Source organism: Mangifera indica, chromosome 5, assembly GCF_011075055.1.
Source record: "Mangifera indica cultivar Alphonso chromosome 5, CATAS_Mindica_2.1, whole genome shotgun sequence".
NCBI classification, from domain to species: Eukaryota; Viridiplantae; Streptophyta; class Magnoliopsida; order Sapindales; family Anacardiaceae; genus Mangifera; species Mangifera indica.
This window is the reverse complement of record NC_058141.1, coordinates 1,728,372-1,872,550: the sequence shown is the minus strand read 5'-3', so window position 1 is coordinate 1,872,550 and position 144,179 is coordinate 1,728,372. Positions and strand designations below refer to the sequence as shown.

The following is a 144,179-nucleotide window of genomic DNA, read 5'->3' as shown; positions in this document are numbered from 1 at the left end:
GGTATATTTTGAGAACAAATATACCAAACCCAATATCGATTACCAGCAGATCTGCAGAATCATTGTTGTTCTGTGGAGGAGGAGGAGATGGAGTAGGAGGTGTAACCTCCATACTAGAGACAGCGACTTCATCCACAGGTTGAGGCACAGGTTCATCACTAGGAATATTTGCATCTTCTGAAGGACCTTCATCAGGTCTGTATGTTAGTAGCTGTCAATAATCACAAGTTAGTCTTACAGGAACATACATTCTTAAAACAATACTCGGGAAAATAAGCATAGAGAACTAGAGTGATTTAATGGCACTAAGTATCTGCTTCACTATTGTCAAGCAAAAATCAAGAAATCCTCAACATGCATCATTTCTCAACTTATAATTCCAGTAGTGCAAAAACCCCAGGACGTGTGATTCAATTCCTTCTCATTGAGGGCAACATCATGATTTTGTTTCACATTGCAAAACTGCCTGAAGAAACTCTCATCTTCCTCAACTTACCATACTTGTCTCAAATAAATTTATTCCATTTTCAACACTCTTCATCCGCCTCAACTCTCACCTTACTTTAGCCCTGATCTTCCTTCATATGTTTCTTAATATACCAGCCAGTATTCAACCATAAAATATGGGACACCAGTACCATTTCTTTAGCTTTAATGTAAATGACATCCTCAATCACATCAGAAAACTGTTCACGTTCTGCGATTTTGACAATTTACACTCATTTCTCACTCACACTCTTAACATTATGCTGCCTTTATTTGTGACTCCTTTTTGTTCTTGAAAATGATAAAGCTAGTCAGATGCCTATAAATATATAAATAATAATAATAATAGTAATAAAAGGGAAATTAAAGTTGTAAAACACTGTATTATATACATCACTAAATTTGTACCTACCAATGGCTCACTAGGAACAGTAACCACCCGGGGTGCCTCCCTTATATACTCTTCCATTGTTGTGAGAAAAGACTGTGGTGGCTGGAAAAGGAAAATGAAAAATTAATGGACGTTAATTGCAAAAAGATAACAATGAAAACAAACTATTCTATTGATATTACAGGATCAATACCTCTCTCAGAATAGGAAACTGGAAATTCCTAGCAAGTTCCAATCCTCTGCAAATTTCGTAGAAACTAGAAAGACTCCCAGCCTGAAAAACAACTATATATTAGGTGGCCATGAACCTAAAAAGTATAATTAATACCATAAGGGTGTATAATAAATTACTTTAATAATTTATCTTTTATCACTGACATTACCTTATTTGATTCGCTAGATAATAAAATATTATAGTAATTTTTTATTACCAATATGACATGATAGGTAATATAGGAATAATTGGATTCCCACATTTTCCTTAGGTATTAAAAATCACCAAAGTGATTTTATTTTATTTTTTTAAACAATTTTACCGATACTTCATAAATTTAATTTGACATAGTAATGACATTTAAGCAAAATAATATTTCAATATTCTTTTATTACTATCAACAAAACACAATAATTATTTATACATGTCAATTTACCCAAACACAATATTAATTTATACCCATTAATCTTCAAAGCAATCTATTTTTGGAATAATCTTCCAATTTTGATAATAAAGATTATCCAAACCAACATACCCTAAAAGTATTATCGAAATGCATATGAAGGTTGTCAACTATATAGTCAACTTAATATTAAGGTTAGACAAAAGAAATGCACTACATAACCTGCTGGCCAGCTCGTTTGTAGATATCAAGGGCTTTGATAGCTTCATGTCTTGGCATCTCAAAAAACTGCAAGGAAATCAAAGCTTAACAGCAAAGACAAACAGAAAGCATAATAACATCTAGCTAAAACAAAATAATTTTTGCATAATTGACCAATCCAAATTACCTTATCAACAAGATTGATGATTCCATCATTAATAGCACAATAAATTTTAAAGCTCTCTTTCAATACCTGAAAATTGTATACTCACAGGGTCAAAAAATCTTGAATAATGTCCTTAATCAGTTATGCAATTTTTTGTCTCTTTTATTATACATCTTCTACCATGAAGAATACTTCTTTACGCTACTATTGATTAATGATTTAATAAACAAATAAGTACATCACAAATAAATGCTAGAGAAAACAACAACAATTTTGTTATCTAACAGGCCTAATCACATAAGTACAACAATCTTTATTATCCAAATATTGAAAGCATCACTTCAAAAATCACACATGTAAGACCATCCCTCTATTTTCATCTCTCCAAAAAGTTCTATTTTCCTTTTTAATTTTTTTTTTATGAGTTTTTAGATTTTCCCAGGAACAGATACGAAGTATTGGATTATGCAATAATCTCTCAATCAATCAGTATATAAGTTAATAACTTGGTCCCACAAAGGAGGACCTTTTACCTTGGGATCACAGTGGTACACATTCACACAGAGGTACAGGGTGGTATAGAGGCAAATCTTAAGGTGATAAAAAAGGTAAAATTACCTAAAAGGGAAAAGGATAAAGATAGCATTCATACCAGAGCAAGAGCATACTGTATAACATAATTATGAAGTGCTGAACCTTCTGGCTGCAAAGACAAGAGAAGCATCCTCATTTATTCAGTCACAAATGCTAAAATGAACAATGAACAGATTCAGACTGCAGAAGTATTGTAACCACAAAGATTTATATCCTTGAAGGGATAATACGAGTAAGAAATGTCCAAAATGAACAATTATTTAAAAAATAGATAACCATATTCATGAGAATGAGAGAAAATTAGTTATAGAAGATTTAAAATAAGTACCAGGCAACCAACAAGACGATGCAACAATTGCTGCAAAGCAGGCAACTGTTCCAACAGTGCTTCACTGTCCAAGTCTCTGGTTCTGCTGTAACCCTACCCATTGAAGAGAAAAACTGAACTTAATTAACACATAAAAATTAACAAAAGAAAATAAAAACAAACAGAATACTGCAGCTCAAACGCCTGCAATACAATATTTAAAAATGGTTTAGTATCTCCATATTTTTCATATGTAAAAGTGGATTTAATATATTACTCGAAAATTGTTTCAACTTTAAATAAAAATAGAAAAATGAAAAAAAAAACTTTTTTTCCCCTTTTTTTTCTTACACTAGTTTTAAAAATTGTATCCAGAACTATTATGAAACCATTTCAACTCAATTCAATCAAATGCAATTCATAAATTTTTTCTGCCCCCTGGTTTCCAAAAAAAAAGCATTTAAATTATATACCAAATAGGTCCTTAGCATCATATATCCAACTGATGCTTTCTTACATCTTCAGATAACTGATACTTTCTTATTAATAAAAGCCAAATTTCACCTAAAAAATTAGAACAGAAAATAATTCCAGATTACATCATAAACAATAAATCAACAACATATTGGTCAAAGTTATAACTGACTCTAGAATTTAACTTGACAACTTCCTTTTCTCAAATGCTAATACCGTGTTTGAATAAAAATTGTGGTAAGGCAAGAAAGTAATAACAGAGGGACACAAAGACTTTAAGTATCCTGGGGAAAGTAAGTGGGAAAAAGGAAAAAATGATTGGTTTACAATTAAAGGCTTAATCTTTTAATAGCAGCAATAGGATAGAATATTTATACCGCTATAAATTTATGAGAAGTGAGAACCTTCTACATTAAATTTAAGATGAAATACACTGCTCATCGGCTCACGTATTAGGTATATCAATAATGTAACCACAAGCTACTTTCATTTTAGTCCAAAATAAAGACACCAAATTTCATGTTCTCTTACAAAGAAAACTTTAAATTGTGCAGGATTCTAGATAAAGAAGCACAGAGTTACAATTCTCATAAAATAAAACACATACATTCACCTATATCATTAACTAAGATGGGTAAGCTCCAAATTTAGATTTCTCTTGGATTTTTCAAACTATAATCTGGGATAGGACTTTCTTAGAGGTTTTTTCTTTTCCAAGGCCAATGCAGTTGCTATTCATGTAGGTTTATTATTAAAGATTGATTGAACTGTTGCAAATTGAGGTAAAATAATACTAAGACCATGAAGTCCTATGAAACTATTTTTCATTCAAAATTCTAGCACAAATTAGAAAGCACATGTCATCAAAAGCACCAGCAGTTAACAACGCAGGCTACTCGGTATCACATGTTGCTCAAAAGACAAAAAGAAGCAGTGCATTAAACAAGTTTACTCCAATAAGAATCCACGTCATTTCAAGGGTATTAAATCTAGCACCGAATGAGACGTACTTTCAAAAGCACTTAATTTAGTGATGTTTTGCAAAAACCACTTTCTCATGATTAACAACCTAATATATAACCATTACCACCAAAAGAGAGAAATGTAATTAAAGAGTGCAATGGTTGAAACTCCACCGATAATAGTAATAATAATAACAATAACAATAAGATGAGCATCACCCTTGGAAGCCAAGGACAGTGTCACACAATGTACTATAAGTATCCAAGGAGTAAAATACACAATAAAATAGTTTTCTTTGTTTCAAAGGAAAAATGAATATATCAAACTTCCAAAAATCAAATTCTACGACAGTTACAACCATCAAAATATAACTCTAGAAATTGAACACAAAATTCACAGATGTGAGCAAATTTATACGATGTATAAAACTGACAACTAAAAACAGATACTAACCCCACATTTAAGCAGTCAATTAAAATCAAATTTGTCAATAACATTCACTAAGTCTACATTTCCTGTTCATTCCCAGGCACATGTTATCATCATAACTTTTATTCGCTTGTGATTTCCCATTTCAACAAAAGTTAAATTTTCAATCATGAAGGGAATGTACCTTATCCTCCCCTTGGGCAGGTTTTGGAAGACGTTCAGCTTCGATGTCATACTTTAGAACCCTGAAACATTCAAGTCGTTCCTCCAAAAAAAGTGCATATGTACGTACCCATGCAGAGCAATCCCAGGCTGAACATATATTAAGTATTAATTCAAGAATTCTCATCTTTATAAATAAGCAAAACACATCACACATGTATTTTTGTTCATTTATATGATGCCAGCACATCCAACAGACAAAAATTTGTAATGGCCCAAGACAAGTGAAAAAGATGGACAAGGGCATCAAAATACCAATTGGACTCGAATCATCTTTGAAATTAGAAAGTTGGAGAATGCGTCCTCTCTGTTGGAAATTCAGCAGCTCTTCTCGGAAAGTAGGATCACCCTCCCTCAAAGTTCTATGGACGACTATCAGTGTCTTTAATGCAACCTGTTGAACAACCCAACCAAAAAAAAAAAAAAAAAGATTACTAATAATATGCAATGATAATACAAGCATTTTTTTTTTTTTTTTTACGTTGAAAGGATTCTAGTTGCAGACAATAATTACAGCCATAAATCAATTTATTTAATCACTCCATACATAGTAAATTCATGATATGCAACTCATAAAGCAAAAAGCATATGAAAGTAATTAAGATCCATAAAACTTCTGATACAAGGGGGACATAAGATAGTCTGTACCATCATCCAAGGACCAATGTACAGTCCACTTCTAAAAATTCTACAGATCTACTATCACACTTCACATTAGAAAACAAGATAAACAAATTTCATGACCTTCATGATAAATATAAAGTAGTTCCACCTGCACTACTATTGACCAAAAGAAAAAACCATATACATCTCTTTGTTCTTTAGGAGCAAGAAAGGGAAAAAGAAATCATCACTTAGCTTTGACAGGGACCTTTTTTACATGATTAATTAGAATCTTTCACAATAGGAATTCATAAATGGACATCAACCATGACAGAACCCTCCAAGGATCACGATGTTAACCACTGATGAAATCTATAGCGCAACATAAGCAGATCCAGGTCGATTCCCACTTGCACAAGGACTATGACAGGTGTACGGTAAGCAAGAGGGCTACTCCTGTCTCCTTGTCACCATTAGATCAAAAGCTAATCCATTTTGACTAATAAAACACATGCAACCAAAAAGGTTGACCAATAATAATACAAATAGCTTCAATAATTTGAATCTTGCAAATATCACAAATCTTTTATCTAGTCCCGTGGTGAACATTATGTTTTCATGAGTCTTGAAATGCATTAATCTAATCTTTCACCCCATCATTTTAGAAATGAAAGAAATCAAATTATCACACCAAAGCTCAAAACATACTAACAAAAATATTAAAAACTAAGTTGATCACATGACTAGATTTGAAATCAATATGTTAATGCAACAAAACTTTGATTATGACCACTGTCATGATCAGTTAAATTAGACACTTATAATAGTATAATAATTAATAACACATGTTGCAGTTTAAGTTGTCTTCTTCACATCTCCTATACCTATAGGTGAAGCAAAGTGAAAAATTAAAAATATACATTAATAAAAAAATCTACACAAATCAAAATTATAAAATAAAATACATCAAATATGTAATAACCAAAATAATTACCGTCCAATTACGCGTCTTGGCCAATCGACGAGCAAGCGCATGAATGCAATAAGCAACATCTGCTCGAGGCCGAATTGCTGACGTGGCAACCAAGATTTCTGCAAAGAATTTTACAATTATCATTAATAATAAAACTATATGTACCAATAAATATAATTTATTCCTACAAACTGAAGTGTTGTGATTGGGTGATGTGATTTGACTAATTTTTCTCTCAATCACCCAATGTTCATTTAGAATTACTCTATTATTACATCTTTTCAACAAAATCCTCAATAATCGCCAAAAAAAAAAAATTAAAACCAAAATAGATCCATAAATGAATTAAATTAAAATTAAAACTAAAATTACTCACTCCTAAGGTGTCTCTCTTTGGGTGGACACTCGACGTGGTTGGTAGCTTTGACTATGGCCACATCCATATCCTAATTATAGCAAAAATCAAGAAAAAAATTCAAATCCGATCTAAAGATTGAGCGAGAAAGTGGATGGGAGAGAGAGGGAGTGAAAAGATACCGCATAGTCGCTGTTGACATGAGCGAGACCGACTTTGGTGGAGTCTTTCAGAGCACCATAGGCCTTTCGCCAAGTTTGAAGCGTTCCCATTCCAAGTAGACGGTGTCGTACTGAGCGCGGAGATCGGTTTCTTGTTCAGTTATTACGTGTTCTCGGGGCCTGGTTTCCCTCTCTCGGAGGTAATTTTGATACTGTTTCCGCAGAATGGAGAGAGAAGAAAACGATTCGATCAAATAAAGGCGAAAAATGTGCTTTCTCTTTTTATTTATATTTTTTATTTTAATTATTTTTTATTATTTTTGTGGTTTTATTTATTTATTTATTTTTTATAGAATTATTCTGAAATGGTTGGCTTTTGGCTGCCCTACTTTTCGTACGTGTCATAATCATCATTTTCTTCTCCGGTTGTGCTCCGCAATAAAATAATTACATTTTTCAACGACGGTAATGAAAGAATGAGTAATGCAAGATGATTGTCTGGACAAGCAAGACTGTTATTTTTAATTTAAATTTATTTAATTAAAAAATATTATAAGAGTGAATATTATTTTAATTTTAATTTAAAATTATTTATTTACATAGTAAATTTATAATTCGAGGTGTAATACTTTGTGTATTTTTATTTGGCTAAAATCACTTTTTCTCACCTAAAGAATAATAAAATCTCAAAATTATACCTTTTAATTTTAAAAAACTTAAATTTTTATTCATAAGCTAATTTCTGTTAAAAATCTTAATTAAAATTAGAGATAAAATCATCATTTATTAAAAAATTAAACTTTTATCATATTTTCCTCTCTCAGGTTTAAAAACTTACAATTTTCTCCCACTTAAAGTTTGAAAATTAATAATTTCCCTCTAGAATTTTTTTCTCTTTTCTTTTGTGAGGATCCGCCATCAGTCGTCCACCCTTTTGCCTTATCTCTCCCTCTCAGCCTCTCTCCGACCACATATCAACAGAAATGGTCTAGAAATCCAAATGAAAGTCATATAGAAATCTAAACAATTTTTGCTTGGATAATGACATGTTCAGACAATTCGTCTAGATCATCTAGAAATAAAAGTCATTTGAAAGATTTTCAGATGACTTTAGTCTAGATTTTTAGACAATTTTTGTCAATCAATGGTTGCAGAGAGACCGAAGATTGTGACAGTCGAAGATGGCGGATCCATGTAAAAGAAAAGAGGAAAAAAAAAACCCTAGGAAAAATTGTCACTTTTCAAACTTTGAAGGAAATTTGGGAAAGGGGAGAATTATGAGATTTTTAGATTGAGAGGGAAAAATGTAATAAAAGTTTAGTTTCTTAAATTTTATGTTAAATGATGATTTTACTTCTAACCCTAACTAAAATTTTTAATAGAAATTATCTTATGGGTAAGTATTGGGTTTTTCCAAGTTGGAGGGTATGATTTTGGGATTTTACACTACCTTGGATGGGAATAAGTCTTTTGGCCTTTCTATTTTAGGTATACAAATGGATATATATTTATATATATCATTACGTGATTAAATTTTTCTTTATCATTAATTCAAAATCATCTAATAGTTTATTATAATAATTATTCTTTTTTAAATTAAAATATTTGATGTACAACAAATTTAACTATTTTGATCAGATTTTTAGTGGTTTTCATACTGAAAAACCATCGAAAAAGGAGAGGAACTATTGGTATTGGATTGATGATGTATCGAAGTAAATCGCTAGGAAGAATAGTTATCAAAAAGAGTGAATAAAATTTTTAAAGTGTAAATATAATATTTTAAACTTTGAGGAGGGTTGTTAACCCTAAAATATATGGTATGAGTGAAAATGTAACTTTTTAAAACTAAGTTAAAAAAAATTGTTAATTTTAAAAATTAAAGTAAGAAAAAAAATAGATTTTTTTTTAAATTAAAAAAATTTAATAAACGAGTAAATTTTTAAATTTTTAAAATTTAATGAGCACTGAATAAGTCTTTTGGCCTAAAATAGAATAGGAGACTTGTCTATCAATTAAGCAATTGGACTTTACTTAAATAAAATATTTATTTTAATATGTGAATCTTTTAATATAAATAAAAGAAATAATTGGCAATTATAGTAAATGAGACTTGCGTCTTTGTGGGCCAAAAGTGCCAATTGCACTAGCTTGGAGTGCAACTGTCAAAGTATCTTTTATTAAATTAATATAATTTTAATTAATAAATAAAAAGCAGAAGGAATAAATATTTCTTGATTAGGTGGCAAAGTGTTGTCTCCTGGTCGGGAATGAGTAGTTTTTGGATTTTCTATAAATATTTTTTAATCATTTTTTAAAATTTTGTCAAAGAAAATCCGCATTTATTTTTTTATTAGCAATTTAAGGAAATTTATGTCTTTAAATTAATTTTTGGAAATTTTGATGATAATCAAGTATTTTTTTCGGGGAGGAGGTCAATGCATTTTGAAATTGGTAATTTTATTACTTACGTCTATTATCACACTAAGTTTCTTATTAATTTTAGGTCATAGAACTATTTCCCACCCAACGTTTAATGAAAAGACAAAATCCTTCCTATTAAATTTTAAAAATCTAAATATCTACTAATTTATTAAAATTTACTATTAAAATTAAGGATAAAATTATATTTTAATTAAAAATATTAAAAAAATTGAAAAACTATAACATTTTTCCTCAAGTTTATAAATCAAACAATTTCCCCTACCTGAGGTTTGAAAAATCGTCATTTCCCCCCTAGGGTTTCATTTCTTCTCCGATGACATTCTCCAACTAACCTTCCATTTGTTAGCGCTCCCTCTAGCTGAAAGCAGCCACGAGGGTGACAATTAGAAGTGGCATCATTGAAGATCCGTTGTGCGCTCGATTATGGCGCTTCATACAGATTCATCGCACAACGAATCTCAGCCACTTCCATCATGCTTCTACTCTTCGGAGATGCTTCTGGAAGATGTCAAGATCCGTCGAAGTCTCCACTGTCTTCGGTGACAGTTTCAAAACTCTAGGGGAAAAAAGTGATTTTTCAAACCTTCGTAGGGAGAAATTTTAGATTTATAAAATCTAGGGGAAATAAATTATTTTTTAGTTTTTTTAATTTTTTAACTAAATGACAATTACTCTTACCCTTAACAGTTAATTTTAACAGATGAATAAGTATTTAAGTTTTTAAAAATTGACGAGTGAAAATTTGTCTTTTCACTAAACATCTAGTGGGAAATTGTCCTTTGGCCTTAATTTTATGATTAGAGATGTAACAAAGTATTTATATAATAATTTATGACAATATAATTGCATATAAAAATCTCATAAAAAAGATAATAGCAATAGGAAATATTAAATTATCACTTTTTTTATAATAAAATTATGTGTATTCATTTTGAATATATAAATATATATTATCATGTTATTGGGTGATTTTATATTAAAAATAAAATAATATTCAATCATGTGATAATTTGTGTAAATATATACACATTTATATCCCAAAAATGGATACATGTGGTATTGCTCTTTTTTTAAAATGAAATAAGGCAATTTTTTTTTATCGAAACAATCAAACTTTCAAATTATACTATTAAAAGTAATCAAACTTTTAAATTTTCCTATCAAATAGACGAAAATTTCACAATTTATATTAAAGTTACTAAACTAATTAGTTTGCTTACAATCATAAATATGTTTATTAAATACCTTTAATAGAAAGATCTTAAAGTTCGATCTTTTTTTTTTTAAAAAGAGTTAAATCTCTATAATTTTTAAAAAAAAGTACATTTTATTTAATAAAATAAAGTGATAATTTGATATCTTAATTGTTGTTATCATGGTAATCAAATTACATATTATATCATGTATCGAAAATTTAATTTTTTGTATTGTATATTGTATCGTACCACAATATAGGTCTATTAAAAATTAATAAGAAGGAAAAATTTTAATTATCACATTATTTTTAAAAATATAACAAACACTCTAAAATTTTTAAATTTTCTTAGATATACCTTACCACATTATCATAATTCTTAAAAAAGTCGTATAGATTCATTTCATTAATATTTATCATAGGCTACGTCCACCACATTGTATTAATTTTTAATACATCTTAAAATACTTATTATTTTTTATTTATATTGTACTATATTAACTATATATTATCTATCATAGAATATTAATAACCAAGATTGTTATTCCAAAAATATAAATATTTGATATATAAGTAAATTTATAATTATAGTATTTATTAAAAAAATAAACACTCTTTAATCCATTACTTATGAGTTATGACAAAACATAAAGATGCTTTTTTAGGGATATTAATTAAATATCTATTTTTTTGTTTTATATATATATATGTTACCTTTTTTTTTAATACACAAATATAGTAACTTTTTAATTTGATTTTATTTTTAAAAAGATAAAATTATGGGATTTGGGCTTGGTCGGATAGGTTGACCGGTTGAGTGTGCATGAATTTTTTTTTTAATTCATAACACTATGCATAAATTAAATATAATAAATGTTATTATATTATTTGATAGGTTCTAAGTCTCGATTAGGTGAGTGATAGAGTTTTATGTTTTGATTGAATGAGTTTATGTCTTAGTTAGGTGAGTCTTTTATTTAAAAAATAAAAATATTTTAAAAACTATAAATTCATTATATTTTATTCGGCCAAGTTTAAAAACTAACAATTTTACCCTATCTTCCCTTACCCAATGTTTGAAAAATCAATATTCCCCCTCTAGGGTTTTTATAGTAGTTGTCAACGATCAAAGACAACAGTGACGATGACATTCTCTCTCTCTCCCAACTTCTCTCTTACCACTGTCCATTTTTTACCATCATCAACAGTCACCGACCAGCGTACGAAAAGATCGAGATCTCTTTGTCGCTCGAATTTGTTATTTTTACTCATTTGTTAAATTTCACTTTTATTTTTAAGACTAAAATCATCATTTAGAAATTTTATTTAAACTCATATTTTAGGATTATCCTTAAGTTTTTAAATTTTTATTTTTACCTCATAAACTGATATTTTTCAACTTTAAAAACTGATTTCCCCCCCAAGTTTAGGGTTGTAAAACTCCATCTTTTTGCCTTATACAGTGGTGCCCCTAGATTTTTAGAAATTTTCAATTGCACCTCAGTCTTCTTTTCTCCTTCTCTCCAACGACGATTCGCCATCATTGGCCTTTGGTCTCTCCCTTCTGCCTTGTCGATCACTCTCCTTTCCTTGTTCAACTATCTTCGCTAGAGACGAAGTCTTCGGAGATGATTGGAGAGAGAAGACCAATCAATTAGGAAGGTAGGAGGGAGAAGGTCGACGGTTGGTCATTGGAGATGAAAATCTAAAAATCAAAGTTGAATAAGGGTTAAATTGAGATTTTTTAAAACTCTGGGGGCGATTGTTTATAGCAAAAAGATGGGAGTTTTGTAATCCTAGATTTTGGGGGGGGGGGGGGGGAGAGTCAGTTTTTAAACTTGGAAAATATGAAGTTAGGGGTAGAAATAAAATTTCAAAACTTAAGGATAATTCAAAATATAAGTTTAAATAAAATTTTTAAATGACGATATTATCCTAACAATAACAATGAAAATTTTAAAGTAAAAAGATGGGGTCTCCACATCAAAAGACCCTCTTGATGAGACGTCCCGTTATCTCTTTAGGGTTTACTCCATAGAATTCCCTATTTTACTTTTGTAATAATAGTATGAGTATCTTATGATTCTACTTGATTTATTGTTTGCTTTTGTAAAATAATTGTATGAGTGTTTCTTTGTCTACTCAATGAGTGAGCTACCTTTACAACTGTGGTAGCCAACCCACCCCTTGTAATGATTAACCTTTCTCTATAAAATCAGTCTCCCCTTCTCTAGAAGGGATATAGAGGAAATATTTTATCACAACACTTCCAACTATGAACTCTTTCTCTGAGTCATGGATAAAATCCTCTTTGTATTAATGCATGCTCACATTTTTTTCTCTTTCTATATGAAAGGTATCTGCACTCTATGCTTTATAAATTCAAGCATAATCTCCTCATCTCTTCATTTCGTTTATATTTAGTTTTCATCTAGCTTGAGTTTCTTTTATTTATTTATGACATAACATTATTTATCTAAAATTAAGAATGAAGAGACTTGAACTAAGGGCTAAAGTATAAGGAGGCAAATGCTAAACTTAAGGGTAGATCTTATTTTAGCTGGGTTGTATTAAATCTATAGTTCAATTTGAATAAGTCGATTTTGAGTTGGAACTCCAACTTTATATCTTAACTCAAGATTGGTTTGTTTGTTCATTCGATAATTGTTCATCCTACTAATGATACTATTTATCCTTCTAATGATACTATTTACTTTATCGATGATACTTTAGTGATATTATATACTAGTGGAAACGAACTCAAATTAGGTATTATAATTTTGATATAAGCTCAAACTAACTTCAAACTTGATTCAAATCAATTCCACCCCTAGCTCCATTGGACTGGAAACATTTATTATTCAACTTTATCCAAAAAATATATTTAATAAACCTATTTTAAAAATTTAATTATGTGATGTTAACATCATTGGTTTAACCAGCCCACCTTTGACCAAATCAAAGCTCAGTGTAGATCTAAAAACATTGTTAGAGAAGATAAATTATATTTATTTTATTATTTTTTGCGACCAAGATGCGCATATAATCTTAACAAGGTCAACTATATATATGCTACATTAATAACAGATAAACAAAAAACTACATTGAGTTTTGGCCATGGATGAATCCACTCACCAGCGAATTTTCTGGAAAATTGATTGAACATTTGATCAGATTCTGATCTCATCTCGAGCCAGAATCCGGCTGACGATCTCTGGTTCTGCTTGAAAAAAACATGTTCACAAAATGAGATCATCCATGAATGGAAGCTTTATGGCTCCCAGAGCCACCAGGAGTGAGAAAGTCCATATGGGAAGAATCCATTTAATCAACACCATCAGAATTCCTTTTCCTGCAAAAATAAACACACAAACGTCAAATTTGAAACACCAGTAAACTTCTCCCCAGCTCCAATGGAAAACTGCAGAATTTTGTTCTTTGAAGTTGCAGGCGCCATGCCTGTTAAGGGGAGAGTAAGTTTTAAAAAACAATAAAACCACATGCATTTTGAACCAATACTAAATTGGGTGTCATTAATGATATATCATTATATGATTAATTAATTTTAAATTAAGTATAAAATAATGATGTCATATTATAGTTGATACCCAAATAATGTTGCTCTTAAAAGATACATGGATATCTACAACTAGGAATTTTTTTATACATTCTTAGTCTACTGAATTTTTCTGATTCACCTTAAAAGAGTGAGATCATGATCGGTTAAAAAATAATTTAATTTTATATTTCATCTGATCGGACTAAAACTCGATTACTCAAATCGATTTAAACTCTACTCATTTGATCCAAGCTCAAATTCTCCAAATCGAATCTACCCTTAGTTACTACAAACCTTTTTATATCAATGTCTCCACTAAAATAAACTGTGGAATTAGATTTTTTAATATCCCTAGAGATTCTTTCTAAATAGAGGTGGATTTGAACTGAACTAATTCGGCTCGAATGGATATTTAATTTGATTCAAACCGAATTTGAGTTGAAATTTTAGTTCGATAGTTCAACTATAGTTTGACTTGAATTCTCCTCCACTGATACTACTCGTCTTATTAATTATACAATTTATCCTATCAGCGATATTATCTATCTTGTTAATAACACTATTTATCCCACCGAGAATAATATTCCTCTAATTGACAACCTTCTGTTGACATCTTTGACTAGTTTAAATTTGGTTCGAATATGATTTGAACTGAATTTGAGATCCGCATGTTTAGGCTTGACTTGACTCGAATCCAATCATATTTCTATATATGGTGTGATGTTGCAAGACAGCCAACCAATAAGCCCATATTTAGGCCGGCAGTGTCGCAACAAGACGCTCAGAAGGATTTTTTTTCTTGCAATACTACTATACTAGGAAAATCTTGATTGGTTAACTTTCAAGCCTTCAAACGTCTTCTTGATGAGCAACATGAAGAGAAAATCATGTAAAAAAACAGAGTGAAAGATTGAAGAAAGAAGAGAAAATGAATACTGGAGGATTGAAGCGGTTTCTCAGCATGTTCAGAAAGCCACTCTCCCGTCTCACGAAGCTGCTTCTGGACTGCTCCTTCAAATACACCACTAAAATCTGGCAAAATCCCATAAAACACTACCTTTTTCTGCTTCTCCTTTAAGTCCCTGTACAAATCATTAAAAATAAAATTCCAACGTTTAGAGGCGCTGCCAACAAATAGATAATAATTTCAGCAACATTATCAGAAAATTCACGCAATATTATATTCCAAATTTCGAAAAATAATAATCTTAACAAAATTACTAGCATAGCTGAATTACCCATCACTTCGTCTATAAGATCTAACACACAGGTGTTGCTACCCATCGAGTGGTGCAGGTGTGCTCCTGGGTGAGAGGACAGAACCCAAAGACCCGTAAAGTGGTTTTAACTTGAGCCATGAACAACTGTTTCAGAAGTTCTCAAGTTTTCTTAGGAATAAGAATCACGAGTTTGTTTACAAAAAAAAACAATAGTATATAAACTAGGTTTGGATCCAATCCAAACCAAACCAACTAGGCTTGACTTGATATTCAGTTTGGTTTGGATTGAATTTGTATTGAAACTTTAGCTCAACACCCCGGCTCGAATTTGACTAAAATCCCCTCTGACAATTCATCTTGCAGGGGACATATTCTATCAATTCGAACAAACTTAAACTAACTACTATAAATTCAAGTTAGAACTCAAATATGAACATATTTGGGCTTGACTCAATTTGAATACAGAAATAATATAAACACGTTAAAGTTAAGAATTCATTAGTAAACACATTTAGATTGTAACACGAGATGAAAAGATATATATGTGTGTGTATTTTGATAACAGAAGATCCCACTCATATTTGTTGGACGAATAAACTCAAGGCATAAAGTTTCACGAATGCAACAGAGACTTGAACCCAAATTGAGCATTAAAAGTTCTACTGCATCACCAATTTTGCTAACCGTGGCTCAGAAAAGATAAGATATTATATTTGTTTTATTGATTTCACAAACTCTCTGGTTCGTTAGTTAAAAAAAAACCTCTCACTTTTCCCCTGGTTAATCTTGGTTCACAATTAACAGATTCATCTGGGTAATGTTACATCCCCAGAACCAGAACAGATTCCTTATGATAAAATGCTACAATATGTAGCCGACAATGTTACCAATAATACTATTATTAGGAGTTTCAATTTATTAACTTTTAGAAAATCACTTTCAAAAATGAAGATTGAGAAAGAGTCAAAGGAACTTGCCTGGGTTCATTGTCACGAAAAGTGCCGGCACCGATGGCTCTTTCAACCTCCATAAGTTGGAGCTGTTTCTGCAGATACGAGTTATTTTTTCTGGGAATTCTAGGTTTAGGTGAATGGGTATTTCTAGGATTTTCGGTTTGAGGAGAAGTAGAAGAAGAGTTGTTGGTGAGAGAAGCAACAGTTGAGAAATGGCAGGAGGATAAGCAATACATGATGGAGGAGTTTTAGCGTCTGGTTTCTGTTGAAGAAAGTGAACCCTGGTTGGAAAATAAATATCTTGAAATTATATTAAAAGGATTTGGAGTACAACATTTGTAGCACAAGGTACAATATCTCATATGCATCTGTTCACACCTGGACAAAGATATTTAACGTGTATCTACCGAAATTCTGAAATTGGGATATTTAATGTTAATATACCAGTTCCGGGTGTATAATTGATGAAATATTATTATATAATTAAATAATTTTAAATTAAAAATAAAATAATATTTAATTATATAATAATATATTATTATTTATTTATAAATTTATATTTATTATTTATATCTACAATATTATTAATATTATTTAGTAAAATAAAATGGAAAGGCAATTAATAATACACCATTTAACTGTAGTGGATTGATGTGATTTCAATTGAAATTACATCATTTTAATATAGTTTTGGTCAAAATTTTAATATAATTGTAGTTGGAATCGTACCACAATGGTGTAATTTTGATTAAATTAGATCACTTTGATATGATTTCAATGAAATCGCATCATTATAAGGTGATTTTAACCATATTTTCTGTTGAGAATAAATGAATGTTATGATCAAATTCTATGAATTCTATAAATAAGGATTTTGTGTACCCGTATTAATTTTCGATGAAACGTCTTCGAATACTGTATAAGGTGTTGATGTTAGTCTATTTTCACGACATCATTTGCCCACGTATTGCTTTTCATTTTGGGAGACGAATTTACTGTGTATTTTTGGTTTTTGCAGAAGAAGAGAGGAGAGACCTTTTTTTTTTTAAAATAACGTAATTCTCAATGAGGAGGCAGTTTGGATAATTTATATATGTTTAATTGCCCTCCAACTCCTTCTCATAACTACCCATGACAGTTATATTAAACCAGGTCAGGTCGATCTGTCATGGGTAGACCCGTAACCAATATCTCCCACTCACACATGACGAAAGACCTGAACCAAATACTTAGCTACATAAATCTCATATAGCGGTACGTTTCATACTTACAAATGTGTCATGCGACCTCGCGAGTAACCTGCACTTGGGAGCTAAATACTATACATCTGTTAGGAATAGCATAGCCGCTTCAATCCGAATAAAACAAAAATAAAGTGTTAGGCTCCCAGCACCCCAAACTTATTCGATAGCACTAACTTCCTTTAATCTTTCATTTATCATTGTGTTATTTTTTTATGTATCCATGATCAAGTCTAATCTCCATATGAGTGATATGATCGGCCGACCAATGGACACACGTAATAAATAAGTCTTCCTCTTCTATTCGAAATTCTCAATTTAAATTTAGCTACTTTTCTAGTCATGTTCTATAGACCGAATCATGCGTGGTCATATGTTTCAAGTTAAGATAACAACACTAGAAGTAAATATCGAACAACAGTAAAGAGTCAAAGGGTATCAACATGAGGTAATCCTCATAAAGTCTCACACAGTGAGGGAGCAGGGATTCATCCTCTCACTACTTTAACTAGTCGTCTTACTTATGCACATATGGTATGAATCATGTGCTACAGTGTGTATTTTCTCAAATGTCATTCACAACACTGTACAGATCTTAGTTCAGTCACTACACCTAGCGTCTAACCTGAGTTCTTAATCATCTTCACACTTGAAGTTATTTATCTATATTAGGAACTCATATCTGACATTCACAAGTTATTTAGACGTGGAGAATCCAAATCGATCATTTTCAAATGTATTTATTCATGACTTCATCTTGATCAATCATCAAGGCGACATTTTTATTTCAATAAATCTTTTCTTAAAAAATTTATCTCTCATTGGTATACTCTTTCAGCATCACATTTCTCAAGAATAATGTTTCATCTTTGTTCGCTCTTTCAACGCCAAAGGCGATTGCTCGTGTGAGTAAGTCAATCTCTAACTTGTGTGACATTACAATCTTGTTAAGCTAAAAACGATGTTAATGCAGTGAAAACCCAAAAATTTTGGGACGTAAGTTCAAAACATAAAATAAACTTAAATTTATGGTTTTCGATGTTGTGTCACCGGTACAATATATAAGCTCAACATTTATCAATCATAGTCTACGCAATCTAAGAAATTTAACATGTGCAATAAATACTTTTCTTGGAACAATCTTGATCAAAGGATCAGTGACCATACAATGCGTAGAATTATATTGTACATTCATTTTCCTCTTAGAAATGGAGTCTTTTATTATGTTGTGTCTAGTGTCGATACGTTTGGTTATCTTATAACAATTTAGAATCTTTTATTTCAACAGACAACCATTGCTCCAACAATATTATCTTGTTTACTCAGATTCACGAAGAATCTTCTTAACCAAATAGTTTCTTGCATATTTACTGAACAGGTTATATACTAGGCTTCCGATGTGGATACAGCTACGCATCTCTGTTTCTTATCACTCCAAGATATAGGCCCTTTTGGAGTAAGAAAATTTAGCCATAATTTAATTTGCGTTGGTTTAAAAACACTTCCCCAACTAGCATCTCAATAGTCAATCAAAAACAAATTTGATCTTTAATCACATAATCAATCATCCATAGAGCTTCTTAAATATCAAAATTCTATATACAGTCTTCCAATGCTCTTTCAACATTTACTTATATCGACTAACCAGCCCAATAACAAAAATAAATATCTGGACATGTACGCACCATAGCATACATAATACATCTGATGGCATTTGAATAGGTAACCTTTGACATTTCTCTGCTTCTATCTTAAGTTTTGAGACATATCTCTTTTGGCTCAACAATTCGTCATTTAACACATGAATATCATCGAGTTCACAGTATACCATATTGGATTGTTCTAAAACCTTTTGAATATTATGCTCTTATAATAGAGTCAAAAGTTTCTTTGAACAATTCCTCTAAATATAAATTCACAATATGTGATTTGTTTTTCCACATCCTGCAAGTCAAAAAATATGGACAACCATCCTTTGATGACTATCACTTCAAATTATTTCTCGCTATCTATACATCATCACACATATTAATAGAATTATAAATTTTTCATCAGATTTTGTCACATAAACATGATGGTCTTGATTAATCATTACAAAGTCATAAGGTATTAACACTTATGAAATCATTTCAAATTTCAAGTACCAGTATCTGGATGACAGTTTTAGGTTATTCAATGTCTTTGAAGCTCGCATACTTTACACTTCAAACCTATAACAACGAGAGTTATATGTCATTTCATATAGATTTCTTTGTCAAGTTTTCCACTAAAGAAAATTGTCTTAACATTCATCTGGTGTAATTCTAAATTCAAATGTGTTATTACAGCTAGAATTAAACATATTGAAGTAAATCTTATAAATGACAAACATATTCTTCTACACAATCTATACCTTCTCATTAGGTATAGATTTTCGCTATAAAGTGAAATTATATCTATTTATTAAGTCATCTGTCTTACGACTAATTCAGGAAACTCATTCATTCTCAATGAATTTTCGATCTAGCGGTAAGTCAACCAAAACCTAGAATTTGTTTGTTTTTTTTGTATTTCATCTCTTCTTCCACTGCATTTCAAAATTTTTCTATTAAAAGATAAGATAATTATTTTAGGTTCTTCATCATCTTAGAGAGTGGTCATGAAAACCTCGTTTTTACTTCAAAAACATCACTTGAATACTTTCGGACGTCTACTCTAACACGATTGAGAATTAATGCTCCCACTATTCGAAATAAATTAAAGTTTAATTTCAATGCTCCCACTAGGTTAAGATGAATGAATAAGTAATTGAGGATCATTACTCCCACTATCCAAAATAGATTGGAACTCAATTGTATTTGCTTTCACTATTTAGAACAAGTATAAGTCTTATATCTTAAGACTCAACTAATGGTCGTTACAATATATCCATCCTCGTTCTTTTCTCATCTCATTCAGATAAACTTTTTATCAGCATCATCCCTATTTAGAAAAATATCATCTATGAATGTAGTATCTCTAATACAAGTTTAGTTAATCTTTCAACGGAATCCTTCTTAATGAACACATACCCTTTAGAGTGTTCAACGTATCTGATAAAGATACATTCATTTCTTCTCAGTCCTAATTGTTCAAATTTATGAAAAAAGTTATGGATAGACATTGCTAACCACTAAGGTTGCTATCAATTAACTTAGATTTTCTACCTGACCATAACTCATAAGGAGTGGAAGCAACTGGATTAGTAGGCAATCGGTTAAGTACTCAAGCAGCAATTAATATCATATCATCACAAAGTGACTTGATGTTTTGCTTGCGCCTTCATTGACTTAACCATTTCCAATAGAGTTCAATTACTCTTCCCTGCTACACTGGTTTGTTACGAAGTTTTGGAATTACTATTTATCATACTATTTTTTCATTACTCAATTCCTTGAACTTTTAGAACAAATGCTCAAAACCTCGATGAGTTCATAAAACTCTTATCTATTTTGTCTAATTGATTCTCATCTCTTCTTTCACTGCATTTCAAAATTTTTCTATTAAGAGATAAGACAATTATTTTAGGTTCTTTATCATCTTAGGGAGTGGTTATGAAAACCTCGTTTTTACTTCAAAAACGTCACTTGAATACTTTCGGATGTCTACTCCAATACGATTGAGAATTAATGCTCCCACTATTCGAAATAAATTAAAGTTTAATCTCAATGCTCCCACTAGGTTAAGATGAATGAAATAAGCAATTGAGGATCATTACTCCCACTATGCAAAATAGATTGGAACTCAATTGTATTTGCTCTCACTATTTAGAACAAGTATAAGTCTTATATCTTAAGACTCAACTAATGGTCGTTACAATATAACCATCCTCGTTCTTTTCTCATCTCATTTAGATAAAACTTTTTATCAGCATCATCCCTATTTAGAAAAATATCCTCTATGAATGTAGTATCTCTAATACAAGTTTAGTTAATCTTTCAACGGAATCCTTCCTAATGAACACGTACCTTTTAGAGTGTTCAACGTATCTGATAAAGATACATTCATTTCTTCTCAATCCTAATTGTTCAAATTTATGAAAAAAGTTATGGATAGACATTGCTAACCACTAAGGTTGCTATCAATTAACTTAGATTTTCTACCTGACCATAACTCATAAGGAGTGGAAGCAATTGGATTAGTAGGCAATCGGTTAAGTACTCAAGCAGCAATAAATATCATATCATCACAAAGTGACTTGATGTTTTGCTTGCGCCTTCATTGACTTAACCATTTCTAATAGAGTTCAATTACTCTTCTCTGCTACACTGGTTTGTTACGAAGTTTTGGAATTACTATTTATCATACTATTTTTTCATTACTCAATTCCTTGAACTTTTAGAACAAATGCTCAAAACCTCGATGAGTTCATAAAACTCTTATCTATTTTGTCTAATTGATTCTCATCTCTTCTTTCACTGCCTTTCAAAATTTTTCTATTAAGAGAAAAGACAATTATTTTAGGTTCTTTATCATCTTAGGAAGTGGTTATGAAAACCTCGTTTTTACTTCAAAAACGTCACTTGAATACTTTCGGACGTCTACTCCAATACGATTGAGAATTAATGCTCCCACTATTCAAAATAAATTAAAGCTTAATCTCAATGCTCCCACTAGGTTAAGATGAATGAAATAAGCAATTGAGAATCATTACTCCCACTATGCAAAATAGATTGAAACTCAATTGTATTTGCTCTCACTATTTAGAACAAGTATAAGTCTTATATCTTAAGACTCAACTAATGGTCGTTACAATATATCCATCCTCGTTCTTTTCTCATCTCATTTACATGAAACTTTTTATCAGCATCATCCCTATTTAGAAAAATATCCTCTATGAATGTAGTATCTCTAATACAAGTTTAGTTAATCTTTCAACGGAATCCTTCCTAATGAACACGTACCCTTTAGAGTGTTCAACGTATCTGATAAAGATACATTCATTTCTTCTCAGTCCTAATTGTTCAAATTTATGAAAAAAGTTATGGATAGACATTGCTAACCACTAAGGTTGCTATCAATTAACTTAGATTTTCTACCTGACCATAACTCATAAGGAGTGGAAGCAACTGGATTAGTAGGCGATCGGTTAAGTACTCAAGCAGCAATTAATATCATATCATCACAAAGTGACTTGATGTTTTGCTTGCGCCTTCATTGACTTAACCATTTCCAATAGAGTTCAATTACTCTTCTCTGCTACACTGGTTTGTTACGAAGTTTTGGAATTACTATTTATCATACTATTTTTGCATTACTCAATTCCTTGAACTTTTAGAACAAATGCTCAAAACCTCGATGAGTTTATAAAACTCTTATCTATTTTGTCTAATTGATTCTCATCTCTTCTTTCACTGCATTTTAAAATTTTTCTATTAAGAGATAAGACAATTATTTTAGGTTCTTTATCATCTTAGGGAGTGGTTATGAAAACCTCGTTTTTACTTCAAAAACGTCACTTGAATACTTTCGGACGTCTACTCTAATACGATTTAGAATTAATGCTCCCACTATTCGAAATAAATTAAAGTTTAATCTCAATGCTCCCACTAGGTTAAGATGAATGAAATAAGCAATTGAGAATCATTACTCCCACTATGCAAAATAGATTGAAACTCAATTGTATTTGCTCTCACTATTTAGAACAAGTATAAGTCTTATATCTTAAGACTCAACTAATGGTCGTTACAATATATCCATCCTCGTTCTTTTCTCATCTCATTTACATGAAACTTTTTATCAGCATCATCCCTATTTAGAAAAATATCCTCTATGAATGTAGTATCTCTAATACAAGTTTAGTTAATCTTTCAACGGAATCCTTCCTAATGAACACGTACCCTTTAGAGTGTTCAACGTATCTGATAAAGATACATTCATTTCTTCTCAGTCCTAATTGTTCAAATTTATGAAAAAAGTTATGGATAGACATTGCTAACCACTAAGGTTGCTATCAATTAACTTAGATTTTCTACCTGACCATAACTCATAAGGAGTGGAAGCAACTAGATTAGTAGGCGATCGGTTAAGTACTCAAGCAGCAATTAATATCATATCATCACAAAGTGACTTGATGTTTTGCTTGCGCCTTCATTGACTTAACCATTTCCAATAGAGTTCAATTACTCTTCTCTGCTACACTGGTTTGTTACGAAGTTTTGGAATTACTATTTATCATACTATTTTTTCATTACTCAATTCCTTGAACTTTTAGAACAAATGCTCAAAACCTCGATGAGTTCATAAAACTCTTATCTATTTTGTCTAATTGATTCTCATCTCTTCTTTCACTGCATTTTAAAATTTTTCTATTAAGAGATAAGACAATTATTTTAGGTTCTTTATCATCTTAGGGAGTGGTTATGAAAACCTCGTTTTTACTTCAAAAACGTCACTTGAATACTTTCGGACGTCTACTCCAATACGATTTAGAATTAATGCTCCCACTATTCGAAATAAATTAAAGTTTAATCTCAATGCTCCCACTAGGTTAAGATGAATGAAATAAGCAATTGAGAATCATTACTCCCACTATGCAAAATAGATTGAAACTCAATTGTATTTGCTCTCACTATTTAGAACAAGTATAAGTCTTATATCTTAAGACTCAACTAATGGTCGTTACAATATATCCATCCTCGTTCTTTTCTCATCTCATTTACATGAAACTTTTTATCAGCATCATCCCTATTTAGAAAAATATCCTCTATGAATGTAGTATCTCTAATACAAGTTTAGTTAATCTTTCAACGGAATCCTTCCTAATGAACACATACCCTTTAGAGTGTTCAACGTATCTGATAAAGATACATTCATTTCTTCTCAGTCCTAATTGTTCAAATTTATGAAAAAAGTTATGGATAGACATTGCTAACCACTAAGGTTGCTATCAATTAACTTAGATTTTCTACCTGACCATAACTCATAAGGAGTGGAAGCAACTGGATTAGTAGGCGATCGGTTAAGTACTCAAGCAGCAATTAATATCATATCATCACAAAGTGACTTGATGTTTTGCTTGCGCCTTCATTGACTTAACTATTTCTAATAGAGTTCAATTACTCTTCTCTGCTACACTGGTTTGTTACGAAGTTTTGGAATTACTATTTATCATACTATTTTTTTCATTACTCAATTCCTTGAACTTTTAGAACAAATGCTCAAAACCTCGGTGAGTTCATAAAACTCTTATTGATTTTGTCTAATTAATTCTCATCTCTTCTTTCATTGCATTTCAAAATTTTTCTATTAAGAGATAAGACAATTATTTTAGGTTCTTCATCATCTTAGGGAGTAGTTATGAAAACCTCGTTTTTACTTCAAAAACGTCACTTGAATACTTTCGGACGTCTACTCTAATACAATTGAGAATTAATGCTCTCACTATTCGAAATAAATTAAAGCTTAATCTCAATGCTCCCACTAGGTTAAGATGAATGAAATAAGCAATTGAGGATCATTACTCCCACTATGCAAAATAGATTGGAACTCAATTGTATTTGCTCTCACTATTTAGAACAAGTATAAGTCTTATATCTTAAGACTCAACTAATGGTCGTTACAATATATCCATCCTCGTTCTTTTCTCATCTCATTTACATGAAACTTTTTATCAGCATCATCCCTATTTAGAAAAATATCCTCTATGAATGTAGTATCTCTAATACAAGTTTAGTTAATCTTTCAACGGAATCCTTCCTAATTAACACATACCCTTTAGAGTGTTCAACGTATCTGATAAAGATACATTCATTTCTTCTCAGTCCTAATTGTTCAAATTTATGAAAAAAGTTATGGATAGACATTGCTAACCATTAAGGTTGTTATCAATTAACTTAGATTTTCTACCTGACCATAACTCATAAGGAGTGGAAGCAATTGGATTAGTAGGCAATCGGTTAAGTACTCAAGCAGCAATAAATATCATATCATCACAAAGTGACTTGATGTTTTGCTTGCGCCTTCATTGACTTAACCATTTCTAATAGAGTTCAATTACTCTTCTCTGCTACACTGGTTTGTTACGATGTTTTGGAATTACTATTTATCATACTATTTTTTCATTACTCAATTCCTTGAACTTTTAGAACAAATGCTCAAAACCTCGATGAGTTCATAAAACTCTTATCTATTTTGTCTAATTGATTCTCATCTCTTCTTTCACTGCCTTTCAAAATTTTTCTATTAAGAGAAAAGACAATTATTTTAGGTTCTTTATCATCTTAGGAAGTGGTTATGAAAACCTCGTTTTTACCTCAAAAACGTCACTTGAATACTTTCGGACGTCTACTCCAATACGATTGAGAATTAATGCTCCCACTATTCAAAATAAATTAAAGCTTAATCTCAATGCTCCCACTAGGTTAAGATGAATGAAATAAGCAATTGAGAATCATTACTCCCACTATGCAAAATAGATTGAAACTCAATTGTATTTGCTCTCACTATTTAGAACAAGTATAAGTCTTATATCTTAAGACTCAACTAATGGTCGTTACAATATATCCATCCTCGTTCTTTTCTCATCTCATTTACATGAAACTTTTTATCAGCATCATCCCTATTTAGAAAAATATCCTCTATGAATGTAGTATCTCTAATACAAGTTTAGTTAATCTTTCAACGGAATCCTTCCTAATGAACACGTACCCTTTAGAGTGTTCAACGTATCTGATAAAGATACATTCATTTCTTCTCAGTCCTAATTGTTCAAATTTATGAAAAAAGTTATGGATAGACATTGCTAACCACTAAGGTTGCTATCAATTAACTTAGATTTTCTACCTGACCATAACTCATAAGGAGTGGAAGCAACTGGATTAGTAGGCGATCGGTTAAGTACTCAAGCAGCAATTAATATCATATCATCACAAAGTGACTTGATGTTTTGCTTGCGCCTTCATTGACTTAACCATTTCCAATAGAGTTCAATTACTCTTCTCTGCTACACTGGTTTGTTACGAAGTTTTGGAATTACTATTTATCATACTATTTTTTCATTACTCAATTCCTTGAACTTTTAGAACAAATGCTCAAAACCTCGATGAGTTCATAAAACTCTTATCTATTTTGTCTAATTGATTCTCATCTCTTCTTTCACTGCATTTTAAAATTTTTCTATTAAGAGATAAGACAATTATTTTAGGTTCTTTATCATCTTAGGGAGTGGTTATGAAAACCTCGTTTTTACTTCAAAAACGTCACTTGAATACTTTCGGACGTCTACTCCAATACGATTTAGAATTAATGCTCCCACTATTCGAAATAAATTAAAGTTTAATCTCAATGCTCCCACTAGGTTAAGATGAATGAAATAAGCAATTGAGAATCATTACTCCCACTATGCAAAATAGATTGAAACTCAATTGTATTTGCTCTCACTATTTAGAACAAGTATAAGTCTTATATCTTAAGACTCAACTAATGGTCGTTACAATATATCCATCCTCGTTCTTTTCTCATCTCATTTACATGAAACTTTTTATCAGCATCATCCCTATTTAGAAAAATATCCTCTATGAATGTAGTATCTCTAATACAAGTTTAGTTAATCTTTCAACGGAATCCTTCCTAATGAACACATACCCTTTAGAGTGTTCAACGTATCTGATAAAGATACATTCATTTCTTCTCAGTCCTAATTGTTCAAATTTATGAAAAAAGTTATGGATAGACATTGCTAACCACTAAGGTTGCTATCAATTAACTTAGATTTTCTACCTGACCATAACTCATAAGGAGTGGAAGCAACTGGATTAGTAGGCGATCGGTTAAGTACTCAAGCAGCAATTAATATCATATCATCACAAAGTGACTTGATGTTTTGCTTGCGCCTTCATTGACTTAACTATTTCTAATAGAGTTCAATTACTCTTCTCTGCTACACTGGTTTGTTACGAAGTTTTGGAATTACTATTTATCATACTATTTTTTTCATTACTCAATTCCTTGAACTTTTAGAACAAATGCTCAAAACCTCGGTGAGTTCATAAAACTCTTATTTATTTTGTCTAATTAATTCTCATCTCTTCTTTCATTGCATTTCAAAATTTTTCTATTAAGAGATAAGACAATTATTTTAGGTTCTTCATCATCTTAGGAAGTAGTTATGAAAACCTCGTTTTTACTTCAAAAACGTCACTTGAATACTTTCGGACGTCTACTCCAATACGATTGAGAATTAATGCTCCCACTATTCGAAATAAATTAAAGCTTAATCTCAATGCTCCCACTAGGTTAAGATGAATGAAATAAGCAATTGAGGATCATTACTCCCACTATGCAAAATAGATTGGAACTCAATTGTATTTGCTCTCACTATTTAGAACAAGTATAAGTCTTATATCTTAAGATTCAACTAATGGTCGTTACAATATATCCATCCTCGTTCTTTTCTCATCTCATTTACATGAAACTTTTTATCAGCATCATCCCTATTTAGAAAAATATCCTCTATGAATGTAGTATCTCTAATACAAGTTTAGTTAATCTTTCAACGGAATCCTTCCTAATGAACACATACCCTTTAGAGTGTTCAACGTATCTGATAAAGATACATTCATTTCTTCTCAGTCCTAATTGTTCAAATTTATGAAAAAAGTTATGGATAGACATTGCTAACCACTAAGGTTGCTATCAATTAACTTAGATTTTCTACCTGACCATAACTCATAAGGAGTGGAAGCAACTGGATTAGTAGGCGATCGGTTAAGTACTCAAGCAGCAATTAATATCATATCATCACAAAGTGACTTGATGTTTTGCTTGCGCCTTCATTGACTTAACCATTTCTAATACAGTTCAATTACTCTTCTCTGCTATACTGGTTTGTTACGAAGTTTTGGAATTACTATTTATCATACTATTTTTTTCATTACTCAATTCTTTGAACTTTTAGAACAAATGCTCAAAATCTCGATGAGTTCATAAAACTCTTATCTATTTTGTCTAATTGATTCTCTACTTCAATTATATATAGTGTCTAAAACAATCTATTGCTTCTGACTTATAGGAGATCAAGTAGATAAGACCGAATCAAGCATTGGTATCATCACTAGTAATGAAATATGAGATACATTCTCAGACTTTACATTCATAGGAAAACATATACCTAAGTATATAAATTGCAAAGGAAGTCAAACTCTTATAGCTTTGTTGAATGGTTTTCTAGAAGTTTTTCCAACTAGGCAATGCTTACATGTGAACAATTCTATTTATGTGAAAGTTTCTAATAATCTTTCATAGGCCAATTTATTCAACTCATCTAGGCCAACATGCCCTAATATAGCATGTCATATATTTGCTTTTATATTCATACATATTCGACCACCCACAAAACTTATTTGCTTGTGTTTATTCCTCTTATTACAACCTTTGTGTTGTTACCTACATATATCCAATTCACTTTATTCAGAATTCGATAGAAATCTACTAAAGATCTTCTATCATGAGTCATTTAGTCGGTGGCTTCTAAGTCCATAATCCACATAGAATAATACTCAGTTAATATCATAGTACTAGAAAACAAAGTTTCATCACTTTATGTTGAACAAGACTATCATTTTTAACTTCGTTCATTCACAGGCGATATAATTCTTGTTGTTTCTATATTAACTATTCATCTTGTTTTCGTCTCTACTTCTAGTACTTTTGTCACTCTCCTATTTCGATTCCTTGTTCTTATTTTTTGAGCATTAAACGATCTCCTTCCTGTATAAGGACTTGAGCCACTCACTTTTAAAAGTTGATTCTGTAACGTATGCACGAATAACATGTTCAGCTGCCTCAAAGGCGTTTATCCTCTAATTCTATATGGCTAGAACAACTAACAAAAGTTTTTCTTTCCTCATTGTGAGTCATATGCACCTTTATACACTCTCACTATCAGGAATAGATTGTTTTTCTAAATGAACCTATTGTTCATGTATCAAGTTATGCGTAGTTGACTTTAGTTTCATAATCAGATTTGACATTTAATCAAATTTAACAATCAACTGTCTTTATTTTAGGATTGTAGTTCCTCCAAACTTTTCAACTAAACCCATATTTATGACATATACAGTTGAACATTAATAGTACTCATATACCAGATCATTATTCATGAAATTGATCAAGATATCACACAAAGTGAATCATGTTTTTTACATGCGTGATGTGCATCCAAATAACATTTGTGTAAGGCACTGATTGGGTTTCTATCCCTTAGTCAGCCACAACTCTATCTTAACCTAATCTACGACCTTCAAAGCCTTTTGCTCATTTAGGGTATTGTGCATTTCAAATGCCACACGTTGTAATTCTCTCTATTCAATATCATTCTCATTCAAATCAGTCATCATTTTCTAAGATGTTATGGTTAACTAGATCACAGAGACATATCTATTAGACATAACGTTATCAATGCAATCAAATACACATCAATTGTCATAATTATGCATTAAAATTTTAAAATATCTCACATAAGGCACAGAATCAAAAGTTCACTATGTTCCCAATCATCTTCCATGACACAAATGTTTGACATTTTAAACTTTAATCTAATTGCGCCAATATTAATTCTGAATGAGAATTTCATTAAATTCTATCAATCTCAGAATTCTCACACTTAACTAATATATATGATACAATGAATGCATCATCTATCTTGACTATGATCATTTCATCAACCCGTATTGATCTTTCAGTCACTTTATCCATGATAAAGTCTTTATTACATTTGTGTTAGGTCAAATACCTCGCATTACGTTAGTTTTGGGAATAACATTAAAGTAGTGGATATTCTCTCGTACATTACCAAGCGTCGCTCTATAGCAAGCTATAATGAATCCACTCAATCCCAAAAAGTTTCAAATTCTTGTCCCGAATAAGACATTGATTATGGGGCTCATATTCATGCATAGATATTATCTCTTTTCCAATTAAGATAATTCAATAGAGTATTCATAGTTTCGACATGCAATGCGATGGTCCCTAGTCAACAACCTTGCATGAAGTAGAAACATATATTTCAAAACACCAATATGTATTTTCGGGAGTCAAAATAAGATATTACATGTCATTATGTGCCATAAGACCCATGGAACACATCTTATATACAGATCCGAGTACTACACAACATCCGAGGATCAGAAAACAGGTTTCATGTGCCAAGACGCGTTGGAAATGGATGTTCACGTGCTATCATGTGCCATAATAAGCTCATACACCCCTTCATACGTCTAGTCGACACCGCACGTGCCTCCACATGACGTAAAGAGTCTGCAACAAGCTTTAACATGCTAGGAATAAGTCGAACGCGTCGGTTATTGTATGTCACGCACTTTCACGCGTCAAACTATGTAGTCACACTCCTCCACGAGCTCATACGCGTCGGTCAACGGTATGGTCAACATTTTGATCGTTGACTGATCAACTGACCAGATGGATCATTGAACAATTCGGGTAATCCGATTGACTCAACGGGTTAACCCGTTGATCGGTTCGAGTCTTGACCAATCCGTTGACCAAAGGGTTAGGTAATTGGGTTTTTCCAACCCGAGTTTAATCCGGAATTGTGCATAAACCCTAGATTTTTTGTTCATCTAATTGGTCGTTTTTCGACGATTTTTCGACATCTAAACTATAGGGCTTTTGTAGCCCAGTCGATGATGAGTCCTATCATTCCAATTTTCGGCACCGATGGCGTCGGAATCCATCGAAACAGCGAGGAAGCATAAAGACACCTATGGTCTCGGTTTTGGGTCAATTTTCATCGATTCCGACGTTCATTCGAGTCGTTTTTCAATTCAAAACATGCAATACCATTCCAATAATTTATTCAACATGTTTCCCAACACCAATTTCATGCAATTTTGGTCGAATTAAATTCGTGCCCAAAAATGAATTTTTAAAACAAAATTCAATACACAGATTCTAATTTGCACAATATACGCAATACGATTCACAGTAAACATAACAAATATGTATCCTAGGCTCTGATACCAATGTTGGGAATAAATGACATGTCAGGATCAAATTCTATGAATTCTATAAACAAGGATTTTGCGTACCCGTATTGATTTTTGATGAAGTGTCTTCGAATACTGCACGAGGTGTTGACGTTAGTCTATTTCTACGACGTCATTCGCCCACGTATTGCTTTTCATTTTGGGGGACAAATTTACTGTATATTTTTGGTTTTTACAAAAGAAGACAGGAAAGACCTTTTTTTTTTTTGAAAATAACGTAATTCTCAATGAGGAGGCAGTTTAGACAATTTATATATGTCTAACTGTCCTCCAACTCCTTCTCATAACTGCTCATGACAGTTATATTAAATCGGGTTTGGTCGACCCGTCATGGGTCGACCTGTATCTAATATTTTCAATTGTAATATATGTAGATCTAGTCATAATTAAGATTAAGGTTTTGTTTTTTTTTTTCAATTGAAGAGAGAAGTTTAAATGATAAATTTTTAAATTTGTAAATATAAAAAATTATTTATTTATATTTTAGGGTTTAAGTAATATTAATGATAAAATATTAAATATTTATAGATTTCATATAATAATAAAAATATTTTTTAACTATTAAAATCAATGTGAGAAAAATGTTAATTTTTCTTTTAAAGGTGACAGTTTATCATTTTGCAGTCTCCCCCTTCTTTAAGTTTTAAGTTTGAATAATTTTCATCAATAATATTATATATATAATTTTTTGTATAAAATTTTATGTATAAATAATAATATATTACTGTATAATTGAATATTATTTTATTTTTAATTTTTAACTATTCAATTGTATAGTGATGTGTCATTATTTATATAAAAAATTGTAAAATACTACTTAATTTTTATGCGAAAAGTGAGGAAAATTCCGTGAGAATATTTTCGTCCAAATTGAAATTAATGCTCATGGTATTAAAAAATAGAACTTTAATTACTTATGTAACAGTCCCTTCATATTTGGTTATTTAAATTAAAATCCCCAAATATTATAAGATTAATAATAGATGTACCAACTACAAAGCTTTTTCTTTTTTTAAAAGAGTAGAGATAGGGATGGCAACTAGAGGGCTGAAGAGGGAATCTCAATCTCTATCTCTGTCCCCATTTTTGTTTTTATAGAAGATATTAATCATTGTCTCCAGTCTATTTTCGTTACGAAGATGACAAAGATTTCTCGTCTTCTTTCTGTGAAAAAAAATCTTCTCCCTATTCCCTCCTTATCCCATGAGAAAAAAATCCTCTCTTAAAACCCGCGGAGAAAAATCTCTTTCTCATACCCTCTAAACACAAAATAAATATATTAAATAACAAAATTAAGTAAAATTAAAACAAGTCCACTATTTCAAATATTACAAATATCATATATTAATTATTTTAATATACGCAACAAAAATCTAAATAAATTTGAAAAATATAAATAATTTAAAATTATAAAGATACATTTGTATAAGTAAATATATATTAACAAAAACAACACACAATTCAAACGGATACCAAAAAACAACCTAAGCTCACCTTGATTCGAAGAAGAGGATCAAGATAGCAAAAACTAACACAAGCATAGTCACAAAAGACACCAAAAAAATTTTCCCTGGATGGCCCTGTGGTAGCGAAATGACAGTCTACAATCTGTACAACACCATTTATCTCACTTTGCTACCAAAACTTTATTGAACGTGTTCTCACTCATAGTTCATATTAATTTATGATTAATAATTATAAAATTTTAATGTAAAAATATTAAAACACTCATTGACAATAAATATTGTCATCGGTGGCAATTAGAATCACATCAAAATAATGTTATTCTTATTTAAGCACATTCCGACTATAATCAGTGTGACTATGGGTTTGCATCTCATGAAAATTAGGATTAGAGTTTTAATTTTTTTTTGTTTAAATTGAAGACAAAGGGTCTAATTTATAAATATTTAAATTTATAATGAAAACATAAATTGTTTGTATACTAAGAAAGAAAGTGATATTAATTGTATTTTAGGGGTATAATATTCATGTATTTTACAAACCGATAAACATATTCTTCGATCGTTAAAACGAATGTTTGAATTCTAATAAAAAGTGAGAAAGTGTGAGTTATAATATTCAAGAGTGGAAGAGTGTTATTGGGAAAAAAAATAGGTGGGAAAAAGTCCTCTCCTTAAGCATTAGTAAATTAATTATAAAAAAAAACAATGTGTTTGAACATAAAGAGAACTTAAAATTAAAAATAAAATTGAAATGAGCATACAATGTTATAACAATAATACAAATTTATAACATAAGTATTGCTCCTGCCTCGTTTAAGTATTCGAGAAGTTTTGATAATAAAAGCAATTTATAAAAAAATAATATTATATGTACATATTTTTTATACATAATTTAAATATATAAATAATATATCTTTAATTCAAAATCATTTATTCACAATATAACAAATTAATCATTACCCATATTATATATATAAAAATATAATCATAGAATTTTATTATTTTAAAAGTTATCTTTAAAAAAAAAAAAAGGGAAGATCTTAGCATTTTTATCACTAATTTCAATGACAAGAAATAAATATATTGAGTAATTATTTAATCATTTTATTCAAATAATCTCTATTGTGGTAACAAGTATTGATTATGAAGCTCGTAATTTTCGATATGATCTTCTGACCTGATACAACATGTTAAATAGCAGGTTTGGATTGAGTATTTTTTACATTAATTCTACATCAAATTGTATTAGTATTTTTTACATTAATACAACATGTTAACCTTAACACAACCCGTATATAAGTGTTTTGTTTGAATAGTGTCATTCATGTCAAAACATGTTAAATTAGATCAATTCAAATAATGTATAAATAGAAAACATTTAAAATGTATTGTTTTGAGTTAAATGAATTGTTTTAACACAACACAACCGTTTCTCAATCAGGTCATATTGTGTCAACCTGTTTATGATTCGGATCGTATTCTGGTTAAGTGTTTCAACATAATTCTGGTTAAGTGTTTTGTTTGAATAGTGTCATTCTAATAACATAAAATGTCATCAGGTCTAATTAAACATAAATCAAGTTTTAGACTCTAAATTTATAATTTATACTTTATGTGAATAATCTTTTGCATTTAGTAATAATTCTTAATTCTTAATTTCAATATTCAATCACCATAAGTAAAATTTACGAGTATAATTATTTAAAAAAAAAAGGAAGAAGCAACCATCTCAAGCACTATTGACCACATAGAAGTTCAACATTCAAATTGAAGGACCTTTATGCTCTTCTTTCTTCATAGCACTTGTTTTAGAAAAATAAGGCAACAGTACTCAATTAAATCATCCCAAGGACTTACCACAACACCACAGAAAGAACACTTCTGCTAGGGAGAAATTAGAAAATATTGGCAAAGCAATTGGTTCCATATAAAAAACCTGCATGCAAATTTGAATAAAGGAATAAAATCGGAGGGGTAAAAAGGCAAAAATTACAAGCAGATGCAGAGAGGAAATTAAGACTGAATGCTACCTTCCATGGATCTGAATGATGTTTTCGAAGTAACAATACTTTAATCAACTCTCTTCATCTATCAGGATCGTAGATTCATTGCCAACTCCAACGTCCATCAAAGAAGCCATTTCATCGTCAAGCAACAATGGTAATGGGGAACCCTACAAATTCAAAGATATAAAACTTGCCAACAAAAAAATTCTGAGGCAAGTGCCTGTTTTTTTCAATCTAAATTCTTGTGTATTTAAAATCTAGACCACTGTTTTAAAATCTAAACCAGCTGGTCCAACCAGAACCGGTGATCGATCTGATTTGGGTCAAGCCTATAACTCGTTTTAGCAAATTCACCCAAAGTTGAACCATATGAATCACGTCGGGTTGCGATTCAACCATCAAGTCAATCTGGTTGGACCATCATGTTAATGTCAACATCATTTATTTAAACTTGAGGATGAAGCAACTCGAACCTGAAGCCAAACCATTGGATTGAAAACATTAATTGTTCAACATTATCTAATAAATATATTTAGTAAATCCGTTTTAAATTTTTAATTATATCAGCTAACATTACTCGTCCGTCCAGCTGGTCGGATTAATCAAAGCCTGGTCCGAGCCTAAAGACATTGATCTAGACATGTTTGAGATTTGGGAGATATTCCTATAATTGTACAATGTCATACTGATCATAGGTTCACCATGATGGAACATCCTGTATAATTAATCACATCGTTTGGGGTTTTTGTGATCATTAATGTTTATAAATGGAGTGGTGGCTAAGACAAACCTCTTCCTGAAGAAACAATTTCGGTCTGACAGACTTCAGCTTGAAAAAGCTTTCACATAAGCTTTTAAGCTTGCCAACCTGAAATGAAATATAAAAAATCAAAAGTGATATTTAAAAAATGTATACACCAAAAGTAGTTGTAGAAGAAGGTTGAGGATATAACTGTGGTAGTGGCTGGTAATTTCTTAATCAATGAAGGCTTCTCGCCAATTGATGCACCCACACATTTCAGGGTGATAGCTGCATAGATGCATATTATAAGATGAATGCCAACAGTGAAAGGCCCAAAAAAGAAGCTATAAGGAAAATTCACAATTCATACACAGAAGTCCTGATGCCAGTTTTTGGGGTCCTGCTGCTCCAACTGATGGCCTTTCATCCTCAATTCCATGGAAAGCCTTAAGCTCAGCAAATCTGTAATTGAGTTTTTTAAGTCCACAGTAAGAATATCATTACTGAAATGAAATAGAAATGAAGTATTCCATCAGGCTTGTGATAGAGTTTAGTGGTGAATGTTAAGCTGGTCTTTTCGACAGAAATATCCAATACACCATAATTTATCTGTATCCCTTCTCAAAAATAAGCTGACAACTATAGGATTGAACTGGCTATTGTTGATGACAAATTGTTCTTCACTGAAGTAAATTTACCTAGGATGAAGCTGTTTTACTTCTTCAGGATTGTCATGCAACTTTGACATAACAAGGCGAACGTACCTGCAAGAAAGATTCTGGATAATATTATAGTCTGGCAAATCACTAACAATAGTCTTCTTAGTCAGACCATTGTTATCTACGTTTTCTGTTCCTCTCTAACACAAACACACTTTAATTGTGCAAAACAATTTTCTTTTTTTGGTAAAAGAAACAACAAACACTCTGTACAACAATTTACTGACCTGATAACTATCTAAGAAATACTCCGTCCTATATAAACCTGTTCCAATACCTCATTTCTTTACACAAATTTTCCTTCTCTCTCAAACTTAAGTGGAGGATGTTGTCTCTGTAAACCCCCTTTCAGCCAATAAAAGTACTCCATGTAAAGTATTTTCATTAGAACAAAAGCGCTTTAAAATTGAGCAGTTATTTTTCTTCAAGAGTTCCATCTTATCTGTAAACTAATTAGCTACAATTATATAATTGCAGCAATCCTCTTGTCCAATTTTAAGTCTCTAATATACCAAACTGGCCACTAATTACCTTACACCTGGATGCAATCTCATCTCAAACCTATGACTGCCACTATAAAGCTTCAATGCACGACAAGATAAAAATGCTCAACTAGACATCTTGTTTGTGTCATTTATTCTTAAAAGCTTTCAGATTATTATTACTTTAGCCATAGGAAAATTTTAGGGACACAGACCATTATTCCCAATTTCAACTCAAACAGTACTGAAAAGCGCAAGCAAAACTATTTTATTCATACAAAGGTAATTACATAGATAAATTGGACAAATCGAGGGGTTAGGATCTCCCATTTCCAGTCATCCGAGACGCCAAAGTCCCTCCACAATCAGCATTAAGGTGGCCCACAACCCTAAAGTTGCTTAAAAATCCTCATTTTTTCTTCCTTCTCCCTTAATAACCCTAACTACCCCTCTATATAATAAAACCTAACCTCTAAAATTAGAACAAGTGTTCCACTATCCTAACAGAAAATGGCAGCAAAGAGACAAAAAGCGGAAATCTAGACACACAACACAAGGGTAGGAAACAAAGGGGTGAGAACAATTGCCTATATTAATCAGAAGAAGCGAGCACTGAGCAGACTAGTATAAAAAAATATATTATTTACCGGATTTCAGAGTCCTTCCTTTCGCGAGGGCTTACCTGAAAGTTGTATTAAATACAGATGCATTAGATTCAGAAGAGCCTTGGGTAGCAACAAAAATTGTTAGCATCAAAGTTCTACAATTTTACCTCACTCCCATTTAGTATTTCAATCTTTCTTAATCTTGCAATCACTACAAACCTTGGGATACCACCTCTTCCAGGATCAGCTATTGGATTTTCAGAAAGCCTTATTTCCTTCAATATAATAAAAGACGAGTAATGAGAATAAACCATTAACTATCCTAGGATTTTGTACATGGACCATGAACCAAAAAAAATGAGGAGCATACAATTGTGTATGTATGTGAGATGGAGGAAGAGATGGCAATTAGTGCTGTAATCTTTTAGCACATGCACTGGAATATTGTCCATATTACTGATCAAACATATTTTCAAGAAAATATCAATAACAAGATCCTGAAGAATGTATAATAACCAAGAAGTTCCCGTATGTTATTAGCTCCTAAGCTGATATGAAAGAGGCTTTAATATGTGACAGATAACATAGACATTACCATCAATTTGGGAAACAAATTCAGTGAGTCAATTGAGGCTAGGTCCTCAATGTTATTATTTCCTGAAAAAGCGAAAAAAAATAAGAAACAATTGCAAAATAGATAAGAGAAAGGAAGCATCAAAACTCATAGGAAGTTATCACAAATTACCCAAAAGAAGGCAGCACAAATTCTGAAATGGCATATAGCTTTTCTCAAGAGATTCAGATGCACCGAGCAGCTTGCATATTGTATCATCATCAGGGTAAAAGATGCGGGCCAAATTGTTCTTGTTCAAATAAAGCTGCTCCAAGCTGAAAGCCAGAAAGCATATTTAAAGGATCACAGCAAAATTTAGCAACTCACAATTGTAAATTTATGCCAAAAGTTGCTGATAGAAAAGCAGACAGTTCTTTCTAACCTTCTTAGCTGAGAAAGCTTGAGGATTTCATTCCATTCAGCTATACAGTTGTCTTCCAAATTCAAAAGTCGCAAAGACTCAAATCCTTGAATAACAGATGATGACACTGGCTAGAAACCAGTGAATGAATAGAAAGATCCATTCAACAAAAAGATTTAGGATTTTAATTATTGAAAGGCACAAACAACTACAGTGGATCATGAAAGCAGAGATGAACAGTTTAGTGTATTCTCAGTAAGCATGGGATCTATTCCAATACAATTTATTGCTCATACTTGTATTGGTTTATTCCGAATTATATGATCATACAAGATTTAGGATTTTAATTATTGAAAGGCACAAACAACTACAGTGGATCATGAAAGCAGAGATGAACAGTTTAGTGTATTCTCAGTAAGCATGGGATCTATTCCAATACAATTTATTGCTCATACTTGTATTGGTTTATTCCGAATACATACATACATACATACATACTGATATCTGAACTCTTCTCTCTATACTTTCTATTCCATCTCTGCAATTATAGCACTTTCATCGCTTTCATTTTCATCCCTAACAAGTTTTTATTCATGCAATAAATTTATGCTAAATAGCCACCTATTATCTTTGTGAAATCTGAAATAATTTGCCAAAATAAAATTTCAAAGATAATGACAAATAATATGCACAGCGGTATGCTAATGAGATTATAGAGACTTTAAGGCCATAAATTAATATTATCCAACAAGCACTACCTGTATAGCACTTATGTTATTTCCCATGAGATGTAGCTCTTCAATTGCTGGTAGTGAATGCTTGATTATTTCAACCTGCCATATCAAGAAAAATATGGTAGTTAAACATTTAAGTATATGAATAAAACTTGAAAAGCAAAGAGGAAGGGAAAAATAACCCACCTGCACCCAATTTATACCAGTATTGTTTAAGACTAAAATGCGGATGCCTTTTAGTTGTGAAAGCCCAGAGATATTCTTTGACATCAGATTGTGAGAAAGATTGACAGCAGTAAGAACTGGCAACTGTTCACAAATGGTACCAACATCCTGCAAGGAAAGACCAACTCAAAAGAGATACCAGACTATGCAACAGAAGCAACTTTTACTAATAAAAAGATTCTAGAAAAACACTAGATCATATGCCAACAACACCAGCGCAAGGTTTTCAATAAGCTTTGAAAATAACAAGCCACTACATTAAAGTATCAATGTAGCATGTTTACAATGAGCCAATATGTCAAGTGGAGAATTGCAATACGAGGAAGTTCAACAACAAAGACAACCTCATATAAAATAAATAGAAATATCACAAATTAAATAATCTAAGAAAGTGCAAAAGTCGGCAAAAATAAGAGTTCACAAATTAGATGAGTACAAACTTTAATGCAAAGAGCAGAACAGAATATGGTAATATATAAACACATAAAAGCAACTCTTACACACTACAAATTGCAGGACTACACACCTTCCATTCTGAAAGCAAATTTCCAGTCAAGTCAAGCTCCTTTAGTTCTACAAAAGTTTACTATAAGAACTCAATATGATCACCAAATCAGGGAAAAAAATTTTCAAATCATTTCACTCATTAATTTTTATTCAAGAAACAAAGAGGAAATGAAAGCAACTTACTTGGTACAATAGAACCAATACCAGCTCCAAGAGAGCTAACACCCATGTAAGATAATGAGGCACTCTTCAACTCTTCAAATTTACTTAACTTATCTTGAATTTTGTCTTTCCCCACAAATTCAACTGACACCCTTTTGTTAGTCGCTGATAGAACATACATTTCATCTACAAAGTAGCCACATTAACAAGAATTCATCTACATTACCCAAATACAAATGCTCATAACATTACCAAAAACAACGAAAAAGAAATGGAATGCACAACATAACAGAAACTTCATCATCAAACTGAAAGAAATATGCAAAAACACAGCACTAAAATAATAAGGCAACTGTAATCGCTACATATAACCAATCACATTATTGAAACTTGAAAGTAACTAGTAATGATGCCTGCGCAACTTCCAGTTAGCCACTTTAACAGAATGCCATGTTACTGGTTGCCAAAATTACAGTAACATTACCAGAATGAACATTTCGGTACGGCACAACATCACTTATTCACTTTGTGAGGTGTTACACTCATCATTGTAAAAAAAAAAATACAACCTATAATCTGAATATATTATTATTTTCCAACTCTAGCAGCCATAGTCACATTACGGGAACAGTACTTTTAAAATTATCATCATCTCGGTGATTGCAATTTAACCAATGTTTCGTTATAAAAAACCAATAAATGGGTATACAGGTGATTGAATGATTTTAAATTAAATATAAAGTAACACAATCTTAAAAAAATTGAAATTAATCACTGACCTTCTTCCTCTTTAGTAGCTTCGCCTTTGTATCTTAGTTCAAGAGCTTCAAGCAACGAAATACCTGGACTCAAGTTCTGGACCCGAACGAAGGATCCGGACTTCTCGGTTCGGGCATTGAAGTAACGGACACCGTTGACGGATCCATCATGCTTTCCGTTTCCGTCGCCGTCCCAATCGACTCCAATCCATGTGCCTGAATAACCCTGCACTTCTCCGACATACTTAACCGTACCGATTCGACGCGTGTCGTTGGCTGAGTGAACTCGCTGTCCGGGTTTGAATGATTCGGCGGCAACGTTCGTGGAATTGCTCATTTTGAACTCAGAGTTTTTTATTTTTTATTTTTTCTTACTGAAGAGAAGAAAGATACTAACTAAAACTGTAAGGAAAATTAGCCAAATTATTAGAGGGGGTTTTGGAAAATTGGTTGTTTTCAAAATTTCTTAAAAATGATTTAAGTTGACGAAATTACCCCTCTTTGTTTTGATAATGACTGATGAAGGGTTCATGTTGTGGGAAAGTTTTTACTTTTTAATAAAAAAATTTTATATTTTAAATCATGGAACAATTTTGTTTAGGAGAATATTATTCTAATAATATTTTATAATTATTAGGACTTAACTTTTGAGTTTATTTGAATTTCAATATGAATATGCTTCTTCGGCTTAAGTTTAATGAGTGATTGATAAATTGATCTTTTTCAATGATTTTTCTTCTTCTTTAATTTGAATACAGTGAGTGATTGATATATTTATTATTTTTTATAATTTTTCTTTTTTTTTTGCTCGATTTAGTGAGCGATTAATATATTTATTATTTCTGATTTTTTTTTCTTCTTTGACTTGAATCCAATGAGTAATTGATAGATTCTTTTTTTTTTTATGACTTTTCTTCTTCTTCAGCTTCTTGTGTGATAATTTTTTTTCAAATTCAAGTGAGTTTGAACTTTTTTTTAATCTAAAGGTAAACGAGTTCTTAAAAATAGAAACTTGAAACCCATAAAATCGGTTTTGGATAGGAATTGACGTTATCTATTTGGAGCATGTTCTAATTCTTACTCGAACTGTACAATATTAAATGGTATGAAATACTTTACATCTTATTGTTAGGAAAATATATCAAAATAATTTTTCTTACCGTGAACAAGCACATAAATACGTTTGTTTGAGAGTTAAATTTTTCTTCTTGATGCCAGCAATTGATGTTATGAATTAGACTGAAGTGGTAGCTATAATTTCAATAGAGATCCAGTTCTTTTTCTTGTTTGGGTGAACTTCATTTTATGCAAATTTATAAAAAAAACCTGTCTCAGAAAAGAACTTCATATGAAAACATGGCTTCGATCGAGTAGCCTCAAAGAAGAAAAATCAGAAAGATGATGATGAAAGAGAAAAAATAATCTCCAACATATTCTGTTTAGTCTAGGATAATAGCATGTCAATAATAGTAGTAAAAGACTTCAAGGTTTCAAATATAAGATTACTAATTAAAAGGCCTTTATTAGCCTATGATATTTATTTATAGGTTTCGGTTTCGGTTTTTTATAAGGTGGAACCGAAACCAGAATTAAAATTGAAACCTATCTATGATAGGCTAGTTTCAGATAGAAATCAGAATCAAAAGTTGGATACCTACAGTTTTGGTTCAATTTTTTTGTTCACCCTTCTTTAATCTAGTTGTCAAATAATCCAGTACGACCACAATACCTTTTGTGTTGCAAGAGTACCATCGAACTCAAACTATTGCTCTTCACAATTTCTAAGACTTGAACCAAATCCATCAAAGAATATTAACAACATTCCATTATGTCATATTTATGTTTGATTGAATATTATTTAAATATTTATTTGATCTATCATTAGTTCAACTAATGGTTGAACTTAGAGACGTCAATGGGTCAGGCCGGACCGACTCCAGCTCGGCCCGTTGGGCTAATGGGTCGGGCCCGAGGCCCAAACAATAATGGGCCTTCGGATCGGGCCGACCCTTTAAAATATAAAGGCCCAAAACCCGGCCCATATACTAACAGGCTTTAAATGGGCCGGGCCAGGCTTTATTAAATGGGTCGGGCCGGGCCTTATTAAATATTTAAAAAAAAGTTTTAATTAAAAATTTTAAATACAAATTATTTTTCAATTATTAAAATCGAGGACAGTACCCCGAATATTTTATTTATAATCCCTCACTTATGGCGGAGGAATATCGTGGTTACATGATAAAAAATATTAAAAATTGTTAATAAAATAAAAATAAATTAATTTACATATTGTATAAATTACAAAACATAAATAAAATTTATCTACTATATAATATTTATCTATTCATCTTCTACATCCAAATCTTTAAATTCTTCAAAGACATCTTCTGTCACACGATTCTGTAATTTAAAATCAGCTTTGATCCAATTTTTCATGCACATTATCGTTTCAACCATATTTGGATGTAAATTGGATCGTCTATCATCCAGCATGCATCCCCCTGCACTAAAAGCGGATTTTGATGTCACAGTTGACACCAGAGATGTTAGTAGATCTCGAGCTATGGCTACAAGCACAGGAAAGGTTTCTGCCTTGTCTTTCCACCATGCCAAAACATCTAGTTTTTTAGCATTATATCTTTGAACAATTTTAGGATAATGGTCAATATTTATATAATTGTAAAATTGACTATAATTTGTACTTTGACTAACAGTTTGTTTACCTTTACGCAATAAAGACCATATGCGTGACTTTTTTTTACCCGAACTACCAAAACTTACCTCTGGTGCAGAACTTTGTCCAGTTTTTCCATATTTTTGTTCATAAATACTATACATATCAAATAAAAATTTTTGAACATATTCAACAGAATTTACATTGTTATTAATTGACAATTTTTTATTAATAACATCAAATAAATTTTATAATCCATTAGTTTTTGCCCTAGGATCTAAAATAGTAGCTGCAGAATAAAGTAAAGGAATTTCACTCCAATATTTTTAAAATTTTTGTTCCATTTGCATACATATATTTTGAAAAGCATTATGAGAGTGACGATACCTATGTTCTTTAAAAATATCACTTATTTCTACCATACTATATATTATAGAACAAGTTGTTGGATAATACACACCTGAACAATGATCTGTGGCTGTTTTCAATGGCTCTAACAAGTTCATTAAAGTCATAGCTATTTCTCAATCTTGATCTGTCAAAAAAATAGGATCTTGCAAATCCATTGGTTGGGTATTGAAGTATCGTGTTATAGGAACTTCATACCCTTCGTATGCTTTCAACATGAGATATGTTGAATTCCACCTAGTGCTAATATCTATTTTTAATTTTTTCCTTTTTAACCCTATTGATCTATATAATTGATGATATGCTTGTACCCATGATAGGGATGATGAAATATATGCAATGACATGTCTAATTACTTCTAAATGTTTTTTTGCCAAACTCAAGCCATCTTGAGCAATTAAATTAATAATATGACATGCACACCTAACATGAAATAATTTTCCATTAAATGGAGGAGATAAATAATTATACATATATTCAATAACTTTATTATTATTTTTAGCATTATCAAAAGTAATTGAAAAAATAGAATTATTAATTTTATATTCCTCAAAAATATTTGCTAATACACGATAAATTGCAAGACCACTATGTGGATATTCTAAATTTCTAAATGCAATAACTTTTTTGCATAATTGCCAATCAGAATTAATATAATGAGTAGTTGCACAAAGATACCCTATATATTGATTTATAGCAGTCCATAAATCAGAAGTTATTGAAATAACACCATTAAAATTACTTAATTCTCCAATAATTTTTATTTTCATTAATTCATAATTTCTCAATATATCTGACCTAAGAGTTGACCTAGGAATTCTTCTAAATGCTGGTTGAATACTATTTTGCATCATCCATTCTAAAATTTCATCTTTTGCATAACTAAAAGGTTGATCAAAAGCAACGACATACCTGGCCATGTAATCTCGTACCTTCATTTGATCGTACGTAAAAGTCGACATTTATCTCATATGTCCAGAACCGCTCGGACCTCCTGCTGAAGTGGCACCTGGACCAACATATCGCAATCTGGTGAATGCAATTTGTTTTTGTCCTCTAAGTTTATGTGGAATTTTTTTACAGTAATCAGTAACATGTCGGCGAAAATGTCCCATCCCATTTGTACTTGCACATGTTAAACAAGAACCGCAATGTTTGCATACTGCTCGACAAATTAATTTCCCCTTTATTGTTTCCTCTATTCTATCAAAGTGTTCTCATACCATTGACGTTTGTTTTCTTTTTCTGTCTGTCGAATAATGCGAACTTGTACTCGTACCACTTTCACCTGTTGGTACTCCATCTATTCCACCTTGTGCATCATCAATAATATCATCAATGCCAGCATGATAATATTCAAATAGATTGAATGCATTTGACATTGAATCCATTTGTAATATTTTGTAATGATAAAATTAAAATAAAATGAGATTAAAAATATAATAAATAGTTGAGATTGAGAGTTTGAGAGATTGGGAGTTTGAGAGATTGAGAGTTTGAAAGGTTGAGAAATTTGTAATTGTAATTGAAAGTAAAAATGAAAAATTGAATAAGTTTTTATAGGAAAAAATAAATTAATTAAAAAAAATTTTAAAAAAAGTTTGGCAACAGCTACTGGCGCCAGTAGTCGTTGCCAACGGCTTCTGCCAGGCAGAAGTCGTTTTGCCCCCAGGCAAAAGCAGCTTCTGCCATTTGGCAGAAGCAAATTCTTGCTTCTGCCGCAAGGCAACAGCTTCTGCTGTCTTGCGGCAGGATACGTGGAAAAAATTAAAAAATATATATATATATATAAACAGTGTCGTGTCGGACCGGGTCAGCCCATGGGTTTAATATTAAAGCCCAAGGCCGACCTAATAAGCCCATGGGCTTGGCCCGACACGCTAAGTATCGGGTCGGGCTTTGTCGTGCCCGAGCTTTTTTTCGTGCTTCGGGCTAGGCCTCCATTCGACCCGGCTCAATTGACGTGTCTAGTTGAACTGGTTAAGATCTAAATCAACCCTTCGACAAATTGATGTTAAGTCTTATTTTGAAAATTTCATTTAAATGAAGATTATAATACTGTGAAAATAATTATGTGGTCACTAGTCACTATCTAGAGACTCCAAGCACTTACATGGATAAATTAAAAATTTTTTTGTTTGTTTTTATTTTATATCAAAAGAGAGATAGGAGTAGAGCCCATGGATGATTTTATGCCATGAAACCAAATTCAAAGATAAGAAATAAACAAAAACACAGACCACAAAAATAGCTCTGAAATGAGCTGCACTTTCACCCTTCAAACTCTCAAGGCTTTGCCTTGTCTTTCTTCTTCTCAATGCAGCGGCAGAAGAACAAAGCCAGCTCCTCTCTGCAACCACAAATCAGCCAACCACACCAAGCTCAATAAGGTAACTAACTAAACTTTTCCCACAACCTTTTTCCTCCTTTAAATTCAAGAATTTCACAGACCAAATCCATTGCAGAAACTGCTTTCGAGCTTATCCCAGAGGGCTTCTCACTTCTTTGATGAGAAAAAATCTGGCTTGGCTGTTCAAATTGGAGCTCTGCTTTGGGCCACTGTGAGGATTAATTCATCTTGGTATATCTTTAAAAATATATTTGGGGATTCTTCTATAAGCTTAATGAGAATTGTTTATTTTGGATTATCAGTTTGAGCAGCCAGCAATTGCAGTAACTGGAGAGAATAATTATGATATAGATTTGAACACAGTTATAATAAAACTGGGAATTATTGCAGTTTGGTATTTCCTTATAATGCCAGTAAGTTATTATAAATTCTTTTACTAATTTCCTTTTTTTTTTAATATAATGTTTGATTTTCTTATATTTTGTTGGTTAATGAATGGATGGCAGCCAATTATAATGAACTGGCTTAGGGTGAGATGGTACAGGAGAAACCTTTTGGAAATGTATCTGCAATTCATGTTTGTCTTCTTGTTCTTCCCAGGGTAAGTGTTTTCTTTTCTTTTTTTTTTTTTTCTTTTGAGATTTTAGTAAGAAAGCTAATAAAATACGACATGCATAAACAATAAGTACAAATATAGTACAAATATTGATATATTATTATATAATTGAATGTTACTTTATCTTTAATTCAAAATCACTCAATCATATAATAACACATCAATATTTATACTAGGGTTGTAAATAAACCGAACTCAAACGAGAGTGACTTGGGTATTATACTTAAGCTTGTTGTTACTCAATTCAATGAACTCACAAGTTCTTGGCTCGATTTAAGTATAATATCAATAACCTTATAAATTTAAAATTTTTACTTGCACCCCAAAAATCTTATTTATTTACTTTAAAGAAATAAAATAATTAATAAATATATAAATTATAAAATTCAATTAAAATTTCTCGAACCGAGATCACTTATATTCAAGTCAAACTAACAATACGTAAGCTTGTGAAGTTCAAGCTTAAACTCTATATCTACTCCATTTAATAACGCTCAAGTTAAACCATACTCAACTCAGGTCGTTTGCACTCCTAGTTTGTGCCGTATTTATAGCCATTTTTTGTTTTTATTCTTAAACCTAATTTATTCAATTCATATTTATTTCAGGCTGCTGCTTTGGGCACCATTTCTTAACTTCAGAAGACTTCCAAGAGATCCATCAATGAAATATCCATGGTCTACCCCTGAAGATCCTTCCAAAGTTAAAAATTATTACTTGAAGTTTCCCTGGGCCGAACCTGAAGATTATGATTTATGAATAAAAAAATATTGTACGATCAAAACCTGGAGTTTCATATATTGAATGTAAAGAGGGTAAAATTTAATTGCCCATTAACTTAAATCATTCATATGATTATAATCTACAATACAACCAAAAATTTGAAAAAAATTGAAAAAAAGTTGTCTTTTCTGGTACACCGGTAAAATACATTGATCTTCTTCACCTTATTTTCCGGGTAGATGATGCCCTTTTTTTTAAAGCAAAATCTAAAGGCCTGTACTCTGACACTGTATTCAAGTCAACAGATCATTTCATGTCCCTAAACTACGGTAAATTTAAAGATATTCCCCTATGACTTACTTGGTCTGAAGCAGAGAGTTCATAGAGAATGTATTGGTAAGAGTAAACGATGAGCATCAGTAATTGTCGACATACGTAAAACATCACGCTCAAAAGGATCCCAGGGAGTTGAAAGCAACAGAAATTCTCTTCCAGTCAAGGGACTCCATCTTCGGGGACATGAAGGCCACACCCACAGCCAATGCAACAGCAAGGAGGGCAACACTTTTGAGGCAACCATGGCTGCCCGACAATTTTCCCAATATATGTTTACAGTACTTGTCTGAACTCTTGTAGAGTGCTTGGCGTGCAGTGTCATCTCCACCAGATATTGCATTCTCATTCTATATGAAAAGATAATTGAAAATGGGCATTAGTTTAGTTAGAATTACGACAGAGGTTGTTGTGCAATGTTAAATATCCCAAAAGAATTAGGGGGGCTACCTTTTGCCTAAAGCTCTTGAGAGTTGTCTTCAAAGAGTCAAAAGGAAATAGTTTTGAAGACTGCTCTTTCCATTCACCGGAAAGCTTTTTCAGAACAGAAACACTGACCTCTATATTTTCCTCATAAACTTTGTCCTGTTGATATGCACAGTAAGATAGAAAGAATATGTAAAATTTAGATGGCCTAGGCCAAAAAGGATTTGACAAAAACCATCGTGAACAAAGAGAGATAAAAATTAGAACAGCTTACCCACTGCTTGTAGCAATCGGCATTCTGCGTCAAACACCAGATGAAAATGCCAGCGGCTTCATTTGATAACTCAGGAATGCCTGTAAAAGACAACTGCCCTCAATAAAAACTTCACAACATATCATTTTTCAATATTTTCTTAGATAAAAACCAAGATAAAAGAGTAATTAAGGTCTGCATACTTTCTCCAGCTAGTTTGGCAGAAAAACTGAATATCTGCTGCGACACTTGTTTCATTGCTTTGCTTCCAGTGGCACCAGCAAGAGCCACCTCTCTAAGGGTGGGATATATTGCCTCAAACCTTTCAGAAGCCTACATGAACCATCACATCCAAAGGGAATTATGAACAACAAATCTATATACATAAACCCAGACTGTAAAAGCCCATGGCCAATACACACCTTTACTCTAGCTGAAGAGATAGGGAATGTAAGGCGCAACAATGTCTCAAGGGCAGAAGGTGGCACCAAACGCTCCCCCCTTCTGACTGCTCCATTCACTAAAATTGTATGAGCCTTTGGGCTAGATAAGATTCTGCAACCAAATTACAAAATGTCAGAAAGAGACAAGAATTTGAATTGAGAAAATTTTGTGAAATTTAAAAACATCAATACCTCTCCACTAGCTGCAACATTTTGTCCCTGGACAGTGGATTGCAATTTTTGCTACCAACCACAGGCAAAAGATTATGTGCCCACGCATACAACCCCACAGCCAGCTCCCCTTGAGAAGCCTAGACATTTAGTAACTGACATAAGAAGCATATATATGGTGGGAAGAATAACAACTAGCATAATTTGTATTCCGAGTACATCCCTTTCTTATGCAGATACATAGTTTCTTTCACTAACCTGTGTAATTATCCATATAAAAACTGGAAGTTTATCTTGTCCCATATACTTTTGACTTTCCCTCAATGTCGGTAGAATACTGATTAAGGCATCAGGTTTTCGTCGTAAAACCATTGCCAAAGCAACAAAAATTGCAACCTGCCATTTCAATAATACATTATTTAAATGCCAATCCAATGTGAAAATATTTAAGGATTTCTCTAAAAGCCAGGTTCTGATTTATTCCAACGACAGCTCATGATAGCTTGGTGTGTAGAGACAGCAGAAGTAACAATTAAGTAATTCAAATGGTCACAGCTTAAAATCTCTCAAAATTAAAGGTTCATTCTTACAACTTAAATTCTAATATAGAGAAAAAAAAACCAAAAAAGAAAAATAATAAGCATCCAAGCAGTAACAAAATCTAATCAGTAGCCTCTATAGAATTGCAAACCAATAACAATGAATCAATGACTATAAGCAAAGCCGACAGACCTATCACGAAATAAAATTTCACAATTGATCCACAAATGAACGTATACTTCAGAAGAAAAATCAACAACAGCATTTCAGCTAATTTAAAAGCCATAAACATCTCTTGGACTAAACAAATATGAAAGCCTTAAATTGACAGTCCTAGAAGTCAGTTATTCGTCTTTTGGTATAAGTGATTATCATCTCATTTGAGAATTGTTGGGAGTCAGTATCAGCTAGCTTAGACCTCGATGGAAGAAGATAAACTCTTCCATAGAAAAACAATGTGGTGTAAAACAAGTACATATAGAGTAACCAATGATGTTCCAACCAACTCTCATCTGTGAAAGTTAATCATTATTTATCGGCCCCATCCTCTAACACTTCATCTAAAAGAGAAGGCATAATTTTGAGTGGAAGCACCTACTTCTAATTGTAAAAGGCTATTACATATGAAAAATATCAAATCACTAATTATACAGTCAGCACAGGGACACTGTACCATGAAATTCAAATTCAAGGCTTCAGACAACAGTGAAAGATCTATTACATCATGGTAAGCTCATAGGTTATTAGAAATAGACCAATTTTTAAAATGATCAATTGATATCTTTATCACTAAAATTGACAATTATAAACAGGTTCAGAAATATGGCAAATGTAGTCTTGTATCCGGCAAAATCACTACTCCCATAAGTCTGACAATGTCCACATGCATTACAGGGAACACAATATTTCTCAATTTATCTTTCAGTCTGCCCTTTCTGGATAAATTTATGAGCATGACAGAATCTACTCTGTGAGAAACTCAACTTCTTACTACCCAAGAACCAGCTTCTTAGGTTAGAATAGAAGAAATCCTTCAAAACTACTAGCAACACTTTTCAAAGTCAAGCTTTAAATTGACCTAATTTGGAATCCACTAATTAATGTGATCATGAAAGTAGCACTCCAACAAAAGTCACAAACATGTTTTGTGTTTGATTTAAATAAAAAAAACTAAATATACATAGATTGCATTAAAATAATTCAAAAAATAAAACCACATTCAATAAAGAAGAAAAAAAACTCTTTAAATTTCTCTCACAAAATCTGGGGAAAGCATGCATGATTGAAGGTATAGATAAGAGAAATGAGCTATTTCCCAACCAAACCGTAATAAACCTAGGCAAATTACGGGAACTGCAATTCTAGATAACCATCCACCAAACTAATGCATAAAAAAGCAAAGACAGATATAAGTGAAAGCTTCCTTGGCAGAAAGTTTTACCTGGGATTTTGATGCTTGTTTCACGGCCTTCTTAGAACCCTTTGCAACAGCATGATGAGCATCCTGGTCGGCAAGAATGCTATCCAAAGACCATAATACAAAGGATGAAAGTGCCTCAGCGGATCGTTGGTTGATCCAGTCAACTGATGTCTTATATACAGCATCAGAAATGTTAGAGATGGGAATCTGTTATAAAATATATTAACCAATTAGGTAAACAAAACTAGCAAAAAGAGAGGTGGGGAAAAAACTCAACAGGTTCCCTAAAGCCAGGTAGAGTTTACCAGAAATTTTATATTCCTACTGCCAAAATACCCATTGACAAAAAATGAACAAAACATGAGAAAAAAACAATAGATGAAAGACGCTTTTCAACCAAAAATTATCAAGTAATGATACCAAAACAGCAGAAAATAATTTACCAGAGGCGCAATTGGGCATTAATTGACAAAACACCCTAAAATCAACATAGTCATCACCCAACATGAAACTATATACAGATAATTTAACATGAAAATTAGATTTATAAACTACGCCTCCCCATAACCCAACCCCTTTAAACAATTCTTCAATTTTTACAAACATAAAGCTTCAAGAATCAAAATTCCGAAACCTACATCAGCAATCTTGGCCACTGTGCTCTCGTTGAAAAGCTTCATCCAAGGGAACTGAGACGCACTGACCGCCGAAAATGCCCTCCCGAAATAATCAGCAAATCTCATCATTTGTATCTCTTGCTGGGATCCATACGTGGCCTAATCAAATAATCCAATAAAAAACCAACGGATCAAAACGAATCGCAAACAAAACACGCACAATTCACACCTCATTTCGTCACTTACCGATATATCAACCAGAAATGCAGCGAGATCAGCCGCGTCAATCTTACCCGCAGCTTCCGCCACAGTAATCTTCGGCTTCTTCGGCTTCTTTTGCTTCACTTTCTTAACCTCCTCGGTCTGGCCGTTCTCGGCAGCCTCCACGTCACTGTCATCATCGTCCTCATAGTCAGATCCGTGCTTGGAACTCACTTGAGGAGCGTGAACAACAGCGACATTCGCCTGCTGAGCACTGAACAATCGACGACGTCGTTCCTCGGCGTGCTGTTCGAGGTTACGGAACACGCTACTGTTATCTCCATCAACGGCGCCATTAGTGCGAGCAGTGACGGCGGACGGATCAGCGTTAGGTTTAGCTGCCTTGCGCTGGCGCTTGACGTAAGTGACCTTTTGCCAACCGTGATCGTTGTTGTTGTTAGTGGAGTTAGTGTTGATCTCGGGAGACTCGTTGACGTTTAAGTCGACAAGGGCGGGTTCCATGGCTGGTTCTGATTTTGAGGAATTTTGGGGCTTTTTGATTTGATTTGGCTTTGTTTTGTTTTCCTTTTTTTATTTCCGACTTTTTGTTTTTCTTTTCTCTTCTTCCAGATAGAGCAACAAGTATGGTTGCATTATATAGAGGCGAGTCCGAATTAAGTATAATTTTATTATATAATTATATGTATATATTTTTAATATATATATATATATATATATCATAATATAATTAAATTATTTTGAATTAATGATAAAATAATATAATAATATATTCATGTGTATATAAAATTGTATACAAAAAATATATATACATAATATTACTCAATTTGATATTGGCTTGAGTTGACAATAGATTATTAGAGATCAATGTGCTAGAGTCAAACTTAAATTTAAACATTTAAATCGATTCAAATTCAATTTATTATCTGAAAACAAACTCAATCTTTAATTTGAATTCAGTTCGTTCAATCTAAGTATGGGTTTGAAAAGATGAGTAGGCCTATAATTAAGTCAAACCAAATTGAACATTGTTTAACTTAAACTCGGTTTGATTACATTTTACAAAATTTAAGTTTGACAAACTCAAAAATCGTAAGCTACAAATAGAAACGACTTGATTGAGCTTAACTTGATATATTATAATATTATAATTTATATATTTATCACTTATTCTTATATTTAAAATTAAAAAATAAATTTTTAAAAGTATTATCAAAAGATTTTAAATTTTGATTAATATTATACATGACTTGAAAATTAAGGAATTTGATATTGTAGTTAAAGGTTTAACTTATTAATTTCAAAATTAATATATCTTAATCATGCACAAAACTAGAAATGAACCAAAATCAATCTAGTTTGAGTTTAAAAGTTACTATGATTCAATTTAATTTGATTTAAATTTATTTAATTTGAATTAAGAGATTCAATTTGTTTTGAAATCAAATTGAACTCAATCTATAAAAAATTCAATTCGATTTGATTTATGATCTAAAAAGATGATTCAATTCGATTCAAATTTGATTCATAACTTAATTCAAATTATATTAAATAATTGTTAAAAAAAATTATTTTATCAATAAATCATAAATTTAAACTATAATTTTAAGTTATAAATTTAAACTAAATCTAAATCAAATTATTTTTATTTGAATATTTTTAATATTAATTTAATAAATTTAAATTAAATTATTTTTTATTTAAACTAAATTTAATCTAAGCCTATTTAAACCATCGTTACTTCCTCAAAGTGTGTGTTTGACCATGTATATTTGACCTTTAAAATGTCGCTTTAGTAACTTCCAAATGCTGAGCAAGGATACTATCGACTGACAGTCAAAATTCCTCAATTTTTTTGAGGAAAAGACAAAAGTTATAATTTCTTATTTCAAAGGACATTAAAGGTTCTCACATCGTTAATTTTAACCAAAAAATTGACAAATGACCTAGATACCCTTACTTTTTACCCATTTTTACTCCGTAAGGTCAATTTAATTCTAAAATTCTTAATTTAAAACATGTTTAAAATTCAAAGAAAAAAATTCGAAACCATTCCAATATTTTTAAAATTAGAACGGTAATTGAATCGAACATTTTATAAGTTTGTGGTTTCATTGATTTAATTTATTATTAAATTATTAAATATATCTTCAATATTATTAAATATTTAATATATTTTTTAAACATAAAATATATAAATATAATTTTAAATATTTTAATTAAATAATTAATATTTTATTATATAAATAAAACAAAAAATTAATTACAAATTTTATTATTAATTTAAGGGAAATTATAATAAATGACCAAATTACCTTTCCATTAAGCAAAAACACCCTATTTTTTTTAAATACCAAAATTACCCTTTATCACATTTATATAAACTCCTTCACTCTCATTCTTATTACATACATTTCTTATATCACTTAAATATTCATTTTTACTTAATATCAATTACTACGAGTTCATTCGGAAAGAAGAAATTCATATTTTTAAATTCGAATCGAAAAAAATCAATTCGTGAAAACTACATTGAAAATAATATGTTATGAATAAATAGATATATTGAAATACCCTAGAATGTCAATAATAAAAAAATTACTCAAAAATCTAAAAAAACAAATCTGAATTTTGAAAACTACATATTCAAATAGCTTATGAACAAGAAAACCGAAAAATCAATCAAAAATTTCATAATTACGTTGTAAAACGTGTCTAAAAAAGCACATCGTAATTATAAATATCAAATTTGAAAATTACATATCAAAAAAATCTAGCCCGGTCCCAAACAACTTCAAAATCATAAAAACCGAAAATCTTAAATTTGATCAAAAAAAACTAAATAATACACATTGAAACAATTTTATTTTGGCCTCCAAATTTGGCGCAACTAGCAAAGCTAGTTGTTGTTATAGAGCTCGAAATGAGCTTCGCGTTGATATATTACAGGCCTCGTAACTCCTCCCAGATCAAAAGTTATGACCATTCAAAGTCTATCTCATATAGACCCTATAGTTTTAAAAAAGTTAATTTCAACCCAACCCACGGTTTTCACGGATTGCCCCACGGTTCAGTGTAAAATTTCCCACAGGCCCCCGTGGATCTCCCCCTGTTCCCCCTCCCCCTAAAATTTTGAAAACGTTAAATTCCCCTTACCCTACGGGCTCCTGTGAGAGTTACTGCAATGCCGACAGATCTAACCTATTTTCTGGCCAAAAATCGGCATTTCAGCCTCTAATCAAATCTACACATCCAATAACACAAAACTCCTCAAAAAATTCAAGCAAAACAACCAAAAATCAAAACATTTTATGCATTATTCAAAATCGAAACTCTAAACATTCAAACCTCAAAATCTCCCTCAAATTTCAATAATCCTAACAATAAATTAATTCAAACAAGAAGTGGGATGATGTACTATCCTTATTTGTCATTTTCGGTTGCCAGAAAACACAAAAAGTAGACGAAAAAGACGAAAACCCGTTAACCAGTGGGAGACCCATGGAAGATTCAAAATTTTCTCTGATTTTGAACAGTAAAACCGTGGGAAATGTAGGGTTTAAATATAAGGGCAATTTGGTCATTTCTCAAATTGAGGGCATTTTTGCTTAAACCTTAGAGTTTTAGGCAATTTTACTTAACACCCTATAATTTTGAACATTTATTATAATTTCCCTTAATTCAATTAAAATCTAACTAATTATAGTTTTTTTAAATTTCAATCAAACAAAAATGATATAGTATTATATAAACCTGATTTTGTTGATTTTAAATAGTTATAGATTTATCAAATTCAATCAAATTTGAAATAAATTAATATTTTTATATAAAATGGGTCAGGTTATGAAATTAGATCACATTGAAAACTAATTTACGATTTAACCGGTTTACTATTTTATACATTAACAATAATAATAAATTTATATATAAATACAAATATCTTATTATGTAAGACTAATGGTATTTACTACCAAAATTTTGTTAGATTTGTGGATGTCCACCACAATCGGGTAAGGCTTACACACAACAATAAAATTATGTATATCTATTTTAGGTACACAAATATATATATATATACTTATACGTGTCATCATATTATTAAATGATTTTGAATTAAGAATAAAGTAACATTTAATCATATGATGATACATATAAATATATATGTATATATATATATATATATATATATATTTGTGTATATAAAATGATATAAATAGTATTATTGTACACACAAATAGGGACTTGAAGTGTTTGAAATCGTTGAGACAAAGTTTAAACTTGTTTAGGAAAACATGTTTTGGCAAATGGTTGGACATAAGACAAGTATAATTTTCTCATATGTTATGCCATTGCATATTGCTGAAAGAATTGAAAACAAATGCAGAGAGAAATTGACTGGTTAAATAGTATATCTTGCTAGTAGATTGTCATATTGGATTGAAATCTAAAATTAAAAAAATTAACAATGAATAATCATAGTTTAAACGGTGATAATTTAATCAATCATTCTGAATCAATAAGCCTTTTGTGAATAATAGTGATTAATAGAAATATGTTAAATAATAATGGGACAACAATATTATGAGATATCCTATTATTTTTTTAATTAAAATAATTTTTTTTTTTTTAAGAAATAAACTGAAATCTTAATTTTTTTTATTGAATAAATCAAAATTTTATATTTTTCTATACAAAAGATAAAATTTTTGATATTATTATTTGGGTCAAGGGAGTACTTCCCACCCAAGTTTTATTGTCAAGATAAATATAGATCTATAGGGTTTAAAAAACTGAAAATCTAATATTCATTAAAAGTTTTTACTAGAGATAAGAGTAAAATCATCATTTTACTACTAAACTCTAATAACTTATATTGTTTTTCCCTCTTAGTTTGAAAAACTAACAAAATTTTCCAAGATTAAGTTTTGAAATAATCACTTTCTCTCTCTAGGGTTTCAAAATCCTCATTCCATTTTCTTGCGACCTGCTTCGGCCGAGCCATCTCCTTCCTCTACTATCAACGATGGATGACACCACCTTACCAACGCAATCCACCAAAGAGGAAAGCTTAGTCTTTGTTGCCAATAGATTGCAACAGTAAGGTGTTGTAGTCCATCGTTGATGGCAAAGGAAGGAGAGGGCTTAGCCAGAACAAGTCCTCTAAAATTTGGAGGATTTTGAAACCCTATGGAGGAAAAGTGATTATTTCAAAACTTAATCTTGAAAAAATTTGTTAGTTTTTCAAACTAAAAGAGAAAATGATATAAATTGTTAGGATTTAGTGGTAAAATGATTATTTTACCCTAGTCTCTAACAAAAAATTTTAATAAATTTTAGTTCATGAGTGAGGTTTTAAGTTTTTTAAATCTTGTAACTATGTATTTATCTTGACAATAAAACTTGGGTGACAAATAGTCCTTCGATCTATTATTTGTTATTGAAGATACTAAACAAATGTATTTATAATTTTTTGTTTTATTTAGAAAATAACATCATTAGTTTGGAAATGTAAGTATAGTACTTACAATAAACAAATTTTGTACCGTTAATAATTAAACATGTTTTGTTATCTAGATATTAATTAAAATAGATATACATTTTTTGATTAAATTTCTTTAGACAAACTTATAGAAATTTTACTTTTCTAAACAAATTTTATTTTATTTTTAATAATAACCCTCTCAGGCTAATTATATCACTCTCTCAGCCAATTATATCAAAATATTTTTTTCGACAACCTATAAATATTCCATGTTTGTTAGGTTATGATTCTAAGATTCAAAAACTTATTTGAAATGATCAATTTTTATTCTAATACATATCGAAACAAAAGATTAACATAAGTATAAAGAAGGTGCGTATAAGTGCATGAGGGTGTGCATAGGTACGTAAAAGTGTATATGGATACGTAAAGGTATGTAAGGGTATGTATAGATGTATATAGGAGCATACGAGTGGGTGCGGGTGCACGAGGGTACGCACACCGACACACTCATTTTTTTTATATATATGTAATTATTATAATATATAAATATTAAAAAAAAACAGAACTTGTTTTTTATATATATATATACACACACACACACACACACATGCATCTACACACACTTATATGTATTCTTATGTATCCATACGTACCTATATATACTGATACACCAATACGCACCATTCTTCGTATTTATATTAATCTTTTCATTCTAATCTATATTAAAATGAAAATAGATTATTTCGAATAAGTTTTTAAATATTCAAATCATAACTTAACAAATATAAATTGCTCATAATTGTCGAAAAAATATTTTAATATAATTAACCTAGAGGATAACGTAATTAATCAAAAGAAGTATTATTAGAAATAAAATTAAATTTTTTTTATAAATAAAATCATTATAAATTTACTTTAAAAGGTTTAAGCAAAAAAAATTGACACCTTTTTTTAATTAATATCAGTTGTTATCCAATTTTTTTTTTCATTTCATTTTATGGAAAAATTCGGCTTTTATATATATAGAAACGCGCACACACTTCAATGATCTAATGTGATAAGGTGTACACTATGTTTATTACTGCACCCAATAAAATCGTTTTTTCCCTTCGGCTTAAGGAAAGAAACAAACATCGGAGAACCTCTGATAAACCCTAGAGTTAAGAAGACCGTACAAAATTCAAGTGAGACGGACTTACTTTGTTACTTTTCAGTTCTATTCTTGATCACGAAGCTCAATTTCGACTTTAATTTGGTACATTTCCGTTCTCTCTTCTGCAATTACCGGATCAATTATTTTCAATTTAATTTTCATTCGCTTGTTGGTTGATTGTTCACAAAATTATTATTTAATTATGATAATAAGATCTTATTTCTTGAACGAAGTGGAAAATGGTGGATTCGTTATTGAATTTTCGTGGTTTTTGATAGAGTTTAAGTAGCGAGATGCCACGAAAGCCTAAAGGACATCGCCGTTCGTTGAAATTGAAACCTCAGCCGTTGATTTTCTCTCGGTTCGCTCGTTCGGTGGCTCAATTGGCTTCAGTTCCACTGTTTAGAGGTCAAGCACAAAAAGTTAGAGTTCATAGAGAGTCTCTTCCTAATCCAACAAGTATTGTTATCTAATTGAAGATATTTTTGTGTTTTATGCTGCCATATGTGTTTAAAATCTTTTGGTTTTTAATTTGTATGGATTTGAACTGTTTTAGGTAATGGGTTTTTGAAGAAGAGTTTGATAGAGAAGAGTGATCAGTCTGAGTCCTCTGAAGACGAAGGTTTTGAGGTAAGGAGTTTTGTTTCCTGGTAGTAGTTTGAGTGAAAGTTTAGATTAAATCATTTTGTTTCTTGTTATTTCATGTTGATTTTTTCATGTTTCATTGTAGGGAGTTGTCCAAGCAGATTTTGTGTTCTTTGATCCAAAACCAGATGACTTCCATGGAGTGAAGATTTTGCTACAGCCTTATCTTGATAACATGCAATGGGATTTGAGTGGTTTTGTGGACTTGATATTGGCACAGAGCACTGTTGGCACTGTTGTTAAAATAGAGGGTGATGACGATGATTCAACTTTTTCAGTTGTGACTGCTCTCAATTTGGGGAGATATAAGGCAAGCTACCTGCACTCTTGTCCTTTTCATTTTTCTTCTTAAATGGTCCTGTGGGCAACATCTAGTTGTTAATGTTGTGTGGTCTTTTCGAAGACATCATCAGTAGTAGGAATTTCAAGTCAACATTATTTGTAATTAAAATTTATACATATTATGATCTCGAACCTCCGCTTGACATGGATATGCAAATCATGCTCTAGTTCATTTGATATTTCTTTCAAGTAGTTCAGGTCTATACAGAAAGCTACACCTACTTTTTGCGGTTAGCTTGTCAAATGTTTTAATATCTTTTATAGTTTGAATACTAATTCTTATTGTTTCCTAGCAAAAACAAAATGAACAAAAAGGTACAAGGTTAAGATATGCCAAAACTTTCTTGAAAAAAATTGGTTGTGGTGTCTCTCTCTGTGCTGTGAACGCAGGATGTGCTACATGATTTGAAACTGCTAGATATTTACAACAGCTTTAGTGAGCTGATCACTGTATCTATTGGAAATCATCTGTACTGGCTAAGAAACCATAGTTTTCTTTCTTACCAGGATCATGAATGTATAATGGAGCTCAAGGAGTATCTCCTTAAAGTATGCCAGGGGAAGGATGTAATAAATAACTTGAAATTACTATTGGGAGAGCAAGCACATGATGTGGGTCTGTTGGTCTCACAGCGTGTGGTGAATCTTCCTCCTCAGCTTTTACCACCTATGTATGATGCTCTCTTTGATGAAGTCTCATGGGCTACAGAAGATGAGGTTAGATGAGTAATACTGTATGGATTTTGAGCATGTATTATAATGTCTCTTTACCTGATAGAAGTTCTTTCTGTACTGAACTTACTTTTTCTTGTTTCTTTTTGAAGCCAACACAGGAGCTCCGAAATTCTTTCTGCTTTAAGTTTTATCTGCTAGTCTGTAAAATTTACAAGGTTTACATGCCTAATATCTTTCTGCTGCTTATTTCTCTTTTACCATTCCATGAATGGGTTTAAGAATTCTTTATTAAATTTTCTTTTCCTGTGTCTATGGATGCAAAATAACAGCTCAAAAATGCAAGCCAGAAAAAGAAGCCAAGTAGTCAGAGGGATGAGGAAATCATATATATTAAGCCAGAAGATGAAATTTTTCATCAGGTATTGACCTTTTTTTAGACCTAGATTATGTATTTTATTTTATTTTATTTATTTTTTTCTTTTACCTAGCCTTTTACACCTTGGAGGCATATCTTTATTTATTATTTTGTTCGTCCATTCATTTGATTGTTTCAGCTCAGCTGTTGGTCCTTCAGTTTTCCTTTGCACACTCAGCAGGTTGAAACTCAAGAGGCAAGTGAAATTGTTGTCAGTTTATTTGGATTTTCAGTTTGACAGAACTTTTGAAATCAACTGAAGACAATACTATTGATAATAGAGTTACAACATAAAATTTTGTGATTTCTTGCAAGATTTTTGTCACTCACCTTGTGTTGAGGTGTGTTATCGCTGAGTAATGCATTATGTTAATAGGTAGGCAAGTAGGAATTTTTTCCCCTCTCCTTTTCTGCTGATATTGTTATATTCTTGCCCTTCTGGTGCTTCCACATTCAATGGAGTTGTTATTTACAATGATAGCTTTGTTGTCTTTAACTTCGTGACTAGTAACTCTCATAACATAAAAAATTCTAATATATGTTTTAGTCAATCGTGCAGCTGAAAAATTACCACTTAACAGGGCTAGTGATGGCTGTAGAGGCTGAAAAAATTTCTACCTTCCAAGAGCAGCTGCAATCTTTGATTGTGGAACCATGAGACATAAAGGTGCAATTTTTGCTTCATCTAATGGCATCCTTTTTTTCTGCTTAAATCTCCGCAAAACATTGCAAATTTGGTGGTTTATTTCTATTTCATTGACAGGTGTTCTTTGTTTGGTGAGATGCATTACATACAGGTGCAAACTTTGATCTCTTGGTTTCTTACAATTTTTTTGAGCTTCGAGTGTAGTAATTTGTTTTAGGATATAACCCAATTTTATCATCTCCACTACTAATCGACCTGCTTTACGATAACATTTTATAGAAATTGGAATCTGTTAACATTTATAAAATTTAAAGCAGGTTAAATTTTGTTTCAATTTTCTCTTAAAAACATTTCATGTTTTTCCTTTGATTTGCTTTTCCTGTTGATCAATAGTAGAAGTGTATAAAATTGTAAATGTATTGCTATAAACCAAGCTTTTTAGGTGTCATTTAGGTGAGCTGCCTTTGATTAATAGGGAGAACTCGTGTGTGCCTCCAATTTTCTTGAATAACGAAAGCCAAAGAAAATTAGTAAAATGTTGCCTTCAAGAAATAGTATATAGCTATATATAATTACAATAAAACGGTGTAAGCTAACAATGAGTACGTAATTTGTGTATTAATAATGCTATATTACTTTGTGATTAAAAAATTTTAAATTAGGGATAAAATAATATCTAATCACATGATAACACATTATTATTAGTGTACAAATTATTTCTCATTGATTACATACACGGGCTTAAAAAAAAAAACTAAAATATTAAATCAATCTATCAATTGCCTTTGTATTGCACTTATTTCAGGGACATTGTAGTTAGTGATAGTGTACAAAGGACTGATCTAGTAATGTCTAAAGCTAAAAATGTAGTGGATTATATCATTAGAAAGATAGTAATTCATGCAACCTTAGACATTGTATATAGGGATGGATTCGAGCTGATTTTTGTCTTAACAAGGACAAGTTAGTTTGAACTAAGTTCAATTCCAGGATGGATAATAGAGGTCGAGTTTCTTGCCAAGTTGGATGTGTTCTAGAAACAATTGAAGAAACATTTGAATTCACATGTCAACAACACCATATGGTATTATTACTTGTTTCTCCATTGGAACCAGGAAATTTCATATTTTAAGAGTTGCAGTTAAGGGAGTTAAACAAATTTCAATGAACATAGGGGGCCAAAAGGAAAAAATATGAAAATTCAAGAGACAAAGTTTGACCGTCGATGGATTCATAAATGTATTATCACTAAAGAAAAACTAGTACAACATCATTCTACAAACCTCAATGGCCCTTCCGGAGGGCCCAGCTACCTGAAAGTCATCAAACAGAGCCCTTAAAGCCAGGGGGACTCTATAACTTCGATAGTAAAAATTTCGACTTATCAAAGGGACTTAAATTGTGTCTACATAATTAAGTTGAAGCAAAATTCAATCAATGTGACAAGAAAGGCACATGTTTTGGTAGGGGCTTCGAGGGATCTGGGTTTAATGAGTTCTGAATTAATGATCCGAGCCACTGGCTCAGAGAGATATGTTATAAGCACGTGGCAAGGACCATGATGTCTTTAACAAGATTAATCTTTCACCATATATAGGGATGAATTTAATAAGACTGGAGTTGAGTCAAATCGGATTTGTATTCAACTTAAAATAAGTCAAGATTAAGCTAAGATAACTCTAGTTTGAGTTCAAATCAAGTTCGCTTGAATCTAATGCTTCATTAAAAAGTCGTCGATAAATTCATATTTTCTAACCATTTTTCTTTTTCTCTAATAATTCTTCCTCCTTATTATCTTTGTCATTCATTTCTTTTTATTTTTAACATTTTCTAACAATTTCATCATTGAACTTGATTTTATAGATTTAAATCAAGCTGAAGATAACTCATGAATATGTTCAGTTTAACTAAAATCCACTTTTAAAACTTAAACTAAGCTTAGTCTAAATAAAATTAATTTAAGCTTGAATTAAATTTAGAAGGGATAGCTAAAACTGATTTTTTTTCTTTAAAAAAAAAAACACTAGAGAACAAGAATAAGATTCAGAAAAAAAAAAAAAGGAAAAAGAAATCCACTCGTAGCCATATATTTGCTTTCAACTTATATTTTGTAAGATTAATTACAATAGTAGGATATAATTAAACAATTAATAATCAATTGAATAAATGTTCTTTTGTTTTGAATGTAACATTGTAACCTATATATATATATACACAAATACGTGCACACACATACACACACTTCACATAGTCATCACTTTAAATTCGATAGTAATATTTTTATTTTAGAATTTTTTGTAGGACTAGATTTGAGTCATTAGTTGTTGAACTCAAATTCGATTCCTCGTAAACTAAGTTTAACTTGAACATGTTTAAAGAGAGTTCATCGAGTTTAAGTTGAGTTTAGTTTGGTATTATAACTAAGCTAAAGTTGATTAAAATAATGTCGTTTTGGTATGTATTAGTAAAGTAAAAACAATGTCATTTTAAACGATTTTAATTGAGTTTTTTCAAACTCATGAGTTTCACAAGTGGAACATCTTTCAAGCTTGAGTTAGAGTTTAACAATATAAAAACTTTAGGTTTAAACTAATTTAAATCAAATTATTTTAAGTTCTTTCAGCCAAACTGATAAACGAGCTTAAACTAGTACGATTCCACAACAACCAAAATTTTACACAAACCATAAAAAATCAAGTAAATATCATTAAACTTGGAATGTAACTGCCAAATGAACCTAAGCCGCTCAAGTAGATACTTAGTTTGTAAGTGCAAGACTTATATTTATAGATCTATTCATTGTTGTGCGGTCAAACTCTTTTTAGAAAAAATGGATATGAGTTTCATTGAAGAAGTGACTAACTATGCAAGTTATATACATCAATTAGACATATCATTTTTATATAAGCACATTAATGGAACGATAAATTAATGAATGATAACGTAGAAGAGATAATTTGAATGATAAAAGATAAGATTTTATGTATAAAATAATATGAGTTTAAATATCTTATAACGATATATTAAGATAAAAGTCTTAACTTATTTGATAATTTATCTAATTCAATAGTTATAAGATCGATTATTGAATCTGAGGTTTATCTCATTTGATATAATTAATTTTGATATAATATAATACTATAATTCATATAGTGTTTTTGGTTATAAAAATAATAATAAACAACGATTAAACAATTAATGATAAAACAATCAGAAGTAAATCTGACCACTTTAAAAATCTTTTAATCCTTATTAATTTTTTACATATACATTTCTAATTTTGTATATTTTGCATTGACAAAGTTATAATAATAATAATAATAATAATTGCGTGAAATAAAACCTTTTTTTATTATTTTCCTTTTTACTGCAGAAAATCTGCAAGTGCACGAAAAAGGTAGGTGAATTTTAAGGGGTGTTTGGTTTAAAAAATGTTTTATTATCAAAATTAAAAGATTACTTTAAAGATAAATTTTTTTGAAAATTAATAGATATAAATTTATTATTATATTTGATTATATTTGATAAAATTAATATACATAAATAATTATTATGTTTGGCTATAAGTAATAAAAAAATACTAATATATTATTTTATTTATTATATGAAAGATTAATATATAAAAAAATTTTATTATATTATTTATTATTTTAATTTCAAATTGAGGATAATTTTGCCCTAAAAATTTAATAAGTAAGGATAAAATAGTAATCATAATTAAGATTCTCATGGTAATCTTTTAATACTTAAGATGAAGGTGATAATCAGATTATCTCTTATATTACATGTTACATCACCATTGGTAATAAAAAATGATTGAAATTTTTTATTACTTTATAAATCAAACAAAATAATGAAAATAATAAAAGATAAATTATTAAAGTAATTTTTAAATCTTCAAACTAAACAGAGCCTTAAGCTTTTTAGTTTTTAACAATCTGAGATCCTCGTAGCATGACCAACCACCAAACTATTATGAGTCAAACAACCTATGATAAGAGTATGCATAATTTGGTTCAAATTATAAAATTAAATTGAATCATTTAAAAAATATTGTTTGATTTGCGTTAGAATTTTTTAAATCATTTTCTTTAGTTTGAGTTATAATTTGAACGATTTTTAAATCAAACCAAACTATAAACCGTATTTTCTTTATATATTTCACAAAATTTTTTATTAAGTAATTAAATGTACAACTTGTTTTTTCATATATAATTTGTCATTTTCTTTATATATATATATAAATTATTTTAAAATATTCAAATTATGATAGTTGAATCGTGTATTATATCATATATCAAAAATCTAATTTACTATATCGTATATCATATTATATAATTACCTTTTAAAAATTAAAATAATAAAATATTATATTAACATGTTATCATTTTGAAAAATATCACAAACACCTTTAATATTTTAAAAGTTTTCATATACACCCCTAATACACTATCATTTTCTTTAAAAAGTGTATCAATTTATTTCGGTAATATATATTATATCGTAAGATATGTATTATATCATATGATACGTTTACTGTATCGTATTAATTTGATATATCTTATAATATATATTATTTTTTTATCTGAATTGTATATCGTAAGATATTGATAACTATAGTTCAAATCGTAATCCGAATCAAACCAAACCATATTCTCAGTTTAGTTTGTTTTGAGTTAAAAAAATTTCAAATCATTTTTTTAGTTTGGCTTAAAAAACTTTCAAATTGTACAAAATCAGAGCGTACACACCCCTAATCTATGATATGGATAAAGTCAGCCATAAAATTACTACAAATTTATTTTAACAAAAAATTTTATTCGAATTGAACTGTCATGTTAAGTCTAAACTGATCACAATAAAAAAAATTCTAGATTCAATAATCAATTTTATTATCAAATGAGTTAACAATTTGATTTGATATATTATTAAAAAAAAATTAAATTCATTTTTTTCTTATATATAAAACTTTTTTTTTTCATTCAAATCACCTTTACTTTTATTTCAAATTTTCCAAGCAACTAAATTTGCACATGCTTATATTAAGTTGTATTAATTTCAAAATCCAATCATTATTTTGCTAATTAAGTAACTAAGTTCATTAACACAATCATTAGATTCAATTTATAATTTCAGAGAAAGGTGGGATTCATTATTAAGGGATAATATTTAATGTGAAAATTCTCGTAATTATTATATTAATTTCATAATTTCTTCCCTTTAATTTTGTTTGAGTTTTTTTTTTTTTGGTTACTAATTTCTCGGGCAAAACGTCAGCGTTTGGGTTTGAGGTGTTCGAGAAATCTCTGGGAAGATGACTCATCAAGCCATGGTTCCCACTGTATAAAGAAGGCCACAGTGTTCATTCAGATAGGAAAGTGCCATGTCATTGAGCGCGTGATCTCACGATTCCTTCACCAAATACAGGGCGCAGTTCATCTTCTGGAATGATCCTCCCTTTTATGGTTCAGCAGGGCCAGCCTGTCTGTCTCATCACATTCACGATTCCAGTAACACACTCGCCAGAGAGCGCGTGTGCAATCGCCCTTGTGTAATTGTAAATATTTCTAATTTAAAGATTTATTTTTGTTTGAAAATAGAAGGGGAAAGGAAATGGAAAATAAAAAAAAAAAGAGAGATAATTTCAAAGAATTTCAAATGTTAAAAATAAATTTAACATTTGAAAAAATTTTATATTTTATAAATTATTTATGTTACAGGGGAAGAAAATAAACAATATTGATAAAAAAATAAAATAATCATATCTTAACAAATATATTTATACAAAATGTCAATATATCAATTATTAACTTTTAAGATATTATATAAGAGATACAAGTGAATTCGAATTGGATTAACTTATGCTTGAATTTATAGTTGATTCAAATGAACTAATTTTGAGTTGAAATTTATTGAACTTTTCTTTTCTGTTAATTTTCTTCTTTTCTTTTTCTGATGGCTCATTTATTTTCTTTGATTTTATTGTTTATCATTTAAATTAGCTCGAATATAAATTTAAATTAATCATTTCAACTTTGAATCAAACTCAAATTAACTCTATTTTAAACTTAACTTAATTTGAAGCTCCCCTGGTGAGAAGTGATAGAGAAGTTAATTTCTTGAAATATAGATTATGAATGGTAAGTTTGTTTTGGATGAATGTCATTTTATTACTCCTCATGTTATGTATTATTGTAGGCTTGATTTCTTTGGAAAACTTCTCAAATTTGAATTGAGCTTCTGATTAGGGTTGAATTCGAACTAAACTCATTCGAGCTCGAATAAGCTCCAAATGAGTTAGCCTTAAGTAAGTTTGAGTGAGTTCAAACCAATATTTTTGAGCTCGAGCTTACTCATTAAAGTTTGTCAATTAAAAATTTTGATACAAAATAATGTTGTTTTGACCAATTTGTATTAAAACGATGTCTTTTTAATAATAAATTAATTAAAAGTTTGAATTTGAAACTAGCTAAACCAAACTCAAATTGAATTTGAGCTCAAATGTAATGAGCTTGACGAGCCCGAGCTCTATTATATGTAAGTTGAGCCAAACTTAAACTCATTTCGATTCGAATCTAACTCTACTTTTGATAACTCAAATCTACTTTTCAATTAATTTTTAGTCATTTTTATTTATTTATTCTCTTATTCACCTATCTATTTATTAATTATTAGTCATTTATATTTAGACCTGTTTTTCATATTAATAAAATTTTGTTAACCTAAATTCTCTTCAAAATTTTTAATAAAAATAATATTATATGCACTAACAATGAGTAGTTATTATGTATTAATAATAATGTATTAATTTATAATTAAATATTATTTTATATCTAATATAAAATTATTTAATTATATAATATAGTTAATAATATGCCACAAAAATTAATATTAATTGTAAGAAGGAATGATTGTAATAGTTCTAGAAAACTATAGCGATATAAAATAGAAGCAAAAAATTATGGGGGTTCTTTGTAATTAACCAACATTTCAACCCCTGATGCCTTCTACAACCAATGTGATCCCACTATGAATAATAATATTTCTTTATTAATATAAATTACGGATATTTTATTAATAAATATAGTAATTACAATGGCCCCTAATATTAGCAAGGTTAACGATATCCACCGGGTCTGGTTCCACGAGTACCAAACAAGAACTCCAAGGCGCGCGTGGAACCAGAAAACAATGGGAATCTGAATACGTGTAATATGCATGGGTGACGGTGAGCCCGTTTCTCGAAGTGGTGCTGTAGCATTTCTGTGAAGTCCTGAAGTGGGACCCATCCATGTGTAATGATCACGTGGAGTCAGTTTCAGCTGCGGGCCTTTTTCCTGCCGTTTGTTCCCTCGAAAAAAGTAAGATGAGTTGAGCCGCATTCTGTAATATAAGGTCACGTCGAAAACATTTATTTTTAAATTTCACGGGGGGAAAAAAGAGTTTATTAGGAATAGGTCAATTTTTTTAAATAAAATAATAAAATTTTAATTCATACCTATTTATTTTGAAAAATATTAAGTATTTGTAAAAATTTAAATTTTATATTAATTTTTAATAATATATTATATAATATATTTATTTTATTACATTAATTTTAATATAAATTAAAATGTATATTAATTTTTATATTATTTATATAGTTAAAAATATGTATATATTATACCATAGGTATAAGTATAATATTATACGAAAAACTAATAATACTGTTAAGTTGCGACATTTTCTTAAAATATTTGGGGAGTGTTTGGTTTAAGTAAAGTTTTATTATCAAAATAGAGAGATTATCTTGAAGATAGAGTAATTAAAAGATTATTAGATATAAATAATTGTTATATTTAATAAAATTTGATATATATAAATAATTATTATGTTTAGTTAATGATAAAAAAAAATATTAATAAATTATTTTACTTAAATATCCTTAAAAATAATTATTTTTAAATATTTTTATATTATTTATTATATTAATTAAAAATAAATTTATTTTTATCTAAAAAAATTAATAAATAATAATATAATTATAATAAAATCAAGATTATTTTGATAATATTTTAATATTTAAGATAAAAATAATAATAAATTTTTCATCTATATTATCTATTATATTAATATTAATAATAAAAAATTATTATAATTTACTATTATTATTAAATTAAATTAAATAATATAATATAAATATTAAATATTAAATTATTAAATTAATCTTTACATATATTAAACCAAACAGCCACTTAGGTTATGAATCTCTGACCAAGGGATAAGTGGCCGACGTTGACGGCGAGTTTTATAGTCAGTTGGTTCCTCGCATAGGACAGGTCTGACATTTGATCAATCATATTTTAAAAAAAAAATTGTACACGTGCCATTGTACGCGCCTGCCTTAAAGACGAAAATTTTGCACTTATTTTCACCTCCACAAAATTTGTCCCGCGATGTGATTTTATTTTGTTATCCCCAACAAAATTTAAATTTTATAATTAATATTTTTTATCTATTTATAACGTAAAAGTTTAAGGCTGTAATGGCTGGCCCTATTTTTTCTAATCGGCCAAAGGGCCATTTCAGACTCAAGTTTTAACCTAATGAAATTTATATTGGAAAATATATTTACTATAGTTTAAAATTTTAAATATTTATTTATAAATTAATTTATATTAAATTTTTTATTAAAAATAAAAATAAAATTATTATTTTATTATTAAATTTTAAATTCTAAAAATTTATACTATTTTTTTTGTTTAGTTTATAAAATTAACAATATCTCTTATAATAAAATTTTGAAAAGTTGTAATTTTTTTTCTGAGGTTTCAATTTTTCAGGTGATCCATCGAAATTCAATAGCTCAACGAATTTGACATTAATGAAGGATTCAACATAAAGAAGCATCCTTTATCGATGCATTGTCATCTAGATTGACGATTTTGGATGATACATCGCCATCCAGATCAATGTTTCTAAATAATGCATCGTCATCCAAAAGCGTTAACGCATCATCATCTAGATCTAGATGACACATTGTCATCCCAAAGCATCGATGTTTCTAGATGATGCTTCATCGTCTAGATTAGTCAACAAAATGTGTTTCTTCTTCGTCGAATCGTTCATCAACGTTGGATCTATTGAGCTACCTGATTTTGATGGATCACTTGAAAGATTGGAACTCTAAAGGGAAAATTGCAATGTTTCAAAGTTTATTCATGAGAGGAAATTGTTAGTTTTCTAAATTAAGAGTGGGAAATGATATAAATTTTTAAGGTTTAAGATTTAATAATAAAATAATAATTTTACTTTTACCTCTGACAAAAGTTAGTCCATTTGTGGGTATTTGGGATTTTGAATTAACTCAAGTGTTGTTTTGAGATTGGACTAAAACTTAGGTAGACAATAATCCTTTGGCCTTTTTAATCATTTAAACTTAAAATAAAACTATATGTATATATTTTGAGTATATAAATGAATACATACTTATGTGTGTCATCGTGTGATTGAATGATTTTCAATTTATGATAAAATAACTCTCAATCACATGCTGACACGTATAAGTAGATACCCATTTGTTTACTTAAAATAGGTATACATAATATTGCTTTTTAAACTATGTGTATAATATTTTGAAATTTGAATACATAAAAATAATATATCATCATATAATTGGTTAATTTTGAATTAATAATAAAATAATACTGAATTATATAATAATATATTTTTTGTATACCCAATTATGTATACGTAGCATTACTCTTTTTTTATTTATTTTATAAATATTCTCAACTCTTGGATAAGGCATAAACACATGCTAGATTGGATCATAAGCAATATCATATAGAGTAATGATATATGTATATATTTTATATATATATATAGATGATAAATCATCAAGTGATTGAGTGTTATTTTATCTTTAATTAAAAATTATCTAACTATATTATAATATATTATCTGTATACTCAAATTATATAGTAATCATACGAGGTCAATAATCAAAGTTGGATTGGACAAGTTTGAGTTCCAACTTTAATTCTTTAATTTTAAGTTGATTTTGGATCAATTCCTTTTAAGTTTAAATCAATCATGATTAAATTTTGTTCCAAACTTAAATAAAAAATATTGAAAAGGAATTTATTGAACTTTGCAGCCTCAATATGGGGTTTTCAAGCATTGCCGGGAAATTTGAAACATTTGCCCCTTTCTCACAAATTAAATTTATTAATTCATCGGTTTATAATAGATGGTAAATCCGTTAAGTCAAACATAATACACAAACTTCCTCTAATTTCATTTAAAGGTGGATTTAATTTAAGTTGTTCGGATTCGAATAATTATTCAACTTGACTTAAACCCTCTTACAACACTGACAATTCTTCTTCTTCTTTAATTTTCAATGATTTAATCAAATTAAATTCGATTTCAAGTTAATAATTATATTCTCTTTTTTAAGTTTTAAAAACTAACACTTTACTTCAATTCTATAAGTTTGAAAAGTAACATCCCTCCCAACCTTTATTTTATTCCCCTCTCTGACTATTGGCAACAATAATTTTAACCTTCTCATCTCTTGATTTGCTCTCTTTGACGTGATTCTTCTAGAATTGATACGTTTTCGTTGATTCTAGATAGAATTGATAAATCGACGAAGATACATCGATTCGTCTGAATCGATGAAGAGTTGTCAATTCTGAAAGAATCACATCGAGAGAGCTAACTGAGAGATGAGAAAGTTGAAAATGTCGTCACTGGTGGCTAGAGAGGGGAAGAAAATAAACTTTAGATTTGAAGGGGCAAAATGTTTCTTTTCAAAGATAAGAAAACTTTAGACAATAGTGAAATTATTAGTTTTTAAAATTTAGGAGGAATATAATAAATTTTATATTTTTTTAACTTTATTGATAAAATGACAGATTTAACATTTATCTTTAATAGAAAATTTTAATAACAATTAGCTCACGAATAAATATTTAAGGTTTTAAATTGTCATAGATGTACTTTTAAAATTGAGTTAAAATTTGGATGGGCTAATAAAAACCAAAAAAGAAGTAAAAAATTAGCACAATTAGAGAGGCAAGGAGTGAAGCAAAAATCATAACAATAAAAAAGAAAAGAGAATTACCACAAAGAGTAGAGCAATAAATGAATTAGGAAGGTTTGATTTCAATCCTTCCCAAACAAAGGTTAGTTTAAACACGATTTAAAACTAAAATGTTCAGTTTGAATTTAAACTTAATTCAACCAACTAATAAACAGTGATATAAAAATAAAAGAGTTTCGATGCAAGGATATCAATGAACTCTCAAACTTGAACTAGGATAGATCTTCAACTTGAGTTTAACTTATTCGAATTGAACATGGATTCATGCCTTAACTGACTCAACTTGATTCCATACGCATAGGGCCTGTTTGGTTAAGGGAAATAAATATTACTTTAACAATCTATCTTTTATTACTTATATTATTTTATTTGATTTATAAGTAATAAAATATTTTGATAATCTTCTATTATCAATGGTGATGTGACAGATAATATAAATGTAATCTGATTATTACTTCTATTTTAAGTATTAAAAAATTATCAAGGTAATCTTGATTTTATTATAATAATATTCTTATTTATTAGTTTTTAAGATAAAAATAGTCTTATTTTCAATTAATATAACAAATAACATAACAAAATATTTTAAAATAACCCAAAGGTATTTAAATAAAATAATATAAGAGTATTATTTTATTATTTCTAATTGAAAACAATAATTATTTATATATATTTTTATTTTTATCAGATTTTATTAAATATAGTAATAATTTATGTCTAATAATTTTTTAAATAATTCATCTTTAAGATAATCTTCTAATTTTGATAATAAAATATTCCTAAAACCAAACACCTCCCTTTATTAACTAAATATAAGTAATATATCATTGGAGTGTATTGTTATTATCTCAAACCTGTGGGTAAGATGGTACTTTATTAAAACCTTGAGGACGGAAATAAGTCTAGAATTTTTGCATCTATCTGTCACAAGCTGAACCCATCTCACTTGCCATATTTCCCTAACTCCAATCCTCTCTCTTTCTGATTCATTGAAGCTCGCGCCACACACTCTAAATCTACTGTTTCTTCACTCAAAACTAAATGCCCAGATTATTTTTCTTCACTCTCAGAACGCCCTAACCGGAGATTTCATTTTCGTTTCGTTTTTGCTTTACCTTTTTATGCTCATCATGAAAAGGGAGCAAAGCCAGCTCGACTCTCCTGCTAATTCGGCGCCAGACCTCGGGAAAGCCAAGATGTGGGAGGACGAAGCCGTGGCTGCGGCGGATGGAGGGATGGATGAGCTCTTGGCGGTTTTGGGTTACAACGTTAAGTCTTCAGACATGGCGGAAGTTGCTCAGAAACTTGAACAGCTTGAAGAAGCTATGTGCAGTGATCATGGTGATGGGTTTTCTCTTCTGGCTTCGGATTCGGTTCATTATGACCCGTCCAATTTGTCAACGTGGCTCCAAGGGATGCTCTCCGGGTTCAACCCGGATCCGAATCCATCCACGATTACTTCAATCGATTTCGAGAATCAGAAACGGATATTTGAAGAAGGTTGTACTTCTGATTACGATCTCAAAGCGATTCCCGGCAAGGCCATGTATAGTGACAATACTTCGCCGGTTGCTTCCTCCATTTCCACAACCAGAGACAACAAACGCTTGAAGACTGAGTTGCACTCGGCCGAGTCAACTCGTCCGGTCATCCTGGCCGACTCACAGGAGAACGGGATTCGACTCGTCCACGCTCTAATGGCCTGCGCGGAAGCCATTCAGCAAAACAACCTCGCCATCGCTGAAGCCTTCGTGAAGAATATTCGGTATTTGGCGTTATCTCAAGCAGGCGCCATGGGGAAAGTCGCAACGTGCTTCGCTGACGCCGTTGCGGGTCGGATCTACGGGCATTACCCCCAAAACCCGATCGATCATAACTTCGCGGAGCTTTTGGAAATGCATTTTTATGAAACGTGCCCGTATTTGAAATTCGCTCATTTCACTGCAAATCAAGCCATTCTAGAAGCCTTTGAAGGTAAAAAACGAGTTCATGTTATCGATTTCTCTATGAATCAAGGCATGCAGTGGCCGGCCTTAATGCAGGCTTTGGCTTTGCGGCCCGGCGGGGCACCCAAGTTTCGACTCACAGGGATTGGGCCGCCTGCCCAGGATAACTCGGACCATTTACAAGAAGTGGGTTGGAAGTTGGCTCAACTGGCGGAAACAATTCATGTTCGGTTCGAATACAGAGGCTTTGTTGCTAAAAGTTTGGCCGATCTTGATGCTTCCACGTTGGACCTCAGACCGAGCGAGGTTGACTCAGTTGCGGTTAACTCAGTCTTCGAGTTACACAAGCTCTTGGCCAGACCCGGTGCTATTGATAAAGTACTTTCTGTGGTGAAAAATGTGCAGCCGGATATTTTCACCGTTGTTGAGCAAGAAGCGAATCATAACGGTCCGGTTTTCCTGGACCGTTTTACAGAGGCGTTGCATTACTATTCCACCATGTTTGACTCGCTGGAGGGCTCAGTGAGTTACCCGGAGAAAGCCATGTCCGAGTTGTACTTGCAGAAGCAGATCTACAATGTGGTGGGCTACGAAGGTGTTGACCGAGTCGAGCGGCACGAGACGCTGGCTCAGTGGCGAACCCGGTTTGAGTCGTCAGGGTTTCTCCCGGTTCACCTGGGCTCAAATGCGTTCAAGCAAGCCAGTATGTTGCTGGCGTTGTTCGCCGGCGGAGAGGGGTACAGAGTGGATGAGAATAACGGTTGCTTGATGTTGGGTTGGTACACGAGGCCCCTCATTGCCACCTCGGCTTGGAAACTCGCCAGTAAACAGGTTCGGTTCCAGTGAGTGAACTCAACTACCTGAGCCGACTCGCTTGTAGCATATGAAAATTTGAATCTTTGCCTTGAATGTGCAGTTCTGAGGTGGTTCCTTTTCCAGAATGAGACCCACCATGTCTCATTCAAATGTTTTATTTTTAATTTTATTTTCGGGGATTTTTTTTTCTTAAGTTTTAGGTCTCTCTCTTTTTTTTTTTAATGTTTGTATTATATATTAATATTATGGGAAAATTATGAATATATAAATTTGTGTTAATAAGAAATAGATTTTTCTTTTCAATTGATCCCAGATGTAAAGCTTCAGTTAGAAGTTGTATTGGATTTGTTCGGATCATTTAGCTTGAGTTTAAATTGGTTTGAATATTTAAGTTATAGGTAGTTTGAATCAAATTATTTTTTAATTTAAATTAAATGAATTTAAATTAACTTAAATCAGATTGAATTTGTTTTTAAGATTAAATTTGTTCGATTTAAATCCAATTTTAATTGTGGGAAGGAGCTATATTAAAAAATTCTAAGGGGGCGTTTGGTTTGGGTAATGTTTGATTACTAAAATAGAAAGATTATCTTGAAGATAGATTACTTAGAAGATTACTGGGTATAAATGATTATTATGTTTGATAAAATTTGATAGGTATAAATAATTACTGTGTTTGGTTAAAGGGAATAAAAGATTGCTAATAAAATATTTTACTTAAATGCCCTTGAATATAATTATTTTTAAATATTTTTTATATTATTTATCATATTAATTAAAAATAAATTTATTTTTATCTTAAAAAATTAATAAATAATAATTTTTTTATAATAAATTTAAGATTACCCTAGTAATCTTTAAATACCTAAGGTGAAGGTGGTAATCAGATTACCACTTATATTATCTGTCATGTCAGTATTGGTAATAGAAGATTACTGTAATCTTTTATTACTGACAAACCAAACAAGGGAATAAAAAATAGATTACCAAGGTAATCTTAAAAATCTTTAACCAAACACACCCTAAATCAAATTGGATTATCCAATATTATACACTCACCAAGTGCAATTTGGTGTGAGCGATTTGGAATAGTAATGAAACTATAACGAGCAAAGTGACATCTTTAAGGTGGGTCGGTTTGCTGTTCAAAAACATATGTTTATTGTTGTAGTTGTAATTTCCAAAAATAATATATAATCATATAATGATATATTATTTATATATTTAATTATATATTTACGTTGAGCTAAACTCAACCTTTTTATTGTTGAGTCGAGTTCAATTTTTCAGTTGTTTGATTCAGTCAACTTATGAGCTTATGATTCAATTTAAATATAATATCAATAAACTCTAAAAAAATTAAAAATTTATATTTATATTGGCTTTAAATATAAATAGTAACTAATAAATATATAAATAAAAATGTTTACTTAAAATTCCTTTAATTCATCTTTAGTCAAATATTTTTATATTGGACTTAAGTTTTATATAAATACAATTAAATCAAACTCATATCAATATCAATCAATTTATGGTAATAGTTAATTTACCATTGATTGAGATATCATACTTATCCGAACACTGAATTTACCATAGGAAAAAAGTACAAAGAATAAAAGTAAAATAATTTGACTGTTAATTTATTTTGGTTGTTGGTCCCATTCATGCATCTTTCTTTGCATACGGAGGAGAAGCCAAGTCAAAAGCAAAATTATAGGTTTATTTTATAGGTCAAGAAAGTGACATTTTTATTATTGATGGGCAAATTTTTAAACTTATTCAGATTATTGACATAAAGAATTAAACCAAAACTTTATACTAAAATATAATATTTGATATGAGTGTCACCCACTTCTGACTTATAATCCATCTAATTATTTCACACTTGATTGTGAAGCATGCAAAATATAGTCAAAATTATAGATCTTGATAGGCTTCTTTTACAAGTTAGGGGCCACAAATGTCGAGAGGGGACATTATGTTCCTCACTGTCGAAGAGTGGATTTAATCTGAATTATTCAAATTTAGATTATTATTTGATTCAAACGAGTTAAGTTTAAGTTAAAAAAGATTTAGTTTAAATTTTGTTTAACTTGAACTCTCTTGCCTCTTTAATATTGTTACACCTGATCTTGTTTTACTAACAATTCTTCTCTTTTTTTAATGATTCTTTTTTTTTGTCTTTTCTAATGATTTTTTTTTCTATTTCTTTGGCCATTCTTCTTTTTCTCTAAAAATTATTCTTCTTTTCTAACGATATTATTCACTAGTCGAGCAAGCATAACTCAATCTCGAGTTAGTTGTTTTTTGGGTTGGCTTCAAGCTAAAGCTCAAATTTAAGTCAGCTCAATTGTTTAACTTGAAGTCAAGCTCAATCTTAGGCTTGAGCTTGATGAGGTCATTTTAAACCAATTTGAGTTTGATTCAATGAGAATCACAAAAACCAATATAAGTTTGACTCAATGAGAATTAAAGTCAAGTTTGACTATAGAAATGAGTCATGTTAGAGTTGAGTTTGACTTATTATTGTACATGAGTAAAAATCTATTAAAACGATATCATTTTAATAAAAATTGATTAAATAATATCGTTTTAACATATTTGAATTGAGTTTTTTTATGTTACGAGTTTGATGAGTTAAACACTCGTAAGCTCAATAATATAAAACATTTAGTGGGGAGTTTAAACTTAAGTTCAAGTAAACCGAGCTAATTTTAAACTCGTTCAAATTGTATTAGTACATAAGTTCAAATAATCCAATTTAAATCAAATCCTAGTTGTTCTAAATTCAAACCGAGGTGGAATAATTATTATTTGAGTTTTGATTTTATTCCACCCTTATGTCCGTGAGACGTGATATTCAATAGAAATATTTCAATAAATTAGGCCAAAAGACTTATTCCCACCCAAAGTTTAGTATAAGGACATATTCACATTTATAGTGTTTTAAAAACCCAAATACTCATTTATCAGCTAATTTTTATTAAAATTTTCAGTTAGAGTTAAAGAGTAAAATTATTATTTAATATAAAATTTAAAAAAATAAAAATTTATGTCATTTTTTCCCTCTTAGTTTGAGAAACTAACAATTCTCCTTAGAATTAAATTTGAAAAATGACATTTTCTCACTTAGGATTTCAAAATTCTCTGATAATTTTTTGGCGAATGATGACCGCTCTCTCTTTCTTTTAGCTGTCTCTTCCTCTGGCACTTTATCTCCATCCAAAGCCCTCTTTCTCCTAGGATGCTTGAATCAAAAAATCTAAATGAAATCCAAGCCTTCATCTAAACGACGAAGACGCTTAAGGATTTTTTGTCTAGATGTCTGGAACACATTGTCAGTAGCTTGGATGTCTAGAAGTTGTTGGAGGAAGAAAGAACGATTATTGTTTACCAAAAAATTTTAAAATCTTAAAGGAGGAAAATGTTAAATTAAAAAGAAAAAAATAATATAAATTTTTATTTTTTAAAATAATTTTATTAAATAAAATTTTTTAATAAAAATTAATTAATAAATAAATATTTAAATTTTTAAATCATTAGGGAGGTAAGATCGTCCTAGCCTAAACCCTGGATGATAACAAGTCTTTTGGCCTAATGTTCTGTCTAATCACTCCAAGCACGGACCTTGACCCCCTCTGTTACCCTGTAAAACAATTTGCCAAGGGAGGGCCAAGTGTCTATTCATCTGAGCTCTCTTGTTGCAAGTGGTGGCCTTCAATTTGACACTTGGGTGACACATGTACAGCATGGATAGCATAAAAATCCACATTTATAAATTATGGTATGACCGTCAAGTGGAAAGCCTTAAAGTCTGGCCGCCGGCTAACTCGGTACAAACAACAAAAAATTAAAAATTAAAAAACCATCTATCTTTAATATTAAATATATTTGCATGAATTTTTTTGTTTGACTTAAAAAAAAAAGAATTGATACAGTAATAAATAAAATTATATATACAAAATTGTTTTAGAAATTTATTTATAATAATATTGATATGTTGGTAATATTTGTTTATATGTATAAATTTATTTTATCTTATTTTACAGAAAATAAAATCTTAGATTAATACGTAAACTCAATAGAAAAGATAGTCTTTTACTAAAATTTACAAAATTTTATGTTAAATGTTACACGTTTTACATTAACAAAAAAGGGATATTTCACATAATCCGTCTTCATTTTTTAGGATTAATTTTTTTTAATGAATATATATTCAATAGGATAGATGCAAGGTTGGAACTCAACAAGTTTGGGGGTCGTAGGCTTGAGCTCAAGATTAAATTATAGATTCGATCTCAGCTCAAAAAAAATATAATTAAACTTTTTAAATATTATATACACACACACACATTCAAAGTTTGTATTATGTTGTATTTGTAATATTTAAAAGTTGAGAGGGTAAGGTTTTTTTCATACTTAAATATAAAAGCTTTAGGAAAAAGTTGGTTTTAGAGAGAAAATGTAAGATTTTATGGGTGAAAATGAAAGATTATAATCTTTTAGGAGTTTTTTTAGTACGATACAATTCACTTAAACTCGCGAGCTCATCAAACAAGAAACATTAAGTTCAAACTCAGCTTGACAATAACTTAACCGAACCGCTAGTGGTGCTTGAGTGACTTGACTCGTTTGCAATCCCATATTTAACTAATCAAAGACCAAACACAGTGAAGACATATACTTATCACTGGACCCAAGATTGATTGTTTGTTGTGTATCTATTGCATCAAAGATTTTCCAAGTGAAAAGAAATAGTAGTTTTGGTGACCTTTTGAGCTTACAAATTTAGGGATAAATACGAATTAAGTTGAGCCTAAATACCTCTTGGCTCAAGTTTGGTTTGAAAAAAATAGTTTAGTTTGAGTTTGTCAAGCCAAAGTTAAGGGATTGCTCAAGTTTAATTTGATTCCTAAGTTTGAAGTTTGAAACTTAACTTGAATATGTGGCTTGAGTTTGCAACTAATTGACAAAATGTTATTTTACCCAATGATGGATAAAGCAATGTCGTTTTTACAACTGTTTGACATGACGCCATGAGCTAAGTTCGAATTGAATCAAACCATCTAATCGAGTCTTGAATTAGACTTAGCCATACTCTTTTTAGCTCAAGTTTGATTCGGTTATAAAAACAAACTTATCCTTTTGATTCGAGCTCATTTGAATTTAACATAAACGAATTTGAGTTGAATAGAATCAAATTGAACTAACTCGTGAGTAGTAATGACTTGTTGTCTTGTTTTTTGATGAGGACATTGTTGTTTAGCTGATAAGTCTAACAACTAAGACGACATCATTTTTTTATTATCATGTGAATACCAAGTTTTGTAAAGGGAAATTAAATTAAATGCCCCACCAACCTGGGGTTAAGCAAAAATACCCATTTTGTTAAATTCTAAACAAAAATGCCCATTTTTCAAAGGCTTAAGAAAAAGCCCCAAAGTTTTTCAAAAATGCCAGTAATACCCTATATCACTTCTATATAAATTCTCACCCTTATACCTTCCTCACACCATTCAAATTTTCATTTTTCACTCAATATTTGACATTGTGCATTCATTCGGAAGGAAAAAAATTCATGCCTCTAAGTTCGAATTGAAAAAAATTGGTTCGTGATAATAATGTATTTATATGAATCTTAATCCAAAACTTAATTTATTCATTAAATCAAATTCGTATATATTATTTATATAATGACATAGGGGCATTTGGATATTTGATAATATATGAAGGGGTTAAAAAAATGTTAGAAAAATATGAGGGGTATTTTGATATTAGATAATGTATGAAGGTGTTAAATGAAAAATGTTAGAAAAATATAAAAAAAAAACATTTTAACATTAGATAATGTATGAAAGTGTTAAATGAAAAATGTTAATAAAATATAAGAGATATTTTGATTTTTGATAATATATGAAGGGGTTAAAAAAATGTAAGAAAAATATAAGAGGTATTTTAAAATTAGACAAAATATGAAGGTGCTAAATGAAACACACTAAAATTGAGGGGGTATTTAGATATTATAAGAATATAAAGTTTATATATGTTAGGAAAATATAACAGGTATTTTGATTTTTGATAATATATGAGGAGGTTAAATAAAATGCAAGAAAAATATAAAGGATATTTTGATATTAAACAATCTATGAATGAGACATATTGATATTAGACTATATTTGAGGATGTTAACTGAAATGTAGGAGAACTAGAGGGGACATTTTGATCATTGATAATATATGAAAGGGTTAAAAATAGTAAGAAAATAAAGGGAACTATTTGATATTAGTAAAGTTTAATGTGGATTTTTCTGACAAACATTTTTTTAACTAATAGTGTTCATTGTAGGATTGATTATTGAAATAGTGGAATATGCTAAATGGCGGAGTATGCTGTTGTTCATTTCGATGAAGAATGAATTTAATGTGATCAGAATATAATGAAATAAATTAGAGGTTACAAAATAGTGGTTAAAATTCCATCCAGAACAACACTTAGAGAGATTTATCTAGTTGCTGAGTGAAAAATGTGGTATCGATCCGATCTGAAACAACAATCAACTATGTATAAAACCAAAACATATCAAGCTAGACTTCCTTGTAAAAATAAAAAATGATGAAGATGTCAAAGGTCTTATTAACATGTCAAAATACTTCCAAGAATGTATTTCAGTTTTTGTTACATATATCGCTATCGAAACACAAGGAGAAGAAGAAATAAGTGACAACGATGATGGTGAATTGAAAAAAGGAATCCAATTGGGAAAACTTGACATAGTTTTGTAATATAGATTTTTTGTAATGATGCATTTTATATTGTTATAGAATGGGTTCATAGAGACAAAAGGAAGGTTTCAATTTGGGGTGACTTTGATGAGAATGAGATGACTAATGTTTCTCTAGATGAGTCGAACCTATAGGATACGTAACCTGTTAACTATGATATAAGTAGTCTCCAGTTTGAAGATGCTATTAAAGGTGACGAGAATTATGTTAGACCATTTTTTGATAATGTCCTCACTTATCCATTTAAGTGACTATCCGATTTTTCTCTATAGCTTTCAACAACATCAAATGGTGCAGAATCGGTGTGAGAGCGGAATGTAGCTAGTGACATTTTTAAGGATAAAAGATACTTGAAAGATGTAATGACTCAATTTCCATTGGAGAAATTATTCTAGTACAAAGTGGCCAAGTTAGACATGAAGAGGTAGAAGATTAAGTGCATTAATGAGAAATGTGAATGATATTTATCAGGAAGAAGAATAAAACCCAGTGATGTATTCCAAATATGTTCTATGAATCCCACACACATATACTTAAGAAATAAGATAAAACCACATCATAAGTAAGTTGGAGCTCAAGCTTTAGACCAATTAATGAAGTTAAAGTTCGTATTTATTGGCCTAAGAAAATTATTATCGACATCGTTGACAGATATAAAATTAATATATCATATTCACAAACTTAACAGGCAAAGAATTAGGCAATACAGTCATTGAGGGGTTTACCAAAAGAGTCATTTGTGCTCTTACCAGATTATTGCTATGATTTAAAACGTGTTAATCTGTGTACCATGACACATATACAAACAGATGAGAAACATCACCTTCTATACTTTTTCAAGGCATTGGGTTGTTCTATCTGTGCATTTCAACGATATCTTTGACTGGTTATTTGTATTAACGTTACTTTCTTAAAGGGCTGATGTCTTGGATATTTATTTCTTGTGGCCTTGGATGGTAATAATTGGATCTACCTAATAACTTTCAACGTGGGAAAAAAGGAAGACCATCCAACGTGGTGTTGGTTTTTGACAAAGCTAACATATTACATTAGTGAAGTACTAGAGTTGACAATAATCTCATATCGATATTATGCTATATACTTACAATGACTAAGGTATTTTTAGATGTATACCATAGATGTTGTTATCATCACCTTTTTGTAACATGCGATTGCAGTACAAACACAACTCATTGGTCATGTGTTTATACAGAAAAACAGTGAAGACCTATATAAAAACAGATTTTGAGGTCATAATAAGATCTATTGATGAGGTGTATCTCAAAATGAGGGATTATCAATGTGAGGTAGGGTATTGATGATGGAGTAGGGCATATTTTCCAAGAAACAGGTATAACATAATGATAACCAATATTGCAAAGTCATTTAATGCATTTGTCAAACATGTGCGAGGTTTGTCTATAACGATGTTAGCTAAATTCATTTAGTGCACCTTGTAGTGATAGTTTTATGAGAGGAGGAACCATATTAGTATATATAGAGTTAATACTAATTATCTATTATTGTTGATTGTCATCGACTGGGTTATACTTTAAACAAGAATCGACGTCTTTCATAGTGTGAGGTCATTATACGAAAGGTTTGGCGTTGATGTAACCAACTTGGGCATGTACGATCACACTATAAGAGCCAACATTGGTTTCAAGCTTTGTGCCATCGAGTTCATTAATAAGAAATAAAGGAAAAAGATTTTCACAACCTCAACCTTCTGTTTAGGTTGATTTACATTTTTGATTATGTACTTGTTGAAATGAGATGCAATAAATGGAATCTTATATTAGTATTTATTATGTTTCAGACATCTATTAATTAGTTATTATGTTTAATTTACGTTTGTATTAAAATTACTTATGAACTTTTGTTGTAGTTGTTTTAGACATTTCATAAAATAGATAAAACATAAAATCATATGCATAACTAATAAAATATCGTAAATAAAATATACACATAACAACTTTGAAATCATATGATAACCAAGGATAAATAAATATATGTATCTATGATCTACTCAACACAATGGAAATACAATTTTAAGGCCAAATGCTTGCATATCGAGGTAGAGGACTCGCGAGAGTAATCCAAACTTCTCTCAAGCGTTAAACATTTTATGAAGCGCAACATAAAAACATCATAATCGTAAGATCTTATGCCTTATTAGGGGACACCTTTTGCTCAGCGCAATGCTAAGTGATTCTATCGTAGTGTTCGACCTGCGATGAACCAAAAACTCCTAGATGTTAGTAATGTTGGGATGAAAGTGGTGTACTATTGCATTTGATGAGCAAGACCCTTATGACTACTTGTAAAAGTCATCTGAGAGTTATACATAGTGATTCTGCACTCGCATAGATCTAAAACCTTCATGACCTCATGAACACAGTCAAAGTTTATAAGTATGAAAACCTGTAAACATTGGGAAATTATAATAGAGACACGTGTTGTATATAAATGAATTATAATGGAAACATGCAAATATAGTACCAAATTGACTGCCCTTCATGGTATGTAAAATAAATCCAGTGTATAATCCATTTCAACCATCTTCATGAAAAGCTCCGACCACTTGTAGTCACCTTGTAGGGTGGCACTCTAATTGTTGTATGCCTTGCCAATGTGCCCCACAAAGAATATGTGGGTTGCCATCTAACTTTTTAGGAAGATGGCTTGGTACTCGTGCTGATATCAATGTAATAGTGCTAAAAAGGAATCTATATGTTGATGATCAACAAAAAAAGATGAATTGTTTTATTTTTTCATGAGTATATAAAATATTTAAACAAAGTCAATGGATATAAACAACTTACATTATCGGTCATCCATTAATGCAGCTCGACAACGGTGTGCCAAAATGTGGCTTTGGCCTTGGCTTTTATGCAATAGACCTCATGGTTGTTTGATGCTCCAACATTGTTATACCATATAACAATGCTCCAACATTGTTATATGCTGATGATCAATAAAAAAAGATGAATTGTTTTATGTTTTCATGAATATATAAAATATTTAAACAAAGTCAATAGATATAAACAATTTACATTATCGGTCAGCCACTAACGTAACTCGACAACAATGTGCCAAAATGTGGCTTTGGCCTTGGCTCTTATGCAATAGACCTCATGGTTGTTTGATGCTCCAACATTGTTATACCATTTTTGAAATCCTTCCTCACGCTTTGGGCTAAAGAGGGAATTATCTAAATTTGTCATTTTGCCTTCGGTTTTAGTGAATTTGTGTATATAGTAAGCATAAGCTATTCATACCAACTGAACAAAATACAAAAAATTATTAATTCAATAATTTATTTTAATTAATATAGTCGATGAAATGAGCTAATATTACTTTCTTAATGTATGAAAGATGATGTTTGGCGGAGGAATCCTTTTGTGATATCAAGTCAACCATTTGTACCCCTAGTAGGGTTGGATTCGAGCCGAGCCGAGCTCTGCTCAGCTCGGTTTTTTTATGGCCGGCTCGAGTTTCGCTCGAGCTCGACTCGAGCTGAACTCGGCTCGGCTCGTTTATGGCTCGACTCGGCTCGTTTTTCATATCAAAACGGCACCGTTTTGTATATATATATGGATCAAAATGACGTCGTTTTGTATAAAAAATTTAAAAAAAAAATTACCGAGCCAACCCGAGCCAGCTCGAGCTCGATCGAGCCAAGCAGAGCCCGGTTCGTTTCGGGCTCGAACCGAGCCGAGCCGAGCCGAGCTCGAGCTGGCTCGGCTCGAATCCAGCCCTAACCCCTAGGATAGATTAAGGAAGGAATATAATGTTTTCAATTAAATATATATAGAAGAAAAAATATATTTAATTATGGATATACCTTATCACCATCTCTCTGTGATAGGACATCGATACATCATGTCCTTGTGAGTCGATGTCAATCACCCCTTTACTCGCACTGCCTAGGAGTTCCACTAGGAAAAATAATTGTTCATCCTGAATATATGAAGAATAAAAAGTTATCACCCTATTAGATTTAACTGCGTCCAACTAACTTTAGAACAACAAGGTACATACCTCCAGGATGGGGGACAATATATATGGAAAACTTTGAACCAATACTCATTCATGGCTAGAACCTTATACGAAATTTAATAATACATTGTTTAATAATATTTCATATAAAATGTTGTAACAAATAATTATAAACTTTGACTGGGGAAGGAGGAGATGAAATCACAATGCATATGGAAGAGGGCCTACCACCACTGTCAAAAGAACCCTATACGAAATTTAATGGTAAATTATTCAATAACATTTTATATAAAATGTCATAGCAAATAATTACTAACCTAGGGTAAAGGAGGAGATGAAATTACAGTGCGTATAAGTGTGGGCCTACCATAATCGTCACAAGAATCTTGTACGAATATATACATGTCAAATTAATAGGTAAAAAAATATTTAATAATGAATAAATAAACATGAATATATGTATATGACAGTTTCACCTGAACAACTGTATTTGATCGGATTCATGTCACAATTTCCTCCAAATGATTCGTTGGAGACATCTAAGCAGACATCTCTTCCCACAAAAAAGACATCTCATGTTACATCTCGTCTAATATAAGATTGCCTTATCTTGTCAATGCAACATTAAAGGTGGACGTCATAAGGGCCAAGGCAACGAGTGCTGGTGAAAGGTGTTTCGTTGTAGGGCCCATGCTAGCGGACGATAGACACTTCATCATAGGAGGCACGCTTAAGTCATTGACAATATTCGACTCAACAGTAAGGAGCTCAGCCAATGGAGAAATAGGAGCAGACTCAATGGTAGGTGACACAAGAGGAATGAGATCAATGGGTGGAAATGCACCAATTGTAGGAGTTGATGATGATAATGCTAGTGGAGAGAAAAGATATGGACCCCTAGGTCCAAAGTAGCCAAAGACATTAATATACCATGGCAACTGCTCCTCATTTGGGGAAGTATCCAACGAGAAATTTACATCATTCTACTCATTAAAATATAACAATTACATTTTATTAATCAATTAGTTAATTCAACATTACTAACCTTATTTCTATTGAATATATATCCTGTGTTATCTCATTTCCACTTGAACATACGCTAAAACGCAAAATAATATACCAAATCCATGCACTCAGCCGAAGTAAAAGTTTCGTATATCCTATATCATCCCATCTCGGGAGTTAAGAGTCTTGTATATTCAAAACTGTAATAACAAAATAAAAGTTTAGATTCTATCAATTTACAAAATATATAAAAAAAAAATATTACTTACTTGAAAAAGCTTATGGGAATCCTATGATACCGTACCTTCTCTTGTTAGTGTTGGGCAAGTCTAATGATAACCTCATAATGGATTTGCATATGGATCGATATGTTATGTCCCACGTCAATTTGCCCTATGGATAGACATTGAATCCATCGAAGTGATCAACCAACTAGAGAAACAACATATTGACCTTTTTTTTCTTGTCGTTCCTCAGTAACACTATATAGAGACAATATAATAGAGCCAATTTAACGACGTCCTTATTATCACCCCCAAAGCCTCGTAGTAAATACCCTCTCATATCACTATGGGTCACAAATCTGACACCTCTGAAATATGTGTCCCTGATCCTATTTCTACATCCTGTTGTATAAGCATTGCAATGTCAGTGAACGTGGAGAAGTGAAGGCCGATAATAAGAGCAAACTCATATTGGTTGAACTTCATGATAACCCTATTGATCTCAAACCATAATTGGTCTCTCATGTCACGTCTGATAACCTTTCCAATATAAATAAGTGAACCAAAACTGAACTAAATCTCATGTTTCTTAACCACAAAAAAATCCAAAACAAATTCTCTCAAACATTTTTAACTACCTCTAAGTTAAGGTAGACACGATCGGGCCCACAAGTTTTCGTTTTACCCGGGTTATTATCTTCGTCGAAAAAAGTAGACTCTCATAAGGAAATCTCATTCCCTTCTTTGCTCCTGGCGATGCTCCTAATGTTTTCACTTTTTGAATATTTCTGTCAAACAATAAAAAAAACTTTTATCATGATAATTTTTATAATATTATTAGAATAATTCGAATAAAATGGATTGAAAACTCGAAATCTACACATAAAAAAACTTTAATGAAATGTACATATCTACTAAAAATGTAAAATCTATTAATTATCACAATAATTAAAAAAATAGACTGAAAATTTGAAAACTATACATTGAAAAACCCTAGTATAGAAAAATTTTTTTTGCCCCCTAAAATCATGATAAATTTAGTTTGCCCCTTATAATCCATAAGAGTTTCAGTTTGCCCTCTTGTAAACCTCATAATTTGAAAAAACTGAGAGGAAATTCGAAAATTATACATCCAAAAACCTTAATATGTAACATACATATCCCTTAAATAAGTAAAATCTATCAATTATTGCAATGATTCGTAAAAAATGACTGAAAATTTGAAAATTACACATTAAAAAGCCTTGGGATGTCAAAAATTTTAATTTACCCCTCAAAATCATGACAAATTTTAGTTTGCCCCCTTTAATTGATAAAATTTTCAGTTTGCCCCCTCATAAACCTCATAATTTAAAAAATTGACAAAAAATTCGAAAACTATATATCTAAAAGCCTTATTATGAAATGTGCATATCCGTTAAATGAGCAAAATCAATCAATTATTACAATAATTCAGAAAAACGGACTAGAATTTGGAACCTACACATTCAAACCCTATGATAGCAAAACTTTCAATTTGCCCCCTTTAATCCATAATAATGTTATTTGCCCCTTATAAACCTCGTAATTCAATCTGCCCCCTAACGCTTAAAATTTCAGTTTGCCCCCTAAACCCATAAAATTATAATTTGCTTGCCTAAACACAAAAAATTGCAATTTTCCCCTTATCACGAATTATCATAAAGAGTCATTGTTTAAAAACTTGTTTTCCCTCCTATCATGATTTATCACAAAGAGTTACTGTTGGAAAACTTCCTTTTCACAAAAGTGATATACCAGTTAAGAAATCGCTTTTTCCCTCTATTGCAAAACCCCTAAGCTTAGCCATGTTGTGATAAAGTTTATACGACTTGTGATATGCGAGTTGTCAAACTTCATCGTGAAACGGCATTGCGACCACATTTTTTGACCCAAAATCTATTTTTCGACTCCCATTTCAATACCAAACAAATCTATACCTATTATAAAACAAAAACCCTTAAGAAATTAATTTAAAACAAACAAAATTGACCTAAAAAATGGATTATTTATATTGGAAGCCCTAACTCTAAAATGTGAAAAATCTTCATTCAATCAATAAAATATCAACACCAAAATGATTAGTTAATAAGGAATGATTTACTAATCTCGTTGGCCATTTTAATCATTGAAAAATTGCAAAAACTCGCTAGAAATCATCCATCTCGTGATGACTCGTGGTATAGCATAGTAACTCATGAATGTGAAATTCAATTTGAAAGTGTATAGTGATTTTGCGAAATTCTCTTGTGTGCTTTAATTGAATATATGAAAGGGATTTTGGTTATTTCACGTTTTGGGGATATTTTTGCTTGATGAGCAAAGCTATGAGCATTTTTGCTTAGTTTTGGGTGTAATAGGATATTTACTTTAATATCCTTTTTGGAAATGTCGCTGTTTAATGTCAAAGAGTTTCTCTATTTTATGTGGCGGTTGCTTCAATGTCAATGTAAGAAAATGACTTATTTTAAAATTAATTAATTAATTAATTATATTTTGATAATATTTCCACCATTAATTATTGTTAAACAGTATGTGAATTCAAGTAAGAAAACCCTTGTTATTTGTTTTAATTCGATCAAGGGGTTGATGCTAGGATTAACGTTTTCGGAATTAGATTAGATGTCAATTTGGTCAAACTGATAATTAGACTATTTAACTATTTAAAAATAATTTTGTATAATTTATTATTAAATATATAAATTAAATTATATAATATTAAAATAAATTTAATTTAATGATATATATGCTCAAAATATATAAATGAGATCTTTAGTTTAAATCCTAATAATAATTTTTAAAAAAAATTTTATAATCATCAAGTCAAACCCCGATTTCTTCCCCGCTCCAATTAGAACCCTTTTAGTTGATAAGTGATGATTTAATTAGTCGAACTAACTAGTTCAATTCGGTTTTTAAAACCATATTTTGATTGGTTGTTTAATCAGTTGGATATATTATGTCTTCTTCATGATATTAGTATAGCATAATAAAAAATTTGAATAAAGTTTATTAAATACGATTCATTGAATAATAAATGTTTTCAGTTTGACAATGATTGTGTCTCTCTACACCATCCCTCGTCTAGGCCTCATGGGCTCAAATCTTTTTATCATCAATTTTAAGTAAATGATGTTGATGTCGGAACGAGGGTGTGACCGAACCCAAATATTAATATTGATTTCGAATCGGACCGACCAGTCTGGGTTCTAGTTAAAATAGAGGACTAAAATCTTCCTGGGCTGCCCCAATATTTGGTTCAATAAAGGAAACTAACCTATCAAACCCATTAATAATCTTAGTAGCCCCGATTAAATATTATTATCTGTGTTCATGGCAGGATTAACCTTTTAATTTTATAATCTATTCCTTTTTGTTTGAAATGGCTTGATTTCAAACTTATTTATAAAAATAAGCTTAATTTTTTATTTAAACTTAATTTATTTAGCTCAAATCAAATCTTACCTTATGTGGTTGTGCTTGATCACTTTTTGAGAAAATTCTCCATACATAACTATCACATTCACTTCTTATTGTAAATTTAAATTAAGATGTAATTTATCGTTCATATTAGCTTAATAGTTTTATTTTATCTTTGGTGAATACGGCCATATGGGTATCATAAATAAGGAGAATATAACTATTATGATTGATTAAACATGTATAAAACAAGATAATTGTGAAAATTTTAAACTTGACTTGAATTTAGAATAATCAATTTGAGTTTTAATCTATGGTAAATAGTGATGTCGAGAATAAGAAAAATTGTCAATGAAAAAGAAGATTCAGTGGAGAAGAAGATCTTCTGTGCAATGACATCCACAAACCCTCAAACTTGAACTTGGTAGATACGCTGTAATTTCAATTTAAGTTTGATTCATTCAAATTGAATATGAATTTGAATTTGAATCGATTATACTCAAATCTATCCTTAACATTTAGCACAAAAAATCTTTACTCAAATCATATCAAACTTCATGGGCTAATTAGTTATTTGGATTTCAAATTTTCTTTTGAATTTTATTTATTTTTGAAAGATTTCACTTATTTTCTTTCCTCCTATCAGCTTTTGCCCACCTCAACACTAATGCTTTTTGGTAACTCCAATTTTATCCGAGTCCATGGTTAGAATTTCTTGGAGACCAAATTTTCATTTACCCAAAGAGAAACTGCAATAAGCGGGATGTGACATTGAGGCCTCCATGAAATTTCTATTTCATATCCAATATTGTATATAGTAATAATAAAGTATTCCGTTTGAATACCTAATTAAATATTTAGATTATGTATTATTATGTGATCGAATAATTTTAAATTAAAAATAAAATAACACTTACTCATATGATAATACATTTTCTAAATCTTTAATTGAAGTATTCAAAATTGAAAAGACCTGACCATGGAAATATGTTAATGTTTTATTTTTGGCTAAAAGATATTTCAATTTATTTCTTCCTGAAAGCTTTTGCCCACGTTTTTACTAATGTTTTTGAGCATCTGCAAATTTATAGATGTCCCGATTTTCAATCAGCCGCAAGGAAGAAACTTTGGTAACGAAGTTTTGACAAAGTTTGGTTATGAAATTGATGTAATCATAAAAGTTAATTGCCTCACATGCTAGAATATGCCTATCCCAAAAACTAAAGAAGCAAAACTTTCATTTTCGATAAAACAGAAATGAAAGGGAAATTTTATTTTTCCCCAATAAATAAATATAAACACATTCGAACAATATATCTTACCCTTGTTCGTATTTGATTTGACTCAATTTAAATATATCCCTAAACCTACACATAAATTGATGACAATATATTTTACATGTTTCAAAATAAAGTGTAAATTATGAATAAAAAAATAGTTTCATGATTATTATCAATTCAACAATTTTATAGATTATATCAAAGTTGATTTTATTACAAATAATTTAATAGATTATGTGAAAATGTGATTGAATGATTCAAGTTCTTCAACCACTACAGGAACTCGGTTCCAATTTCTGACTTTCTGCAAGCAGACAGCTCAGAAATTCAAATTCAAAGATGCCAACAACAGGGGTGGATTAGAGGCAATCCAAGCTAAGTCAATTTCGAATAGAGATGGATTCGAATTCAATTTGAAACCGAAAAATCCAACTTAAGTTGATGATGTGATTAGAGAAGAATAGTCATAAAAGATGATGAAAAAGAATAATAGTTGGAGATGAAAAATCATCATGAAAGATATAAAATCGTGAAAAAAAAGGAAAGGGGAATATATTGACAACTTTGTAATGACGGTTGGATTTTGGAATATTCCTAACTTATGGTTCACAAGTTCACCTACTGTCTCATTAAAAATATAAATCTCAGCCAATCATAGAAAGTCTTGAGACAGTTTTCCTAGCTCTGTTCACAATGTGGCCGGATTCCAAATTGCCTTGACATTAATTAAATCAAATAATGGCATTAGAATGATTCTGTCACCCAACAAACAAGCCTACTTCCAATGAATTAGGATCACAAAATTTCCTAGCAAATTCAGGAAACTTACCATATGCCTAATTCTCATATAAGGAAAGACTGGACCTAAACTGCTTGAACTAATATTGAAATTTGGATAAATTAGACTGAATTTGAACTAAAGATCAGAGTTGCTTTAAGAAAATAAACTGAGTTTGAACCAATCCGAACTCTGAACCCTACTACTGATGAATTTGGTTCTAGCAAATTCTGGCAACTTGCTATATGCCTAATTCTCAGCAAAGGCAGGATTCAATATAAGATGATCAAAGTCAAATAGAATGAGTTGAGCTCAAATTAAAAATTGAAGTAGTTTTCTAAATTACGTCAAGTTTGAACCAATCCAAACTCTAACCCCTTCTATCGATGACTTAGGTTCACAAAATTTTCTAGCAAATTCTAGCAATTTACCATATGCCTAATTCTCAACAAAGGCAAGATTTGATCCGAGTTGATCAAACTCGAGTTGAAGTTCAAATAGAATGAGTTAAGTTTGAGCTAATGATTGATATTGATTTCATTAGACAAGTTAGTTCAAACTGATCCAAATATTCAAGTTCAAACCGATTTGGATTAAATCCAAAATTAAATAATTTTAGAACTGAAATTTGAGCTTCAACTCATTAATATCAAAATCCAACCCAATTCTCAAAGTGAAGAACATTCTCAAAGAAGGCTAGTAAATAATAAATCAAACAATCAAATAACTAAAACTTATTCCAAAGCAAATTACTCAAAGGAGCAACAATTATAACTAAAGTTTATTTGACTCAAATGGGAAACACAAAAGCCAACATAGAATGAAACCAATAACCAGACTTGAAACAATTCAACTTCCCAGGTAGATTAGGGAAAATAGCAGCACTCATCACCACAAACTGATGAGAATCTTTTCATTAGATTAAGTGAACTTTACTTAATGGGAAGAGATCTAAAGATTGAGGGACTTGTTCAGCCATATCTTCCACCTCCCGCTTCCCCATCGACTAATGGCAGAGTCCAATCTTCCAGCATCTTCAATCTTCTCAGTCTGTGGCTTCTTGCACAGGATAAAATTTCGCACTCCATGTGATCCAATTGTATCCCAAGGACTCAGAGCTATAATCCAATTCAACCAAAATCAACTAAAAAATCCGATTCAATTCCACAAATATTAAAACAAAAAAAAAAAAAAAGAAAAAATCTAGGTTCTAGATTCCACCAAACTAGCAAAAGAAGATATAAACTTGTTCCCAAACTTTTTACACCACAAAAATAACCAGAACACATTAAAATAATGCTTTTTTATTTTTTTTAAAACAAAACCATAAAGCAAACCTCGACCAAATTAAGAAAAAGTTTTGAGATAACAAATATGGTAATTCTACCCACAAAACCAGGTCCCCAGAGCAAAGGGATTCCTCCATAGGAACAGTATCCCCAGCCCGTCCCCTCCTACTTCTTTCCTAAAAAAATTTTGAATTATTATGAATATGCTAATGTTCATGGGAAGGAGAGGGGACTTTTCCCATAGGAAGGGGGCAGGATTCCCGTCATTCCCCTATCAGGTATGGGGTGATGGACCCAGTGGCCATCCCTAAACAAAACCACAAGATAATTAAAATCAAAAAAATTGTAGGCTAACAGAAGAAAAATTTAGAATTTTTTGACCAATCTAAAAGATGGGTATTGAAAAAGCTCACCATCAGAGCCAGCATTGGAGCAGTAAAGCAGGAAATCATTAAGATCAGACCCAAGGATCGGTAATCTCCCTTCACGAGCATAAGATTTCAAAGCGGTATCAATAACAGCAGCAACAAGCTCTTCTTCATTCACAACAAATCGGATCGGGCCAGCGCTGCCCAGCACCGTGATGCTAATCAAAAACCTTTTGCCCTTTGGGGCCGGGTTCTTCTTCTGCTTGTACAACACCATCGTTGCTTGCAAAATAAACAAATTATAACACAATCGCGATAGAATGTTAATGGAATTTTTTTTTTCTATTAATCTTCTTGTTCGTTTAGTTTCCAGATAAAAATCTAAACTTTATAATCAAAACACACAAAAAAAATCTAAGGGTCGACGCCGAGGCAGCGGTAGTACCAGCCCTCTTTGCAGGATCCAAAAGCAAAAACAAGAGATGAGCTCGCCCTTGATTCACAAAGGGAGAGCATCAAATTACAACTCTTCAAGATTGTTTCCACCATTCACAAACAATTTCAAGACCAAAAATCTGAAAATTTGTAAAATCTCCGTCTCGCCCGTTTCGACAGACCTACTTCCCAAACTTTTTTCGAAAATTTAAAATATGGGTTTTGATTAGTAAGAGAATTGAGACGTGGGCTTCAACGGCTGAGAAATTATTTGCTCTAGGCGGTCCTTAAATAATGAGGGACTGGTCGATGTAAATTAGGGTTAGGTTTTGTTTTCTAGATGGTTTCGGTGGACCACGTCGTGTTCCTCGCTATGCCGCATTGCGTTCCGTGTGATGATGAAAAAGCCTCAGCAGAATACGGCGACGTTTCGCGGAAGAGTAAAGTTTATTACCACCTCTTATTAAAATTAAAAAATATTTTGATAATAAGGAGATAATTTAAAAAATAATTTCATTAATTTATTTTAAATTTTAATAATATAAAATTTTAATCAATTTAATTAAATATAATACAAATTTTATATATATAATAATGTTTTAAGAATATTTAAATAAAATAACATTTCTCATTATTAACTATAATTTTTTCCTATTAATACTAAATTTTGAAATAAATATTTAGATGAAAAGAATTACTCCTTTGTATAATTTTTAAAATTCAAATATATTTTTATGCTAAAATTTCTTGAATTTATCAGTATAATTTTATTGTTTTGGCTTTACTTTTTTGAGAATTAGTGTATTAGAATCTCTCACCCAAATAGAGTTCAAATTGGGAAAATTTCCTTTTTTGGTTTTAACTTTTGGGATTATTATAGTTTGTGTTGGCTCCTAATCTATAGCGATGTATCTTTTTGTTATTTGTTTTGGAATTTGATAAATAAATCTAAATGAATATATCAAAATTTATCAGATTAAATCACGTAGGTTGACATCAATGCTTTTAGATGCACATTAACATTAATTAATCTGCTAGAGTTGATAATTTTCAATAGGATCTGTTAGTTCGATAAAGTACAATATGAAAAAGATGGGTTAGAGTTAAGTTTTTCTGACCCAAATTTTATTTTGGGTTAACTCGATACGAGTTGAAATTAAATCAAATAGTATTATGGTTCATACAAAAGTAACTCGATCTGATCCAAATTGATTCAAATGTTAGGGAGAAATGTTACTTTAATAAAATTTGTTAGAGATAAATTATAAAATGTTGAAAGACAATATTAACAGTAGTTGAAATTTTATTCGATTGTATATAGTTATATATTTATGTAATTATAAATACTGATATTATTTTTTATTTTTATTTAAATATTTATTTTATTATTAAATAGTAAGAATGTGATTTGATCACTCAGATTATTAATATGCTTTAAAGGTCTTAGTATGTAAATGTTATTTTGTGTGTTTTATTAATAGTAGGTTGAAATAATTTGGTGGAGAAATCAAAACAGTAAAAACACTTTGAAGAGTGAAAATAATATATAATTTTGGATCAATTTAGATCAGGTTAAGTTAACTTGAACATTTAAAAGTTGAGTAAGAGTTAAAATATTTCAATACAATTCTAATTTAGATTGAATTAGAATAAAAGGTCTTTGACATAAAATCTAAATTGACATGATACGAACTACCAAGTTACAAATCGATCAATCTAATTAGATTGATGAAGTCAATTAAATTTTTTAAAACAGATTTAGTTATGTAATGTCAACATGACATAGTCATAATAATTATAACGATTTGATTCAACGGTTGAATTATAGTTCAACCTAATTCGACGGTTCAATCTGGTGTGTGTTGGTTGGAGGACTTAAATAAATTTGAACCAAAATCCAAACCAAATTTAGTACCAGATCTCATTCGGACTAATAGGTTCGAGTTTTAAAGAGGTGGTTGATATATGTAATTCCATTAAATATTTCAACAGAAAATATTTAAGCAAAAGAAGTATAAATATTGGTGGTTGTTAAGATGAGTTTCCCAACCATTTAATATATTTATTTCCCATATAAAATAATTTCAATTTCAATGTAAATTACTTGCCTAAATCTCCGGTAAAGCAGCCTTTGAGTGCAAAACAAGATTATGTAGTAACCATTAATTTACCTTTAAATTAAATTAAAATACTAAAAAGTCAGAATCCAATTAATGGTTTATTAATAAAGAATTGGGAAATTAAATAAACAACATAATTATGTGCATAATTTTGTGTATAAATAACGACGTATTATAATATGATTAGTTTTATTATTTTATCTTTAATTTTTAACTGTCTAATCACACGATAATATCGTTATTTGTATACAAAGTTGTATATATAAATAAAATACCTTTTATTTTAAACAATTTTAACATAGTTTTTGGCGATTACACGAATATAGTTAAGATTTCAAGTTAATATTTGTTTTATTGTCACCTCTAACCTTAAAATCTTTAGTCTCTCGGATACAATTTCATCCATGTTTTTATCTAAAGATTAGTTTAAAATAAAAAAATTCTACATCAAAATCACTTTAATCTAAGTAAGCATCTCATCATTTTATTTGTTATTTTGTTTTTCAAATTAAAATCAAAATTTTAAATTTTATTTTATGGGGATCAATTATACTTTGTTAATTCGTAAACTATTATTGTTTTTCTTGATATTTTGTAGTTAATTTTTTAGTTAATAAAACCGCAAATTATTCGCGTTTTAAATATGTTGTTTTAAACTTTTAAACCCAAAATATATTAAACATATATTTTCACTGTTTTATATATTTTCTATTTTTTATGAATTTTTAAAGTACGAAAATATTTCTCACATTTTAAATTAATTATCATAATATCATAACTATATAGACCAAATCCTCAATGTGTGTTTTACATTTCAATAACAATATGAAGGTATTTCATGGATCTCCCATACTCGCTTAATTTTCTTAGCTCAAATATCAATAGATCATAATATTTTAGTGAAAATTTGATTAAAAATTCATTAAATGATAATTTAAAATATGTTAAATAGTTAATTAAATACTTTATATTTGATAAAAAATTTATCAAATGATAATTTTTTATGATAATTGAATCTTGATTATATACTATGTTATAATAGGTTTAATAGTTGATTATATGCTTTCTATTTGAATAGTTATATTGATTTTAATCAAGAGATTTCTAAAAAATGTTAAAATTATTATTGAAAATATTATATTTTTATAAATGTATTATTGACGATATACCGTATTAAACTCGTATATACTCGTTTCATATCAAAATTTTGTAATTTTTTTTTACATATATATTTTTATTATTTGTCATACTATATACGTATAATTCTTATATAGTTTTTTTTTTTCCATTACGGTATTTATTTACTAAGGTTAGTTTTGTTATGTGAATGATTTATTTAGTTAAAATATACATTAGAATGAAAAACTAATTTAATTTTTGGGTATATTTCACAAAAAACCAATTGAAAGAGAATTACCTTAGTTTTCTAGAAACAGTTGGCAAGTATGTGTGTTGGGGTCATGGGCAATTTAGACAAAAAAAATTACCTAAAAAAAAATTGACAAAGCATTTTTCTTGCCTCCAATCTTATAATAAATAAAAAATCAGGTTAAAATTGTTTAATCCAATCAATAAAAGGTTATTTTAATTGATGTGTTTATTTACTTATGTTTTCATTAGGTAGGAACTTCATATAAAAGACAAAAGAAAAAAAAATTCTAAATACGCTTGTGATATTTTATTTACTTAACTTTAAATATTTCCAAATAATAATATTTTATGTATAAAATATTGATTAATATAAATAAATTAACGTAATTTTATATAATTAAATGGTTATAAATTAGAAATAAAATAAACAATTAGATTAAATTAGAAATAGATTATGTCGAGAGGTAGATATACATTATTTGTAAATTTGTGGGTTGTGCTAGAGTCTGTTAAAAGGCTCACGGGTTGGCTAGCGAAAACACCTCTGCAGGCGTGACCCACAATGTTGTAAATTTTGCCATGAGCCTTCGTATTTGGTGGGTTAGTATGGCCACCAAGCCTTGTATTTTATAGGCCTGACATAACTTGTGATTTATCGGGGCATGCTAAGTTTTGTCTGGTTTGATATGACCTAATCTAATACCAACCCTAAATTAGATAATTTAATTATATAATAATATATATGTTTCTTTATATCATTAATACTCACTCTTCATCCAGATAGTATTACTTGTTTTCAAATTTTTCTAAAGGAAAATTAATATATTAGTATTTAATTTGCTTTAAAATATAATTCTGTCAAATTGCGATTAAAAAGTAATATTTCTAATTTAATTATCTTGTGTATTTAGTTGAATGAGTTTTGGTACACACGAAAGCATCATATTATAGAAAAGTACATAATTAGGAGGACATTCCCTGTGACTCAATGTACAGCCATGAGCCAGCACTCCGTTGCAATAATAGAGTATTAGATGCTTATTACATTTTATAATATAATAAGGATAGAATTTCATACTATGCGAATTTCTGTATGAAACGCATCCTCCATTTCATTCCATTTGTTTCAAGTCCACTAAATTTCTTCTTTGCCAGCAGCTTCTTCAGATTCTGTTGAATAACCCACGTTGATACGGAATTAAGTTAAATATAGGCGTATAAGTACAGGGGAAAGATTCACCAATATTTTGAGCACGGTTTCGAGTGGGAGAGACAACAACATTTCATGTGTAGGCTTAACAACTGGGTTCAAAGTCCAAGATTTAAGAACAATAACGTCCAAATCCTGCTGGAAGATACCGGTTGTGTGATTCCAGCTTTGTTACATTGGTAAAATCTCATTCTCGCCAATGTGATTTTAGCTTCAATCAAATTATATGTATTTATTTTAAGTACATACTTATATGAGTAATTATGTGATTTTTAATTTATTTATGTATTAAAAATGGATACGTATATTATTACTATTTTAACTCTAACTTTGATAAAATTTTATCCTCGCCAAAATAAGAGAGTTACCCGTTTATGTGATTCTAGCTTTCACACTGGTAAAATTTCAACCCTGCTCAAATGACGGAAGATTGCTAAATTGTTACGTCAAATGATTAAAAATTGTTAGATTTGTTGTAAGTAATGTTAGACCGATAATTTAATAGGTGAGAAATTGGCTTTTGGGTAAAGGAATCTCAATAATGCTTTTGCGATGGCCTAACAAATTCTACAAAAGGAGGCTTAATCTCGAATAATAGAAGCTGAAAGCCCTTTTGTCATTTCCAGAATAGATGCCTTGCATTCCGTTTGGAGTATTTTAAATATTTATTGTGAGCGGCTGTGAATGTTTCTTGCAAAGAAGAAAAGAAATCATCTGGAAGACAGCATGCTAGTTGCTGTAAAACACTACATAATAATCTGAGTGGTGTTCCATTTTGGAATATTGAATTTATTCCTTTTTTTTTTCTTGGAAACCCTAAAAAAATCATCTGGAAGATGGCATGCTAGTTGCCGTAAAACAATATATAATAATCAGAGTGGTGTTCCATTTTGGAATATTGAATTTATTCCCCTTTTTTTTCTTGGAAACCCTAAAAAATCATCTGGAAGATGGCATGCTAGTTGCTGTAAAACAATATATAATAATTCAATCAAATTATCCGTATATATTTTTGATACAAATTTGGATACATATATAATGTGTTATTTTGTGATTGAATGATTTTAGATTAAAGATAAAATAATACATAATTATATGATAACATATCACTTATATATCTAAATTATGTACAAAAAAATGTATAAGCATAGTATTGCTAATAATAATCAGACTGGTGTTCCATGTGGTTTTTCCCTTTAGGAATATTAAGTTTATTCCTTTTTGTCTAGAAAACCTAAAAAAATCATGTGCATATTATTATATGTTGAAACATCTTAATCGTCATGATTATGTGTGATTTGTAAACGGTTAAGTGTATATCTAAAATGCATATTCAAAATGCGGTGATATGACACAATATATGATAAAGATGAATCCAATCCGAATTGGTTCAGCTTGGATACACTACTCAATTTGAACAAATTGATTTTAAATTAGAGATCTCGTTCAGTATTTCACATCAGAATTGATTTATTTGCTTATCTAGTGATATTCTTTATCATGTCCTTAAACCTGTTCACATCTCCAATGACAATTCTGTCTTGTCAGGAGCTTTCTGATGATACTGTGCATTTGCTTAAATTTATGAATCCATGTGGAGTGAGATCCCAATCGAGGTGGCTTGGTCTCAAAGTCTACTCAGTTCGGTTCAATTAGGCCCAAAATTGGTTTAGTTTGGATTTAAGACAAGTTCAAACTGAAAGAATTGACTCATTTTTTGAAACTAAGCCAAACTTGAGTTAGAGTAAGTTTGACTCAGTCTAGCTTGTAAGCAGGGGATGATTTAATGCGGTTCGAACTTGGCTTGCGACTCAATTAGGGTTATATCAAGTAATTGTCAAAATGACATTATTTTGCTTATTATTAAATAAAATAACATTGTTTTGTCAATAAGTTATGAACTTGAGTTATGAATCTGAGTAACAGATTCAACCCATAAACTTGAGTTGAATTAATTTCATTCGAGCGAAACTCGAAATATCGTTAGTTTTGACTCCACGAATTTTAACCAAACTTGAGCCAAAAAGTGCTTGGGCTCAATTTGATTTAGTTAATTTGTATCCACCCCTAAATACATGCAATGCATTATCTAGTAACTTTTATCTACGATTATTGAAGGATCATACCGACCATATTATGAATAGGGGATATCAAGTTCTATTTGGCTTGAAAAGAGTTAAGTTTAAGTTTGATTATAGTACTAAATTGAGTTAGAGTTGAGCTAGACTTGATACTATAGTTAAGTTAAAATTGACCAAATCAATGTCATTTTGATATATATTAATTAAAATAATATTGTTTTAACTTATTCAAATTGAATTTTACCAAGCTCCCAAGTTTGGTGAGTCCAATTCTCCTCGAGCTCAATAGAACAAAATCCTTAGGTTAGAGCTTATCTAAGCTGAGCTCATTTTGAATTAAGTTGACAATCAAACTGGAGTCAACTCAGTTCAAATCATTCCCTAATTATGAAGCACCACACTAAAGTTTTAGTTACTAGATGTTTTTGAAATATTCTGATCAATTAATTTACACTAAAACTATATGTATACATATTTGAGTATACAAATGATGTGTTATCATGTGACTGAGTGATTTTAAATTGATAATAAAAGTAATACCCAATCACACAATAACACATTATTTATATACTCAAAAGTTTGTACACATAACATTGTTCATTAATTTGTATCCAAAATTTTTTGACTTAAACCTGATGAAAGGGCCAACATAAGTCTTAACCGGTTTGAATGGTCTGATGACAATTAGACCAGTAAATTGCTTAAATAAATATTAATTTAAAATAATATTTAATTAAACATAATTTTGACATAATAATATGTGGTGCATATGTTTTTTTTATAAAATTATGAGTCTTATATAACCAAACAAAAATTGTGACCGACCGGTATGGTGAAAGCCAACAATTAAAAAATTTTGCAAACCAACATGCTGTACTTAATATGAGAGTTTGGTCATTACATCCTAGTCAAGCTGATTCGATCTGAATTTAAAACAATGTTTGTCTAGATACATGGCCAGAAATGCAAGGGTGGGCACTTTCATGAATTGGGCTGGCTGTAAGCTAATTCCCAACATATTTTGGCACTTATATTCGTTAGAATGTGCTCAACTTTATGTTCCATTTAACCTGGAAGCGTAACAATACGCTTATAGTAGCTATTTGGATGAACAATTCCTTCTTCTTTGACTTCCAGTATATGTGGATTCTAGTCAGTTCAACTTCGATAGGTTAGTTTGAGTTAGAGGCTCATCGATATCATTGCATTATAGCTCTTTTATATCATGATCTTTTTCTTCAATGACTTTTCTTTTTGTTCTTTGTTAACAACTATTCATCTCTAGTATATTAATAGAATAGAATACGTACATTCCAGAATATGTTCAGTCAGAAATCCTCCATATGAATGGATTCTTTTCGCTTGCTACATTAACTTAATCTCCCTTTTTCTAATAATTAAGTTAGCTTGAAATGTTGCATTGGATTAGGAAAAAGAACCTAACCAATATTAATTGCGGTTACATTTATAAGGTCTAACCTCATGTTCAAAAAAATTGCATTTCATGTGTAGACTTAACAAGTGGCTTCAGAGTCCAAGATTTAAGAACAACAACATTCAAAACTTACAGGAAGGTATTGGTCCAAATGATTGTAGCTCCGTTACATTTGGTAAAATCTCATTCTCGCCCAGATGAGAGAGGTGCCAGTGTATATGATTTTATCTCTAATAAAATTATCTGTATTTACTTTGAGTATACAAACAAGTGCACATTTAATGTACTTGAATGATTTTAATTAAAAATAAAGTAATACTCAATTATATTATTACGCATAAAAGTGTGTACTCATTTATGTATTAAAAATAAAGCAATGCTATGTGTACCCATTTTTGATACACAATTCATTTATACAATGATGTGTTATAATGTAATTAGGTGATTTTAAGACATATATCATAATATGATAAAGAAACATCAAATCACATGATAACACTTCATCTGTGTATACAAATTATGTACCAAAAATAGCTATACATAGTTTTATTGTTAAAAATAAGAACGTATAGTATTGCTCTTACCATGGGTAAAATCTCATCCCTATCATCCCATCTTTGCCCTCATGAGGGAGGTAACTTTGATAAAATTTCAACCCTGCCAAATGACGGGAGATTGCTGGATTGTTATGTCAGATGACGGAAGATTGTTGGATTTGTTGTAAGTAATGTTAAACTGATAATTTAATAAGTTGGAAGTTAGCTTTTGAGATATGAGAATCACAATAACGCTTTTGCAATGGCCTAACTAATTCGTCGAAAGGAAGCTCGATCTCGCATAATAGAAGCTGAAAGCCTTTTTGTCATTTCCAGAATAGATACATTGCATTATATTTGGAGTATTTTAAATATTTACTGTGAGCGGCTGTGAATCTTTCTTGTAGAGAAGAAAAGAAATCATCTGGAAGACGGCATGCTAGTTGTTATAAAACAATATATAATAATTAGAGTGGTGTTCCATTTTAGAATATTGAATTTATTCCTTTTTCTTTTTCCTGGAAACCCAAAAATCATCTGGAAGATGGGCATGATATTGGCTGTGAAACAATATATAATAATCAGAGTGGTGTTCCATTTTGGGATATTGAATTTATTCCTTTTTCTTTTTCCTGGAAACCCAAAAATCATCTGGAAGATGGGCATGATTTTGGCTGTAAAACAATATATAATAATCACAGTGGTGCTCCATTTTGGAATATTGAATTTATTCCTTTTTTCTCCTGGAAACCCTGAAAAAAGATTCATCTGGAAACCCTAAAATTATCTGGAAGATGGGCATGCTATTAGTAGTTGCTGCAAAACAACATATAATAATCAGAGTGGTGTTCCATGCGGTTTTTCCATTTTGGAATATTGAGTTCATTCCTGTTTTTCTTGGAACCCTAACAAAATTTCATTTTTTCATAAAACCCTGAAAATTTTCGGTTTTTTTCTAGGCTCAAACTTGACCTGTTTCCCTCAATTCAGCTCGAGCTTTTTTTGACTTGAAGTGAGTCAAACTTGAACCGAGTTTGCTTTGACATAGTAACTGAGCCAAAATTAACTAAAATAATATAATGATGTCGTTTTAGTTTATTAGAATTGAACTTTTTTAGATTAACAAGCTTGACAAACTGAATACTTATCAAATTCGAGCTCAACAAAACAAAATCCTTAGCTCGAGCATGTCTAAGCCGAACTCATTTTGAGCTAAGTTGGCAATCGAGTTTGAGCTAACTCGACTCGAATCCACCTTTAATTATGAAACACCACACACAAATTTTAGTTTCTAGATGTTTTTCAAATATTTCTATCAATTAATTTTTGTCCAAATTTTTTTGGCTCGGACCGGGTATTGCCCAACAAAAGGGTCAATATAAGTCTTAATTAGTTTGACTAGACTAGCTCTTATATTAATAAATTATTTAAATAAACATTAGAATAATATTCAATTATTCTTGTTAGATGGACTTGTTTTGAATCTTATATAACCAAATAAATTGTGACAGTGTGGTATAGTGCAAGCCAAACATTACAAAATTTTGTAAAACAAGATGCTGCTATTAGTATGATAGTCTGATCATTAGGTTCAGGTCAAATCAATTTGACTGACTGATTCAACTCAGATTTTAAAAACAATGTTTATGTCTAGATACATGGCCAAAAATGCAAGAGGTGGGCAATTTTAGAAATTGGGCTGGCTGTATGCTAATTCTCAACATATTTCGACACCCATATTTGTTAGAATGCGCTCAAATTTGTGTTTTATTTACGGGCAAATGACTATTCCCACCCAAGGTTTGGTGAAAAAGATAAAAACATACTCGTGATAGTTCAAAAACCTAAATGCTTACCTAAGGTTTAATCTATTTCTATACACTCAAAATTTTTTTGTTAAGTTTCAAGGTAAAATTATCATTTTACCATTAATATTAAAATAAATAAAATTATATCTCACTATCCGCCTTTTTGGTTTGGAAAACTAACAATTTTTCCTTATGATTAAGTTTTGAAAAATTCACTTTTCTCCCTAGAGTTTGATATCCTAAAATTCAGCCACATCCTCCAACGAACGATGCTTTTCTCTTCGGTGTTTTTCTCCCGATGGCTTTCTCTCTTGATAGCATTTCTCTCTCAAAGGACAAGACTTTCGTCTAGATGATAAAAGATGACACTTCGTTGTCCAAATCTGGATGACGAACGCTATCTCTAGGTTTGCGGTGAAGTTGTTGTTCGTCGTCTCTAGGAGAAGAGAAAGACAATGATGGAGATGGTAGTTGGGTTTAGGTTGGAAACCGGCAGTCGTCGATGACCAGAGAGGTGAAAAAAAAAACCTAGGAATTTGAGGAAGGGCGAGGGAATGCCACTTTTCAAAGTTGATGCCTAGGGTGAAGTGTCAATTTTCAAAACTTGACAGAGAAAATGAGGAAAAAATTTTATATTTTTTAATAATATTATTAAAATGATATATTTTACCCTTATATTTAATGACAAATTTAACGAAAGTTTAGGAATGAGTTAGTGTTTGAGTTTTTGAACTCTCGCAGATATGTCTTCGTCTTTTCACCAAACCTTAGGTAGGAAATTGTCCTTTGGCCCTTATTTAATTGGGGTTGTTTGGATACTTTGAGCAATTCCTTCTTTTTTGACTTTGAGTATGTGTGGATTCTAACCTATACTAGTCGGACTTGAATTTATGTTTGGTTTGAACAAAATAAATTTGAGCTGCAACTTCAACTTAATAGCTTAGTTTAAATTTGGGGCTTGTTGATATCACTGCACCAGAGCTATTTTTCTCTGATAATTCTTCTTTCTTCAATAACTTTTATTTTTTTCGTAAACAACTCTTCTTCTTCTTTGGTATAACAAAATAAAGCACGTCCATTAAAAAATATGTTCAGTCAGAAATACTCTTTATTGGATTCTTTTCGCTTGGTATCAACTTAATCTCCCTTTTTCCGATAATAAGTTAGCTTGAAATGTCGCATTGGATTAAGGAAAAAGAAAGTAACCAATATTAGTAGAAGCTACATTTATAAGGTCTAAGCTCAGGTTCAAAAAAATTGTTAAGGCCAACTCAGAGTTTTATAACTCGGGTAGGACCGGTTAGTCTGACCGGAAATAAGTGATCAATCACCATATGACCCGATTAACCCGGGTTTATTTACTTAATATGAGGAGACTAGAATCAGGGTATATAGAATATTAATTCTGATCAGTCCTTTTTGATGATGATAATAGTTAGTTTAATTTTATTCAATTATTTAAGAAGTAAAAATTCTCGCTTCTTGCAGTATTAATTGTAGAAGACGGGAATCAGACCTTGGTTTTGAACCTGTGACCGGGCACAAACGCTGCTAAGCTAAAATAATTTATTGTTTAATGTTATTAAATGAATATATTTGGTAAAAGGCCAAAAAACCTTGTTTCTATCCAAGTATAGTGAAATTCTAAAATCCCATGTTTTAACTTTCAAAAATCCAAACATCTACTCATAAATAAATTTCTATTAAAAATCTCAATTAGAGTTAGGAGTAAAACCGTTATTTACTAAAAATTTTAAAAAATTAAAGTTTTATCATATTTTTCTTTTCAGGTTTAAAAACTTACAATTTTCCCCTAACTCAAAGTTTGAAAAATGACAATTTTTCTCCTAGGGTTTTTTCCACTTCTCTCCAATGATGATTCATTGTCTCTAACTATCGGTTGTCCTCTCTCCTGCCTTATCTCTCCCTTCTCTCTCTGACCGTCTTCGACTGAGATGAAGACGAAATTATCTTTGTCTTAAACGAAGATGAATGGTTTTTGTCTAACGCGAAGATGCGCTGTCTTTCTCTTGGTTGAAGAAGACCGGAGGGGAAAGGGAGAGAGGTTGGGAGGGAGAGATAAGGTGGGAGGGAGGACGATCATCGGCCAGAGATGGCAAATTGTCGCTGGAGAGAAAAGGAAAAAACCCTAAGGGGAAATTGTCACTTTTTAAATTTTGGGTTGGGGGGAAATTGTGAGATTTTTAAACTTGGGAAGGAAAATGTGATAAAACTTTAATTTTTAAATTTTTTTAGTAAATGATGGTTTTACGCCTAATATTAACTGAAATTTTTAACATAAATTTGTTTATGGGTGAGTGTTTGAGTTTTTAAAAATTAAAAAATGAACCTTTGAGATTTCACTATATCTTAGATGAGAACAAGTCTTTTGGCCTCGATAAAATCATAATAAACTTTTAATTATATCACGTTAACATCGTTAGTCTGCTTGACTAGTCAGATTGAACCACCCTTAGGTCAAGCTCAGGTTTGGTTCTAGAAACACTGGGCGAAAGTGGTGAAAAAACAAAAGGGATTAAACTGATAATTTTCTATATTTAGAAGCTTCTTGCTAAAAAGAAACAATAGGCTCAGCTGCAAAGTCGTTGGATCACAAAGCCAATAGTAAATATTGACTTTCTATCTTGATAAATTATGATGTTCCTGAAATATTTGAAGCAAATTCAGCGAGGGACAATTTTCATTTACAACAAAAGCTTCCTCAGGTTCGCTTTTTTCATACGATTTTATTAAGTCTTCTATGATTCTGTATGAATTTTTGCATGCAATACTTGTGTATGTGCTCGTATTTGTTAACGTTTCCATTGGCAGTTTTTCCGAGAAAATATTTTGGTTCTTGAATCACCTGCAGCTGAAAAATGTCTCGTTCAATTGAAAGTATGCTGGGCCTTCTGAAAATCCGTGTGAAGAGAGGCATTGATCTTGTTGTGAGCGACACATTTAGCAGCGATCCTTATGTTGTTGTTACCCAGGGAAAACAGGCATGTTTCTTTCATCTTTACGTTACAAATATAATTCAGTTTGATCTACAGGATCTTGCACAGGTTAAAAACATATTGAATTCAAAATTTGTAGGGTAATTAGAATACCTGATTTTGCCATATCAGTGAATTCGTTGAGTTCATGAAATTATATGTATTGAAGTGATCACCCTTCATTTCTTGAAACCTTTTTGAATAATAATTTTAAATGGATAAAATTGTGTGTTAGAGATTCTAAGAGGCCACCTTACCAACACACATAAGTTATTGAACCCACCAAATGTCTGATAAACCTCGTTTACACAGTAACTTAAATTGTTATTGAATCTCATTGGAGGTTTATCTACCTAGATCATAACAAGTGTATTGAGTTTATCTTTTTTTATCAATAGTATATCTATAAACAATCATTGAACTATTTAATTATAGTTAGCGCATATCAGAAAATTTCCTAAAGAAAATCATTGGCTTGAAAATATTATTCACTATGCTCCCTTTTCTACATGGATGTTGTTGCAGAAATTGAAGACCAAAGTGGTGAGCAATAACTGCAATCCTGTATGGAACGAGGACTTGACTCTTCCCATTAGAGATCCTAGTATTCCAGTTCAGTTGGTAAGAAAAATCATATCTCAGAAATGGGTTCGATTTTATCTTTTTCTTCTACAATCTTTACGTGTAAAAATTTATTTGCAGACTGTATATGACAAAGACACGTTCAGTGTGGACGACGAAATGGGATATGCAAATATAGATATTAAGCCATACATGGATTGCATAAAAATGGGGCTGGAAAATCTTCCCAATGGCTGTACAATTAAGAAGCTTCAGCCTACCAAGGAGAACTGCCTCCTCGAGGAGAGCGGCATCATATGGAACAACGGCAAAATAACTCAAGACATGGCCCTCAAATTGCAAAATGTAGCCAGTGGCGTCGTCGAAATCCGCCTTGAGTGGCTCGATGTATGAGGGTTTGAGTGAGATGCATGCATGCCTCAAAATTAACTTTGTCAAAATGAATGTTTCATTTTTGAAATAGTTCGTAGTATTTGCTTATATATTATCCTAAATGAATCGAAGTCAGTTTTGTTGTAATGAGAACTACCAAGAGAGTATCTTTGTTTTGTTTAAGTTATGAATAGAAGAAAAATGGATCTAAGTTAATATTGGTGATTGAACAGATGATTTTTAAGGGTCGATTCGATTTGATTTGAGCCAAGCTTAGAGATGGCTCAAATTTGATTTGAATCCATCAAATTTGAACTAGGTCAAACTGATACATTGAGTCACATTGTTGGTAAGTGAATAGTATTATCAGAGGAACTATAGACGTCATTGTCATCAAATGGATACATGAGCCAATTTCACACGAGCTAACCAACTGGAGCTTCAATTCTAGATCGGCTGTGTTTATAATCTCATAATTTTGATAGTTCAATATGTTGCTAAGGCAAAAGAATTTTCCTTTTCGGTCTATATGAACTCATAATTTACTCTAGTGTACTAAAATGGTGAGGTATTGTAAAAGCCTGCAATGAAAATACTGAAGGGCATGGACACGTTGATGAAGCAAATTCTACTATAGACACGAGAAAAATTCTAACATTTTGCAAGATAAGAAAAAAGAAAAAAGAAAAAAGAAGAAATAGTTTATATATTCAAGATAATTATGTATTTACAAAATATCATCTCATTTCTTCCTACTTCATCATATTTGGTGTTTGATATGGTTATGAACAAGGGTGGATACAAATTGACCTAAATCCGAACACTCTTTGATTTGAGTTTGACTCAAATAAAAAATAAGACAACCTGAGTTCAATTTGAGTTTGTCGAATCAAAGTTAAGGATAGTTTGAGTTCAGCTCGGTCTTTAAATTTGGCGCCTGATTCATTAACATGACTTGAATTTGTAGCTCTAATTTACGACTCATTAACAAAACGATATTGTTTTTCTTAATAATAGTAAAACGACTTTATTTTGACAATTGCTTAACATACTTTGAATTGAATTGAGAGCTAAACTTGAATCGAATCAAGTTATCTATTAAGCTTGTGAGTCTGATAAAATCAAATTTCCTCTAATTTGAGCTCAATTAAATTTAAAAAACAAGCAAACCCTCTCAACATAAATTAAGTCGAGTTAACTTTAACTCATATTGAATTTAACCCTAGTTCTAAAGGATGAAAGGGATATTGTGAATAATGTCTTACTCTTGACTTGAGGGTAGAATTGACTTAATTGTCTTTTGTCATCAAAAGGGCATAATGGTCATTTTTGGGCATAAATTTTTTCTAGACTTTGGTATATAAACCAAAGTGTCGGTGGACTCTATTCATTCTGCATACTCTGTTAGGTTTGGTTCTATAGAGAAAATCCTCTAGTTTTCTTCGATTTAATGTGTAATTTGTCAAGTTTGTATGATGTACATTAAGTGATGCTTGATTTCAAAACAGTATATCGTCTATGTATTTAGATTGAAGGTGATCGGTGTTGTAAGTTATATTTTTCATTCTTATAGTGGATTTAACTAGAGGTTTTCTCCAAGGATTGGAAAACCAGATCAGACTGGTGGGTCAAACCAGACAGACTGTGAACTAGCCCTTTAGATATTCTTGTTATAAATAAAACTGTTTTTCACACAAATTTGGATTGGGCCATAGTCAAAACTGTGGTTTTGTTTGGTTCCTAGTCCAATCCGATTCAGAATCCATTTGGTTTTTTAAATTTAAATATAAATTGAAAAAAATATTTACAAAAACCTAACTCCTCTAGCCTTTTCATGCGTGTCGTCGCTGCTGTGACCTATACTGAACTCACCAGCTGACGACGGTTGTCGACGATGTTTGATGATGTGTGACACCAATTGCTCAAACTTAGAATTGACAGGGGTAGCGATGTTCGAGGGATAGATGATGGTTAATAGAAACAACAAACGCAAGAACTTACATGTGAAACGATGACAAACGACGTTGTAGGACATAAAGACATTGATAAGGAAAGCGAATCCATCTCTGTGAAAGAAAATGATGACAAAAATGAGGCTGGTGATGGAGGTGGGAGAGAAGAGACGGAACCAGAAGGTTTATTAAAAGAATTGAATATCCTTGAATCGAAGATCCTTGTTTTGGAAGAATTTTTATGGCTCACATGACATTAAGATTTTATTTTATCGAGTATAATAGTATTTATTTGATAAAATAAATTAATATAAGATTTTCGATACCGAAATTCTATCAGCTAATACAAAGATGCGACTTTTTATGATAAAAAGATATGATTCTTCCTAATGAAAAGAGGTGATTCTTTATGATAAAAAGAAGAAACTCTTTGCTAATGAAAATATGTGACTTTTGATGAAAAGTCACCATTAATTCTATAAATAGGAGTTGGTCCTCTCTTTACCCCTAACACACACATAGTTTTCATAACATTTACATTACAACACACTAATAGTAACAACTTATATATAGAAAAACATTAAGTTGTTTTTATCCATTATTAAGTTAAGGGGTTAAGTGAGAGAAATCAACATCCTCTATATTTATTCATGAATTCTTTTTATGATTGATACGTTATAAAATATGATGAAATCAAGGTATGTTTTTCTATCTTTATTTAATGTGAAAAATATGAAGTTTAAGATTCTTGGGTATGATAATTGTTTCTTTATAAACATAAGAATAACTTTCATTATGGGATAATTAGCTTACATTATGGGCACAACTAATTGTTTTTCTTTATGCATATAATAATGACTTATATTAGGAGTATAATAGTTTAATATTTAATTGTTTTTTCTTAATGTAATTATAATTTACATTATTGATAATTTAAAATTATGAATGTAATTATGATTTATATGATTATAGTTTGATGTTTAATTGTTTCCGCTTTAAAATAATTATTAATAACTTACATGTTTTCCATGGGAGTATGAGTTTGGTTGTTTCACCAGAGCTCATTTTAGAAAGACGGATGGGAGATATTATGGTGTGTAAATTGAAAGGAAGGGATGAAAATAGTGGAGTGGTGAGTTGTTGAAAAAAGGTAGTAATAAACTGGACAAACTGCAAATCTTTGACTCTTTTTATCCCATGTGATGATGATTCTTTCTTAAAAGGGAAAAATTCATCCTCACTTTTCTCTTGAACTTTTTTTTCATGAAGTTGAATTACCATAACACTCTTTAATTGTTATAGAGTATAATATATATATTTTTTCATAATAGAGCAAAAGACGATATTTGCTAATGTTGCTAATTTTGCGTAACTGAAAATCCGGTTGAACCGGCCAGTTAAAATGGTTTGATCGGTTCGACCAGAACCAACCCTTAAAATGGTTCATGATCTGATTCGGTTCTTAAAACCTTGGTTTTCTCTACATTGGATGTAGGGTTTTGATTTTGGGACTCTAACCAAGTAAATATCCTTGTTATTTTGATTTCATGTTTCTTTATTGGGAAATTATATTAAATGGCCAAATTACCTATCCATTAAGTAAAAATGCCCAATTTCCCTATTCATAAGCAAAAATGCCCAATTTTCCTATTCCTAGGCAAAAATGCCCTAAACTTTTTTTAAAATACCAAAATTACCCTTCACCACATCTATCTAAACTTTATCTCTCTCTCACTCTTATTACACACACTTCTTATCTCACTCAAACACTCATTCTTATTCTCATTTATACTTAATATCAATTAGTACAGGTTCGTTCGAATGGAAGAAGTTCGTATTTCTAAATTCGAATCGAAAAAAGGCTATTCGTGAAAAAAAGGTATTTATACGAATCTTAACCTAAAAACTTAATTTTAATTGTTAAATCTAGTTTATACGTCATGTAAAGGGGTTACTTCAATATTAGATAATAATATAGGGGTTAAATACAATGTTAGAGAACTATGGGGGGTATTTTGATATTATACAATATAAAAAAAGATTTAAATAACATGTTAAGAATAGATAGGTATATTTTGATATAAGACAACATACAAGGGTGTTAAATGAAGTGTTAGATAATTATGGGCGTCAAATGAAATGTTATAAAAATATGAGGGGCATTTTGATAGTAAACATTGTAAGAGCATTATAAATGAAATTTTAGGAATAGATAGATGTATTTTGATATGAGACAACATACAAGGGTGGTAAATGCAATGTGAGGTAATTATAGGGATAAAATGAAATATTAAAAAAATATAAGGGGTATTTTGAAATTATATAATACATGAAAGATTTAAATAATAGGTTAAGAATAAATAGATGTTTTTTGATACAAGAGAACATAAAATGATGTTAAATGAAATGTTAGATAATTATAGGGGGTTAAATGAAATGTTTAGAAAAACATGGGTGTATTTTGATATTTCACAATATATGAAGGATTTAAAAACATGTTAAGAATGAATAGATATATTTTGATAATAGGAAACATACGAGGATATTAAATAAAATATAGATAAGTATGGGGGGGCTAAAAAAATGTTAAAAAATATAGGAGGTATTTTGATATTAAACATTGTAAGAAAGCTTTAAATGAAATGTTAAGAATAGATAGATATATTTTGATACAAGGTAACAGAAAAGGTTGTTAAACAAATTGTTAGATAATTATAGGGGGTTAAATGAAATATTAGAAAAATATAGGGGGTATTTTGATATTACACATTGTATGAACATTTTTAATGAAATATTAAGAATAGATAGATACATTTTGATACAAGATATTATACAAGGGTGTTAAATAAAATATTAGATAATTATAAGGGTTAAATGAGATATTAAAAAAATATAAGGGGTATTTTGACATTAAACATTGTAAAAACGTTTTAAATAGAATGTTAAGAACAAATAGATGCATTTTGATACAAGATAACATACGAGGGTGTTACATAAATTGTTAAATAATTATAGGGGGTTAAATAAAATATTAGAAAAATATGAGGGGTTTTTTTATATTAATAATTGTAAGACTATTTTACATAGTTATTACATATTTTTTGTTATAAATGAATAATTATTTCTAAAAACTTGTCATTGTAGGATTAATAATTAAAATGGATGGTTATGCATCGGTTCGTTACCAAGGAGAATAGATTCAAGGTAGCGACAATACAATGAAATATGTTGGAGGATCTAAACAATTGATTAAAATTCCTTATAGAACAACATTTGAGAGATTTATTGAGCTTTTGAAGGAGTTTTGCGGTATTGATCCAATGAAAAACTACCTTCAACTATCAATGAAGCCAAGAAAAATTGAGCTCGATTGCCTGTACAGATCCAAAATGATGAAGATGTCAAGGTTCTTATTGATATGTCTCAGTACTTATAGGAATGTATTCATGTTTTTGTTACATGTACCCTAATTGAAGGACAAGAGGAAGAAGATGAAGATGAAGAAGAAATTAGTGGGGTGAAAAAAGAATATGATTCGAAAAACTTGATTGATTTCGGTAATGACCTATTGTACATTGCAAACTTATGGGCTCATGGAGAAAAAGATAGGGTTCCCGACTCGAATGACTTTGATGGAAATGATATGCTCGATATTCCTTCTGAAAAGGTAAAGCCTGAGTATATGGCACCAGTTACTGAAGGTATGGATAGTTTACAGCTTGAAGATCCTATTTCAGGTGGTGAAAATTATTCTGGGCCATTTTTTGACAATATCCCCACCGATTCATTTAGGTGGCTTCTTGATTTTCTTCCACAACCATCAACATCATCAGGTGGTATCGGATCGATCCGAGAGGAGAATGATCTAAAGGTTGGTGATATTTTCCATAATAAAGTACAATTGAAAGATGTTGTGAAGTAATTTACCTTACTTAAAGGATTTCAATTCATGGTCAAGAAGTTTGACAGGGCGCGATGGGAAATTAAGTGCAAGGCTGAAAATTGTGAGTAGTATATACATGCAAACAAGTCCAAAGTCTGTGAAGTGTTTCAAATTAACTATATGAATCCTACCTACACATGTTTAGTTGATCAAATCATGCCACATCACTGACAAGCTGGGGCCCGAGCTTTAGGTCAATTAATGAGGTCAAAGTTTGTGTTGATTAATCAAATTTATCGGCCTAAGGAAATAATTATGGACATCGTCGACTGGTATAAAATTGACATTTCATATTCACAAGCGTGACGGGCAAGAAATTGGGCTATAAATTCATTAAGGGGCTCACTGGAGGAATCATTTATGCTATTACCGGATTATTGCTATAATCTACAGCGTACTAATCTAGGCACCGTTACTACTATTGAAACGGATAATGACCATCGATTTAAGAATTTTTTCATGGCATTAGGATGTTCCGTTCGTGCATTCAGAGAATATCTCTAACTTGTTATTTGTATCGACGTTGTTTTCCTTAAAGGTCGATATCTAGGACATTTATTCATTGCGGTGACTCTTGACGGTAATAACCAGATATATCCTATTGGTTTCGGTGTCGGTAAAAAAGAAGATCACGACACGTGGTGTTGGTTTTTAAGGAGGATTAAAGAATGCATCTATGACCTCTCTGAGCTGGCGATAATCTTAGATCGACATCATGCTATATACTCTGCAATGGTTGAAGTCTTTCCAGATGTCCACCATGGATGTTGTTGTCATCATCCTTTGTGTAACATACGGGTAAAGTATAAACGAGACTCAAAGGTAAAATGTTTAAACAAGTATTAAAATTTTGAAATGTTTATCTTTTCCATACATTTTTATTATAAAGTTCTCATATTTTTTACCACCTTACAGGTTACGGGTACATATTGGAAAACCGTAAAATCATACACTAAACCAGAATTTGAGGCGATGATGCGATCTCTTGATTCGATGAACCCTTAAGCTAGAGCTTATCTACGTGAGGTCGGATTTGAGCGTTGAAGTGGAGCACACTTTTTGGGACATCGATACAACATCATGACAACTAATATTGCAAAATCATTTAACGCCCTTGTCAGACATGCACGGGGTCTGCCTATCACAATGCTCATCGAGTTCATTCGTGGTACCATGTAGGAATGGTTTTACGAGAGGAGAAACCATGCAAGTAAGTATCCAATCGTTAATAATTAAAAGTTTTTGATCATATACTTTTTCCCCTTAGTTTTGGTAATTAACAAATGTATTTTTAATATTTTTTAAAATTACAGATGAATGCCCTAACTTTGTCACCCCTTGGATGAAGAAGAAGATTAGCAGTCGTCTGTCAAAGTCTGCACACTTAGAGGTTCAGCCAATTATACCTACTCGATATTGGTTGTTGGTTTTGATGGATACATGGGTATTGTGGACTTCGGTGAAATGTCTTGTAAGTGTATAAAATTTTAGCTTTCACGTATTCTGTGCAAGCATGCCATTGTTGTTACACGACATATGAGGCTCACAAATGTCAATGCATGGGTTCATCTATTCAACCGCACTGAATTCTACCGTGCAATACATCAAGAACTTGTTAATCATCTTGGAAACTAATCAGAATGGTTGCACTCACCAAAAAAAATAGTTATTCTGCCCTCCGTCCTCGATAGTCATCATCCTGGTTGCCCTTCCAACAGAAATTGACGTCCTTTGCAAGGAGAAAATGTTACACCAAGGATTTCCAGTCGTTGTCATGAACCAGAACATGTACAAACCCAATGTAAAAGCCCAACACCAGTCCCAAGCTCCACCCCATAGCATTCATCCAGAAAAGGCAAAGGGTTGAGATCTTGACAAGCTTATATTTAGTTTTGTTGGTTATATGATTCATTATTGTTTCAAATGTGTAATTGTATTCACATGTGATGTAATAACTTTAGTATGAATAATTTCTTCATTTCATATTTGTTAGAATGAACTGTTTGAGTATTTCTTTATTTCATCTCATGTTTGATAGTAATATCACTCAAATCACATATAATTATTTATGTGACAAGATTATTTTAAAAATGAAATCAAATAAATATCCATATATAATGATAGATAAAGTACATCGTATATATATGCACATACAATAAATATATACATAAGAACATATGAAGAATGATAAATAAACAATGAGCTAATTAAATATACACCCGTGATCTACTTGATACAGTGGAAATACAACTACGATGCTAAACGTTGACGCATAGAGGTAGACGACTCTCGGGGAAAATATGAATGTTTGATCCTATGTCCGGATGAGCGAGAAATATATGATGAAATAGCAGATCGTTGGTTAAATGAAAGCCCTATCACCAAAGCAAACTCAAACGGGCTAAATCTTATGTCAACTCTGCTAACCCTAAACCATAACTCGTCTCTGATGGAGGGCCGATGTAGCTATCGTAAAAGAAATGCATGAACCAATATCTTGAAAAATTTGGTTTTCAGTAGACAAAGGAGATGCCCGAAACATGTCCTCTCAAACAGTTAGAGTGGCTTCGGGGTCAAGTGTAGATGCAATCCTGGATAATGTGGTGTGCTGTGCACGACATATAACCTCTGCCCGAAAGTGTCTGGACTCATCGGGGATCGCAGCTCGCCTTCAACATGTTTTCTTGTACAAGAAATATCCTGTAAAAATTTTAAAAATTCGTAAGATATTCATAAAAAACAAATATGTAAACAAAAGTAGTAATGAAAAAAACATAGAAAGATGAAAAATAGAAAAAAATCAAAAAAGAAATGACAAAATTTAAAAAATAAGATTTCATTATCTTAAAATGGTGAAAATAAAAAAAGGGAACTGAAATTCGAATTCTATACGTTGAAATAGCCTAGAATGTCAACAATTGAAAAATCATTCAAAAATCTGAAAAAATACAAGTCCATATATTCTAAAACTGTAAAAATAAAAAAAACATAACTGAAATTCGAATTCTATATGTTGAAATTCCCTAGAATGTCAATAATGGAAAGATCATTTGGAAATCCTCAAAATATGAGTCGATATATCCTAAAATAGTGAAATTTGAAAAAATGAAACTGAAATTCGAATTCTAAACGTTAAATACCCTAGAAGGTCAATAATTGAAAAATTATTCAAAAATCTGAAAAATACAAGTCGATATATCCTGAAAGGGTACAAATTGAAAAAACAAAACTAAAATTCGAATTCTAAACGTTGAAATACCCTAAAATGTCAATAATCGAAAAATCGTTCGAAAATTTAGAAAATACGAGTCGATATATCCTAAAACGGTGAAATTTGAAAAAACGAAAATGAAATTCGAATTCTATACGTTGAAATACCTTAGAATATTAACAATAAAAAAATCAGTCGAAAATCTGAAAATACGAGTCGATATATCCTAAAAAGGCAAAAATCGAAAAAATGAAACTGAAATTTGAATTCTATATTTTGAAATACCCTAAAATGTCAATAATCAAAAAATTGTTCGAAAATCTTCAAAATACGAGTCGATATATCCTAAAATGGTGAAAATTGAAAAAACGAAACTAAAATTCGAATTCTAAATATTGAAATATCCTAGAATGTCAAGAATGGTAAAATCGTTCGAAAATCTGTAAAATACGAGTCGATATATCATAAAACAGCGAAATTCAAAAAAACGAAACTGAAATTCGAATTCTATACTTTGAAATGCCATAAAATGTGAACAATCAAAAAATCGTTAGAAAATTTGAAAAAAAAGAGTCGATTTATCCTAAAACGGCGAAAATCGGAAAAATGGAATTGAAATTCGAACTCTATAAGTTAAAATATGTAAGAATGTCACCAATAGAAAAATTGTTCAAAAATCTAAAAAATACGAGTTGATATATCATAAAACGACGAAATTTGCAAAAACGAAATTAAAATTCAAAAATACGAATCGATATATCCAATAAATGAAAAAACCAAAATATTGAGTTGAAATTATGTCATTACATCGTAAAATATGCCAAAAAAACACAAAAATCGAAAAACCAAATGTCAAATTCGAAAACTACACGTCGAGAAACCCTAGATATGAAAAATATCAATTTACCCCTTGATTAAATTTCTATTACAAACAGGTCCAATATTTATTTCTTAGCGCCCTTGCAGTTTAAAAAAAGTAAATTTTCCCCCCAACCCACGGTATTCATGGGATTAGCCCACTATCACATGGAAAATTTTAGAAACACCCCCGTGGACTAACTGCTCTCCGCCAGCTCCCTAATGTTTTGAAAACGCAACTTAACCCCTTAATTAAGTCATTTTTTGAAATTATGTCATTTTTGCTTAAACTTAATTATTTTGGATAATTTGCTTAGACCCCCTTAATTTTGACCATTTAATATAATTTCCCTTCTTTATTTGTCTTGCTATATAATCTTGCTTTATCCGTACCGAATCTTGAACAAATATTCAATTGAAGTGATCTTGAAAGATAACATATATCTTCAACAAAAATAAAAAATCAGAACACTCAACAAGTACATAAATGAGAAAACTGTCACAACTGAACACATAAATATTATTCAAGTTCTTGATATAGTTGCAACAGGCCAGTGCTTAATAAATAGAGCGTACATAATTAAGCGATCTGTGCAGATCTAATCAATTAGCCTGCTTTATAAGGTGAGCATCGATAGCCAATTTAAGCATCCGTTTTGGCTCTGGAACCTCCTCACTCACCTTCCCATACTTCAGAGGCCAATGCACTAGGCTGCCCTCTTCCTTCTGACTGGCTTGAACTATGATATAGAAACTCTTGTACTTCTCCAGTAGATGCCTTTCGATCACTTTGAATGCGGCTGAGTTGTTCTCGTCATCAATGGATTCAATTATCTCCTTTGCAACTTCAGGAAACCCATCTGTTAGTTCTTGTCAAGCTGAAAAAATTTTTGGTTCGAGTTTCAAACTCTTCTTGGGAGTTATTTTTCTTTTTAAGTTTGCACTTTTGGTCGGTGACATATCTCCACATCATACAACCTTTAAGAAAGTTGTGTATAAATTGAGCCTAATGATTGTAGTTGGGGTTATTAGGATAAAGAAAATAGGTTGAGATATGTCAATTTGTATTTGAGATATGATGAAAAAAAAAAGAAATTTATAAACTCAAAGTCTATAAAAAAGAAGAAGAAATATTTAAGCCATAGTGGGTGGCTCTTATACCATAATAAAATATAAATAAATTGAATTTCTTGTATATATGAATTTATATATAAAAACTAGTATCTATACTTACATATAATGAGGTACAAAAAGGGAAATACAAAAAAAATTAATTTTCTTGATTTTTTGATCTTTGGAATTGATTGATTGATTATTGACTTGATTGGTGGGCTTGATTGATCGATTGTTGATTGATTGATGATATAATGAATTGTTTTAATATATATGATGATATGTCATTATTTACGTATAAAATTGTATATATTATTTGAGCATATAGTTATATTGCAATGAAAATATTGAAGGGCACGGACATGTTGAAGAAGCAAATTCAACCATAAACATGAGAAAAATTCTAACATACTGCAAAATACCTGTATCTGACATATGGTCAAAGGAAAAAAAATGAAACAGTTAATATATTCAAGATAATTATGTATTTACAAAATGTAATTTCATTTCATCCTATTCCATCACATATGAGATTTGATATGGGTTTGAATAATGGTGGATATGAATCAAATAAAGTCAGAACACTCTTTGGCTTGAGTTTAACTCGAATTAAAAATATAATGACTCTAGTTTGGTTCAAGTTTGTCAAGTTAAAGTTAAATGTAACTCGAGTTCGGCTTAATCCTTAAGTTCGAAGTCTAGTTTGTGTTCATGCTTCAAATTTATGGCTTGATTTTATGACTAATTGATAAAACGACGTTGTTTTACTCAACAATATGTCAAATAATATTATTTTAACAATTATTTGACATAATTCTAATTAAGTTATGAACTAAGTTCAAATCAAATCAAGTTATCCACTTAGGTCGTTAACCATACAAAGTTGAATTCTCTCTAATTTGAGTTTGATTTGATTTAAAAAAATGAACAGATCTTTTCAACTTAAATTTGAACAAAATAAATTTAAACTGAGTTAACTAATTTTTAAGACTGAATCAACTCAGATATATTGGATCCAACCCTAGTTCCATAGGATGAACTAGGTATGACTATCTCCAATAAGATTTCGTTCTCCAACAAAAAATCAAAACACCCGACAAGTACAAAATATTATTCATAAAGAAACTGTCACAATAAAATACTTTTTATTATTCAACCCTGTCTCGGCTCCCAACCTGAGCCCGTGACAACAGGCCAGTACATTACATATAGCGCACATGATTAAGCGATAAGTGCGGATTTAATTAATTAGCCTGCTTTATAAGGTGAGCATCGATATCTTTGGTGACATCGATGGCCAATTTAAGCATCCCTTTTGGCTCTGGAACCTCCTCACTCACCTTCTCATACTTCAAAGTCCAATGCACCAAGCTGCCCTCTTCCTTCTGACTGGCTTGCACAATGAAAAGGAAGCTTTTGTATTTATCCAATAGGTGTCCTTCGATCACTTTAAAAGTGGTTGAGTTGATCTCGTCATCAATGGCTTCAATTATCTCCTTGGCGACTTCAGGAACCCCATCTGTCACACGGCAACAATCACGTTAGATTGAGTTATACTCGAAATGAGCCAAATGGAGTCAGATAGTTCTTGGTTTGATCCTATCAAGTTGAAAAATTCTCACCTTGTGCAAATTTGCCAGAGAAACAATTGACTTGAATTCGATTTGAATATCCCTTAAATATAAAAATTATATTTATACAATTATCTCATAATTTATATATTTATTAATTGCCTCTAAATTTAAAGTCAAACTCTAAGATTATAAGGGTATGAATGTAAAATTTGAAACTTGTAAAAGTTTATTAATATTTTAATCAAACCAAATCATGAGCTTATGAGCTCATTAATTTAGCCAATATCTAACTCAAGCTCACCTTGAGGGCTGTATACATGCGATTTAAACTCAAATTTAGCTTGTTTACACTGTAGTTAAGAATCACAGACAATATAATAATTAATGTGGATTGACTAATGGTGGACTCAAATCAAGTCAACTTGACTTGAATTGGCATTAAGTTTGATCGAAGCTGAAGTTTCAATTTAGCTAAAATCTTTATCTAATGATATTGTTTATTTCGATGATGATACTATTTATCCTATTAAAATTAATAGTATTATTATCCTATTCAACCTTTTGACCAGTTCGAATTTAATTCGAGCTGACTATAATAGATTCAAGCAAAACTAAAGCCAACCCATGTGTAAGCTTAGCTCAACTCAAATTCAGCCCTACGATCGACTGGACCACTTACATCAATAGCAAAGCTGATTAAAAACACAATGATCTATCAGAGCTTCAACATATATATTGGCCTTACCATGCATATAATTCCAGCAGATGACAGAGCCAGAATTCCCCCAATCACCTTCATGCAAATCGACTCCTTGTATCTTTTCAGGGCAGACATTGGAGATGTGGTGAGGTCTACAGCTGAAGATATCGTGAAACTTCTTAGCAGGAGCCTTGATCTCTACATCAGTCTCCAACTGACCAACTAGAGACATTTTTTCGCCCAAGAAGCTTAACAGAATTTGCAGGTAGAGAAGAGAAGGCTGTGATGGAAAACAAAGGCCTCCAGCCTTTTTATAGAAGATTTGTGTACCCAGGTGCTGATCGTCGATCTATAGCACATGGTTACATTAGCACTTTAACATTACTTTTTATTGTAAAACTATATATACAAATAATAAACATAATTTTATGTATAAATAATAATTTTTTATAATATAATTAAATATTATTTTATCTTAAATTTAAAATTTTTTAATCAAACAATAATATATTATTATTTATATATAAAATTATACAAACTAATCTAACATATAGCGATAGAGACATGGATATGACAATACTCTATTTTTTATTAATATTTGTGTGTATGGATTTGCAATTTCCCATATCAAGTAAAGTTAAGTCCGTCTCAGATTCATTATGATTTATGATGAACTAACATAGTGATGTGCATTAATTAGATTAAAAAAACGGTTTGTAAAATTTGTAAATTGAACGGAAGTAGTGAAATGATTTGAACCTATTAAAAAATGATTTATTTTTAAAAATATATTATTTAATAAAATTAATTGAATTATAATTTTCTAAAATATAATATAAATATAAAATATATATGTAAAAAAAATAAATACGAAAAAATAAATTGTATATCTAATTTTTAGTGAAAAATTATATTAAATATAGTTATATATGTATTTAAAAAAAATATGATTTATGATTTGGTTTGAAATTGTCAAATTGCAATTCAAATTAAAAACTGTTTTTTTTTAATTTATTAACCAAAACCAAATCGTAATTTTTAAGTGGTTTGATCTGGTTTTTCGATTTGAACCAAATTATATACACCCCTAAACTAACATATATATTTCAATATTTTAATATTAATATAATATATCAATATTGCATGATTTGAGTTTACAAAATAGGTATATAAATGATATGTCATAATGTGACTGAATTAAATTTTATCCTTAATTCAAAGTTAACCAATCGTATGATGATATATTATTTGTATACCAATTTTGTGTACTTAATATATGTACACATAAGTTTATGAATTATGTAGTCATTAAATGCTACTTTACTTATATAATAAAATTATGTATACTCATTTTGGGTACATAAATGTGTAAACAGTTATATATGTCGTTATATGATTAGGTGATTTTGAATTAAAAACAAAGTAACACTTAATCATCTGATAATACATATAAATATGTATACATAATATTACTCTTATTTATAATACAAAATCAGAATATATATATATATATGTACACATGTTTGTATGTGTGTGTGTGTGTGTGTGTGTGTATAACAACACTTTTTTTTAATTGACAGGAAGATGGGAAAACGTTCTAGAACATAAAATGCAAATAAATTGTTTTGTGCAATATTGGATATATGAGATGGTGGGAAATATTTTATATGGCTCTAGTTTTATGGTTGGACTTATTCTCTTTATGATGGTCTCCTTGCATGGTTGGAAGGATGACTAGACTATGTTTGTTGCATTTGGGGTAGATAAATTGTTGATATATTAGATGGTGCCCAAATTGATTGATTGCCAACCGAATTAATATCTTTTCTATACACTGCTTGTAAATAACCCATGTAGTAATATAAGTTGACCCATCTGAAACAGTCTAAAAGATTATTGAACTGTGCAACAACCACGACGTGGGTATATGGAATTTGAGAAAGTTGAAAATTTCAATAGTCACATATCCAGTAAAGAAGATTAACAAGGAATGCCCGTTGTCGTGAATCATGAACTTTGTACCTGTAGACATTAATCAATTTGACTCCCATATTTACAGATTTACAGATATATCCAACAATCTTATCCTTTGCCTACGATGTTAATGCGTGAGATCACTCACCTAATTAAAAAATTAATCAAACTCAATGTAATCAAGAATAAATAAATATATCAAATTTAAACAAATATACCTATCAAGTTTCACCGATTATAAATCCTAACAAACTCAACCAATATGGTGATACGCAAAGCTCATGTAGTCTATGTCAAAGCATTGAAGGATTCAGTAATATTGGTTGTCATGATGTTATATCACTATCTTGAAAAGTGGATGTGTGCTCATTTTTCATACCCAAGATTGGCCAAATAGGCTATTGCAACAACATTATTTCTGATAATTTTACTCATGACAAATTTAAAGCCCTTAAGGTGATACACCTTTACTGCTTTCCAAAATAATCTTTCAATATGTATGATGTTTTTGAATAGCATATGCATGTTACCTTTTATATGGTAGTTACAAAAACCATGGCGAGCATACGGGAATATGTTTGCCACTGACACAATGATTGAATGATGTCGATCATAAATAATGGACAAGTCTGAAATATCATTGATGCACATATATAGGTACCTCACGAATAGAGTCCACGTATCCATTCTCTCATTGTTCTCGATACTGAATACTAGTGGATAAATTTAATTATTGTTGTTTTTGGCAACAATTATTAAAAGAGACCCAAGGTACTTTCCCTTCAAATGTGTAACATCAATGCAAATCACTGGGGGACCAAATTGTTGGATCCCCTTTATCAAACAACCTAAAGCCATGAAGAAAAACTAAAACTTATTTTCTACATCGACATTAATATGTGTAACAATTCCTAGGTCTTTTAGCTTCAAATTGTGATAATACTTAGGTAATAGCATGAAAAACTCTTTGGTAGATCCTCAAAATGCATTTATAACATATGTCTTTACACTTATGTTTGTGTATATGAAATATCAATTTTGTACCTATCTGACATATCATAGATAATTTCCTTCGGTTGATAGATGCAATTAATCACAAACATTGATTTAAAAATGGTCCCCAATGATTTGACATTGGTCTACTTATGATGTGACAATATTTGATCCCTTAGACAAGTGTGTGTATGTCATCCATACATTGTAACACCTAGTAGTCTCCATCATTCTCCCTTTTAGCTTATGCACGCCAATTGAATTAAGGATGTGCACACCTAATTTGATAACATTTCGTGTTAGAGTAAACAACTTTTCATTAAATACCTATCTCTAAAGCACATATTTCAAATAAAGTTATCAATTTAGCCTTTGAATCATAAAAGCACATTGCTTTTAAACTGTTGTCTCTTTGTGTTTCTTGATTATTGATGCCTACATTATCAATATCCACAACAAGCTTAGGAACCTACTGAGATAAATTTGGATTATGAATATGACTTGTATATGTTTCAATATCTATAGAGCCATAACGTCTCACACTAGACTCAACCTCATCATTGTAAGCATTGGTTTGACTTCTCCCAACGTCTTGGCTTGGTACGCAGTAAGTCTCATCATCATCATAAAATCCTAGAAACTCATCATCATTATTGTCGTCGTCATCGTCATTACCTTCAAGATTATAATCCTCATTCATATTGTCATCACCATAGTTCATACCATATTTTTGGAAACTTTGTGGTTATGTCTAGTCATTTGTTAGATGATCCTCCCTTTTTTCCTCCTGAACCTCTTTGTCTTATTGATTGTCTCTTCCTTCAATAGGACTCTTGGTAACATAAAGTTTTGTTGATTTGTGTAAACTTCTTGCCTCCATCATCACATAATCAAAATTATCATTTTCTTGAATCTCAATAGGGCCCGCCGATGTCTCACTAGTGATAAATAGTAAATATTCACTTTCTATCTTGATAAATTATGATGTTCCTGAAATATTTGAAGCAAATTCAGCCAGGGACAATTTTCGTTTACGATAAAAGCTTCCTCAGGTTCGACTTTTTTCATACTTTTTTATTAAGTTTTCTATGATTTTGTATGAATTTTTGTATGCAATACTTGTGTATGTGCTTGTATTTGTTAACGTTTCCATTGGCAGTTTTTCTGAGAAAATATTTTGGTTCTTGAATCACCTGCAGCTGAAAAATGTCTCGTTCAATTGAAAGTATGTTGGGCCTTCTGAAAATCCGTGTGAAGAGAGGCATTGATCTTGTTGTAAGTGACACATTTAGCAGCGATCCTTATGTTGTTGTTACCCAGGGAAAACAAGCATGTTTCTTTCATCTTTACGTAACAAATATAATTCAATTTGATCTATAGGATCTCGCACAGGTTAAAAAAATATTGAATCCAAAATTTGTAGGGTTATTAGAATACCTGATTTTGTCATATCAATTAATTCGTAGAGTTCATGAAATTATATGTATTGAAGTGACCGGTCTTCATTTCCTGAAACCTTTTCGAATAATAGTTTTAAATGGGTAAAACTATGTGTTAGAGTTTCAAAGAGGGCACCTTACCAACACATATAAGTTATTGAACCTACCAAATATCTGATAAACCTTGCCTACTCATAACTTTGATCACTTAAATTGTTATTGAACCCCATTAGAGGTTTGTTTACCCAGATCATAACGAATGTATTGAGTTTATCCTTATTGACCAACAATATATATATATATAAACGATCATTGAACTATTTAATATCAGAAAATTTTTTTAAAAAAATCATTGGCTTGAAAATATTATTCACTATGCTCCGTTTTCTACATGGATGTTGTTGCAGAAATTGAAGACCAAAGTGGTGAGCAATAACTGCAATCCTGTATGGAACGAGGACTTGACTCTTCCCATTAGAGATCCCTGTATTCCAGTTCAGTTGGTAAGAAAAATCATATATCAGAAATGGGTTCGATTTTATCTTATTTTTCTACAATCTTTACGTGTAAAAATTTATTATATTAAGCCATACATGGATTGTATAAAAATGGGGCTGGAAAATCTTCCCAATGGCTGTACAATTAAGAAGCTGCAGCCTACCAAGGAGAACTGCCTCCTCGAGGAGAGTGGCATCATATGGAACAACGGCAAAATAACTCAAGACATGGCCCTCAAATTGCAAAATGTAGCCAGTGGCGTCGTCGAAATCCGCCTTGAGTGGCTCGATGTATGAGGGTTTGAGTGAGATACATGCATGCCTCAAAATTAACTTTGTCAAAATGAATGTTTCATTTTTGAAATAGTTCGTAGTATTTGCTTACATATTATCCTAAATGAATCGAAGTCAGTTTTGTTGTAATGAGAACTACGAGAGAGTATCTTTTTTTTATTTAAGTTATGAACGGAAGAAAAATGGATCTAAGTTAATATTGGTGATTGAAAAGATGACTTTTAAGGGTGGGTTCGATTAGATTTGAGTTAAACTTAGAGACGGCTCAAGTTCGATTTGAATCTATCAAATTTGAACTAAGTCAAATCAGTACAATGTGTTACATTGTTGGCAAGTGAATGGTATTGTCAGAGGAACTATAGACGTCATTGTCATCAAATGGATACATGAGCCAATTTCACACTGAGCTAACCAATTAGAGCTTCAATTCTAGATCGGCTGTGTTTATAATCTTATAGTTTTGATAGTTTAATATGTTGCAAAGTCCAAAGAATTTTCCTTTTCGGTCTATATGAACTCATTGTAAAAGCCTACAATGAAAATACTGAAGGGCATGGACACGTTGATGAAGCAAATTCAACTATAGACACGAGAAAAATTCTACCATTTTGCAAGATAAGAAAAATTAAAAAAAAAAAGAATTAGCTTATATATTCAAGATAATTATGTATTTACAAAATATCATCTCATTTCTTCATATTTCATCATATCTGGTGTTTGATATGGTTATGAACAAGGGTGGATACAAATTGACTTAAACCCAAACACTCCTTGTTTTGGGTTTGGCTCAGATAAAAAATAGGGCACCTTGAGTTCAATTTGAGTTTGTCGAATCAAAGTTGAGGATAGTTTGAGTTCAGCTCAATCCTTAAATTTGGTGCCTGATTCATGTTCATGACTGGATTTTGTAACTCAAATTTATGATTTATCGATAAAATGATGTTGTTTTTCTTAATAATAGTAAAATGATATTATTTTGACAATTGCTTAACATATTTTGAATCGAATTGAGAGCCAAGCTTGAATCGAATCAAGTTATCTGCTAAGCTTGTGAGTCTGTCAAAGTCAAACTCTCTCTAACTTGAGCTCGATTTGGTTTAAAAAACAAGCAAATCCTCTTAACATAAATTAAGTCGAGTTAACTTTTGAGACTAAAGCAACTCAGATTGAATTTAACCCTAGTTCCAAAGGATGAAAGGGATATTGTGAATAATGTCTTAATCTTGACTTGAGGGTAGAATGGTAATATTTATATGTGTAATGACTTAATTGTCTTTTGTCATCAAAAGGGCATAATGGTCATTTTTGGGCATAAAATTTTTCTAGACTTTAGTATATAAACCAAAGTGTCGGTAGATTCTATTCATTCTAGGGTTTTTTTTCTCTCATATATACACTCTATCAGGGTTTGGTTATGTAGAGAAAATTCTCTAGTTTTCGTCAATTTAATATGTAATTTGTCAAGTTTGTATGATGCACATTAAGTGATGCTTGATTTCAAACCGATTTATCGTTTGTGTATTTAGATTGAAGGTGATCAGTGTTGTAAGTTATATTTTTCATTCTTATAGTGAATTTGACTAGAGGTTTTCTTTGCATTAGATGTAGGGCTTTGATTTTGAGACTCTAACCAAGTAAATTTCCTTGTTATTTTGATTTCATGTTTTTTTAATAGTCTTGCTATTATCTTGCTTTATCTGTACTGAATCCTGAACAAATATTCAGTTGAAGTGATCTTGAAAGATAACATATATGAATAGGTCCAATAAGATTTTATTCCTCAACAAAAATAAAAAATCAAAACACTCAACAAGTACATAAATATTATTCATAAATAAGAAAACTGTCACAATTAAACACATAAATATTATTCAAGTTCTTGATATAGTTGCAACAGGCCAGTGCTTAATACATATGGCGTACATAATTAAGCGACCTGTGCAGATCTAATCAATTAGCCTGCTTTATAAGGTGAGCATCGATAGCCAATTTAAGCATCCGTTTTGGCTCTGGAACCTCCTCACTCACCTTCTCCATACTTCAGAGGCCAATGCACTAGGCTGCCCTCTTCCCTCTGACTGGCTTGAACTATGATATAGAAATTCTTGTACTTCTCCAGTAGATGCCCTTCGATCACTTTGAATGTGGTTGAGTTGTTCTAGTCATCAGTGGATTCAATTATCTCCTTTGCAACTTCAGGAAACCCACCTGTCACACAACATTAATCACATTAAACGTGAGTGTATTGGAGCTGCGTCGTGTAGTACTTGGTTAGTTATTGTCAAGCTGAAAAAATTTTTGGTTCTAGTTTCAAACTCTTCTTGGGATTCATTATTTTTCTTTTTTAAGTTTGCACTTTTCGTTGGTGACATATCTCTACATCATGCAACCTTTAAGAAAGTTGTGTATGAATTGGGCTCAATGATTGTAGTCAGTGCCATCTAGGATAAAGAGAATAGATTGAGATACATCAGTTTGTATTTAAGATATGATGAAAAAAGAAGAAATTTATAAACTCAAAGTCTATAAAAAAGGAAGGAATATTTAAGCCATAGTGGGTGACTCTTATACCATAATAAAATATAAATAAATTGTATTTCTTATATATATGAATTTATATATGAAAAACTAGTATTTATACATACATATAATAAGGTACAAAAAGGGAAATACAAAAAAAATAAATTTTCTTGATTGATTGATTGTTGACTTGATTGGTGGGCTTGATTGATTGATTGTTGATTAATTTTTGATTGATTGATGATATAATGAATTGTTTTAACATATATGATGATATATTATTATCTGTATATAAAATTCTACACATTATTTGAGCATATAGTTGTATTGCAATGAAAATATTGAAGGGCATGGACATGTTGAAGAAGCAAATTCAACCATAAACATGAGAAAAATTCTAACATACTACAAGATACTCGTTCCTGACATATGGTCGAAGGAAAAAAATGAATCAGTTAATATATTCAAGAAAATTACGTATTTACAAAATGTCGTGTCATTTCATCCTATTCCATCACATTCGAGATTTGATATGGTTTTGAATAGGGGTGGATATGAATTAGGTAGACTCCGAATACTCTTTAGTTTGAGTTTAACTCGAATTAAAAATGTAATGACTCTAGTTTGGCTCAAGTTTGTCAAGTTAAAGTTAAATGTAACTCGAGTTCGGCTTAGTCCTTAAATTTGAAGTTTAGCTGGTGTTCATGTTTTAAATTTGTGACTTGATTTTATGGATAACTGACAAAATGATGTTGTTTTACTCAATAACGTGTAAAATGATATTATTTTGACAATTGTTTGACACAATTCTAATTTAGTTGTAAACTAAACTCAAACCAAATCAAACCATCCACTTGGGTTGTTATCCATGCAAAGTTGGATTCTCTCTAACTTGAGTTTGGTTTGGTTTAAAAAAATTAACAGACCTTTTTGACTTAAATTGGAGCAAAACAAATTCAAACCAAGTCAAACTAAGTTGAACTAACTTTTGAGACTAAATCAATTCAAATATATTAGATCCAACCCTAGTTCCGTAGGATGAACTGGATATGAATATCTCCAATAAGATTTCATTCTCCAACAAAAATCAAAACACTCAACAAGTACATAAATATTATTCATAAAGAAACTGTCACAACAAAATACTTTTTATTATTCAACAGGCCAGTGCATTACATATAGCGCACGTGATTTAAGTTATTCAACAGGCCAGTGCATTACATATAGCGCACATGATTAAGCGATAAGTGCGGATCTAATTAATTAGCCTGCTTTATAAGGTGAGCATCGATATCTTTGGTGACATCGATGGCCAATTTAAGAATCCCTTTTGGCTCTGGAATCTCCTCACTCACCTTCTCATACATCAAAGTCCAATGCACCAAGCTGCCCTCTTCCTTCTAACTGGCTTGCACAATGAAAAGGAAGCTTTTGTATTTCTCCAATAGGTGTCCTTCGATCACTTTAAATGTGGTTGAGTTGTTCTCGTCATCAATGGCTTCAATTACGTCCTTGGCGACTTCAGGAACCCCATTTGTCACACGACAACAATCACGTTAAATTGAGTTATAATCGAACTGAGCCAAATAGAGTCAAGTAGTTTTTGGTTTGATCCTATTGACTTGAAAAATTCTCACCTTAAGTGCAAATCTGCCATAGTGTTGGTATATATCAACAAAATGAAATGATGGGCCAGATTGCAGTGTTTTAAAACTGAAAGGACAATGCTACACTTCAAGATAATTATGAGGGCCTTTCTGTAATTGTCCCTCAAACATATAAAAATGCACCATGACTGTAATAGTTAGGGTTTTCGTTTATTCTTTAGAATGAATATATGCAGCAGCCTTCTAGAATGCTCTCTACTCTCTCTATGAACTATCTGCTTGCTTGTTCTGTGTTTGATGATTTCCTGCTAGTCTAGGGTTTTATTCACATGGTATCAGAGCAACAGACCATCGTCATTTACCTGGGAATCAAGAGGTAGCGCTGTGTTATGTGATTAAAAAAGTAAGACTCAGTCACGCTTGGTAAATCTTTCATTCTTTTATTGATGTTTTATGCGAATACTAATTGATTCATTAGCCTTACTGTTTTTTTTTTGCTTTGTTATTTTGTCTCAGTGTGAATGAATATGCTTAGATTTTGTTTGGCTTGATGTTATATTGCTTGATCTATTATGAGATATTTTCTTTTACAAGTTTTTCGTTGGTGATATATATTTCAGTTCCTTTTTTTTTTTTTTTTGTACTTGGTTCACTTATACGTTTTAACTTTACTCAACTCTAATAGTAAATTGCTAGATCTGCTGTGTTTGTTCATTATCTTTGAAATTTTTGCTCATTCTTCAATGGGACTTAATGTTCAATTGTTTTTAAATCTACTGTTATTGGGTTATTCGTTGTAGATCTACTCTGTAATGGTGTGATTCTTGTCAATCCTTTTTTTTTTGTTAGTAAGTTTTTTTTATTCATATATGTGTGTATCACTGTTCATTTTTTTTTGAGTCTTTTACTTGTCTAATGTGTGTATTTGTTTAGTGATGTCTCTTTGAGGATCTTGTTCAGTATTTTGTTTCATAATACTCTGTTTGGCTGTGTGAGCTAATGATCCTGCCTATCAGTGTATGTTGACATCTTTTTTTTTATTTTGTTTTGCATCATTAGTGTGTCGTTGTATGTTTCTTTAAGAGTGTGTCATTGCATAAGTTGCCTCACTGTTACATCAGCTGGAAACCTCTGGGTGCAGTGCTACTGGCGCGAGAGACAAAGGTTTTTACCTTTAGTCCCTAAGGTGTAACAAAAGCCTTGTAACAATGAGGCAATCTATATCAATGGCATACTTTAATGGTTGATTAGATGCCTAATTTTGCATGTTGATTTTTTTTTCTATAATTTTCTCTCTTAATAACTTTTCCTTTTTTCAGGTTTATTTTTTTTTCTGTTTATTCTCTCATGGAAAACTCACCAAATATCACTGTTGACTCAAACCCTAGTGGAAGTCAGACTGCTTCTATTACTCCTGGCCTTTCCACCTTTCCTCTAGTCTTCAATCTATCACACCAAAACTCGATAGAACCAATTATAGCTTCTGGAGGTCTCAAGTATTATTTTCTGTCGGAGCTCATGATCTAGAGAGTCATCTCTTAGGGTATACACCTTGTCCACCACATTTCATACAAGTTCCTGCAACTCAACCAAATGAAGTCCCCACTGTTACCCAGAGGCTGAACCCTGAACATGCTATCTGGCAGAAATTAGACAAACAACTAGTTAGCTGGTTGTTATCTTCCATCTCAGCTAGCATGTTCAGAGTTATATCTAAGTGCCACTATGCTCATGATCTTTGGGTCACCTTAGAGAATGAATTTCATTCTGAGTCTAAGTCTCAACTCCTATATATTAAGACTTTACTTCAGACCACTAGGAAAAATAGTCTTAGCATAAATGAGTATGTTACTCAAATGAAAGAATATGGGGACATTCTTCTTTCTGGTGGACAAAATGTTACTGATGAAGAACTTTTAAATCATATATTAGATGGTCTTAACTCTGATTATGATCCAGTTGTTGTCATGCTAAATTCTAGGCTAGAGTCTAAATTTGACAAACCAACTCTGCAAGATGCTCAATATCATCTTCAAAAACATGAGTTGAGGCTTAAGAAAACTCAACAAAGTCTGAACAACAATGTGTCGCTTGAATTTCACACTGCTAACTCTGCCAGTCTTGTGAAGCAGTCTGACCAAACCACGGGTTCTGTTAATATGGTCCAAACTCCCAATCATCAGCAGCATCCATCCACTTTACATTCTACACAATCTGGCCCATACAACAACTTACCATCTCAGTATCATACCTATCATAGTTTCAATCACTCAAATTCACAATATCCCGTTCCTTCTCCACAATCATTCAATCTCTCTACACCATTGCCCTACAACCCTTCTCTAGGATCACGACCTTCACTACTGCTTGGTCACTCCTCTGGCCATCCCTTCAATTCTGGTTTTCCTAGAGGTAGAGGTAGAGGTAGAGGATATGGTAGGGGCAAAGTGATCTGCCAAATTTGTAATAAACCTGGTCATCTAGCTCTTTATTGCTATTATAGAAATAGTAATCCTCCTAACAATCAGCCTGTTCATCCTCAGTTTTATCCTGGTGCTATGAGTACTCATTCTCCTACCTACACATACAATAGTGTTTCCTCTTCTCCCTACTACCCCTCAGCTCCCCATACATCTTATTATACATCAACACCTACTCCTCAGTCTACTTTTTCCCAACCTCTAACACCTTCATGTCCACCTACCCGTGCTCTACCTCCACCAATTACTTCTGGTGCTCATCAAGCTTACTTAACTCATAATCCCTCTCTTCTCAGACCCTCCAGCTCAATCCCCATTGCTTTTGCTCACTCTGCCTCTACCATAGCAACTCCCTTTACTGTTTAAGATGCTGCCTGGTTTATGGATTCATGTGCCACTGATCATATCACTTTTGATCCCATTCAGTTGGTCAATTGTTCTCCTTATCAAGGCCCTGATCAACTTCAAGTGGGAAATGGTGACAACTTGAAAATATCTCACACTGGTCAGCTCTTCTTCCCTAGCCTTTTTCAGAATAAAGCTCTATATCTTAAACATGTATTGTGTGTACCAAAAATTACAAGAAATCTTCTTAGTATCTCCAAGATCACTAAAGACAATAATGTTTCTGTTGAGTTTTCTGCTGATCAGTGTGTTATTCGTGATAAACTGAGTCATACTGTCTTACTACAGGGCAAACTTAAAGATGGTCTTTACCAATTATCTGTTCCCAAGCTGACTGACCATTATATCATCCTTGATCATACTGATGTTTCAACTGCTTCTGATTTTCACAAGCCATCACATGCCTTCATGCCTATAGCTGATACTATACCATTGAATACTACTAGTTTTGGGAATTGTAATGACTCAGACAAAAACAATTTTTTAGTATGTCATGTTAATCGTCTTGATGCTTATAAGGATTATCATGCTACTGCTTATTCTCCTGCTATCTCCCCAAACATTACTGGTCTTAATAAAAACTTATTTTCTACTGATCATTGCTTGATGCCTAACTGTCATAATTATCCTGCTCATGTTATCTCTTGCAATGTTGTTGGTCTTAATAAAGATGTGATGTCTAATTGCAATAATTTGTCTTCTTATACACTGTAGCACACAAGGCTTGGACATCCCCATTCTAAGATTGTTTCCACTATCATTAAACTTGTTAATCCATCTCACATTACTTTTTCTTCAAAACCTTTTTGCAATGCCTGCCAATATGGAAAACTCAGTCAAAATTCTTTTCCTGTTTCATCATCAAGAGCTTCACAACCCTTGGAGCTAATTCATACTGACCTTTGGGGACCCTCACCCATTCTTGCTGCAGAAGGTTATAGATACTACATTCATTTCACAGATGACTACTCTAGATTTACTTGGATTTTTCCTTTAAAGCTAAAATCTGAAACTACTTCTGTTTTTCAAGCCTTTCATCTTCTTGTTGAGAGACAATTCAGTGCTAAAATCAAATGTGTCCAATCAGACTAGGGAGGGGAATACAGACCTTTAGTTGCATACCTTCAGTAACATGGGATCATCTTTAGACACTCTTGTCCTCATACTCATCAACAAAATGGCAGGGCTGAAAGAAAACATAGACATATTGTTGAAATGGGGCTCACTCTTCTTGCTCACAGTGGTATGCCTCTTTGTTTCTGGTGGCATGCTTTTCAAACTTCTGTTTATCTAATCAATCGGCTTCCTTCATCTGTTCTAAGTTTTAAATCTCCCTTCCAAGTCTTGTTTCACAAATTACCCAATTATTCTGCTCTTAAAGTTTTTGGTTGTGCTGTTTTTCCTTTCTTAAGACCTTTTCATGCTCATAAATTTAATTTCCACACTGAGAAATGTGTTTTTGTTGGATATAGTCCCTGCCACAAAGGATACAAGTGTCTTAACTCCTTTGGCAAGATTTATATAGCTCAAAATGTCAAATTTAATGAATCTGAATTTCCTTTTCATCATGATCCAAACTTTCACACAAGTCATTCCTCCTCTCCCATCACTAATACTATTTCATATTCCTCACCCACTCCTGTTTTTCATTTTCCTCCTCCTTCATTAGCACCATTCTCTTCCAATTCCATACATGATACTACCTTCACACCATCCATGTCTATCTCTTCTCCTTCTGATCTCTTTCCTCAACCTTCTGTTTCTTCTCCATTGATTTCTTCCAGCCCTCTTCCTCACACAACTACTTATGATCATACCTTAAGATCATTCACTCTTGTTCCCTCTCCTAACTCTCATTCTCTTGTGCCTTCTACTTCTTCTCCATTGTTTTCTTCCAACTCTCTTCCTCATATAGTTACTCCTTCTTTTTCTTCCACTATTGCCCCTTCTTCATCTATAGGTTTTGATTCTCAGAATTCTAATTTTCACCCAATGCTTACTAGATCCAAAACTGGTCATTTACCCAAACCTAGACAGTGCATTACTTCTCTGGCTACTCGATCTTCTTCTCTTTCTGGTCTCACTGCTTCTGTAAATCATTCCACTCATACTAAACCTCAAACTGTCCATGAAGCTCTTGCTCATCCTACCTGGAAGTAAGCTATGCAATCTGAATATGAAGCTCTTGTCAAAAATAATACTTGGTCTCTTGTTTCTTGGTCTGCTCAAATGAATGTTGTTGGATGTAAATGGGTGTTCAAGGTCAAACACAATCCTGATGGTAGTGTTCACAGATACAAAGCCCGGTTAGTTGCCAAGGGGTTTCAACAGACACCTGACATTGATTACTTTGAAACTTTTAGCCCTGTTGTCAAGTCTGCTACCATTCGGGTCATTCTCACAATTGTTGTTAGTTATCATTGGGATATTAGGCAAGTTGATGTTAATAATGCTTTTCTCAATGGTGATCTTTCTGAAACTGTTTTTATGAGTCAGCCTGAAGGCTTCACTCATTCTGATTCTTCTGCCCAGTATGTTTGCAAACTCAATAAGGCTTTATATGGTTTAAAGCAAGCTCCTAGAGCCTGGTTTGATAAGTTAAAAACTGCTCTTTTGTCTTGGGGATTTCTACCTTCAATTACTGATACTAGTCTTTTTATTTACAAAGCTGATCAGGTCATAGTTTATATACTTGTCTATGTTGATGATATATTATTAACTGGCAATGACAATTCCCTCATAGACAAATTTATTTCTAGATTGCATAATCAATTTGCATTGAAAGGTCTAGGATTCTTACATTTCTTCTTAGGTTTTGAAGTCAGTAAGACTTCGAATGGTTTACATTTGGCTCAAACTAAATATGCTACAAATCTTCTTTGTAAAGCCAACATGCATGACTCTAAACCTTGTTCTACTCCTATCACTACTGACACCAAGCTATTCCCCACTGATAGTGCTCCCTATGATCACCCTGCCTTGTATAGGAGTTTGGTTGGAGCTCTCCAATATCTTACTCTCACTAGACCTGATCTTTCATTCTCAGTCAATAAATTAAGTCAGTTTTTACAAGCTCCTACCCAATTACAATGGAAAGCTTGTAAACGTGTACTGAGATATATTCAAGGCACCCTTAACCTTGGTCTCTTATTTGTTCCTACCTCCAATCTTCAATTGGAATGCTACTCTGATTCAGACTGGGCCAGTGATCTTCATGACAGAAGATCCACAACTGGGTACTGTCTGTTTCTAGGTACCAATCTCATTCAGTGGTGCACTAGAAAACAAAGAGTAATGGCATTATCTTCTACTGAAGCTGAGTATCGTGCTCTCACCCATACTGCCATTGAAGTAGCCTGGATCAGGACTCTCTTTACTGAGTTAGGACTTCACATCCTAACTCCTCCTGTTATCTGGTGTGACAATCAGAGTGCTTTAACCTTGTCTTCTAATCCTGTTTTTCATGCTCGAACTAAACACATAGAAATTGATGCCCATTATATAAGAGACCAAGTGGCAGCCAAACATCTCACTGTTCAATATGTTCCTAGTGATCATCAGAAGGCTAATATTCTGATAAAAGCTCTGCCTGCTCACAAATTTGAATATTTTCAAAATGCCTTACAAGTATCTTCTGTTATCCCATAATATAAATCTCTCTGATCAAATTTTTCACTATAGTGTCTCCTTCTGGATTGATGTCTTTTCTTCTCTCAGGTTATTACTTCTCTGTTTTTTTCTCTAATATTGTTTGTTTTTGGTTCCTTTGGCAATTTTTTGCTTTACATGAACAGTAACTTCGACCTCTATAATAACTTTGGCTCTGTCTCTCTATTTCTTTGTTGTTTGTTTGGAGTTCAAAGTTTTTTTTTTTTTTTTGCTGTTTATCATTAGTGTTACAAATTCTCTATCCTTATAGTCCTTTTTTTTTTTTTTGTTGGACTTTCTAAGTCTGTCTAATTGTTGAAGACCTCTATATTTTTTTTGTTCCCAATCTTTGGTCATTAAAGTTCCTTTGATTCAATTCTGAGTTTTTTTGTTGATTGGTCTCTACTCTTTTTTATTTCTTCTTCATTGCTCCCTTCTCTTGTTTTTCGTTTTGAATCAAGAATTTATCATTTATGCCTTCTTTGTTTGGGTCAGAACCTTCTTTCTCCTTCTCTTCTTGGTTATTCTGAGTCTTCGATAGAAAGGAGAAAATTGGTGAGTATCAAAATAGAGAGAGACAGATGTCAATCAGGTGAGTATCAAAATAATAAAAAGAGAGGAGAGGTCAATTTAAAAAAAAAAGAGAGATTCTTCAAATAAGAGAGCGAAAATGGCATCTGGAAAAGTGATTGAATAAGTATCAAAATAGTGAGTGCCTATCACAGAAAGCATCTTTACTAGGAAATAAATTTCAAGAATGGTGCTTATAAAAAAAAAAAGAGGGTAAAGGAAAGAGAATGAGTGCAATAAACTCAAAACAGAGGAAGTGCAAATGATTACTGTGAGAGAAGAAAATAAGAAATTTCAGTTTTTTTTTTATTTTTTCTGCCAAATTCGAATGAAAGCTGGCAATGACATTATTCTCTACTTGTTTGTTAAAAAAAAAGGAAGAGAGATTCTTTGTAAAAAAAAAAGGAAGAAGAAAAGAAGAAGAATAAAAAAAAAAGAAAAAAAAAAGAAGTAGCAAAATGTTTATGATAAAAAAAAAAAAGAAAAAAAGAAGAGAGATTTCATTATCTTCTTCTAAAAGAAACAAAAAAGAGGCATAAAGCAATCATTTTTTTTTATCACTTGTCATTGTGGATAGCATGGGTATAAAAACAGAGTACATAGTAAAATTTTTCCTTTTTATCCTGCCTAGGGGGATATTCTTGTTACAAGTTTCTTTGTCAGATACGTTTACTATCCATAGTTGCGTTCTTTATCTACTCTTAATGTCTGTTTGTTTTCTTATTGATATTATTTCTTGCTTTACAAGGGTTGACTTATATGCCTACACTCTAATTCCTTCTTTTTAGAGTCTATGGTTTACCTTTTTTTAACATTATAGAATTAAGGTTTCATTCAAGTTTTTTTTTAGGCATATGTTCTTTCCTGTTATTTCTAGTCATTCATTGTATCTACTTTTTGCTTGTAATGACATTGTTATCTACTTGCAAAAAAAGAAAAGGAAAATAATTAAAAAAAAAAAGAGGAGAAGAAAAGAAGAAAAAGTTAAAAAAAAAAGAAGAAACATAAAAAAAAAAGAAAAAGGAAGCAGCAAAATGTATATATAAAAAAAGAGAGAGAGAGCAAAACAAAAAAAAGAGAGAGATTTTGTTATCTTCTTTAAAAAAAGAGAGAGGGTAAAGGAAAGAGAGAACAGAAAAAATGAGAGAATTTCTTGTTAAAGGTACATAATTTTTTGTTTGAGCTTCAGAGCATCCAGAAGAGCATTCAAATTATTCAGAAATGGAAGGCAACAACACATAGCTATTGGAGGAGTCTTCAGAAGAATAAATCATCAGGAGTAAAGCACTCACAATTTAAAGCACGTTCAGGACAGTCAGAGCATTCTAAGGTGTCAAGCTTCGAACAGCCTATCGAAGTCTATAGAAGTGAGAAGCCATCCACTACGGATCAGCAAATTTGAACAGTTCAGAGAAAGCAATAACACACAACCAAATTAGAGCTTCAGAGCATCCAGAAGGGCATTCAGAGGAATATGCAAAAGAGTAAACCATTCGAAAGACTCATAACAGAGGAGGTTCAGTTAAAGGGGGCATGTTGGTATATATCAACAAAATGAAATGATGGGCCAGATTGCAGTGTTTTAAAACTGAAAGGACGATGCTACACTTCAAGATAATTATGAGGGCCTTTCTGTAATTGTCCCTCAAACATATAAAAATGCACCATGACTGTAATAGTTAGGGTTTTCGTTTATTCTTTAGAATGAATATATGCAGCAGCCTTCTAGAATGCTCTCTACTATCTCTATGAACTATCTGCTTGCTTGTTCTGTGTTTGATGATTTCCTGCTAGTCTAGGGTTTTATTAACATGATTTCCTGCTAGTCTAGGGTTTTATTCACACATAGGAACAATTGACTTGAATTTAGTTCGAATATCCCTTAAATATACAAATTGTATTTATACAACTATCTCAGAATTCATATATTTATTAATTGTCTCTAAATTTAAAGTCAAACTCTAATATCGTAAGGGAATGAATGTAAAATTTAAAATTTGTAAAAGTTTATTAATATTTTAATCAAACCAAATCATAAGCTTATGAGCTCATTAATTTAGCCGATAGCTAACTCAAGCTCACGTTGAGGGTTGTATACATACAGTTTAAGCTCAAACTTAACTTGTTTACAACATAGATAAAAATTACAGACAATATAATAATTAATGTGGATCAATAAGGGGGGACTCAAATCAAGTCAACTTGATTTGAATTGGCGTTAAGCTTGATTTAGGCTGAAGTTTCAATTTAACTGAAATTTTTATCTAATGTTATTGTTTATTTCGATGATGATATCATTTATCATGTTAGTAGTATTATTATCCTATCTGCAACCTTTTGATCAGTTCAAATTTAATTCGAACTGACTATAATAGATTTGAGTCAAACTAAAGCCAACTCATGTGTAAGCTTAGCTCGACTCAAATTAAGCCCTAGGATTGACCGGACCACCTACATCAATAGATAAAGGCTGGTTAAAAACACAATGGTCTATCATAGAGCTTCAACAGATATATTGGCCTTACCATGCATATAATTCCAGCAGATGACAGAGCCAGATTTCCCCCAATCACCTTCATGCAAATCGACTCCTTGTATCTTTTCAGGGCAGACATTGGAGATGTGGTGAGGTCTACAGCTGAAGACATCGTGAAACTTCTTAGCAGGAGCCTTGATCTCTATATCAGTCTCCGACTGACCAACTAGAGACATTTTTTGGCCCAAGGAGCTTAACAGAATTTGCAGGTAAAAGTAGAGAAGGCTGTGATGGAAAACAAAGGCCTCCAGCCTTTTCATAGAAGATTTGTGTACCCAGGTGCAGATCGTCCATCTGTAGCACATGGTTACATCAGCACTTTAACATTACTTTTTATTATAAAACTATATATATAAATAATAAACATAATTTTATATATAAATAATAATTTTATTTTATTTTAAATTTAAAATTATTTAATTAAATAATAATATATTATTATTTATATATAAAAGGGAAATTATATTAAATGGCCAAAATTAAGGGCGTCTAAGCGAAATTACCCAAAACAATAAGGTTTAAGCAAAAATGCCCCATTTTTGTGAAATGCCCAAACTGCCCTTATATATAAACAAAGAAATTTTCTTATTTCCCACGTTATTTTTGCACGGTTCCACTGTGCAAATTCAAAGAAATCTTCCATTCCCACGGTCATCCCATGGGCGAAGAGATTTTCGTCAATTTTCGTGTTTTCCAGCAACCAAAAATGGCGAAGAAGGTTAGTACATATTTCCTACTCTTGTTTGAATCAAGTTATTGTTCATATTATTGAGATTTGAGAGAGATTTTGCGGTTTGAAACTTTAGGATTTCGATTTTGAACAATGCTTAAAATGTTTTAATTCTTGGTTGTTTTCGTTGAATTTCTTGAGGGGTTTTGTGTTATAGCCTATGTAGATTTGATTTGTATTGAATTGGAGGCCGAAACAACGAATTTTTTGCTTGAAAATGGGTTCAAAAAGATCGGCTGTCTGACACAATCATGAGAGATTGACCGTGGGTTAGGGGGTGAAATAGCGTTTTCAAAACATTAGGGAGCTGGGGGAGAACAGTTAGTCTATAGGGTTGTTTTTGAAAATTGCCATGAGATAGTGGGCTAATGCTGTGAAAACTGTGGGTTTGGGGGAAATTTACTTTTTTGAAACTGTAGGGGCACTAAGAGATTAGAAAATTGTTGAGGGGCAAGGGATAAATATTGGACCTGTTTGTAATAGAAATTTTTTGAGGGGGTAAATTGATATTTTCTATATCTAGGGTTTCTCGACGTGTAGTTTTCAAATTTTATATCTATTTTTTCTGTTTTAGGGTTTTTTGATATCTAGTTTTCGAATTTGATATTCGGTTTTTTTGATTTTTGTGCTTTTTTTGATACATTTTACTATGTAATAACATAATTTCAGCTCAATATTTCGGTTTTTTCGTTTATAGGATATATTGACTTGTATTTTTGAATTTTAGTTTTGTTTTTTTGAATTTCACGTTTTATGATATATCGACTCGTATTTTCCAGATTTTCAAATGATTTTTCAATTAATGACATTCTAACGTATTTCAATTTATAGAATTCGAATTTCAGTTCTGTTTTTTCGATTTTCTTCATTTTAGGATAAATCGACTTGTATTGTTCAGATTTTTTAACGATTTTTTGATTGTTGACATTCTATGGTATTTCAACATATAAAATTTGAATTTCAGTTTCGTTTTTTTGAATTTCACCTTTTTATGATATATCGACTCGTATTTTCGAACGATTTTTTGATTGATGACATTCTAACGTATTTCAACTTATGGAATTCGAATTTCAGTTTTGTTTTTTCGATTTTCACATTTTTAGGATAAATCAACTCGTATTTTTCAGATTTTCTAATGATTTTTCGATTGTTGACATACTAGGGTATTTCAACGTATAGAATTCGAATTTCAGTTCCGTTTTTTCAATTTTTGCCCTTTTAGGATATATCGATTCGTATTTTCAGATGTTCGACTGATTTTCTGATTGTTAACATTTTAGGGTATTTCAACGTATAGAATTCGAATGTTGAGATTATTGCCAGCTCGGAGAGGTCATGGATTCATTCTTTAATCTTCTTGAGAAACCAACATCACTTGTCGTGATCTTCTTTTTTATCGACATCGAAACCAATAGGATATATCTGGTTATTACCATCAAGAGCCACCACAAGGAATAAATGCCCTAAATATCGACCTTTAAGGAAAGCAACGTCAATGCAAATAACAAGTCAAAGATATTCTCCAAATGCACGAATGAAACATCCTAATGCCATGAAAAAAATTTTAAATCGATGGTCATCGTCCATTTCAATAGTAGTAACGGTGTCTGGATTAGTACGTTGTAAATTGTAGCAATAATCTGGTAAAAGCATAAATGA

At 31.1% G+C, this 144,179-nt stretch overlaps 10 protein-coding genes, 1 long non-coding RNA gene and 1 pseudogene across 15 annotated transcripts in view; 4 read left to right on the top strand and 8 right to left on the bottom strand.

Moving 5' to 3' along the window:
- The window catches only part of LOC123217367 (putative clathrin assembly protein At2g01600), an 8,548-nt gene extending 1,358 nt beyond the window's left edge, over positions 1-7,190 (bottom strand). The window contains exons 1-12 of the mRNA XM_044638366.1: positions 6,964-7,190; positions 6,803-6,872; positions 6,448-6,545; positions 5,106-5,244; positions 4,813-4,940; positions 2,784-2,876; positions 2,514-2,564; positions 1,883-1,948; positions 1,717-1,782; positions 1,071-1,151; positions 899-979; positions 44-211 (exon numbers count right to left, since the gene is read on the bottom strand). Of these exons, the coding sequence (XP_044494301.1) occupies positions 44-211; positions 899-979; positions 1,071-1,151; positions 1,717-1,782; positions 1,883-1,948; positions 2,514-2,564; positions 2,784-2,876; positions 4,813-4,940; positions 5,106-5,244; positions 6,448-6,545; positions 6,803-6,872; positions 6,964-7,053 (1,131 nt within the window). The 5' untranslated portion in view covers positions 7,054-7,190. The remainder of the gene's footprint in view (positions 1-43; positions 212-898; positions 980-1,070; positions 1,152-1,716; positions 1,783-1,882; positions 1,949-2,513; positions 2,565-2,783; positions 2,877-4,812; positions 4,941-5,105; positions 5,245-6,447; positions 6,546-6,802; positions 6,873-6,963) is intronic.
- A 6,380-nt stretch (positions 7,191-13,570) lies between these two features.
- LOC123216197 (probable NAD(P)H dehydrogenase subunit CRR3, chloroplastic) lies at positions 13,571-16,613 on the bottom strand. The gene is made up of 3 exons (XM_044636593.1): positions 16,339-16,613; positions 15,078-15,223; positions 13,571-13,934 (listed from the first exon to the last, which is right to left on the bottom strand). The coding sequence occupies exons 1-3, from the start codon at positions 16,548-16,550 to the stop codon at positions 13,822-13,824; spliced, it is 471 nt and encodes a 156-aa protein (XP_044492528.1). The 5' UTR covers positions 16,551-16,613; the 3' UTR covers positions 13,571-13,821.
- An 18,148-nt stretch (positions 16,614-34,761) lies between these two features.
- On the bottom strand, positions 34,762-41,383 carry LOC123215701 (tubulin-folding cofactor E-like). The gene is made up of 16 exons (XM_044635904.1): positions 40,981-41,383; positions 40,223-40,387; positions 40,059-40,105; positions 39,494-39,640; positions 39,332-39,406; positions 38,595-38,704; positions 38,345-38,487; positions 38,195-38,256; positions 37,767-37,874; positions 37,642-37,676; positions 36,492-36,557; positions 36,164-36,255; positions 36,005-36,081; positions 35,842-35,919; positions 35,076-35,218; positions 34,762-34,981 (listed from the first exon to the last, which is right to left on the bottom strand). Exons 1-15 carry the CDS (start codon positions 41,294-41,296, stop codon positions 35,120-35,122), a joined length of 1,620 nt encoding a protein of 539 aa, XP_044491839.1. The 5' UTR covers positions 41,297-41,383; the 3' UTR covers positions 34,762-34,981; positions 35,076-35,119.
- A 4,823-nt stretch (positions 41,384-46,206) lies between these two features.
- Positions 46,207-47,850, top strand: LOC123217138 (NAD(P)H-quinone oxidoreductase subunit L, chloroplastic). The gene is made up of 5 exons (XM_044637932.1): positions 46,207-46,431; positions 46,507-46,602; positions 46,694-46,804; positions 46,898-46,992; positions 47,616-47,850. The coding sequence occupies exons 1-5, from the start codon at positions 46,300-46,302 to the stop codon at positions 47,764-47,766; spliced, it is 585 nt and encodes a 194-aa protein (XP_044493867.1). The 5' UTR covers positions 46,207-46,299; the 3' UTR covers positions 47,767-47,850.
- Positions 47,808-52,763, bottom strand: LOC123217137. Of its 2 annotated transcripts, none has more exons than XM_044637930.1 (10): positions 52,180-52,763; positions 51,955-52,092; positions 51,338-51,487; positions 49,615-49,752; positions 49,378-49,496; positions 49,165-49,297; positions 48,946-49,075; positions 48,764-48,843; positions 48,514-48,648; positions 47,808-48,413 (listed from the first exon to the last, which is right to left on the bottom strand). In XM_044637930.1, the coding sequence occupies exons 1-10, from the start codon at positions 52,654-52,656 to the stop codon at positions 48,180-48,182; spliced, it is 1,734 nt and encodes a 577-aa protein (XP_044493865.1). In that variant the 5' UTR covers positions 52,657-52,763; the 3' UTR covers positions 47,808-48,179. The 2 variants fall into 2 exon arrangements, with proteins under 2 accessions (XP_044493865.1, XP_044493864.1); XM_044637929.1 differs by having other exon boundaries at positions 51,338-51,523; positions 52,180-52,762.
- Positions 52,764-58,699: 5,936 nt separating this feature from the next.
- LOC123215801 (protein BCCIP homolog) lies at positions 58,700-61,847 on the top strand. Of its 3 annotated transcripts, none has more exons than XM_044636047.1 (10): positions 58,700-58,892; positions 59,069-59,249; positions 59,347-59,420; positions 59,521-59,745; positions 60,285-60,494; positions 60,602-60,667; positions 60,782-60,871; positions 61,007-61,063; positions 61,415-61,534; positions 61,631-61,847. In XM_044636047.1, the coding sequence occupies exons 2-9, from the start codon at positions 59,084-59,086 to the stop codon at positions 61,523-61,525; spliced, it is 999 nt and encodes a 332-aa protein (XP_044491982.1). In that variant the 5' UTR covers positions 58,700-58,892; positions 59,069-59,083; the 3' UTR covers positions 61,526-61,534; positions 61,631-61,847. The 3 variants fall into 3 exon arrangements, 2 of the variants coding, with proteins under 2 accessions (XP_044491982.1, XP_044491983.1); XR_006502161.1 differs by having other exon boundaries at positions 58,701-58,892; positions 61,449-61,534; XM_044636048.1 differs by having other exon boundaries at positions 58,703-58,892; positions 61,427-61,534.
- An 11,695-nt stretch (positions 61,848-73,542) lies between these two features.
- On the top strand, positions 73,543-75,759 carry LOC123215255 (DELLA protein GAIP-B-like). The gene has a single exon (XM_044635274.1). It carries the CDS (start codon positions 73,724-73,726, stop codon positions 75,392-75,394), a length of 1,671 nt encoding a protein of 556 aa, XP_044491209.1. The 5' UTR covers positions 73,543-73,723; the 3' UTR covers positions 75,395-75,759.
- A 17,818-nt stretch (positions 75,760-93,577) lies between these two features.
- On the bottom strand, positions 93,578-95,262 carry LOC123217757 (uncharacterized protein At4g22758-like). Its single transcript, XM_044638884.1, has 2 exons — positions 94,576-95,262; positions 93,578-93,991 (listed from the first exon to the last, which is right to left on the bottom strand). The coding sequence occupies exons 1-2, from the start codon at positions 94,805-94,807 to the stop codon at positions 93,825-93,827; spliced, it is 399 nt and encodes a 132-aa protein (XP_044494819.1). The 5' UTR covers positions 94,808-95,262; the 3' UTR covers positions 93,578-93,824.
- A 12,939-nt stretch (positions 95,263-108,201) lies between these two features.
- On the top strand, positions 108,202-109,706 carry LOC123217677 (protein C2-DOMAIN ABA-RELATED 7-like). 2 transcript variants are annotated; one of them, XM_044638774.1, is made up of 4 exons: positions 108,202-108,252; positions 108,359-108,528; positions 109,048-109,143; positions 109,225-109,706. In XM_044638774.1, exons 2-4 carry the CDS (start codon positions 108,406-108,408, stop codon positions 109,495-109,497), a joined length of 492 nt encoding a protein of 163 aa, XP_044494709.1. In that variant the 5' UTR covers positions 108,202-108,252; positions 108,359-108,405; the 3' UTR covers positions 109,498-109,706. The 2 variants fall into 2 exon arrangements, with proteins under 2 accessions (XP_044494709.1, XP_044494710.1); XM_044638775.1 differs by having other exon boundaries at positions 108,205-108,252; positions 108,399-108,528.
- A 10,231-nt stretch (positions 109,707-119,937) lies between these two features.
- Positions 119,938-130,405, bottom strand: LOC123217127. The gene is made up of 2 exons (XR_006502425.1): positions 130,233-130,405; positions 119,938-120,300 (listed from the first exon to the last, which is right to left on the bottom strand). It is a non-coding gene; the product is annotated as an uncharacterized LOC123217127 (long non-coding RNA).
- On the bottom strand, positions 121,680-123,138 carry LOC123217126 (MLP-like protein 43). Its single transcript, XM_044637907.1, has 2 exons — positions 122,873-123,138; positions 121,680-122,072 (listed from the first exon to the last, which is right to left on the bottom strand). The coding sequence occupies exons 1-2, from the start codon at positions 123,057-123,059 to the stop codon at positions 121,798-121,800; spliced, it is 462 nt and encodes a 153-aa protein (XP_044493842.1). The 5' UTR covers positions 123,060-123,138; the 3' UTR covers positions 121,680-121,797.
- A 1,336-nt stretch (positions 130,406-131,741) lies between the features above and the next one.
- LOC123217125 lies at positions 131,742-142,110 on the bottom strand (annotated as a pseudogene).
- Positions 142,111-144,179: the final 2,069 nt, after the last annotated feature.

Excerpts from the sequence above, each read along its gene's own strand:
- LOC123216197 (XM_044636593.1), bottom strand. The coding sequence starts at position 16,550 with ATGTATTGCTTATCCTCCTGCCATTTCTCAACTGTTGCTTCTCTCACC. Across the intron at positions 15,224-16,338 it reads TTTCGTGACAATGAACCCAG|GGACTTAAAGGAGAAGCAGA; the intron begins GCAAGTTCCTTT and ends TGATTTGTACAG. Across the intron at positions 13,935-15,077 it reads GAAACCGCTTCAATCCTCCA|GAAAAGGAATTCTGATGGTG; the intron begins GTATTCATTTTC and ends TTATTTTTGCAG.
- LOC123215701 (XM_044635904.1), bottom strand. The coding sequence starts at position 41,296 with ATGAGCAATTCCACGAACGTTGCCGCCGAATCATTCAAACCCGGACAG. Across the intron at positions 38,488-38,594 it reads AAGCTTTCTCAGCTAAGAAG|CTTGGAGCAGCTTTATTTGA; the intron begins GTTAGAAAGAAC and ends TCTGGCTTTCAG. Across the intron at positions 36,256-36,491 it reads GTAAAACAGCTTCATCCTAG|ATTTGCTGAGCTTAAGGCTT; the intron begins GTAAATTTACTT and ends ACTCAATTACAG.
- LOC123217138 (XM_044637932.1), top strand. The coding sequence starts at position 46,300 with ATGAGCTGCACTTTCACCCTTCAAACTCTCAAGGCTTTGCCTTGTCTT. Across the intron at positions 46,805-46,897 it reads GGTATTTCCTTATAATGCCA|CCAATTATAATGAACTGGCT; the intron begins GTAAGTTATTAT and ends AATGGATGGCAG. Across the intron at positions 46,993-47,615 it reads GTCTTCTTGTTCTTCCCAGG|GCTGCTGCTTTGGGCACCAT; the intron begins GTAAGTGTTTTC and ends TATTTATTTCAG.
- LOC123217137 (XM_044637929.1), bottom strand. The coding sequence starts at position 52,656 with ATGGAACCCGCCCTTGTCGACTTAAACGTCAACGAGTCTCCCGAGATC. Across the intron at positions 52,093-52,179 it reads CATTTCTGGTTGATATATCG|GCCACGTATGGATCCCAGCA; the intron begins GTAAGTGACGAA and ends TTATTTGATTAG. Across the intron at positions 49,753-51,337 it reads AACAAGCATCAAAATCCCAG|GTTGCAATTTTTGTTGCTTT; the intron begins GTAAAACTTTCT and ends TTGAAATGGCAG.
- LOC123215801 (XM_044636047.1), top strand. The coding sequence starts at position 59,084 with ATGCCACGAAAGCCTAAAGGACATCGCCGTTCGTTGAAATTGAAACCT. Across the intron at positions 60,495-60,601 it reads CATGGGCTACAGAAGATGAG|CCAACACAGGAGCTCCGAAA; the intron begins GTTAGATGAGTA and ends TTCTTTTTGAAG. Across the intron at positions 60,668-60,781 it reads TAGTCTGTAAAATTTACAAG|CTCAAAAATGCAAGCCAGAA; the intron begins GTTTACATGCCT and ends GCAAAATAACAG.
- LOC123215255 (XM_044635274.1), top strand. The coding sequence starts at position 73,724 with ATGCTCATCATGAAAAGGGAGCAAAGCCAGCTCGACTCTCCTGCTAAT.
- LOC123217757 (XM_044638884.1), bottom strand. The coding sequence starts at position 94,807 with ATGGTGTTGTACAAGCAGAAGAAGAACCCGGCCCCAAAGGGCAAAAGG. Across the intron at positions 93,992-94,575 it reads CTCCAATGCTGGCTCTGATG|CTCTGAGTCCTTGGGATACA; the intron begins GTGAGCTTTTTC and ends ATTGGATTATAG.
- LOC123217677 (XM_044638774.1), top strand. The coding sequence starts at position 108,406 with ATGTCTCGTTCAATTGAAAGTATGCTGGGCCTTCTGAAAATCCGTGTG. Across the intron at positions 108,529-109,047 it reads TTGTTACCCAGGGAAAACAG|AAATTGAAGACCAAAGTGGT; the intron begins GCATGTTTCTTT and ends ATGTTGTTGCAG. Across the intron at positions 109,144-109,224 it reads CTAGTATTCCAGTTCAGTTG|ACTGTATATGACAAAGACAC; the intron begins GTAAGAAAAATC and ends ATTTATTTGCAG.
- LOC123217126 (XM_044637907.1), bottom strand. The coding sequence starts at position 123,059 with ATGTCTCTAGTTGGTCAGTTGGAGACTGATGTAGAGATCAAGGCTCCT. Across the intron at positions 122,073-122,872 it reads CTGCTGGAATTATATGCATG|ATGGGGTTCCTGAAGTCGCC; the intron begins GTAAGGCCAATA and ends GCCGTGTGACAG.